The 144,179-nt window shown below is 46.7% G+C and overlaps 1 long non-coding RNA gene across 1 annotated transcript; it reads right to left on the minus strand.

The window, feature by feature from the left end:
* Positions 1 to 829: 829 nt before the first annotated feature.
* Positions 830 to 62,648, minus strand: LOC138297204 (uncharacterized). The gene is made up of 5 exons (XR_011203931.1): positions 62,561 to 62,648; positions 49,748 to 49,822; positions 48,247 to 48,305; positions 12,760 to 12,844; positions 830 to 2,371 (listed from the first exon to the last, which is right to left on the minus strand). It is a non-coding gene; the product is annotated as an uncharacterized lncRNA (long non-coding RNA).
* Between the last annotated feature and the right edge of the window lie 81,531 nt (positions 62,649 to 144,179).

Genomic DNA, 144,179 nt, shown 5'->3' on the forward strand with positions numbered 1-144,179 from the left:
CTATTTCTCACTTCTCAAACATTTCTGGATACAAAGTCAATTGGAATAAGAGTGAAGCTCTCCCATTGTCCCGGGGCACAACAAAAGCAGCTATCTTAGGCTACAATTCAATGGAAAGCGGATCGCCTGAAGTATCTAGGTATTTATATCAACACTGGTTTAGAACATATGATTCAAGATAACTTAGATCCACTCATTGCTAAAACGAAGTCAGAATATGAAAAATGGTCCCATCTTAACCTGTCCTTTTGGGGTAGAGTCCAGGCAGTGAAAATGATTATAGTGCCTCGTTTCACATATGTTTTAGGTATGTTACCTTTGCCAGTTAAAATATCAATACTGCGAGACATTGACAAAGGTATTAAAACCTTTATTTGGGGATCTCTGAGACCTAGACTCAAAATCTCCAAACTGATTGCTCACAGGCGATCTGGTGGCCTTAGTTTACCATGCATTGAACATTACTATACAGCCCTCCATTTATCTCAATTGGTTTATCTTTGGCCAATACCACTATGGGTTCTCATTGAAAAGCAATCTTTACAGGTATCTTCAGGTTTGCAAATGTTTTATACTCATAAATCGCCTGCTTTACAAAGTTCTAACCCTATTATTCAGTCTATGCTTAAGATTTGGATACACTCCCACAAACTCCTTAAGAGTAATCCAAGGCTACATAATAAGGCTCCCATATGGCATAACGCTGATATTAGAATAGGGAAACAGACAATGTCCTGGGATACATGGGAGAGAGCAGGTATTCTAATGCTGGATCATTTATTCACTTTAGAAGGCAAGCTTAAAACCTTTACGATGCTTCAGATAGAATTTCAACTCCCTAGCTCTCAAAAGGGGAAATACTTACAATTGAAACAAGCTCTACTTAGTAGACTAGGACCATTTCCGTGGATACCTGAGGATTCCCCAGTCGTACAATACTTAAAAACTTGGGGGAAATTGAACGGAGCGGTCTCTGGATTTTATAATCTCATTGTGCATAAACTACATTCATCACCATTACTAGCACAACTCCATGTCAAATGGCAAGGATTACTTAATGTAGCGTATTCCAATGAGGACTGGACGGATGTTGTTATGAACATGGATAAAGGAATCAGAGAGGCAAGAATGAAATTTACTCTTTTCAAAATTCTTCATAATTGGTACTGGTCACCACAAAAACTCAAGGCAGCAGGTTTACTACACCATTCTACCTGTTGGAGGTGTCCTCATGAGGACTGTGATATCCTACACATTTTATTTCAATGTCCAGTTTTGACAGAATACTGGTCTTCTATAACTCCCTCTATACACAGAGCTATACATGTGCCCATTCCTTTAACAGAAAAATTAGTTATATTACATGATGTTACTGATCTCCCAAATCTAACAAACCATACAAGACGATTGATTGCTATTGCACTCACTGTAGCAAAAATTTGTATATTACGACATTGGAGAACACCACAACGTCCTACACATGATGAATGGCTTATTGAAATGTATAACATGGCATCATATGAAAAGCTGATTTACAGATTGCAAGATAATGTTGGGATTTTCATCCAAATTTGGAAACCCTTTCTAGCTAATACCTTTTCTATTAATATTCACACGTAAACGTTTTCTCATTCTTTGTCTCCTATCTTTATTAAGACTTTTTTTTTTTTATTATTGTTTTGAGTCATGCTGTTATTAAGACAATTGACATCTCGCCCATTAACACTGTTATTTTAAGTAGGACTTACTGTTCACCAATTCAACACTGTTGAATTGGCAGGAATATCTCCATATGAAATGTTATATATGTGGATTTGCATGATATTACTATCTCCACTGTCTTCTAACAACCTATAATATATGGTTTAATACATATTGCATAATTCTTTCTTTCCAGATTTTCTGTTATAGGTCTACTTCTAAGAGTTAATGCACAGTTGGATGCCTTATAAATAATCTCATATATTGCATTTACTGATATATGTATAATGTTTTTTTAGTTTTTTCTGTTTTTTGTGTTTAGAAATCTTAGAAGTTAATATTTCATAATATTTTTCATATATGGCCATAATTTGATATATTGTTTCTCTATTTAACACAGTCTGTATATTGACATGTACTTCTCAATAAACATATTAAAAAAAAAAAAAAAAAAAAAAGAATTAAATAGTGTGAATCACTGTCATCATTGTAAGCAAAGAATAACCCATTTAAAACATCCCCACACTTACTAAGTCAATCATTTAGTCACTATTATATAAAAATGGTACAGTTCCTATTGCAGTATCACAGCCCATCTGGTGTCAGGAGCACAACTTGACCTTCATTTACATCTGGATTCACTTCTTTTCTACTTCAACTTTGGTGGGATCTGTGAAGCAGGTGCAGAAAAAGAAAAACAGATTGAGAAAGTCAAATAATCATATGTGCACATGCAACACACATGATCTCGTAATATGTAGCCTCCTAGGGAGATGGGGCTGGTAACAGTAGCTACAGGCTTCAAAAGAATGATAACATCAAGGGAACATGGGGTGGAAAACAATTAATATTGGGACAATCAGACACAGCAGTAATGACATCCCCTTTATTTCTACAATTCTCAGTGGAACCTCAGGCCTCCACCTGTTAGCCCTGCCTGTAACTTGAGAAGTGGAGTCAGATTTAACAAGGTCTAATTTAGGCGACAGATAATTAGGGTTGAATTTACATTTCCTATGTACAAGTCTCAATAAACATTGGCTAATTATAGCCTAATGTGTTAAGAATATTAGCCCTGGGCTATGTGAAAGAGCCTCAGAACATAATGCAACAGCTTGTTTCTTAGGGCCAGATGTACGAGGCATTTTGCCACCCATTGGGTCGTTTGCGACCAGCCAAAAGCATTTTGCCATGTACCAATGCCTATTTTGCCAGTCAGTAACCTATTACTGACTCACAAAATAGGGTTTGTGAGTTGCTATTAGGAAGGGGCATGTAAAGGGCGTCCCTTCCTAACAGCGAGTTGCAGGGCATGTGCTATGCTATTCTAAAGGATTTGTAGAGCGCATTGTGACCCACAGGCATCCCAGTGCTAAGAGGAGAAGTATGCATAGCAAAAACACTGATCAGAAAAGTTTAAGCATCTACAAGGTCTAGGCTAAAAGAGCCAGGTTTTAATAGCCAAGGTGGAGAGAATTCAAAAGCTTTGCAACGGTCAAGCTAAAGGAGCATCCTCATTTTCTAGCTCTTCTAACTGTGGGAATTGTGACCAGAGGCAGATTAGAAGATCAAAGTGCTCTATCAGGGCATAATGGGTGACAAGCTGCTGAAGGAAGGGAGGGCCTTTCCCATGAGGGGACCTATGGGCAATGCACAGAGACTTAAGTTCAATTAGTTTGGCCATAGGGAGCCAAAGCAGCTTCCTCAGCCCCTGCCGGGCTGATTGGAACCTGGGAATGCCCAAGAGGATGCATTCAGCTGCATTCTGTACCACTTGAAGTTTCTGAACAGCAGACTTGGGGGACCCCAGGAATAAAGAGTTACCGTAGTCCAGGCATGAAAGAATTAATGCCTGAACTATCACTCTCCTTGAGGTCTGGGGGAGGAGCAGCAGAATCTCATGCAGCATCCTCAGCAGACCAAAATATCTAGCTGATATTTTGGTGGGCTTGGCTACCATTGTCAGGGAGTCATCAATCCATATTGCCAGATTTGTTACGATTGACTTTTTTTGCGGGCCAGTCCAGATCATATTATGCAGGGGACATATTCACAAGAATCACAAATTCGGTTTTCGCTCCATTGAACTTAAGGCGGGATTGATTCATCCAACTGGCAATTCATTCCCAACATATAAAAAAAAAAATAATAATAAAAAAATAACCCCTGGTTTCCAGGGGTCTCTTCCCCCCCGGGGGCAGATCGGCCTAATTATATTAGGCCGATCTGCCCCCAGGGGGGGCAGAAATGGCCTAAAAAGTATTTGGTCTCTTGGGGAGAGGCCCTTGCCTAAAGGGTCGCTCCCCACATAAAAAATAAATAAAACAACAAAAAAAGAAATCCCTGGTGTCTAGCGGTTTCTGCCCCCCTGGGGGCAGATTAGCCTAATTAGAATAGGCCGATCTGCCCCAGGGGGGCAGAAAAAGCCTAACAATAATTTGTCCCTCTGGGAGCGGCCCTTGCTCAAGGGGCCACTCCCCTTATGCACAAATCAAACTCCCTGGTGTCTAGTGGGCATTTATGCCCCCCTTCGGGGAAGATCGGCCTAATATAAATAGGCCGATCTGCCCCCATGGGGGGCAGAAATGGCCTAAAATTATTTGCCCCCCTGGGGAGTGGCCCTTGCCCACGGGAATGCTCCCCTTATGCTTATAACAAAAAAAAAATCCCTTGTGTCTAGTGGGCATTTCTGCTGCCCAATCAAATAGGCCTTTCCTCTCCTTTCATGCCTCACTGCCCCCTCCATGCTTTTGCATTTCTCCTCCGATCCACGCTGGACGCTGAGCTTCCAGCACAGAGGGGGTAGGCCTCTGATGAGGTCAGCGTGCAATCGCGCCCTGACATCAACAGATGCCACTAGGGAGTCTGGGGGGGTAGTGGTGAAAGGGAAAGCAATTCCCCTTTCATCCCTGCCAGGGGGTGGGGGGTGCTTGGCCATCGGGGGGAGTGCTAGCGCTCATCCAGCTCATCCTCGTTACCCCAAGGGTTAAATACGACAAAAGTTATAAATCTCCACAAAACTTTACAGACCGATTCCTTTCTCTACATTGGCACATTGTGCAAAGTTTCCAGAGATTCATCAAGGAGGTGCAAAAAATAAAGGGGTGTCGAAAAACATACTTCAGCACCAATGTATTTTCCATAGACTTTGTATTCTAGAGCGGCGCAAAAATGGCCAAGCGAATTTCAATGAAATTGGGCAGGAATATAAATCATGGTGTTTAGATGATACTTTTGGGTAGTACATGTAAGTGGAGTAAGTATTTCTTAAGTGATAAGGTATTTTAACTTAATTAAACTACAGCACCCGTCGCATAGATCACTGCCCGTAAATTGGGCAGTGACCTCTGTGATGGGGCACTGCACGGGGGGTCCTGCACTGCCCATGCCAAGTTTACGGCTGCTATGTTGGTTTAAGTAGACTTTGGTTTAATTTATTTATTTCTTTAATAAAGTAGTAATAGTTGGGGAACAACAATAAAACATACTACCTACCTACAACTAAGGCCCTAAGCCACAATGAAGCAGAATTGTGCTAAACACTACATGTCTGTCTTTTAAATTTTGTAAAGACCGATATTAGTTATTCACAAAGTGCCTTCTCATTGGCATAGGTTCACGCATCCAAAAAATGGTGCAAACTCCAAACTTTTGATGTCAGATGTGTCTAACGTCAAATATAAATATGGAGTTAAGTTTGCACCAAATTTGCGTACAAAAATGACACAAAATCAGAGCAAAAGATACATAAATATGGGCCTTAATGTACTGTATGAACAGTGTTATATATTGTTTGATATACATTTCTTGCGTTTTTCACCTGCACAAGTCCTTGCCTCATAAATACCAGTGGTTTCTCATGGTAGTCCCCTTCCCCTACTACATTAGCAATTAGATATTTTTTATTTAAATTTTTTCAAATCATTTTTTCAAAAACTTTTTTATTTAATTTAATTAATTTTAATTTCTGTTCAATTGTTTTTTAATTTTCTTTTAAATACATTATTTTTTATTTCATTTAAAAAACATATTTTTTTTTAAATTGGATTTTTTTTCCATTTTTGTAATTAGGCGCCCAGCCACACAACATTTTCTAAGGATTATTCTATTGTCACCATTACCTCTCTGAGTGTCACATGCCAACTATATAAAGCTAACAGTTTCATCTGTATGTTGTAGTTGTTGCTCTTTCTTATCCTTCCTGAGTGTATATGATGATGAAAGTTTATGTTGGTGTGGCCTTACGAATGGATACACTATATTGTTAATTATTTATAACTTAACTAGCCAATAATATTGTTTGTGCTACTAATTCAACTGCAACAATGCCACATTTCACTGATGTTCATGTTTGCTTTTAGGTGCACAAGAGAAGAGAACGTGATATCACCCACAGCTCTGCCAGACAGAAGGCCTGTGCATGACATGACATGTGACCACACTCGCAACATATTCCTTCAGCTTGTAAAGCAAAGTTCTTCTGCCAACTGACAGCTTCAAGATGACCTAAAGAAAGATGTTACCAAGATAGCGGCAAGTGAACAGAAGGAGTTCTCACCACTAGCATGTCACCCCCATCAGCTGTCCAATTCCAAACTAGGCCCAAGTCCACGCCTGGCACAGAGGCAGCCACTCTAATCATGGCAATACCAACGAGAAAACGTTGAATTGGACTTATCTCTTTTTCAAAGTAGTACCCAATCATTGCCGGAAACTTAGCTCAGTGGATAACAATAGCCAAAGCAAGCAATAGTAGTTCCTCCCAATTTAGGAGCACATCAGGATATTGAGCTTCATACTGAGGAAGTCGAAGATGCCCCTCTTTCACAAGATCCACTGTCTTCCAGATCTCCACCATCTTCTTCTTCAAGCTCCCCTTCTGATGATCAATACTCCACTTGGATGCCACCTGAGTCTGAGACACGTCAGGAGAGGAAAGGAGTGAAAAGGAAGGTTCATGAAAGCCTTAGAGTTATGGATGAAGAAGAGGAAGATGAAGGGTCTGATGATGAGCCAGTCATCATGGATGTTAGCCCAGCCCCAGTAGAGTCCGACATTACCTTATCTTCTCAACCTGCTCTGCGGAATGTGACACAAATACCATCACCACAGCTGCCAGCTTCTATATTTACAACAAGGCCCCTGCTGCGTCCTATATCCACAGCCACCTCAATAGATGTAGGCACTGCAGAGAGGCAAATGTTGTCAAAAAAACACCCACCTACCACCACTTCTTCCAACATTGGCATTGACACCAGTGTTAGAAAGTTGACCTCCCCAGTTTTGGACTTCCTTACGGTTATTGAAAAGGAGCCAAGCATTGCCATATGCTCCATTTGCTGAGTGTTAGTCGGGGAACTCAACTGCTGTGTGTATGTGCTGGCTCAAATTTAAAACTATGTGGTTGAGTGGGGGCCTTTTGTTGCAGGTAACTGGAGACAGATATGTGATGGATTATGTCACAACTTCACATTATGCACTTGCTCTAGGCTAAATGTTATTATGATAACCATCATCATCATGGCAGCTGCTAGTTTGATCATCCTGATACATGCAGTCACTTGTCTGTGATTGTTGGTTGTCACTTAATTGATCACACATCAGTCATAAAATGAATGATTGCAAAGGACTCTGCTCTTGCTCTGCCCCCTCTTAGTCTTCTTAGTAAACTACTCCTCCTTACCTTCCATTCTATCCTTCTTGATTCTACAATATCATGATAATTATTTCTGTTTTATAATCCACAGGTCTTCTCTGCTCCAGCACAAAAGGCAAAAGCACCATAAAAACTCATGCTTACCTCATCGGACCGCTTCAGCCAGGCAGACACTCAAGATTGAAGAGGCAATCCAAGAAAAATGCAGATGTACCACCCAATTTGGCAATATCAATCAATCAAAAAATGTGTAGAGCGCGCTACTCACCTGTGAAGGTCTCAAGGCGCTAGGGGAGGGAAACCGGGGGGTGGTCAGGGAGTGTCACTGGTCGAACAGCCATGTCTTGAGGGTCTTTCTGTAGACCAGTAGGTCTTTGGTTTTGCGAAGGTCGGTGGGGAGGGAGTTCCAGGTTTTGGGGGCGAGGTAAGAGAAAGACCGGCCTCCTGTGGTGGTGCGCTGGATGCGGGGGACTGTGGCTAGGGCGAGGTTGGCTGATCGGAGGTTGCGTGTGGGAGTGTGGAATTTTACTCTTTCATTGAGGTAGGTTGGGCCAGTGTTGTGTAGGGATTTGTGTGCGTGGATGAGGATCTTGAAGGTGATTCTCTTGTCTATGGTTAGCCAGTGAAGGGATTTGAGGTGTGGTGAGATTCGTTTGTGGCGGGAGAGGCCAAGGACGAGGCGCGCAGCTCTGTTCTGGATTCTTTGGAGTTTGCATTTGAGTTTGAGTGTGGTCCCGGCATAGAGGGCATTACCGTAGTCCAGTCTGCTGCTGATGAGTGCGTGGGTGACTGTCTTTCTGGTTTCTGGGGGGATCCATTTGAAGGATTCATTTAGAGTGCGTAGTGTGTGGAAGCAGGAGGAGGTTAGAGCATTGATTTGCTGTGTCATGGAGAGGGAGGGGTCGAGGATGATGATGAGGTTGCGTGCGTGGGTTGCGGGGGTTTTAGTGCGGGGCCTAGGGCGGTGGGCCACCAGGAGTCGTCCCATGTGGTTTTGTTTGGGCCGAAGATGATGATCTCGGTTTTGTTTGAGTTGAGCTTTAGGTGGTTAGTGGTCATCCAGCTGGCTGTGTCTAGGAGAGCGGCGTGTAGGTTGGTTTTGGTGGTGGTGGGGTTGCGGGTGAGGATGAGTTGGGTGTCATCTGCGTAGGAGAGGATAGTGATTCCGTGTGCTCGGAGGATGTTGGCTACAGGGATCATGTAGATGTTGAAGAATGTGGGGCTGAGGGAGGAACCTTGGGGGACTCCGCAGGTGATCTTGGTAGTGTTGGAGTGGAAGGGTGGAAGGCGGACTCCCTGGGTCCGGTCGGTGAGGAAGGAAGTGAGCCAGTCTGAGGCTTTGTGGCGGATTCCTATGTTGTGGAGCATTGTGCGGAGTGTGTGGTGGCAGATGGTGTCAAAAGCTGCGGAGAGGTCTAGGAGGATGAGTGCGATGGTCTCGCCTTTGTCGACTTTGGTCCTGATGTCATTAGTGCATGCGATGAGGGCGGTTTCTGTGCTGTGGTTCTTGCAGAACCCAGATTGTGAGGGGTCAAGGGTGTTGGTTGCTTTGAGGAAGTGGGATAGGCGGGTGTTGACTAATTTCTCTGCAACCTTGGTGGGGAAAGGAAGGAGGGAGATGGGGCGGTATTTGGAGAGGATCTCCGGGTCGGCTTTTTTTTTTTTTTAGTAGAGCGGTAATTTTCACGTGCTTCCAGGGGTCTGGGTAGGTGGCGGAGTCGAAAGAGGAGTTGATTATGTTGTAGAGTATGGGGGAGATGATAGGGCTAGCTTTGTTGTAGATGCGGTGTGGACAGGGGTCGGAGGGGGAACCGGAGCGGATGGAATTCATGTTTTTTTCGGTTTCTTTGTGTGTGGTGGGGGTCCATGTGGATAGTGTGGTAGGGGATACCCAATACAGTATCATTTTCCTTTTAGAAATCTTTTTTTATAGCGTGTGTGTTCGCTTCACTCTAACATTATTTGTAATTACTTTTTTTCAAACGTAGGAGATAGAACATTTAGATAAATAACTTGGGTCTCTCTGGGGCTGATGGACTGTTTGTATTGCATTTAAGTTAACTGTGTCATACTCATTTCTCTCTATTACTACCACAACAGACTGCTGATCATTGCCCACCTTTCCCTAAATCCTCTATCCCATCCATTTATCAAATCCCTAATCCTCTTCCCCTGTGTTGTGTGATTTATTTAGGTATGACTTAATAATTTACACCATTAATTGATCACTCACTCATCGGATGTGGTGAAAGCAGCACCAATTCAGTGTGCAGGATCTTCATTTGAGTTCACCTAGGTGAGAGTGGGACCTTCCTTCGGATGCCTTCACTGTTAGTGGACTAGCATGCTACTACTACCACCACCATGGCACCTTGGGAAACCATGCAGGCCTTGCTTCATCTCTTTAGGTAAGAGAACTATGGAGCATTGTTGTACATTTAGGTAATATAATACTAGGCAATAGCAAATCCCCCCCCCCACTCCTTAGGGGTCAATATAGTTGCAGACTGCAGAGCAGAGACTAGGAGAGTAGTAGGAGAAGGGTACCTAACAACAAAATTAATTGTTATACACTATCAGCAGATTTAAAAACAAGCTGCGCTTAAAGGGAGCAGTGCAAACTAAAACACCCCAAAAAAGATTTGAGGCATAAATAACATTAAATAATTATTTACTTACCCTTCCAAGAATATAAAACCCATCCCTTCCACACACCATTGGCCCAACCCTCTCCCCAAGCAAATCTCCCTGTACCCAACCAATGTCCAAGAAAAAAATCAACTCTCCATCCACAACAAGTCCCACCCACAAAAACAAAGAATAAAACAGGGGCAGAAGAGGGCACTAATGGTGGGCCAGGAGCTTTTCAGGAGCCAGTCCATAAGTGCCTGCCTGGCTTCTGTCTGTGCCAGCCTTTGTAGAATATGTCATTGAAATGTGAAGTCTGAGAGAGGGCTGCAGTGAGAGAAAGGCAGCGGGTGGCTGCCAGCAGATTGTGGTGCTGGTGCTGAGGGGCTGGAGGTGCTGGGGGCTGGCTGGTGCATTGACAGCTGCCACCATCTCATTCTACTCCTCCAGGACCAAAAGCCACTGATACATAGCCCTGATGACCTCCTGCTTCTGCTGCCTCAGCCGGGCTACTATTCCCTGCCTCGAAGGTGGACCAGGAGGAGTAGCTATATCAAGAACAAAAAAAGACAAAACAATGCTCTGTTCAAAACACTTGTTTAAACTTACGTAATGGTACAGTAGCAGTGCATTTGCTGGTCACCTCAGGCCATTCTATTTTGATGTGATTAGAGGCACCGTCATTATGCACTGTGGAGTACAAGTATTCTTCTCTCTCCTGTTGTGCTAAATTAATGGAGGCATGCTAGCTCAGCGTGTGCCCTAGTCATACTCCTTAGTTGTACTTTGCTACTGTCTACAGTTGGGGTAGCTGTAATAGACAATTGTCTTATTCCAATGGCCCTGCTCTTCTCCAAAATACCTTTCAATTTTAACCTGACTACAAGGCAGATGAATGCTATGAATAACCGATGTCATGTACTATAAAATCAATCATGCAGACATCCTGTCTGCTGTCAGATGGCAGTAGGAAAATTGATGCACTGCAATACAGTAACAAAATTAAGAAATAGGATATATAGATTGTATTTTGCACGTTCTTCATAGACTATCCCATCTGCAAAAGTCAAGGTACTTGCTTAGTCCCACTTTATTCCTCTCCCTTACCCTCCTCCACCACACTTTGAAATTACTTTTTTCCAACAAAATACATTTCCTTGGCAGTAAAGAAAGGAATCTTAACCTACTGTACTGCAGGGTAGGTTAGATGGGATTAGTCAAGGTAGGTAGATACTTTACTGACTATCATCATGTGCCTAAGGTTGACTTGTAGTGAGTCATTGTGGTTGGCAAGTGTTGAAAGGGGAACATTTGAACAGACATACATCCATTATGGAAGCTCTAATGAAATATATCACTTGGCTAGAGAAATATGGTCCAAGCAAAGAATGGATTTTCAAAATTTTCAGCAGGCTGGGATAGAACTTAAGAAAGAAAAAGAAGTACTAGGAAGTAATTGAGTGGGCACTGGGAGGGAAGGGATACATACTTTGGTTTGCATTGCCATGCATTGAAAACTCTATAAATGAATGGCACATTAACTTAAGTGGAAGACCCTTGCACAGCCAACACTGCAGTGCTGAATTGAACCATGCAGTTTTAACCACCCAGGCAGGCATCTTTCCCCTGTATACCTTTTCATCCATCCTTCACCCATCCATGCATCCTATCACCCACCTATATGCGCTCTTTCGCCCACGCATCCATTCACTCATTTTTCACCCATCCTTTTTCCTTCCATCCTTCTTTCCCTTTTCCATCCTTTGTCTAATGAGTTGCAGATAGAAGAGGCCATTAATACTCAACTCCCACTGTATCTGCTAAAGGGGGTTGTTCACGAGTGAGTCAACACTAGGACACCCTTGCAGTGAGTATTACTAATTGTCAATAAGCAAGCAATAGGAATTACTACCGCCCACCACTGACGCAGTGGAGAACCCATTCGACTACTGCAGCATCTGCTGCTGTACTGGCGCTGCTGGCCCCGGCACTGGTGGCTTAAAAAAATTACACAAAAAGTATAACCACAATACATCACTATAATTTGGTTACAGTATCTTCTATCAAAATATCAGGTAGGCATTTTGTTAATTGGCAATTTTTGAAAGGCCAGGTAGTCAAGCCAAACAAAAACTTTTTATAATGGAGTCAGAACTATTGATGAATCTGAGTTTTTAAGAGGAATAAAAGGCTGCAAGGATTGGTCAATGAAGGACCTATTATCTTGGTTGGTAAATTGAATGGGGCCGTCCTCCTCATATTTCAAGCCATGCTTCACGGTCATCAACTGCTTGTATACCATAATAATACATACACAACATTGGAGAGTCCAATTACATGACCATGTCCAAACACTTTTTTTTTACTGGTTGAGTAGGAGAAAGAAAAAGAAAGCCTTCTCAACAAACATGCATAGAATACCTTAGTTGGGCATGCAATTTTGACAGTACAGTACATGACCTAAAATGGGTTCTCTGAGCCTTCAATACCACCAGTCCACAAGATAGATAAGGAGAGAGAGAAAGCTTACTGACAAAGCAGAAGAAAGGGAGCTACAGACTGACTAGTAGAGACAATTTGAAGTAAAATCCATACATTTAAAATACAGAAAATAAGTAAATAGGATAATGCAGGGATAAGAATAATTTAGGAAATGGAGAGCAGTTGGAAAAACATTAGGAGACAGGCACAGTAAAAAGTTAAAAAATAATTCTAAATGTGGAGCGGTAAAGGTTAGGGAAATAAATATTAATATTAACAACAGGAGAACTTACTAGGGCCAGCAGAGCCATCTGCTGTGACATTTTTAGAGGGGTCAACTCCAGCTTCCTCAACCGCCTGGCCAGCCCTCTCTTGCCCCTGGATGCAGATGCAAGAAATAAAGAAAAAAAAATCAAAAAGATTAGTGGTACAGTTAATATTCTCTCCAAAATAATTTTGTCAGGAAAAGGCAATCTCAGTAACACTGAGCTTTTCTAAATCAGATTTCCTGTATAGGACTAGTTGTAAGAGGCTGGCCTGGTTAGTAGTGGGTACTATAGGTACTTACACCTTACACCAGGTGCAGTTATCCCTTATTAGTGTATGTGTTCAGTGTCTAGAAGCCAGGGCTCTCTAGTGGTAGTGTGGATGAGCAGCCAAGGTCTAACTAGGACACATGCAAAGCTCATGCAATATCACTATAGTCATGCAGTACTTACACACATGAAAGAAAATACTCAGTGGTACAAAAATAGAGGTACTTTATTTTGGTGACACACTTACCAAATATACCTTAGAGACTATACTCCCTTAGGAGGTAAGTAATATACACAATATATACACTAGTACCCAAACACAGGTAAGTAAAGAGTTAGAAAACAGTGTAAATAGTGAAAATCACAATAGTTAGAAATAGGCCTAGGGGGAACATAAACCATATACTAAGAAAGTGGAATGCGAATGTCGATTTCCCACCTAGGCAGGTGTAGTATGTAGAGGGGCACTAAGAACATTAGAAAACACCAAAGGTAAGTAATAGAACCCACCGAGAGCCCAGGAAAGTAGGAGTAAATCGCTGGAACTTTCCTACTACACAGAAGAAAACCAGAAAGAAGATATTGCAAGAACAAGAAGAGACTGCGAGATGCCAACAACGGATTCCTGGACCTGAAGACCTGTAGAGGAAGGGGACCAAGTCCAAGAAGCACAGAAGAGTCCAGGAAGAACAGGAGTCCCTGCTAACCAGATGAAGGTGCAAAAGTGGAACCACAGGTGAAGAATAACAGTCAGTTTCGTACCCAAGAAGACAGATGCAGGTTCCTGTCTGATGCAGATGATGTCCCACACCAGATGGATGATTGCAGTCTGGTTTGCGTTGCTGGATTAAGCCAATAAGCCAATAAACCTTGGCAAACGCAAAGTTTGTGTTTGAAGGAAAATGGCGGGACCACGAAGGACCAGGTCAACTCTACCCTGGAGGAGGAGCCAGAGGGGGCCCTCAGCAGTCCAGAAAGCCCTCCAAAGACCAGGCAGCATGACCAGGAGCCCCACAGGACAGGGACAAAGAAAGTGCAAATGGAGGCCCATGCAGCACTATAACAAAGGGTCCCATGCTGAGAAAGCTGTGCATTGCAGGAGGGAGTGCTGGGAGCCAGAACTGTACTATGCACAAAGAACTTTGTGGCAGCACAATTTAGTGCTTCGTACATTTATGTACCAAAGTATATTGTGTGGTGAAAAATGTACTAGTCTGTGTGCACTGTATCAATTGAATGAGAGTAGGTGTCTCTATTTACTCAAAATCTAAGTCACACACAGCTAATTAAATTATAATCCATGCCTCTACTCATATTAACCATGTACAATTTGGCTTCTATTTTCACTCTTCTGCCTTGATTATAAGTGGAGAACTCAGTTCCAATCCTGTGCAAAAGCATGTTTGCACCGTCATCAAAATTGCAAGTTGTGTGATAATGACCCCCTCTGTGAGTTTTTCCCTGATAAATTCTTGCAGGTCAAAATATCCCAACTTTATCATGGGAAAACCTCAGTTTTTTTCCCTGATAAATTCCGGTACGTCAAAACTTTTGAAATTCAGCAAGGTAAACGCCCTGTAAAATAGACAAAACATGGAATTTGATGTGTTAAATAGTGACTCCACATGTTAAGCCTCATTTTAAAGTACCAAACTTGCAATAGATGATAATTATTGCACCTATTAAACTCTGATCCTCATGTCATTAGATTTTCAGAAGGTGTGATGAAATTGCCTTTCCAGCCTGGCACTTATGATGAGGGTCTAAATGCTAGCATGACTTTGGCCAAGCCTAATCTGTGTGAAATAATTTTCTTATTGCTGAACTGAGTTTCATGTTCTTTCCTCTGCATGTGCCTTATCAAGAAGCGTTCCTTAGTTTGAATGGAATTATTATTTATTTAAAACTGTTAGTTTAGATACCAGTAATGAGAACTTGACCATGGATGTCCAACTCCTGCAGATAGGAGACAACCTTCTGTACCAGGCAGACCGGACTGTTGCAACTTTAAGGCCATGCAGCTGTGGATTTCTCTTCCAGTGCTGGGAACCTGGGGAATCTACAAGCTCCCAGAAAACATCTCCTGTTTGGTCTACCTGTTATGTGTTCTTTTGTATAGTTTAGTAGCTCTGTCACATTCCTCTCATGACTTCCCCTGGCTATTTTCAATATATTGTTCAGAGTAGGGAATTTCCTTTATGGAACCAATCTATTAATTGTTCTGCACTCTTTATGTTTTTATATTTTGCCTCTTTGTTCTTATTATATACAATTTGTGACTGCATAATTATGTACACTTACATGCTTTTTGGATAAACAGACTTGCAAATTGATTGATTAGTAATTTTACTAATGGTCTGGATATCATCATCTCTGTTGTTTTTGTGAACCCAAATTGGTTTCACTGAAAGGGAAATAAATGTCCAAGTGTTGAGATCTGCTATTTTCTTATCAAAAAGAAGTAAAGATGTAGGTATCTTAACTAGCCTGGATCTGTGAAATAGATCTACGATGCACATTTTCACATCAATTTCTGCGAAAGCCACAACCACATCCTCAACTTCGAGACTGCCAACAATCATCATTATCACTGTAAAAATCTCCTCCTTGGCCTAAAGCCTGTGGCTCAGGTCTTCTCACAGTGCATGCCAGTTGTTCGTTCCTTTCTTTGTTGCAAAAGAATTTTCATCTTTCAGAACATTAGCTACTAGGTAGACAATCAGAAACAAATGTTACAAGACATATAAGGAAAACAAGCAAGAAACATTTAAACAAAATAGCACAGACCTAAACAAAGAGAAAGGTGAGTGAGTGAGGCTGGTAACCTCACAGTGAGGAAAGATAACAAAATGTGGGATGTAATTACTTTGGCACAAAAAAGGACACTTTATTGTGGAGAAGATATTGGAGGAGGAGAATTTTATAGCTAAAACTGAAAATTCTGTTAAGTTTCGCAGCATTACCAAGTTTTGTCTGGTAGTGAAAACTATTTGTATTTGTATTTTGTTTGTATTTTTTGTATTTCTAAAGCACATTCCGGCTTTAGCATCGAAGCTCTAACTGAAAGAAGGTGAGTGTCAAGAAACTAGTAACCGTAGGAGGACAATCCCTTATCTAGGAAATAGCCAGGTTTTTACCATCTTCCTAAAAACCATAACATTCTGCTCCTTTCTTATGTCCAAAGGAAGCATGTTCCAATGTTTGGCTGCCGCCACCGTAAATGCATTATCTCCCCATCTAGCCCTGCGAGTGCGGCACACCTTAATCAGATAGGCTTCTTTAGATCTGAGATGCCTGCTTGGCCTTTACCAGCAGAGTCTGGAAGCTAGATAAACTGCTCCGCCTCCATGAACCGACTTAAATGTTAAACATAAAGTTTTAAAAATAATTCTCTTAGCAATCAGAAGCCAGTGCAAAGATTTCAGACTGTTGCTGTCAGAGGCCGAGGGGGGAAGATCTAGGATCAAACGAGCTGCACAGTTTTGGATCAATTCGAACTTTCTTAATGACATTTTATCCAAATCAAGCAAAAGAGAGTTGCAGTAATCAAGTCTGGACATTACTAATGCCAGAATGACCGCCACTCTCTCCTCCACCTGCAGGTACGGATTTTTTGTTCTCATTGTTTGTAGAATCCAATAACATGTTTTGACGATGGCATTCACTTGAGGTTTGAAACTAAGACAATTATCAAAAATTACTCCCATATTTCTGATGGTAGCAATAGGCGAGGGAAGCTCCCCATATTGCGAAGGCCAGCAACGAGAGTTCCACAACTCATTGCCAGAGCCAAAAAGCAGGATTTCTGTTTTATTACTGTTAAGTTTTAGTCAATTCTGACCCATCCAGCAGCTAATCTCTTGCATACAGTTGCTAGATCGATCTGCTGTTTCCTCCCAGTTTTGTCTGGAGACAGGAATGATTAATTGGGTATCATCAGCATAAGAATTAGGCATAAAACCATGCGAACGGATAAGTTTAGCCAAAGGGGAGCCATAAATGTTTAACAGAGTGGGGCTCAGAGCCGATCCCTGTGGAACCCCACCAGGCAAACAGAATGCAGGAGCCCTAAAATCGGCCCAACTCACCGTGATTGGTCTATCGCCTAAAAAAGATTCCAGAATCTTCCGAGCAGAATCCCTAATCCCAACTTGGTGGAGACGGGATACCCGAATCTGAGGAGAGATGGTATCAAAAGCAGCAGATATGTCCCAAAAAAACTATTACAATGGCAGGAGACAGTGAATCAACAATTGGTGAGTAGATATTGATCAGTGTTGGAATTTATCAAAGAAGCAGTGCACATAAAGCCCAATTCCTATTAACAGTAATATAGCTAAGCAAGTTGTGAGAGATCCCAACGGGAAAACTCTAACTTAAGTCCTCTTGCAGGTGGAATTCCAGCTTTTGAAATTTAAAATGCTGAAGTGGCTAGTAAGGACCATAGGGTGTTTGCATTGTAACTAACAAGTTGGGCATGTATTTTTATGTTTTATATGTCCTAGTAGTACAAAAACCATAAATTATTTATTTACCACTGAGGCCTACATGGCCAATAGAATAACATTGGGTTGTCTTATCACATTTAATAAATGCTTACTTTTGATTGGGAACAGATATTAAAGTCATATTTGGTGTCTGCAAAATTGAAATTTAAAACACTCTTTAATCCCTTGGGTGCCTGGGACGAGCTGGTTACGTCCTTGGCCATGGCTCTCAGGTATCGAGGATGGAACCAGCTTGTCCTGCACCCGGCCCACAGGCGGAACGCTTGCGCTCCCCGTGGTCCTCCCACCCCCCTCTCCTGAGCAGGGATTCCCCTCCAACCCCTTTCCCCCCTTGCTGTCTGATGACAACAGCACACGATCGCAAGCTGACCTCATCAGAGATTGCCTCCATCGCATTGGAAGCATGGCTTCCAGCGTGATCAGAGGAGAAACTGATTAGTTTCTCCTCAGTACGGGGGCAGGAGAGGTTCAAAGAGGTATGAAAAGTAAAGGAAAGGCTTTTCCTTTCTTTTTTATGTCTCTCCCCTGCAGGAATACACACTGGACACCAGGGATTTTGTTTATCATAACAAAGAAGGGGAGTGACCCCTTGGGAAAGGGTCATTCCCCAAGGGGGATGATTTAATATAAGGCCATTTTGGTCCCCCTTGGGGCAGATCAGCCAATTTATATTAGGCCAATCTGTCCCTAAGGGGGGCAGGGACACTAGATAGCAGGGATTTTTTTTTCATGACAATTTCATGCAAGGGAAGTGACCCCTTAGGCAAGGTTTGCTCCCCGGGGACAATTTTATTTTAGGCCATTTGTGCCCCCTTGGGTGCAGATCGGCCTATTTAATTAGGCTAATCTTCCCCTAGAGGGGGCAGAAACCAATAGACACCAGGGATTTTTCTTTTGCGCCAATTTCGCACAAGAAGAGAGACCCCTTAGGCAAGGGTCGCTCCCCTGGGGGACAGTTTTATTTCATGCCATTTCTGCCCCCCTCGGGGGCAGATCAGCCTACATTTATTAAGGGCAGAAACCACTAGACACATGTTTTTTCTTATTATTATTATTTACAGATGGGAGCGACCCCTAGCTATGGGTGCTCTCCTGGGGCAATTTTATTTTAGTTATTTTTCTGCCCCTTGGGGCAGATTGGCCTATTTCTATTAGGTCCATCAGCCTCCAAGGAGGACAGAAACCACCTAGGCACCAGGAATTTGTGTGTGTTTGTGTGTGTATGTTGTGTATTGGGGGGCAGCCCCTTGGGCAAGGGTCGATCCCCATAGGAGCACATTACTGTTGACCATTTCTGCCCCTCTTTGGGACAGATTGGCCTATTTTGTAAGGCCCATCTGCCCCCAAGGGGGACATAAAGCTCGCTAGAAACCAGGGAACATTTTTACTTAAAAAAATCAGGGGGTATGGCCATACCACCACCTCAAATAAATGGGGACAATGTTGTTCTGCCTACTGGTGGGTAGATGCGGCAATTACCCCCTGATCCACTCCCTGGGGGGGCAGAAACCCGAATTGATGCCAGGGTATGAAATAAATAGTGGGGTGGTGGCTACCAACTTGTATGGGCATGATTATGCCCCCACCCCAACTGAAGGGTGTAACAGTCTTTCAGCTCTCCCCCTGGCACACTAAAAGATCTTATCCCAATCGCAAGCAAAAGGACATTTGATTATTTTGGGTTTTGATTTTGCATTTGGGCCATGAGAGCTTGGCTAGCTCTCAAACTTATCCCACTTGGAATTGTGAGGGCTGCACTTTTTGGACTTTGGGGAATGTTTTTTATCCAAACTGCCCTTTCAACATGTTTTTGGCTCTTCCCTGTCACAGGCACTTGGCCCACCTACACAGGTGAGGTATCATTTTTATCGGAGACTGAGGGGAACATTGGGTGGTAGGAAATTTGTGCCAGTGCTGTGATCCTACAAATAAATGTGGGGAAAATGTGATTTTTTAGCTAACTAAGAGTTTTGCTGAGGATTCTGGGTGAGAAAATACTGGGTGAACCACGCAAGTCACACCTCCGTGGACTCCCTTGGGTGTCTGTTTTTCAGAAACGACTGGGTTTAGTAAGTTTCCCTAGATGGCTGCTGAGCCCAGGACCAAAAACACAGGTGACCGCAAAAACAGGTAGTTTTGTAAATGATAATTTTGATGTGTCCACGTAGTGTTTTGGGGCATTTCCTGTCACAGGCACTAGTCGTACCACACAAGTGAGGTACAATTTTTATCGGGAGATGTGGGGAAATGCTGGGTAGAAGTAAGTTTGTGGCTCCCCTCAGATTCCAGAACTTTGCAGCACCCAAATATGAGGAGAAAGTGTTTTTTGCCAAATTTTGAGGTTTGCTAAGGATTCTGCGTAACAGAACCTGGAGAGAGCGTCACACATTACCCCATCCTGGATTCCCCTAGGTGTCTAGTTTTCAGAAATGTCCAGGTTGAGCTATGAGCTGATGAGCTAGAGGCCAAAATCCACAAGTAGGCACTTTGCAAAAAACAGATCAGTTTTCATAAGAAAAATTTGATGTGTCCATATTGTGTTTTGGGGCATTTCCTGTCGCAGGCACTAGGCCTACCCATACAAGTAAGGTACTATTTTTATCAGGAGACTTGGGGGGATGCTGATTAGAAGGGAATTTGTGGCTCCTCTCCGATTCCAGAACTTTCTATCACCGAAATGTGAGGAAAAAGTATTTTGTTTTTGTGCCAAATTGTGAGGTTTGCAAAGGATTCTAGGTAACAGAACCTGGTGAGAGTGCCACAAGTTACCACATCCTGGGTTCTCCAGGTGTCCCCTAGGTGTCTAGTTTTAAAAACTGCACAGGTTTGGTAGGTTTTCCAATGTGTTGGTTCAGCTAGAGACCAAAATCCACAGCTAGGCACTTTGCAAAAAACAGGTCAGATTTCATTTTGAAAATGTGATGTGTCCAGGTTGTGCTTTTGGGCATTTCTGGTCATGGGCACAAGGCCTAGCCACACAATTGAGGTACCATTTCTATCAGGAGACTTGGGGAAATGCTGGGTGGGAGGAAGTTTGTGGCTTCTCTATGATTCCAGAACTTTACATCACCGAAACATGAAAAAAAGATGGGGTTTTTGGCCACATTTTGAGGTTTGCAAAGGATTCTGGGTAACAGAACCCGGTGAGAGTCCCACAAGTCACCTCATTCTGGATTTCCCTAGGTGTCTAGTTTTAAAAAATGAACAGGTTTGCTAGGTTTCCCTAGGTGCCGGCTGAGTTAGAGGCCAAAATCTACAGCTAGGCACTTTCCAAAAAACACGTCAGTTTTCAATGTAAAAATGTGATGTGTCCATGTTGCGTTTCCTGACTCAGGCACTAGGCCTAACCAGACAAGTGGGGAGGCTTGGGGAACACAGAATAGAAGAACAAGTGTTATTGCCCCTTGTCTTTCTCTACATTTTTTCCTTCCAAATGTAAGACAGTGTGTAAAAAAGAAGTCTATTTGTGAAATGCCCTATCATTCACATGCTAGTATGGGGACCCCGGAATTCAGAGATGTGCAAATAACCACTGCTTCTTAACACCTTATTTTGTGCCTATTTTGGAAACACAAAGATTTCCTTGATATCTATTTTTCGTTCTTTATATTTCACCAAATGAATTGCTGAATGCTGGGTATACAATGAAAACCCATTGCAAGGTGCAGCTCATTTATTGGCTCTGGGTACGTAGAGTTCTTGATGAACCTACAAGCCCTATATATCCTCGCAACCAGAAGAGTCCAGCAGACGTAACGGTATATTGCTTTAAAAAATCCGCCATAGCTGGAATAAGATATAGAAGAAAACAGGGATAGAAATGGCCCTTTTTTACCTCAATTTCATTTTTTAAAATTTAGCTGTTACTTTCTGTAGGAAAACATTGAAGGATCTACACAAATGGCCCCTTGCTGAATTCAGAATGTTATCTACTTTTCAGAAATGTTTAGCTGTCTGGGATCCAGCATTAGTTTCACACCCACTTCTGCTACTAACTGCAAGGAGGCTGAAAGCACAGAAAATAGTGAACATGGTGTATGTCTCAGTAAAATGACAAAATTGTGTTGAAAAATGTGGTTTTATGATTCGTCTGCTGTTCCTAAAAGCTAGGCAGATTGTGATTTTAGCACCACAGACCCTTTGTTGATCCCATTTTCAGGGGAAAAACAAGTTTTCGTCTGCAGTCCTTTTTCCCATTGAAATCTTTTTTAAATGACATTTTAGCTCTATTTTGGCCAATTTCTTGGTCTCCTGCAGGGGAACCCACAAACTCTGGGTACCATTAGAATCCCTAGGATGTTGAAAAAAAAGGACACAAATTTGGCATATGTAGCTTATGCGGACAAAACGTTACGAGGGCCTAAGCACGAACTACCCAAAATAGCCAAAAAAAGGCTCGGCACCTGAGGGGAAAAGGCCTGGCAGCAAAGGGGTTAATGGTAAAGTCGGATTTGAAGTTAACATTTTGAACATGCCACATTTCTAAAGCTGGCATTTTCCTATCCTGTATGGTGCCTGCACCCTGTTACAGGGTCACATGAATGGGTGTAGTTGAACTTTGTATATTCCTTTTGTTAGGCTGAAGCCTGGGCAGTGAGGCAGGACCTGATATGCCCTCTTCAGAGGGTATTTATTGAAACATCTCTTGCTTCAAAGAAGCCACCAGGTTGAAAATAGGGCCCTCAGACCCACCCTTCAGTTCGCCATCTGGACCTGTGGAAGGACTCTTAGAGCACATCCTGCTGCTGTAGACAGTTGTCTACTTTACAAGATTTCTTTGCTGCACCTGGAAGGACTGATCTGCTGCTTGAAGGCTGCCTTGAACCCCCCTCCCAAGGCCTGGCCTGTTTCTTGAGTCCTATTCCACTATTTAAACCCAGGAAAACCAGGGTGTTTTCAAGGCCAGACACCTGGCTTCTTGATCAGAGTTTTAGGGACAGAAAAGGTTCCAACCATCTTGAAGCCGGGCCTGGACCCAGCCTGAGTGAGGTCTGACCCTTCAAGTGTTGTGCCTCTGGACCCTTTGAGGTGGTGCTAAAAGTACCCAGATATCCAAAATCCCAAAACTGGGCCTCTTGGCTAAAAAGTGCTCTGAGAACCAACCTAGAAGAGGCTAGCACGTATATGCTCATTTATCCAACAATGGTGCAATGTCATTTGGCCAGACTTTGTGGCAACTCTCCTTGCTTGTTTTCTCTGCAGCAGCAAACCCTGTTCAGCAGTCCTTCACAGAAAGGGCATCCAGCCTCATGGAGCACTTATTGATGAAAGCTTGCAACTTTGTCCTGCAGGAGATTTTCAACTTCCAAAAAGAGAATAATGCCCTGATTTAGAGTTCAGTGGACCAGGTTACTCCTTCACAAATGTGATTAATATCTAGTCCACCTTATTACGATTCCATAGGATATAATGGAATTGTAATAAAGCAGACAGGATATCCTTCACATTTGTAAGGGAGAAACCCAAAATAGGGACCTAAGTCCAAAATAGAACTCTTCACCACGACTTCATACACGAGCTCCCTGATAATGACGACTCCTCCTCAGACACAGCCTGCAACCTTACCTCAATGAACTTTGCCTTCTCACACATTTTTCCACAAAATGTCTTCTAAATTAAAAGATAACCACCGACCCGGTTCAACCCATTTCTTGTATCTACCTGCGGTCTGTCACGGTCGACCATGTTTTTTACTTTGACCCGGTCTCGGGCAACCATATGTTTGCGTTTGGTACTTTGAGCTCTTAGGTGCTAGTTTTTGCCTTAAACTTTAAAAACTCATAACTCCAGTTTGACTGACAACTAATTTATCAGAATATACTCTATTTTTAAAAATTTGTGTTGTATTTTTCATGTGCCGTGTTTTCACCTTATTACTGTTTATGTGCTGCATAAATACTTTACACATTGCCTATAAGTTAAGCCTGACTGTTTTTGTTCTAAGCTACCAGAGGGTTATGCTCAGGTTAATTTAGTGCTTTTGTGGTTCACCCTGACAGGGATTATGGCTGTTGCTTGAGCGGTTTTTAACACCCCACTCAACTAACAACATGATGTCTCATAAGCAAATGCAATATCTTTCATGGGACAGTCCACAAATGCTATGAAGCTTCACCAGTGGCAGACATGGTTAAACAAGTATTACGAACATAGCACTTAAACCAGTTCAGACCTCACGCCAGGCTATGCTCATTTCTTTCTATATCTGTTGCTGTCCCACTGTGATTTGTTTCACCACATCCCAGCCCTACTCTTATCTCTTCTCAGCCTTACTTGAACCAACTCTAATCTCATCTCTATTTGACAACATGCCACAGCAGCATCACTACATCCCTCTCTGAACCCTCCTTACCCTTCCACCACCCCTTTCAAGTCCATACTAAGCTTCACCCATACAGTTCCAATCTCACCTCATTCTGAGTACAATCTGCTCCAATCTCTCCTCAGTCGAAGCCCATTCTACATCAGTGATATCCCACCCCACTGTAGTCTTATATAAACCTTATCCCATTCCAGTTCAATCTTATACCAGCACAGTATCAACCTGTCCAACACTAGTGTCATATCACTTCATTGCATTCCACATCACCCTCAACCATGCCACCCTATCCCAATTCCCTCACGATCTGAGTGAATCTGCTGTTCAGTGACTTTACTCTCACATATTAAGGTTATATTTGTTGCCCTGCTTTTTCATCTCATACAGCTGTTTGCACACAGCTATTTTATTGGTAAGTAAATGAAAGAATGAGTCAGTTATTGTTGATACACATATTTCAGACATGTTATGTTTCTATTACACAGGTTAAAGCAATACATCACTCAAAGGCTGTTGGATCCCTAATGAGAATTAGGGGCACATTTATACTTGTTTTGCACCAAATTTGTGTTTTTACGCAAATTCAGTGCAAAACTGACTCCATGTTTATACTTTGGCTCTAGACCTGTCTAGCACCAAAGTTATGGAGTCAAAGTCATTTTTTGGACTTGGAAACCTACTTTGCGTCACCCATAATTTGACCCCTCCTCCTAGTGCGTGATTTTAGCACGGGGGATAAATATGTTGCTAAGGTGATAAAGTAATTTTTTGCACAGGAATGCCTACTTTGCATCTCATTGAGGCAAAGTAGGTTTCCACATCCCAAAAATTACTTTAACTCCATGAATTTGGCGCTAGACATGTCTAGAGCCAAAGTATAGATATGGAGTTCGTTTTGCACCAAATTTGCACACATTTGATATAAAAACAAGTATAAATATGCCCCTTAGTTCGCAAATATCAACTTGGAGCACTGGATCGCAGACATCATGAACTCCAATGATATAAAAAAATTAAAGATTGAAACCTAAAGTACTGTACATCCAATACAGAACCAAAATAAGCATTAGTCAAAGTTAATTCTACATGGAAAAAAAAACATTAGTGTCTTTTTTTCTCCCTGTTTCTCTTTTTGCTTTCATTCCCTCCTCTGTCTCTCTTCTCATTTCTCACTTACCTCTGCATCTCCTCCCTTTACCTCTCTTCTTCTTATCTCTTATTTCTCTGTCTCTCCCATCTGACTCTCCTTTCCTTATTTCTCTTCTCATTATCTGTCTTCTTTAGGCCTCTATTTCTTCTATCTCTTTCTGTTTCTCTTCTCTGGCTCTCCAGTCTCTGTTCTCCTTTTCTGTCTTTCTCAATCTTTTCTCACTGTGGTACTTTACTTCTGCCTCTTTTCTCCTCTGATCCCTCTGACACTGTCTCTCTTGCACCTTCTTCCAGTCTCTCATTTTGCTATCACTAATTTGCTGAAAGTGTAGTCTAGAATATCAGAGAAGAACTATTGAGTGGCCTCAACATTGTGACCAAAATTTGAATAACACACACCTGACACACATACACACACCACATCACCGCACCCACACCACCATAAAACACACACACCCATTACCCACAACCCTTTACGACTCAAACAAATTGACAACTGAGAGTCACACCGAGAGCACCCACAGAACCAGAGCCACAGAACGCCATCACCCATACACCATCCATGCACCTCACACGACACACCCCAACACATCACCCCACACACCCTCACACATACACCACACACTACACCTATGGCACCACAAAGACACCCCAGGATCTCAGAGGAGGAGCTAAGGGTCATGGTGGAGGAAATCATCCGGGTAGAACCACAGCTATTTGGATCACATGTGCAGCAGACATCCATTGCCAGGAAGATGAAGCTATGGCAGAGAATCGTGGACAGGGTCAAAGCCGTGGGACAGCACCCCAGAACAAGGGACGACCTCAGGAAGAGGTGGAACGACCTACAGGGGAAGGTACGTTCCGTTGTTGCAAGACACCAGATAGCTGTACAGAGGACTGGATGTGGACCCCCACCTCCTTCCCCACCACTAACAACCTTTGGAGGAGCAGGTCTTGGCGATACTGCATCCTGAGGGCCTGGCAGGAGTAGCAGGAGGACTGGACTCTGGTAAGTCAGCTCTTTACTACTTTCAACCTCCCCTACCTGCATGCCATCACAAACTCCCACCCCTACCCTCACCTCCATCACTCCACCATCTCACATAAACCCCACCATCACAACCCACCCATCCCAATACCAAGTCACAAACAGTTAGGAGCGCACCTGCCTGACATCCCAGCAATTAATCTGCCCCATTGCATCATGGTAGATGTAGTATCTTCAAAAAACGAACTCCATTAATTTTTAAATATTTCACCTTTAAGTAGGTACAGCCTTTACTGTGCATCTCTGGACACATGTGTTTCTGGGTTAGTCCCTTCTTCAGCAGAGAACATATTTGTGGGGTGCTGGGAATGCTGCCATAAATCACCCGGTTTCAGTACCTCTTTCCTGGCATGCTGGTGCCTGCTCCAGAGCTCGTCAGCCCAGTAGCTCAAGGGAGCCTTTAAAGTCACAAACAGTTAGGAGCGCACCTGCCTGACATCCCAGCAATTAATCTGCCCCATTGCATCATGGTAGATGTAGTATCTTCAAAAAACGAACTCCATTAATTTTTAAATATTTCACCTTTAAGTAGGTACAGCCTTTACTGTGCATCTCTGGACACATGTGTTTCTGGGTTAGTCCCTTCTTCAGCAGAGAACATATTTGTGGGGTGCTGGGAATGCTGCCATAAATCACCCGGTTTCAGTACCTCTTTCCTGGCATGCTGGTGCCTGCTCCAGAGCTCGTCAGCCCAGTAGCTCAAGGGAGCCTTTAAAGTCACAAACAGTTAGGAGCGCACCTGCCTGACATCCCAGCAATTAATCTGCCCCATTGCATCATGGTAGATGTAGTATCTTCAAAAAACGAACTCCATTAATTTTTAAATATTTCACCTTTAAGTAGGTACAGCCTTTACTGTGCATCTCTGGACACATGTGTTTCTGGGTTAGTCCCTTCTTCAGCAGAGAACATATTTGTGGGGTGCTGGGAATGCTGCCATAAATCACCCGGTTTCAGTACCTCTTTCCTGGCATGCTGGTGCCTGCTCCAGAGCTCGTCAGCCCAGTAGCTCAAGGGAGCCTTTAAAGTCACAAACAGTTAGGAGCGCACCTGCCTGACATCCCAGCAATTAATCTGCCCCATTGCATCATGGTAGATGTAGTATCTTCAAAAAACGAACTCCATTAATTTTTAAATATTTCACCTTTAAGTAGGTACAGCCTTTACTGTGCATCTCTGGACACATGTGTTTCTGGGTTAGTCCCTTCTTCAGCAGAGAACATATTTGTGGGGTGCTGGGAATGCTGCCATAAATCACCCGGTTTCAGTACCTCTTTCCTGGCATGCTGGTGCCTGCTCCAGAGCTCGTCAGCCCAGTAGCTCAAGGGAGCCTTTAAAGTCACAAACAGTTAGGAGCGCACCTGCCTGACATCCCAGCAATTAATCTGCCCCATTGCATCATGGTAGATGTAGTATCTTCAAAAAACGAACTCCATTAATTTTTAAATATTTCACCTTTAAGTAGGTACAGCCTTTACTGTGCATCTCTGGACACATGTGTTTCTGGGTTAGTCCCTTCTTCAGCAGAGAACATATTTGTGGGGTGCTGGGAATGCTGCCATAAATCACCCGGTTTCAGTACCTCTTTCCTGGCATGCTGGTGCCTGCTCCAGAGCTCGTCAGCCCAGTAGCTCAAGGGAGCCTTTAAAGTCACAAACAGTTAGGAGCGCACCTGCCTGACATCCCAGCAATTAATCTGCCCCATTGCATCATGGTAGATGTAGTATCTTCAAAAAACGAACTCCATTAATTTTTAAATATTTCACCTTTAAGTAGGTACAGCCTTTACTGTGCATCTCTGGACACATGTGTTTCTGGGTTAGTCCCTTCTTCAGCAGAGAACATATTTGTGGGGTGCTGGGAATGCTGCCATAAATCACCCGGTTTCAGTACCTCTTTCCTGGCATGCTGGTGCCTGCTCCAGAGCTCGTCAGCCCAGTAGCTCAAGGGAGCCTTTAAAGTCACAAACAGTTAGGAGCGCACCTGCCTGACATCCCAGCAATTAATCTGCCCCATTGCATCATGGTAGATGTAGTATCTTCAAAAAACGAACTCCATTAATTTTTAAATATTTCACCTTTAAGTAGGTACAGCCTTTACTGTGCATCTCTGGACACATGTGTTTCTGGGTTAGTCCCTTCTTCAGCAGAGAACATATTTGTGGGGTGCTGGGAATGCTGCCATAAATCCCCCGGTTTCAGTACCTCTTTCCTGGCATGCTGGTGCCTGCTCCAGAGCTCGTCAGCCCAGTAGCTCAAGGGAGCCTTTAAAGTCACAAACAGTTAGGAGCGCACCTGCCTGACATCCCAGCAATTAATCTGCCCCATTGCATCATGGTAGATGTAGTATCTTCAAAAAACGAACTCCATTAATTTTTAAATATTTCACCTTTAAGTAGGTACAGCCTTTACTGTGCATCTCTGGACACATGTTTAAAGGTGAAATATTTAAAAATTAATGGAGTTCGTTTTTTGAAGATACTACATCTACCATGATGCAATGGGGCAGATTAATTGCTGGGATGTCAGGCAGGTGCGCTCCTAACTGTTTGTGACTTTAAAGGCTCCCTTGAGCTACTGGGCTGACGAGCTCTGGAGCAGGCACCAGCATGCCAGGAAAGAGGTACTGAAACCCGGGGATTTATGGCAGCATTCCCAGCACCCCGCAAATATGTTCTCTGCTGAAGAAGGGACTAACCCAGAAACACCTGTGTCCAGAGATGCACAGTAAAGGCTGTACCTACTTAAAGGTGAAATATTTAAAAATTAATGGAGTTCGTTTTTTGAAGATACTACATCTACCATGATGCAATGGGGCAGATTAATTGCTGGGATGTCAGGCAGGTGCGCTCCTAACTGTTTGTGACTTTAAAGGCTCCCTTGAGCTACTGGGCTGACGAGCTCTGGAGCAGGCACCAGCATGCCAGGAAAGAGGTACTGAAACCGGGGGATTTATGGCAGCATTCCCAGCACCCCGCAAATATGTTCTCTGCTGAAGAAGGGACTAACCCAGAAACACCTGTGTCCAGAGATGCACAGTAAAGGCTGTACCTACTTAAAGGTGAAATATTTAAAAATTAATGGAGTTCGTTTTTTGAAGATACTACATCTACCATGATGCAATGGGGCAGATTAATTGCTGGGATGTCAGGCAGGTGCGCTCCTAACTGTTTGTGACTTTAAAGGCTCCCTTGAGCTACTGGGCTGACGAGCTCTGGAGCAGGCACCAGCATGCCAGGAAAGAGGTACTGAAACCGGGGGATTTATGGCAGCATTCCCAGCACCCCGCAAATATGTTCTCTGCTGAAGAAGGGACTAACCCAGAAACACCTGTGTCCAGAGATGCACAGTAAAGGCTGTACCTACTTAAAGGTGAAATATTTAAAAATTAATGGAGTTCGTTTTTTGAAGATACTACATCTACCATGATGCAATGGGGCAGATTAATTGCTGGGATGTCAGGCAGGTGCGCTCCTAACTGTTTGTGACTTTAAAGGCTCCCTTGAGCTACTGGGCTGACGAGCTCTGGAGCAGGCACCAGCATGCCAGGAAAGAGGTACTGAAACCGGGGGATTTATGGCAGCATTCCCAGCACCCCGCAAATATGTTCTCTGCTGAAGAAGGGACTAACCCAGAAACACCTGTGTCCAGAGATGCACAGTAAAGGCTGTACCTACTTAAAGGTGAAATATTTAAAAATTAATGGAGTTCGTTTTTTGAAGATACTACATCTACCATGATGCAATGGGGCAGATTAATTGCTGGGATGTCAGGCAGGTGCGCTCCTAACTGTTTGTGACTTTAAAGGCTCCCTTGAGCTACTGGGCTGACGAGCTCTGGAGCAGGCACCAGCATGCCAGGAAAGAGGTACTGAAACCGGGGGATTTATGGCAGCATTCCCAGCACCCCGCAAATATGTTCTCTGCTGAAGAAGGGACTAACCCAGAAACACCTGTGTCCAGAGATGCACAGTAAAGGCTGTACCTACTTAAAGGTGAAATATTGAAAAATTAATGGAGTTCGTTTTTTGAAGATACTACATCTACCATGATGCAATGGGGCAGATTAATTGCTGGGATGTCAGGCAGGTGCGCTCCTAACTGTTTGTGACTTTAAAGGCTCCCTTGAGCTACTGGGCTGACGAGCTCTGGAGCAGGCACCAGCATGCCAGGAAAGAGGTACTGAAACCGGGGGATTTATGGCAGCATTCCCAGCACCCCGCAAATATGTTCTCTGCTGAAGAAGGGACTAACCCAGAAACACCTGTGTCCAGAGATGCACAGTAAAGGCTGTACCTACTTAAAGGTGAAATATTTAAAAATTAATGGAGTTCGTTTTTTGAAGATACTACATCTACCATGATGCAATGGGGCAGATTAATTGCTGGGATGTCAGGCAGGTGCGCTCCTAACTGTTTGTCATCCCAATACCAAGTCCTGCATGCAACACCAATGCATGGACCCCCATCACAGACCTGCAGGGACACCCATCACTAAAGCATGCACATTAGAGAGAATCACCTAGCCCACAAAATCACTACTCACACAAGGCAAAGCTTACAGGGCAATCACAACCATACAGGGCAACACACCAATACACAAGATGTGACATGCAGAAACTGTAACACTGCATTTACATCCCCACAGGTCCCCCACGCAACGTCACCAGAGAGGAGGTGCCAGGAACATCTAGTCTCCCCCCAAAAGAGGCCCACAGTGATGACAGCAGCTCTGCTTGCCTGGATCAGGATGACCAACCTGGCCCATCAGGGATCTCCGGACAGTCGGTTACCCAGGCACAGTCCCATACCACCACAGAGCCTCCCCCCTCAGGAAAAAACAGCGCAGCACCCACCCAGTGGGCCCATACCTCTGTCCCCAAAGCACGTCAATCATCAATGTGTCCACCACTCCAGGGACCCCAGGAAACCCACAAACACATGATGATCAGGGACCTGGGGTCAGTGGCAGTGGGCACACGGTTCAGGGGACAGAGGCACAGGACAACATGGAAGCTGGGAGGACTGCTGTGCGACAGGGGGAGGACAGGCCAAGGGAACCCTCTCTCTACGAGGCACTCACCAACATCTTGGGAGCATACCACCATTCCCAGGTGACGATGGGCCAGATACTGTACAAGTTGCAGGAGACCCAGCGCCTGCAGGAGGGACAATACCTGGGAATCAGGAAGGACCTGAAGGACATCCACACCACCCTGGTCACCATTGCAGGGGTGCTGGCAGACATGGCCAACACCATGAGGGAGGCAGCGGCACACCACCTATCCCCTGACACTAGCTACACCAATGAACAGCCCTCCACCTCCGCTGCCACTAATGGACAGGAGGCCCCGCCACAGGAACAACAGGCCACCAGCACCCTTCTCACTAGAGAAGAAGAACCACTCCACAAATGGTCCCTGCGATCCAGGCAGAAGCCAGAGAACATTGTCAAGTCCTCCACCAGGAAATAAGACTCCGCTGATTGTCACCCTTGTCTCCCACTCTGTCACCCTGTCCACCTTGAACTGCTATTGCTCCCCTTCCTATGCCCCCTTGGACAATGCACCTGTGATACAAATAGACTGAACTCTATCCTGGACTTACCTCCATCATCCCCCCTGCCCATTGCACATCCCCTTCTACCTCTTAGCACTTAAATAAACACCCTTTGATTTAACTATGTATTCACTGAACAAGGTTTAAACACTGCAATACAACTGTACAGTAAGGTATATATAGGAATGACCTGTAGTTGGCTGCAGTCATCATCATCATCATTTAACTTTATTTCGATAAGTAGAAACATATCATAAAAGTACAATACAGACAATCAGTTTTAAGATTAAGAAACACAAAAAATTTGAACACAATAGAAAATTAAAAAAGTAGAGAAAGGTTAAGATCCAAACAAAATATCAAAGGGTGTGTCTCTTAACAGTAAAAGGGTCCCCTCAACAAGGGACCAATTCCCAGGATCCATAAATACTAAATAGTATAGTAAAACAATATCTTTATACTAAAAGATGAGTGTTAAAATCAAACATCAAGAGTCAGTAAATATACATAAATAAATATAAAAGTTAGCTACCCAATCTTATTCTTTAAAATGACTAATCTAAGACGCCAAATTGCTTCGAGAAATTTTGCCACTGGTAAAACTACCTGGACAGATGAATCAGATTTTAAAATTCTCTCAGCATGAAGACAGGACCTGACACCTATAGATTTACAAAGCGGAATGATCCAAAGGGCTCTTTGTTTGTGGTATGCATGGCAATGAAAGAAAACATGTGAAACAGACTCTTCACTTTTACAACCCATCGGACAAAACTTGGATCTATTAGTGGAACTGAGCCATTTGTGCGTTAAAGAGAATAAAGGGAGAGACCCTATTCTAAATCTAACAAAAAGAGCTCGTGCAGATGGAGATTGTGTGATGTCCATGAAGGGCTCAAATTTGTAATGACATTTGATTGATAAATAACTATCAGACATAGACATCGGGACAATCTTAGTAAATTGCATAGTCTGGACATTGTGCCAAAAAGCATCCTTCAGTACCTGCGCAGCATTTTTAGGAATGGAGGATGGATCCAGTCAATAGGACCCTAGACCGAGGTGAGTTAAAGACTGTTTGACATGAGCACACCATTTGGTTTTGGTGATAGTATTGCGGCCCACCAATTTAAGAAGCCCGCAACGAAATGGAGAGAGGGCGTCTGTTGACCAAAGCCGGATCCAAAATAACAAGGGCCTTAAAACGGCAATCTGCGAAATAGAAAAAAGGTTTAGATCCATTCGGATGGGCAGAGATGGAGTGCTGAAGGGAACTTTTAGCAACATTTTCAAGAATTGATTTTCTGCCCTTGCCAAGTTCACCAGGTTACAATGGCCCCAGAGTTCGGCACCATATAGGGCCCCCCCCCCCGGCTTGAGAATAGTATATTTCAAGGGCGGGAGACATTGCAAATTTGGGAGATCTACAGGCGAATCTTACGATGCCACCCGCCCTTTGCTTCAAGCACAATAAAGATTTCTGGCGGTGAGCATGCCAAAGATGCGAGTCTTCCAATTTAATACCCAAATAGTCGAAGGTGCCCACTCTTTCCAGCAGAACACCTTCTAGGTATACCGGCCTCTTCATTTTACACATATTGTCCCAAAGACCATGTATTTTGTTTTTGCTGAGTTGATGGTCCTTGCAAAACTCCGTAAATCGAGAGAGCAATCTGGAAAGGCCCATGGCAGTTCGTGAGAGTAACAGAGTGTCATCCGCAAACAAAAGGCAAGGGAACTTCTGCCCACCCAAACTTGGAGCATCGCCATGGGAATCTGAGAGATATGGAATACATGCATTAATAAACAATAAAAATAAAGTAGGCGCAAGAACGCACCCCTGCCTCACACCACAGGCTGTTGGAAAAGCTGAAAACAAATCGCCAGCTGAACCCCAATGAACTCTGGCATAATTATCAGAATAAAGATCTTTAATAATGTTGATCATAGAACCCAGGACTCCAGTAATGCTCAGGACCTCCCAGAGCTTAGCACGCGGGACAAGGTCAAACGCAGATTTCAAATCAACAAAGGCCAAAAATAGATGGCCTTGATCTGCGTCTACGATCTTCCACTTGATGGTAGTAAATCGGGAGACCTGATCGATGGTGCTGGCCTTGTCCCTAAATCCAGCCTGAAGATGGCTTAAAACCAGTTTTTTTGTTATCCAGTTTTTTAATCTGGATAGCAGCTGGAAAGGAAATATTTTTTGCAAGTTGTCTAATAGACTAATAGGTCTATAATTCCCTGGGGAGCTCTTATCTCCTTTTTTGTGGATGGGGACAATAATTGCCACCTTCCACGAGTCCGGGTAGGATCGAGTTGTCAAAACACTATTCGATACCCTATTGATGTACCGGGTCCATACGGATAAGTCTGATTTGTACAAATCCGAAGGGATACCGTCTGAACCAGGAGCCTTCCCCTTATTTTTGGGCACAAATTGCCACCTCTGTTTCTTTTAATGTAAAAGGCGGGACGGCAGAAAGACACGATAAAGAACCAGTAGGAGTGTTGTCCAGATCCGGGCGAGACCCATACAGATCCCCAAAATGGGAGAGCCAGGTTTCTGCATCAATGTGGCACTCAGGAATAGATGAAAGGGCGGGATCTCTATGTGAAACCAGAGACCAAAAAAGTTTGGCATCACGAGCACTGGCCATCTCCGCCAAACACTTCCATAGATTTTCCTCATATTTGAGTTTAGATGACTTTCAAGTAGAAACATAGTTTTGTCTCGCATGTACAATGGCATCCTGGATCTTTAGCTTTAAAGCTTTAGACAGAAGGCACTTGGCCTCCCGACACTCCTTGTCAAACCATTTGCAATTAGGTACAGGGAATTTCTTATGAATTATAGGAGATTTAGTAAAAAGCTCCTTGAGATCCGCAAAAAGAGCCACATGAGAAGACATAACTTCTGAGGGAGATAATACAGTAAGTTCATCGAAGAGCTGGTGGCAGGAAACTAAGGCACGAAGCTTATCATTAGGCAGATTGGATTTCAAAAATGAAAACCATCTCACCACGCGCCTATTGCTGGATAATTCCAGTAGGTCTTTGGAAGCATCCGAGGAATAAGGTAGAGCGTGCCCTTTAAAAAGAGTTTCATTGTATACAATTTGTAAAGGGGCATGGTCACTAGTACACCGAGAACCCACCTCTACATTAATTATGGAATGCCAGACTCGTAGATCAAAGATGGCATAATCCAGGATACTGCTATAAGAGCCTCTGAAAAAGGTAGGTTTGGCAGGATTGTCATTTGGAAATCTACCATTTCCGTAGCGGAGGCCGTATGTTACTGCAAGATCTATTATCTGCAATGCCCTGGGGGGAGGAATACATGATACTGGTTGAATTAAAAGCAGGGGAACATTCCATACTTCATCTTCGGCCTGAATAGACTCAGCGAAGGCTGAGTCAAATTCAATTTGAGCATTAAAATCACCTGCAATAATAACATGATATTTAAAATGAAGTTCAGATAGAAGATTGTGCAGCAGATGAATAGTGTCAGACTGAAGGTTAGAGGGACCTGGTATGTTATAAATGTTAATGCATAACACGGGAACACCTAAATTTGGCCATATTGCTATTGCTAGAATATCGCAAGATTCAACAGCAATTTCCTTTACCCTGCCCATCTCAATCAACTTGACCCAAGTGCATTGACCCCCGATCGCCCTTCCCCTAGTGGACTGGATTGCGTTTTTAGTAAAACAGCAATAACCTTGCCTGTACACACAATCCTTAGACCAGGTTTCCTGGAACATGCATATGGAAAAGGAATCAACATAAGTCCCCCACTCCGGATCAGATAATTTGCTCTTAATGCCAGCCACGTTCCAAGACAATAATTTCCCTGGCGTGGTACTACAAACTGGCTTGCACAAATCAGCATCAAGAACTGGATTTGAGGTCGCATTAATAATGCAAGGTGAAGCCCCTGTAGTATTAGCACCCATGCCAAGTGGAGATCTTGAAAGTGGCACTTCCTGTGGATATGGAACACTGAGTTTGTCAGAGTTAGAATGGTGTAGTCAGTCCACATCTGATGTATCCCCTGGACAAACGGGGTCTCGAGTGTTAACACCTTTGATGTTACAGACCATGGCTGCCCCATCACCGGGGAAAGACAACAAACCAGGGGGGGCAACAGAAACAGGAACATTGTGAGGAATTGTCATAACCCTAGGTGGACGAGAGGACGGGTTTTTATGTCCCATAACAGGCAAGCTTTCTCTAAAAAATATGTCAGAGTCCGTTCTTGGTAGATTGCGAGCTTCCATCTGCAAGAGCCCCTTGACTAAAGCAGGGCTGGCAAGATTGAGTGTAATGGTGTCCCGCCCCCCAGGGCAGCCTCGGACGTTTGAAGAAAAGACAATATCAGCATGGATAATGGAGCCGCAACCCCTGGTGTGGCGGATCCAATACGACACCTTATTGAAAAGAGAAGAAGTATCTTCCCTCATATGAGGTGTAAGTTGGGGTACATTGCACATGTCGATGCAATTTTGTTTGGACACGTGGATAGAATGGGCCCTAGGGTAATCAAGGTTAAGAGGAGCTGGAACTAAGGTCGAATGGTTTCCGTGATGAGTTTTGTAACTGGGACCTTTGTCAGCTTACCGTAGCAGTGGAAAATCTACTGGCACGGCAACAGGAACCGAAGGGCAAGAAGCTTGTGCTGACGCTGAGAGCAAAGTGCACTGAGAGGTTAAATCAGGTTTTTTAAGGAGTTTTAGGACCTCAAACAGTAAACTCTTCAGTTCCCCGACTTCACGTTTCAAACTAGAAACCATTGTTAAAACGTCTTCGCTGGGAGGATCACAATTGGAATTAAGAAACACAGGAGGCAAAGACTGTTTGACACCCGCCAATTCTGGTTGGTCCAAAACAGAAAAACGATTTACACATGAAATCCCATTAAGGATGGGGTCGGAGGAAGTTACATCCAGATTGGAACAAGAACCAGGTGAGGACGAAGGATTGGCCAAACAAGTCGAACTGGAGGAAGCAGGGACAAGGGCTGAGGTTTTCGAAGGCTGTACATCGGTAGAGTTGTTAGGACCTGTTGTTAAAAACGGGAGTAAAGATCCTGATTTCAGTTTCTTACGGGCATTGCCCTCTTTTTCCTTAAGGATAGATTCCACTTCCTCAATTAGGTTATCAATTTCTCTAGAGACACAATTAGAATGGATTTGCGTTGCTCTATTGGATTTGGAAATTTTAGACTTAATTGAGGCTGGATCGGGGCTAGAGCGTACCTTACGCTTTCCCATGCTGAGGAAAAAGGAAGAGGCTCACTCAGCACCACTAAAAGCACAGCCTGAAAAACAAAAATTAAGAGATGTGGCCCAGCCCAGCCTCTTCTGGGTGCTGACGGGCGAAGGACGGGCCCGCCCTTGGCCTGGGCTTCGCCCGGGCGCGTCCCGCAAAGCGGGCGCGCTGTGCCGATTTAAAGGGGGACTTGGCCCTGCCCCCTTGTTCCAACAAGCAGTCCTCGATGAGCGCAGTCAACACACCAGGTACCAGAGTGGAAAACAGACATCTGAAAATAGAGATGCCAAAGGGTACAGTAAGTAGCCATAGAAGTGGGAAAATCTGCATGCCATGTACAATGTCAAACACAAAACTGTCAATTCAAAGTGAAGTTACAGTGTCTTACCAATGTGTCACTGGAAGTACTGTCATTTAATAGCTGTTCTGTTGTCCTCATCCTCTGCCTCCTCATCTTCACTGTCCACAGGGTCCACTACTGCCACACGCCCATCTCCAGCCTCATCCTCCTGCAGAAAAGGCACCTGGCATCTTAAGGCAAGTGTATGCAACATACAGCATGCCACGATTATCTGGCACACCTTCTTGGGTGAGTAGCACCTGTTAGATGCAGGCACCGAAACCTGGCTGTCAGGAGGACAAATGTCCTCTCTATTATTCTCCTTGTTCACCCCTGTGCCTCATTGTAACATTCCTCTGCCCTTGTCCTGGGATTCCTCACAGGGGTCAGTAGCCATGAGAGTCTGGGGTAACCAGAGACACCTGCAAATATCGAGGGACAACTGTTAGACACACACTAACCCTTAGGGCCCAAACCAGACCCATACACCAACATCCACTGGGTGGGAACCAGGACTCACCTATTAGCCACACCTAGTGCCTCTGGAGTTGAGCCATCACATATGGGATGCTGCTATTCCTCAGGATATAGGAATCATGCACAGAGCCAGGATACCTTGCATTGACATGGAGATGTACTGGTCCACGGGGCACACTATCTGCACATTCATGGAGTGAAAGCTCTTTTGATTTCTGAACACTTGTTCATTTCTCTGGGGGGTGGGAGGGGACAAATGCAATATGTGCATCAATTGCCCCAATAATGTTGGGGATATGTCCCATTGCATAGAAGTCAGCTTTCACTGTGGCCAAATCCTCCACCTGGGGGAAAATGATGTAACTGCGCATGTGTTTTATCAGGGCAGACAACACTCTGGTTAGCTCTATTGAGAACATTGGCTGTGACATTTCTGCTGTCAAGCCCACTGTCACTTGGAAGGAACCAGTTGACAAGAAATGGAGATCAGAACTTGCACAAGAGGAGGGATCCTGTTGGATGATGGATAGCAGATATCATGTCAGGCTCCAATTGGGCACACAGCTCTGTGATTGTGGCCCTGTCAAGTTTATAGCTGAGGAGAATGTGCCTGTCCTCCAGTGTTGCCAAGTCCACCAGCGATCTCTACATGGGGGAATGTCTCCATCTCCTATTCATCCGCAGCGGTTGTAATCTAGGGGGCAAAACGGGGAGCAGCTTGTTAGTATTCCACATTTCCAAACACTACACTGCATTGCATGTTGCGACAGAACAGTAAGTTGTTGGATAGGCCCAAATGGTGCCTATGTGTACTGTGATGCAGTTAGGTGCCATGGCCTGCCCCCCCCCCCGAAATGGCGCCCACCTGTCCTGTTTGGAGGGACAGGTGGAAATTAGGTCACTCCGCTGACGTTGTGCGCCGTTGCGGGAGGCGGTCGAGTACCGCCGTGCAACACCTCATTAGTTGTGTATGGGCCCTATGGGTTACAGTGGCCAATGGTGATGTACAGCGGCAGTGACGGTATGCACCGCCATGGACGTGGCGACCATTTTCTATCTGGTCACTCACTTGCTACCTGACCTTCAATAGGATAGGACCTACACTGCAAGTGCTGCTGTGACCTGTGTCTGGAATTGACCATGGCTCGTGTCACTGGGGAAAGGGGCCCTGCCTTCACCGCTGTGGAGTTGGCGAGACTGGTGGATGGGGTCCTACCCAAGTACCGAATGCTGTATGGGCCTCCAGACCAACAGGTGAGTACACTGTGAGAACAATGCAAGGGGCATGGATGCATGGAGTGCTGTGTGTGTGGGACTCATATAGGGGGGTTGATGGAAGCGTTCTGGGCACCGTGATGACCTTTTTCAATGTATCTCTTTCTGCAGTTCAGCGCCCATCAGGAAAAGGGTATATGGCGTGCCATCGCCAAGGACGTGCGGACCCTCGGGGTCTACGGCAGGCAGAACACCCACTGTCGCAAACGGTGGGAGGACCTGAGACGCTGGGCAAGGAAGACGGCAGAGGTCTAGCTGGGGATGGTCTACCAATGAAGAAGGTATGCCTGTCAAACCCTGACCCCCCTGATGGCCTGCATACTGGTGGTGGCCTATATGGAGCTGGATGGGTGCTAGAGGGCATCACAGCAGCCACAAGGGGATGAGTACAGTTTACTACTTGTGCGTGGTGGGGTGGTCTCCGGGGCCGGATGTGGGCCGGTGGGTGCCCCTAGGCCAGGCCGGACATTGCAGGCTAGGTTCCATGTTGGGCAGGGGCTGATGAACACCACCTCCAACCAAACTAGTAGACATCCACTACTGGGCAGGGGTCTCTGGGTCTCAGGCATGCTGCAATTGGCGTTAGGTATTCCTGTCCATGGGCTGGTGACTAGCATTGTGACTGGTAGTGCACTGCCTAGTGCGTAGGGCTTTCCCTGTGTGTGTGTGTATTGTGCACGCCCCCCTTTTTGTTTTGTCACCCTGTCCTTAGGTGCATTAGCATCATCTGGCAGAGGAGCAGAGGCACCGGCGGCGGAGGGAGCTGCATCTAACAGGGCCCAGGAGGCCGAATCCACCGATGTTGAGGGCACCAGTGGGACAGAGGGCAAGGGGAGCACCATAGCGGAGACAGGAAAGGGACAGTTCGGACAGTGATACCTCCTCCGATGGAAGTTCCCTGCTGGTGGCGGACACCTCAGTGCCCACCCCAACTACAGGTACAGCCGCCACCCCTGTACCAGCAGCACCCTCCCAGCAGCCCAGCAGCCCCTCAGCGAGTTTTACGTGCCCGCTCACCCAGGAGGGTGGGCATCTCCTTCACCCCAGGCACCTAAGGGCCCTGCCCCAGTTAGCCATGTGGCCCTGAGTGAGGAGGCTATTGACCTCCTGAGATTCATCTTTGTTGGGCAGTCAACCATAGTGAATGCCATGCAGGGCCTGGCAGGCCATTTGCAACAAACAAATGCATTCCTGGAGGGCATTCACTCTGGCATGGCAGCCCAACAGAGATCAATCCAGGCTCTGACCGCCTCCCTGATGGCAGCCATTGTCCTTGTCTCTATCCTCCCCTTCCAACTTCCTCTGCCAAGTCCCATTCCCCTCAACCCCAACCTATCCCAAGCACACATTCAGACCAGCATACGCCCAAGACAACACACAGGAGTGACTCAGGCAAACACAAGCACCACGCATCATCCCACAGGCACTCACACAAACACCATCCAGATGCAGATATAACAACACCCACTGCCTCAAATTTGTCCTCTTCCTCCTCCTCGTCCATCACCCTCCCAGCAGCGTCTCCACTCACACCTGCATGCACTACGTCCTCATCCACTACTACCATCACCAGCACACCTATCACTACACACCCCTCACTGGCAGTCACCACCCCCACATCCATGCATACGTCCCCTGTGTCCTCTACCACTGTGTCTTTGCCCCCCCTCCTAAGGTACACAAACACAAGCACTCAGACACCCAACAGACATCTACCTTACAACAGCATCCAGCCCATGCACCTTCACCCAAACACAGCAGACACCTCCAACAACCACTCCCTCTTCCTCCACTCCCAAACCTTCACTCTCTTCCTGCCCCAGTGTCCCTAAGAGGCTTTTCCTCTCTGCCGTTAACCTCTTCCCTACCCCTCCCCCCATTCTTCACATCAGGCCAGGGCGGTCAGTACCCAGGCTAGCACCTCAGCCACCCAGTCCACGGCCACAGTAGTGTCGGCAGCTACTGCAGGTGGGAGAGGCTCCAGGGAACCAACCATCAGCACTGACAGTGTGCCTGCACCAGTTGCCAAGGGGAAGGGCAAGGAGGCACCACCAGCTGCCAAGGGGAAGGGCAAAGGGCCTGCACCTGTAGGCAGGATGGACAGGAGGCCTGGTGCTGGAACTCATTCCTAGCCCCCACCAACCATGGCGGTTCAGCTGTCCGAGGCTGCAGGGGAAGGGCTGGAGCCTCCCCCCACCATTGCCTGCACCGCCACCAGCACCACTGCCAGCAACAGCAGCCCCAGTGGGCAGCTGTCCAAGGCAGCAGGGGAAGGGCTGGAGCCTCCCCACACCACTGGCATCCCCGCTACCAGCACCGCCACCAGCACTGCCACCAGCACTGCCACCAGCACCACTGCCAGCAGCAGCAGCCCCAGTGGGCAGCCGTCCGAGGCTGCAGGGAAAGGGCTGGAGCCTACCCTCACCACTGCCAGCCCCGAGACAAGCACCGCCACTGCCACTGCCACCACTAAGCAGCCGTCACCGCCGGCGGGCAGTGTGTAGTCCTACCTCCATGGGCTGTAGTGTGTTCTGGACCCTGCAAATCCTGTGGGTCTGACACCCAGGTGAGAGACTGTGACCTTGCACTCCTCAAGATCTGCATCACAGGGCACAATGCCCCCTCCAGAACCAGTGGAAAAAGCCATCCACTCACCCCCTCCTTGCCAGGATGAAGCACACTGGGCACAAGGCCCCCTCCAGAACCAGAGAAAGAAGCCATCCCATCACCCCCCTCTGTGCCAGGATGAAGCACAAAGGGCACATGGCCCACTCCAGAACTAGCGGAGAATCCACCCACTAGAGAGACTGTGGCTTTGCACTCCCCAGGACCAGGCAGTGGGCAAACCACCCACTTGAGAGACTAGGACCAAGCATTGGGCAAACCACCCAATTGAGAGACTGTGGTTTTGCACTCCCCAGGACCAAGTAGTGGGCAAACCACCCACTAGAGAGACTGTGGCCTTGCCCTCCTCAGGACCAAACAGTGGGCAAACCACCCGCTTGAGAGACTGTGGCTTTGCACTCCCCAGGACCAAGCAGTGGGCAAACCACCCACTAGAGAGACTGTGGCTTGCACTCCCCAGGACATCGCACTGGGCATGTAGCCCCCTCCAGGACCAGTGCTGTTGTACCATCTTCGTCTGAGGTGCCCCCCCATTCCCCATCCCCCTGAGGTGCCTGTGTATTTTCGACCTGATGCCCCTGCAGTGTTATATCCTTGCTGTTGCAGGAGTCAAGTGGGGCCTTGGCCTATGTGATGTGGCTCTGTGGCCCACGGACATTGAGGACTGGGCAGCGTCCCTCCATTTGTATATATGTATAGACTGTTTTGATTTTGAATCACAAATTTCTAGTATTTTATCTTATTACACTCACTTTAATCAATTCCTTTTGTCCTTGCATTATTCCTGAGGGGTATGGGGTGTATGTATTGTTACTGTATCTGTTTGTATGTATGGTGTTGGTAGTGGGGGTAGGGGTGTTGCGTCTTCCGTGTGTGTGTCACTTTCTTTTTCCTTCCTCCTCCTTGTGTGCTAGGCGGCAGTAGTCACCGTGGTCGTCTTCGCCGGCGTTGATGTTTGTAGTGAATGAGGAGGTATACAATCATGGGAAAAATGTGCAACTCGTGCTCTATGGCATTGTGGTTGTTCCCTGAGTTTCCAGAGGTGATTCCTTTGCCTTCTGTGTTCTGTTTAGGCTGTGCTTTTGATGTCATTGGTACCGCCCGAAAAAGGTGGCGGATAGGCGTGTTGTAATACAGTGGGCAGTACATTGTCTTCCACCTGGCTTTTGGTGGTTACCACTGCGGTGCTTGTTTCTACCGCCATGGCGGTCGGTGTGTTAAAGTGGCTTTATGTGTGGGTGGTTTCCGCCGGGGTCATAATTCAATTTTTTTTACCGCCGGCCTGTTGGCGGTATTACCGCCGCTTTAGCACTGACCGCCAGTGTTGTAATGAGGGCCATAGTGTTTAGGGTAGTAATTGCATTTTCAAGTTTTAGGGTGGGGATGGGTTTTGGGGTGGTAAGGACATTTTTAGGTTTTGTTTTAGGATGGTAAGGGTATTATTAGGTTTTAGGGTGGGTATGGGTTTTGGGATGGTAAGGGCAATTTTAGGTTTTAGGGTAGGTATGGATTTTTGGTTGTAAGGGCATTTTTAGGCTTTAGGGTATGTATGGGTTTTTGGTTGTAAGGGCATTTTTAGGCTTTAGGGTGGGCATGGGTTTTGGGTTGGCAAGGGTATTTTTAGGTTTTAGGGTGGGTATGGGTTTTGGGGTGGTAAGGTTATTTTTAGGTTTTAGGGTGGGGGTGGGTTTGGGGTGGTAAGGGCATTTTTAGGTTTATGGGGGTATGGGGTTTTGGGGTGGTACGGGCATTTTTAGGTTTTAGGGTGGGTACGGGTTTTGGGGTGGTAAGGGCATTTTTAGGCTTTAGGGTTGGCATGGGCTTTGGGGTGGTAAGGGTATTTTTAGTTTTAGGGTGGGTATGGGTTTCGGGATGGTAAGGTTATTTTTAGGTTTTGGGGTGGGTAATGGGTTTGGGGTGGAAAAGGGTGTTTAGGCTTTAGAGTGGGAATGGGTTTTTGGGTGGTAAGGGCATTTTTACGTTTTAGAGTGGTTATGGGTTTTGGGGTGGTAGGGGCATTTTTAAGTTTTAGGGTGGGAATGGGATTTGGGGTGTCAAGGGGTGTTTAGGTTTTTGGGTGGGTATGGGGTTTGGGGTGGTAAGGGGTGTTTAGGTTTTAGGGTGGGTATGGGGGTTGGGGTGGTAAGGGGTGTTTAGGTTTTAGGGTGGGTATGGGTTTTGTGGTGGTAAGGTAATTTTTAGGGTTTAGGGTAGGTAGGGTTTTTGGGGGGAAGGTGTGTTTGTGTGTGTATATATATATATATATATATATATATATATACATACATACATACATACAAATATATATATATACACACACACACATATGTATATATGTATATATAAATATATATATATATATATATATATATATATATATATATACATATAAAGTTTAATGTATGTTATACTCACCTCTAGTTTTTACCATGCGTACGCCTTTACCAACTATGCCTTTACTACACTACAACATTTTTGTGGTAAAGACATTTGTGGTAAAAGCATATGCATTGTAAAAACATTTTGTGGTAAGTGCATGCGTGGCAATGACCATGCATTGTACTTACCGTGTTGTAAAGGCATGCGTTGTAAGTGCATTCGTTGTTCCATCATACATCCGGCATAAAGTGGAGTTGCATGAAGTGGAATAGTGTAGAGTTTAGTGGCATAGAGTGGAGTGCCATTGAGTAAAGCATCATGCAGTGAAGTAGCCTAGAATGGAGTGCTGTAGAGTTGAAAATGGTTCAGTGTAGTGGGGTAGAGTTTAGAAGCATTGAGTGGAGTGGCATACATTGGAGGGATGTAAAGAGTAGTGGCATAGAGTCCAGTGGAATACAGTAGACTGGCACACAATACAATAGCATAGAGTGAATTGGGGTAGAATGGAGTATTGAAAACCGGAGCGACGTACAGTGTACTTTGGTACAATGGATTGGTATATAGTGGTGTGGCATACAGTGGAATAGCATAACATGGAGTGGCAAACAGTGTGGTGAGGTAGACTGGAGTAGCATACAGAGGAATAATCTGGAGTGGAGTGGTGTACAATGTGGTGGTGAACAGTGCAGAGCATTCAGTGGAATACCATACAATGGAGTGGCATATAGTGGAGTTCGGTAGTGTGGAGGGGAGTATAGTGGATTAGCATAAAGTGTAAGGGTGTAGGATTTAGTTGCATACAGTTGAAAGAGCATGTAGTGGATTGGTGTAGAGTGGGCCTGGGCAGAGTTCATGGAGTCCTGCTATGTGGAACTCTGTGAAGTGCTGAAAAAACTCTGCTGTGCTATGTGGCATTCTGTGAGCAGCGGAGTTTGTGTAAGGAATGCTGTTCACACTGATTTTTAGCGCTGGAGTTTCTCGAGCAATGCAATAATCACCACGAATGGCATCGCGCAGAGCACCAGAGGGTGTTAACCTCTTTTTGCTGCTCGAGTATATTTTCTCCTTGAGCAGCAGCTCCCTCAACGCAAGCGGCAGCTTTTTCATCATAAGTGGCCATGGCCTACCACGACTGCTCACGTTCAGAAATCTCGCTTGCACTCTCCAACTTAGCGATTTCTCTCATTCGCACTGACCAACTTAACGAGGATGAGCACAGGCAAGAGAAAAAACTCTACTCCACATCACTTAGCAGAGTTTTTCAAAACTCTGCACTCCGAGCGCAGTATGAATAACTCCACGAACTCCACTGGCGAAGCAGAATTCTTCACCCATCCCTAGTGTAGAGTGGAGTGGGGTACATTGAGGTGGTATACACTAGAGTGGCTTATAGTGGAGTTATAGTGGAGTTGTGCAGAGTGGAGTGGCTTAGAGTGGCTTAGCGTGTGGTTGTCCACAGTGGAAAAGCAGGTAGTTGAGTGGTGTAGAGTGTAGCAGAGTGCTGTAGTGCAGACTGGAGTGGGGTACAATGGAGTGATGTAGAGTGGAATGGCATAGAGTGGAGTTTGATAGAGTGTAGTGGAGGGCGTACAGTGGAGTGGGGTAGAGTGAAGTTGTGCAGGGTAGAGTTGGATAGTGTAGAATAGCATTGGGTAGAGTTCTATATAATTGAATGGTGTATAGTGGAGTGGTGTAGACTGGAGTGAAGTACAATGTAGTGCTTTACAGTGGAATTGCATACAGTGGCATGACATAGAGTGTGGTGTTGTACAATTGAGTGTCATGGAGTGAAATAGTGTAGAGTGTTGTGTCATACAGTGAAGTTTCCCACAGTGGAATAGTATAAATTGGAGTAGAGTACTGTGGAGGTTTGTACACTGGCATGGCATACAGTGGAGTGTCATAGCATGGGCTGGCATAGAGTCAAGCGGTGTAGAATGGAATAGCATAGTCTGTGGTAGCGTACAATGGAGTGCTGTAGAGTGGAGAGGCATGCAGTGGAGTAGCATACAGTGGAGTAGTGTACAGTAGAATATTGTTGAGCATAGTGGTGCACTGTGGAGTGAGGTATAATTGAGTGCTATACGGTGGAATAGTGTAGAGTGGAGTGTGTAAAGTGGACTGTCCTACAGTGGAATGGTGTAGACTGTAGTAGCACATAGTCGAGTGGCCTACACTGGAGTAGTATAGAGTGGAGTGGTTAAGATTCTAATACCATAGAGTGGAGCAGTTTCATAGAGTGGAGTAGTACATACTGAAGTGGTGTGCAGGTGAATGGTATAGCATAGAGTGGTGTACAGTGGAATAGTATACATTGCAGTAGAGTACACTGGAGTGGTGTGGAGTACAGTGGCATAGACTGGAAAAACATAGAGTGTAGAGTGGAGTTGCATACAGTGGAATAGCGCAAAGTGGAGTAGGTTATAATGGAGGGGCATACAGTGTAGTGGCATACACAGCAGTGTTGTATAATGGAGGGGCATAGAGTGGGATAACATACAGTTGAGTGGTTTAGAAAGTAGTGGCATAGAGTGAACTTGCATACAGTGGATTAGTGTAGAGTGGAATAGCACACAGTGGATGAATGTAGAGTACAGTGCAGTATACTTTAGTGATGAAGAGTGGAATGGCACATAGTGCGATAGCATGGGGTGTAGTGGCACAGAGTAGAGTGTTATAGCGGGGAGTGGAGTGAAAGTGGGTGAACGGATGTAGGTCTAATATACTAGGAGTATAGATTATGAGGTATAAATTAAAATTTTTGGTAGTAGGTGTAAATTGTGTAAGTAGTGTAAGATGTAGGTGTTAAAACACTAAGGGCATCATTAGGAGTTTTTCAGTCCCACCACTGGACTACCAACCTCACGGGGAAGACGCCACTGCCATAGAGGTTACTACTCTCCCCCCAAGCATATTAGAATTTTCCCATGGCCAGTCCGGCGGGAACCATTGATGTAGGACACAGCGCCCTTATATCCTATATCAAAGCACAGAGGGGCTGTCCAGCACCATCGAAATGCGCCCTGTCTGTTAAAGCAGACAGTGCGCATTCTGACAGTGCTGGATGTGGAGCATGGTCTTGGGCAGTGCAGGGGCCCACCTGTGGCCCTCGGCACTGGCTTCCAACCAGCCTTTTTATGGTGGGATCTTGGCCATAATAAGTCTGGCAGAAAGGGGGGTTATAATCAGCCAGCCGGTGCTGAGTTCAGCGCCACCCTGGCTGGTTACAAGCCCTGCCACTATCACCACATCGGGATCTATGATCCTGGAGGAGATGGCAGTCTGTAGGCGGGTCTGCCCGTCAAAGTTGTAATTGGGCATTCGGACCACCTGAGTGTGGTGGCAATAGTTGTGTGTTCACTTCACCTCCAATATCAGTACAAATAATAAAAGTGAAACCCTAATCAGAAAATAGGTGCTGGAAGATGTGTGGGAGACTCCAATGAAGACCCTCATCCATGTGTTCAACCTCTGATGTGATGTTTTTCATGTGAGGGTGATTTTATGGATAGCATCACCATAGGGTCCTCTTTCACTTGAGTGTTCCGTTCTCCAGGTGGAAAAAAAACTCCTTCCTGGAGGTATCTCATCTTTGATAGGACAGATGAGATATGTAAGTGAATTCAAATTATCTCAAGTCCCAAAAAGTATTTAATGAAAGTAAACAGAGGGACTGGGATAAGGATAAAAAAGGAGGTGATGTGATTAGGAAATATTATTTAGTGCATCATTTGGCAATGTTTCAGCCGTTAATAGCCCAGATGGGTCAGTGGCTTGTGTCACGACCAGGTGAGGGATGGTTTAGCTTAATTTTGAGTAACCTCGGTAAGGATTTTTTTTTTATGTTACATACATGTTGTACAGGGGGCTATTCCATTTGGACATTTGCAATGAGGCCTAATCATGTAGCCTAAAAAAACGGAAAGAAAAGACAAATAAATTGTAGAGGCAAAACACAATGCCATTCATATAGAGAAACTCCAGTGTGCCAGGATATAATTCCAAAAACGTTTTGTATAGTGTCTCTTCAATTGCACCATATGGACACGCACATACAGAGGTGTATATTATTAAGACCAATAATAAAGCAAATTAATGCTGAAATAAGAATGTTTATTCCTATTTTTTAAATAGGGATTATGAATAATGCGCTAATATTATAGCTCAAGTCAGTTACAATATAATGGGATATATCCTAAACAGAATTGGATTATAGCCAGCATGCTGATTTTAGAAATGAGAAAGTATTGCAAGAACCATAAGAATACACTAAAAACAGTACCTTATTGCGTGAGATGACAAACCTCAAAGGGTCGAATATACCACCGGGTCCACGCTCATCTAAACAGACAAAGGGACATGGATGGGTATTAGTGGGGATTTGAATTATTTGTAATAAGGCCTCAATCAAAATGCACATGTGTTTCTTTAACACTCCACTTCTGGTTCCTCTGTTAATCTAGTTACTGGGGCTCCCATCTGGCTGGATGGCAGGCAGTGGAGGTGAGCCTGTGTCCTGTCCTAACTGTCATTCCCCCTTTGAAGATCAGTTTGGATACCCAGCTCCCTTCCTTCCTTTTGCTCTGCAGCTTGCAGATGACCACCCACCAGAAGTCCCATTGTCTTAATGCAGGCCCATCCGAAAAGCAAGTTCTATAACTTATTTTTTGTGATAGGTATAATAAGTCTAACAGTGGCAGGTTTATTGGTTTACTCGATCTATCATTTTAAGTCCAAAAGTAACACTTTTAGCATTTTCCTAGCAAAAGTTACACTTTAATATACTATTCCCATGTTAGCCTACAGAGCTAATATACTACAATGGGGGAAATGAAATTGGCAGTTTTTCCCTCACCAGTGCATATAAAACATATGTTATAATGTCTCTGCCTACAGTTGCATAGGACCCAACCCCTGGGACACTTGGGGGAGATCTTATAGGTGACTTACATATACAAATAAGGTAGTTTGTGACCTTGAAAGTACCTTTAATTTCAAAGTTGAATTTGCATGCCCATTTAATTTAAAAGCAGCCTGCAAAGCACGCCTGGATTTTAAAGTGACTGCAGGTCAATCAGCAGTGCACAGCTAAGTGTATTACATCTGCTGGACTCCTAAAAGTACATGCCCTACCATATACTAGGGACTTACAGGTAGGCTGTCATGTCATTTATAACTATGCCTAATTTGCAGATACCTTTTAAACAGAGGACTGTCCCTGGGTCTGGTTAGCAGAGCCCAGGGCACAGTCAGAGTCAGAAACCACCAGTGTCAGTCAAAAAATGGGAGTGATCAGGGCAAAACGGATAAGTTTCTCACACCAATTAACCAAAGGTTTTGCTAAAATAAAAATTGTATTTGCCATTCATTACTTTAACTTGTATTTTTCATGTTAGCGTGTTATATTTAATATATATTTACATGAAGGGGGGAGGCCAACAAAATCGTTGCAGAATATTTTGTTCTCTTTTAGCCATGTGTTTGGCCCTACAATGTTGCATTGCAGACAGGATTACAGTTCAATTATTTTTTCCTGGATGACCTGCAAGAATAGTCAGCAGCCCGGCTATAACAAGACACGGGGTGGAGGGAATGGGTTTGAAGGGTATTCATCTGGGTAGCCAGGTCCTTCTCCTACTCAAATACAATCTGCTATTAGGAACATCCACCTATTATTGGTCTGTTAGTTGAAATGTTGTGTCATTGCTTCTAAGGCTGTTTAAACGCAAGTGCTGAACATGTAAATAAGTGAAGGTATGAATGATTTAATGCTGGTATGTTACCTTCGAAAGCTGTTATACACACTTCAATACATCCAGTCTCGGAGCACCTCAATTCCCATAAACAGTCTGAGTCGTCTTCATAGAACAGTAGGGGGGGTGTGATAGGACATGTAGAAATGTATGAAGTACAGAAACCAGGAGAAAGAGTGACATGAGAAAAAAGTCAAAAAATGACATCTACAGTAGCAACTGACTGATCGATACCAATAAAGCATTACTCAAATTGAATGCAAATTGCAAAATATACAAACCTTCTAATGTGCTAATGATGCCTTTAGTAAAAGTAGTCTCAATTTGCACACTGATTTTTACGGAAAGTATTGGTATTTTTCAAATTAATGCATGTACTATTAGATCGGTTTCTAAAATACTGAATCAAAGTGGATCACATTTTGACCTACCAACTGAATATTAATGAGATAGGTCTCAAGTTGGGACTCACTCTAGTTCACTTTAATCACAGGGCTAGTGGCCAGCTGAGGTCAGCAGACCACAATGTCTGTGACTGTTTTTAAATAAAGTAATGATGTTTCCATTAAGGGAGCTTTACATACTCCTAAAAATGGTTCTGTTAAAAATCACTTGAGGGAATGGGTTACTACCTCTTCTTCTTTGTGTCCCTTTCCATTTTATATCTCTCTACCCTCTTTCCCCCTTTTCCTTATGTTCCTTACCTCTGCCTTTCCTTTCACTCTGCTTCTCTACATTTGTCACTTGGCCCTCTGCCTCGTTTCTACATGCGCACTTTTCTCAGCTTCTCTTCCTTTTATCTTTTCAGTTTTCTTCTCTCATCTGCAATCACCCTACCACTCAACTCTACCCCTGATTTCTCTTCCACTATTCCATGTTACCATCTTCTCTCTGCCTCCGTTTTCTTTTTCTATCTACTGTCTCTTTTGTCTCTTTATTCACTCATTCTTAAGTGACTTTATTTATTTCCGCTACCTCACTTGAACTTGCATGCTTCAAGTAAGTCTATTTCTTTATGACTCACTTTACTTCTTCACTCTTTGCCTCAATGCTACAATGCATTATTGAAACCAATTATGGGTTTACAGGTGTTGCCAGTGGTTTGTGCATCTCGGATGGAGACACAAGCAGCCTTTTCTGCTAGCACTTGAAGTATCCCACTAGTTTGTAAACCTTGCGTTCAGCCATCACAGCTTTGAAGTCTATGATCCTGTGTGTGACTTCTGCCTAGTAATAGTTGTTTGTTTCCCCATACCTGAGCACTACATAAGGAAGTGCATCTCACTTTCCACAAGGCTCAAGTCCCACCCACTGCTGATGATTCTGATCTGCCAGATCTGTTTTGCCCTCTTTTGATCTCTAGTTTGTGATTGCTGACCACATACTTGGACATTGATTGCCTGTGCTGAGGTTCTTAGTGGTTAATTACTTTGTAAGAGTGTACTTAGGGTCATATTTAAGAAAAGTGGTGCTGCACCCAGTGCAGCGCCACTTTTCTTGCACCCATTAGTGCCCCCCACTGCAACCATGTGTGCACCCTATTTAAGATACAGCGCACCATGGCGGTAGTTAGGGAACTAGAATCAAAATTTCTGATGCTAGTTTGGTGCTTTGAAGGATTTGCATAAAAAATGTTGACGCTAATCCTGCAAAGCGCATTGAGGCCTAATATAAATGATGGTGTGCCTCCTTTTGATGCCTGCTCTGTTCAGGCATTAAAATGCCGCAAAAAATGGTGCAAGGAAATCTTTTAGATTTCTTTGTGACATTTTTTCGCCCCCACCTAACAGGGGAACGTCCCCCTTTCATACATTATGCCTGGCGCAGGCATAATGTGGTGCGAGGGGTTACAAAGTGGCGCAGTGCATGCATTGCACCCCCTTCTAAATATAGCACAGTATTTTTGTCATAATATCGTCACATTAGTGCCAAAAGAATGATGCTAATGTGGCGCTATATGGCGCTAGGCCCTCTTCAATCAGAGCCTTAGTTTGTACTATTTACTCTACTGCACTATTCAATTTAATTTTGCTATGTGCCTGTGCGTGCTTTAAACTGGAATGTGTATTTCAGTTTTTCTAGACAGTGATTGTCTTGTTTCCATGGAAGCTGACATCAAAGCCTCTAGTGTGAGGGGATCTCCAGCTACCTAGGGTTTTGTAGTCTCTACTTGCAAAGCTTGTAGGACTTTCAACTGAAAACATTTGCTGTTGGTGTCCTTAAGGTTTATTTGGGCTTATTGCAGTCTGTTTAAGTGTCAAATAGTAATTGTTTCCACTATTGGTGTGCAAGGCTGCTATTGTTACAGTGTTTGAAGCCTTGTTTTGCCCCTGATCCCATACTGTTTGCATTAAGTTCCTCCACCTCTTTCTCTGTCCCTCTTTTTTCTCATCCTCTCTTTCTATCTTTGCTGTCTCCTTTCTTCTTTGATCTGCCAACTCTGTTACTCTTCTCTCTGTCTTGCTTTTACTGAAAGGGCCACAATTCTATCAACTTGGCCTTCCCTGAGAGGAGTTGGCAGCAAACACCTCCGAGCATCGGCTCCTATAGTAGACACTACCGTAAGCTTTGTGCAAGTCTCTGGGTCAGAATACTCTCCTGTGTTCCTCAAAGTGCTGCACTACAGTGGAAGATCACTGTAAGATAGCCCGTACATGGTGGTTCTATCAGAGATCAATGCCCTGCAAGTTAATATTTAGAAAGCTGTAGATTCAAGGGCTCCAGTTATGAAGAAACTCATTAACAAGGAAATGGCCCAACACAGTGTGCTCTAAAGCTGACGGATAACACTGCAGGTCATATGATGATTCTTCTAAATTTTTCTGCCAGGCCACCATGAAAGACTGTGAGGCTACAAGGTTCATGTTCAAATGGCTTTGTCATTTCTCATAACCCTAAAAACATTGGTCTCCTAAAATATAAAGGAACCCACGGTTCAGTCTAACATTGCATGCTCGATTCTGGCAACACCAGACCTCTGCTACTCACTGCGTGATAACTTGAGTGAACGTTTTAATGAGATTATCAATTTATATTTCATTTAATGAGAAATGCTGTTGAATCACAGCAATTTTGTATCCCCATGCTACGCTAAGTCCTACATTGTACTCGCACTTCTGGATATTAAGTCTATTTTTGTATCAGCACTTGTAAGCGAGTATCCATGAATGGTTCAGTCAGCATCCAGAAATGTATACTATCTGTATTGTTTCAAGGTCCTCTTCAATCAATAAATCAATAAGGATTTATAAAGCGCAGCAAATCACCCAATATGGTATCCAGGTACTTGCAGATCTAAAAGGCTTATTCGAACAACCAGGTCTTGAGGACCCTTTGGCATTCTGGAAGTGAGGTGATGGTACAGAGGTGTGTGGGGACGCTGTTCCAGGTTTTTGCTGCATTTTGAGAGGAGTGTCCTCCACTGCTGCTTCAGTAGAAGCGGGTAGTATGGGCAAGTGAAAGGGAGGTATGGCATAGTTTTCTCAACAGCTGGTGGAAGTTCAGGCAGTGGTTAATGTATGCAGGTCCTTGGTTGTGTGGAGCCTTGTGTGCGTGGGTCAGCAGCTTTGGCATCTCTTCTGCATGGGGAGCCAGTGGAGCTGCTTGGGGTGGGTTGTGATGTGGGTTCATCTGGGAAGGCCGAGGATGAGTCTGGCTGCTGCGTTCTGTACGGTCTGAAGTCTCTGTCAGAGGTGCATGGCATTTTCTGAGTAGATGGCGTGGTCGTAGTCCAGTCGGCTGGTGATAAGGGCCTGTGTCACAGTGCATCTCGTGTGTAGAGGTAGATGTTATGTAGCATGCGCAAAGTGAGGAATCAGGCGGAGGAGACAGTATTGATCTGTGATTTCATGATGAGCTTGTTGTTAATGATGATTCTGAGGTTGCTGGCGTGGTCGGAGGGAGTGGGTGTGGGTCCTAGGTCTGTTGGCCACCAGGAGTCTTTCCATGTGTTGCTGCTGTTGCCAAAGATCAGCACTTCCATCTAGTCTTTGATCAGCTGCAGGCAGTTGTTTTTCATCCAATCAGCAATGCTTGTTATGCATCTGTGGAAGCTGGTTCTCGTGGTGGAGGGGTCTTTGGTGAGTGAGATAATGATTTGAGTGTTGTCTGAGTAGGACAGTATGTAGAGAGCGTAGTCTCTGACGATGTTAGCCAGTGGGGTTGGGGGTGCATGTTGTGTGAGTATGTGGGATGGTGTGAAGTAGCATTGAAGAGCAAGAGTGTGGGGCTGAGGGATGAGCCCTGGGGGACACCGCAGGTGATCTCCTTGGGATCAGAGTTGAAAGGTGGGAGGTAGATCTTCTGGGTTTTTCCAGTCAGGAAGGATGTGATCCATCTGAGTGCGTCCTCTTGATGCTTTTCATGAGAAAGCCCTGCACCAGCCAGGAGTCCCACTGAGTTCAAGTATCAGATAACTGTATTTCTCCATTGCTGTCTAAGGGAACAGAATGCATAAAACGCATTGAATTGTGGGAGGGGTAAGAATTGCATTGCTCAGTGTCTCAGTAGATGAAGTGTTTGCATTTCATATTTGTGCTTAAATAACCATTTTTAGGCTTCAAGTAGGGGTAAATATATTGGATTTCCTTTCACAATTTCTAGAAAAAATATCACAATAGTGAGTGAAAGTGAGCTTGAACAGATGACTTTGGCCAAACATGGTCATAAATCATCCAAAACAGATTGTCGGTTATAATCCTTCTAATCATTGATACTTTCCACAAAGCCATAAATAATTAATCAATGGATCAATCAGGGTTCATAAAGGGCGGATAATCACCTGATATGGTATCCAGGTGCTTGCAGGTTCCGGAGGCTTATTTGGAGTTCTGGAAGTGAGGTGATGGTCTGGTGTTGCATGGGGAGGCTGTTCCAGGTCTTTGTGGCAATTAAGGGGAAAGAGCATCCTCCACTTCTGCTTTTGGAGTATGGGCAAGAGAAAGGTAGGAGGAGTGCAGTCCACTTGAGGGTTGATGGAAGTTCAGGCAGTGGTTAATGTAGAAGGGTCCTTGGTAGTGTAGAGTCTTGCATGCCTGGGTCAGCTGCTTGAATTGTCATCTCTTCTGTACAGAGAGACAGTGGAGTTGCCTGAGGTTGGGTGTGATGTGGGTTCCTCTGGGAAGGCCGAGGATGGGTTTGGCTGTGGTGTTCTGTATGATCTGAAGTTTCTGTAGGAGGTCTGCGGTACATCTTACAGAGGTATGCGCACCTCCTACATAGGTGGTGCACACATGTGCACCAGTTGGCTGGTGATGATGGCCTGGGTCATGGTGTGCATCATGTGTAGTGGTAGCCACTTGAAGATCTCACACAGCATGCACAGAGTGAGGAAACAGGTGGAGGAGATGGCGGTCATGTGTGATTTCATGGTGATCTTGTTGTTAATGATGATTCTGAGGATTCTGGCATGGTCAGAGTGATTGGGTATGGAGAGAGTGAATGTATACCAGGGGTCATTGCATGTTGCTGCTGTTGTCGAAGATCAGTACTTCCATCTTGTCTCTGTTCAAACTGCAGTCAGTTTTTCTTCATCTAATTGGCTATACTAGTCACACATCTGTGGAAGTTGGATCTGGTGGTGGGGGTTTAGCGGTGGGTGGTGAACTCTGCTCCTCTTGTGGTGTTTGCTGGTCTCTGTGTCCCAGCCACTGCGTTCCCTGCGGCCTCGCCCCCCACGTGCCCCCATTGGACACTCCCTCCCACCTCCTAGCTGCTCCTCCCTCCCAGCTCTCCTTCTTAATGGCTGCCGCTGTGCAGCCAAGCCACTGGCATACCGGAAGCCCGCCAGAGGCAAGCCCGTCTGCGCCCGTCCGTGCCTGGACCGCGCCCAGCACCCGTCCCCCTGTTCCACGTGCCTGAGGCCTCCCCAAGTGCCGCTACTCCTCCACAAAACTCCTTGCTCTCAACCCAGGCCAGCACCCTGCCTGCACCCAGGCCAACCCCAAATACACACACGGAACTTTCACATGCCACTCATAACATTTCTTCTGCACTCACACCAACACCAGCAACACCAACAAGCACCGCAACAACACCAAACCCCACAATCACCTCACCTACATCCTACTTAACACCCGCTCTGTCCAGAAGCATGCCATCGAGCTTTGGGACCTGCTCACCACAAACTCTCCTGACATCGCCTTCCTCACTGAAACATGGATAAACTCCTCCTCAGAACCCGACATCGCCATAGCCATCCCAGAAGGTTACAAAATCACTCGCAGAGACCGCACCAACAAGCCAGTAGGAGGTATCGCCATAATACACAAGAACTCCATCAAAATTTCCACCAACGACACCCTAGCAGAACACCTACACTTTTAAGAAAATATCAACAACAATACCACCCTTAGAGGAACCCTCATCTACAGACCACCAGGATCCCACCCCCATTCTGTGACACCATTGGCGATACTATCAGCTCCCACACCCTCACCTCCACAGACTACATACTCCTTGGTGACCTTAACTTTCACCTGGAAAGCATCCACGACTGCAACTCCACGGCCCTGCTGGACAACCTTGCGAACCTCGGCCTCAAGCAACTGGTCACATCACCCACCCACTCAGCGGGACATACACTAGACGCCATCTTCACCTCCAGCAGCCACATCACCTTCACTCACACCACCGAACTCCACTGGACTGACCACCACTGCGTCCACTTCTCCTTCATGAAACCCACCACCAACAACACACTACACCTTACCGCAAGTGGAACTAGATCTCCAAAGAACACCTGATCTCCAACCTTGCACAAGCCCCACCACCCATCACCAATGATCCCAATACCGCCGCCCTCAACCTCACACAATGGTTATAAACTCCTGCAGACTCCCTCGCCCCTTTGAAAACAAACAACAACACCTGCACCATCAAGACCGCCCCCTGGTTCACCACAGTACTTAATTCTTCCAAACGAGAATGCCGAAAAATTGAGAAAGCCTGGTACCAAGAACCCTCAATGAGCAACTTCTCCGCCCTCAAAACAGCCATGCGAAAACACCACCAACTCATCCAGACCACCAAACGGTCCTTCTACAAAGAACACATCGACAACAACACACACAACAGCACGGACGTTTTTGCCATCATCAAAGAACTCATCAAACCCAAATCCTGCACCACAACCCCCCACACTCCCAAGACCTCTGCAACTCCCTCTCCAACTACTTCCACCGCAAAATTGCAGACATACACGACTGCTTCACATCATCAGCACCCACCATCACCACCACCGACACAACCAACACCACAACACCCTGCCGCACCAACCTACTGAACATCTGGATCCCCACCAACGATGAAGAAATCAGCAAAACCATGAGCTCCATCCACTCAGGCTCCCCTAAAGACCCTTGCCCCTACCACATCTTCAAAAAGGCCAGCCAAATCATCGCTCCCCAGCTCCGGCCCGTCATCTACAGTTCCTTCAACACCGCAACCTTCCCAGAAATTTGGAAGCACGCCGAAGTCAACGCTCTTCTCAAAAAACCCAAAGCAGACCCTGAAGACCTCACAAACTACTGACCCATCTCTCTTCTCCCCTTCTCCGCAAAGGTCGTGGAGAAGATAGTAAACGTACAACTGTCTCACTTCCTAGAAGAAAACAACATACTTGACGTCTCCCAGTCTGGATTCCGCAAGAACCACAGCACTGAGACCATCGCCTGCACAGATGACATCAGGACCAGATTGGACAAGGGCGAGACTGTCGCCTTCATCCTCCTAGACCTCTCTGCAGCTTTTGACACTGTATGCCACAAATCCTCTGCACATGTCTTTTTGACGCCGGAATTCACCACAAAGCCCTGGACTGGCTCACCTCCTTCCTCTCCGAAAGAACCCAAAGAATATGCCTCCCTCCTTTCCGGTCTACAGCCACCAAGATCCTCTGTGTGGTCCCCCAAGGATCCCCCCTCAGCCCCACCCTCTTCAACATCTACATGGCTTCTCTCACCAACATCCTCCGCCCACACGACATCACCATCATTTCATATGCTGAAGACACCCAGCTCATCATCTCCCTCACTAGGAACCCAGCCACCGCCAAGATTAACCTGCACGCCGGACTCCTCGACATCGCCAACTGGATGTCAGCAAGCCACTTTAAATTGAACTCAGACAAAACAGAGATCATCATCTTCGGCCCCAACAAGGCAGCATGGAATGACTCTTGGTGGCCCACCACCCTCGGACCACCCCCAAAACCAACCACCCACACACGCAAACTTGGCATCATACTGCACTTGTCTCTCTCCATGACCCAGCAAATCAACACCATATCATCCTCCTGCTTCAGCGCCCTTTGCATGCTATGCAAGATTTTCAAATGGATCCCTTTAGAAACAAGAAGAACAGTCACCCACGCCCTCATAAGCAGCAGGCTGGACTACGGCAACGCCCTCTATGCAGGGACCACAGCCAAGCTTCAAAGAAAACTCCAGCGAATCCAGGGCGCAGCCGCATGTCTCATCCTCAACCTCTCTTGCCACGAACACATATCCACCCACCTCAGATCGCTACACTGGCTGCCCATCAACAAAAGGATAATTTTCTAAATCCTTGTCCACACTCACAAAGCCCTCCAGGACACTGGACCGGCCTACCTCAACGAACGAGTCAACTTCCACATACCAACTCAACAGCTCCGCAGACCTCACCCTTGCTACAGTCCCCCGCATCAAACGCACCACCTCCAGCGGCAGATCCTTCTCCCACCTCGCCGCCAAGACCTGGAACTCCCTCCCCACCAACCTACGCAAGACCCAGGACCTCCTAACCTTCAGAAAGCACCTTAAAATTATGGCTTTTCAAGCAGTAACCGGACCCCTCCCCTCCCAGCGCTTTGAGACCCTCCCGGGTGAGTAGTGCGCTTAAGAAATTATTTGATTGATTGATTGATTGTGGCGGTTTGACCTTTGCCAAAGCGCCACATCCCCATTGCTACCGCCAGGGCGGTTGGAACTCCAGGCCAGAGATCAGCATCTCCGCCCTGTCAGTCCACTGAAGACTGCAGGCGGTATTTTGAGTCGCCTTTCCACCAGGGTGACATAGGTCACTACTTATTTCCGGCTATATAATGGTAACTTCGAACCTAGGCATGTTTGGTATCAAACATGTCGGAATCACACCTCAATACTGTTGCCAGTATTGGTTGTATGATTCCATGCACTCTGGGGGCTCCTTGGAGGACACCCCCAGCTTTGCACCTACCACTTTGCAGGGTTTTCCTAGGCAGCCCGCGCTTCTGCCATCCTACGGACAGGTTTCTGCCCTCCTGCTGCTTGAACAGCTCAAGCCCAGGAAGGCAGAACAAAGGTTTTCCTTTCGGAGAGGGAGGCAACACCCTCTCCCTTTGGAAATAGGTATTGCAGGGCTTGGGAGGGGTAGCCTCCGCAAGCCACTGGCATGCTTTGAAGGGCACATTTGGTGCCCTCCTTGCATAAACTAGTTTTCACCAGTCCAGGGACCCCCCTGCACGTGGTATAAGGTGATAACACCATAGGTACTCACAACACATCAGGCCAGCTTCCTGCACTTAGCACATAACTTGGAGAGATGTCAGTATTCCAAGACAGGCTGCTTGGAGTCTACCCAGGAACAGAGTTGGCCAACTACTGTGGAGAGTGCTGGTGGTGCCCTGGCACATGAATTATGCTGCTGTGAAGGAGCTCAGTCAGGGGACTCAAGGTCATCGCTTAGGTAAAGGGAGAGAGCTGAATTGTTGTCCCATTAGTGATGCTCAGAGCCCTGAACGTATCACCAGGAGAGGTAGTAAGAATGACATCCAAGTCAGAAGGTGTTGGGGAGGGAAAGTGCCCAAGTAAGTCATGAGGAAATGAATCCCTAGATCCAAGAAGGACATCAAGGCTAGAAGAAACAGGCTCCTGTCATGGTTGTACCACAAGAATCACAAAAACTGACTTACGGAACTGTGAAGAGATTGTCCTGTGGGTAGGCACTTACAGGCATATGTATGAGCCCCATGTGCTGCCAGCCATCACGTTTTGTGATGTGATGGCAGCACAAACCTTTAACCCACATCCATGAGACCACACAAAGTCACTTTGCCTGGATTTGAATGGTCTCATAGATTTGGAGTAAGGCAAGGCAGGGCAAATTGCTGCGTTGCCTTACTCTGCTTTAGGGAGGCGTTCCATGGGCGTTGCAGTGGGTGTTCTCATGCAACACCTAAAGATTTTGACGTATCCCCAGATTTACAAGAAATTGTAAACCTAGGGATGAACTAAAAGCTTACGCCTCCCAGGGGAGTCAAAAATAGGAGAAATTGTATTATGCAGCACACATAGAAAGAGAAAAAAGCTTCCCAGGATTGATTTTGTGCAGGACAGTGCACCTTCCTGCACAAAAACAATCAGGAATGCAACACCTCAAAAAATACATTCGTTTTTTTTCAGGAGAATAAGCACATCCTTACTTATGAAAAAACTATTACAAACTAGGCACGTCTCAGGAAGAGAATTTATCCAGACAAGGTTGGAATAGTAAAAAAGTGGTGACATTTTCCGATACTTTTGATTCTTATAACTAGGGAAGTTCCCACCACTTTGATCACTCTGGGGGCAGAATACATTTCAGGTCAGGTGGGAGGGTGAGGTCAGATGAGGATACCGCGCCAGCAATCTGTGTTTCAGAGGAGATTCATCCAGAACAACATCCATCAATTCCTGCAGACTCAAAATTACCAGTATTGGAGGCAATAAAAAAATTATGAAATAATTTTAAAATGTATTTGCTGTGTCCTCAATTTCATCCCCAGTAATATTCTGTCATGCTTTAGATTATTTGCTGGATTTATTTAATCTTCTTTTTACCCAGGTTTTGCACACTTTCCCTCTTTTTATTTTTACTTTAGGGACCTTTAGAATAGTTTCTTGTTAGCACTCTACAGGGTTTAAATAGCCCCGATTTTTGTATTAGAATTTTGTAACACTGCAAAGGTTTACCTTCATTTCTTTTTCCTGACTCAAACCTTGCATGATGCCTTCGCTTTTGTCTGCTCAGATCCCTTCTTTGTCCCCCGTTTCCAGCTCTACACCCCTAAAAAATATCCTTCCTTTTAGGTTCAGGGGGTTCCAGTTTACCCAGGACAAGAAAGAGATTTCTACATTGTCCTCTGTAGGCGCTGCCGCAGAAGAGCTGCCGGGGTCTTTGGTGCTAACAAACCCCATATGCCAGAGTGCGTTCCTACATAGGTCTCAAACGTCAGACATGGACACACTGCAAAACCTTCCTCCACACCCAGGAGAGAGAGACGGAGGAAACAGTGAATGGCCATGTAACAGTAGGTAAACTTGGGTTTTTGCATGCCTAAAAGTACAGAAGTGTCTGACCAATGCCCAATCCCGGGGAGTCAAATATTCTGATGATTTGTTTCACTAGTACAGTTTGCATCAGCACATAATACGATGGAAAACCTTACATGCATGTAGCACAACACCTGTATGTTACCATTGACTATCACTGTGTTTACCATCTTGTGTCCCATCATGATAGTCCATGTGTGAGCATCTGGCAAAGACACAGGCTCTGTCCATGTACAGCAGTATTCAGCATTACGCGCCACTAGGAAACTCCACGTGCCCCCTAGAAATGCCCATACACGTCACCCGTGGTCATGACTATCAGACTAGAAGATGTGTAGTCCTTAAACACAAAAAGTATACAGACATAATGTTATGAATAAGATATCTTAACGTAACTGAGAACATGACCAGAACTCAACACCATAACACATGACCATGGGCTGAAGTAGACTACAATCTGAGATGGGGAGTCCCAGTACAAGGTAGAAGTTGTCCAGACCATTTCAAGCGCTTCAAAAACATACCAGTCGCAGAAGAAGTGCTATACAAATGCGGATATTTTACGATTCCACCAGACTTTGCCAATAAGTAACTAGTCTCATTTTACTAGGACATTGCCTGTGATTGTAATGGATGCACACGTTTTCTGAATTCTGACACCTGGGGACATATTTACTAACTGTTTATGCAAAGCAGCGCGTTGAGTGAATGGGTGAAAGCTGAACAGTGACATACTTATGAAGATCTAATACTGTTCAGCTCTCTCTATGCACTGGTACACTTGTAGCTTATTTCTGCTAACAAAGGCATCATTGTGCCAAGGTGCAAGGGTGCCTGTGTTATGGGCAATATTATTTTAGATAAGGATGACGTCCTGCTCAAAAATAATCCTAAAAGGCATATTTCTCTTTCCATGTGTGCTGCAGAATGCATTACACATGGAAAAAAGAAGGAATGCCTATGTCAGTAGGTACACCATTTTGGTGCAAACTCAAGTTTAAATCTGGACTGAAATCAAAAACCATGGGTGGATGCAGGGGAACACCCATGCTCCAGCTAGATAACGTTGCCAGACGCAGTGTGATGCAAGGTAGCATTGCAGTGTTTTAAGTAGCAATACACACATCAGTGGCACAATGGAAAACAGTGGCCCCCTCTTTGCCTACTGCAAAATGGAATGAGGACCCTCTGAGACCTGGCAACTTACTGACATACAAAGACCTTAGGTGAGAGCCTCATCCCCCTGTACCTCAAGGACTTCAGGAACCTACTTTACATCAATGGCACAAAACACATTAATGGATGCAGTTGGCACCCACGCTCCCAACAAAAACACCTCCCACCATTAAAAATAAATGACCCTGACCAACTTTATGCAGACTTTACTGTCTTCGTAGTGTGTTTCTACCAAAATACAGGCATATTCACTTATTTCTGCACAAGGAGACAGAAACTCAACCCCTCAGATACATTGTGCAGTGAGATGCTGAGGGCCTGATTCCTGCGCACTCACCTGCAGGATAGTCCTCACCCTCCACTGGGAGCGCCTCGCAGAGCCCAAAGAGGGCGGCAAGGAGCAAGATGGTGACTGAAGTCTTCATCATGGCGTGGAAGGAAATATCTGAATCCCTGCTGCACTCCTGACTAGGATTTATAGCACAACACAGGGAGGGAAGGCGGGAAGGATGACACTGGCAAAGGCAGACTGAACACCAGCCAAGGATGTTTCCAAACCATTCCTGTCACAGGCTGCAGCGTTACAGAGACAGCACCTCAACAAACCAGTATTATGCCTTTTCTCTTTTCGTCAGTGGCGTAACAAAGGCATCTGCAGCTTCTGTGGTGCGCGCGGGGGAATGGTGTGTTGGGGGGTGAGGGGTACCGAGTTCCAGTGGCCCACTCAGCATGGTGCACAGACAGCAGGCCCCTGGCAATTACCCAAATGTCTTGTAATATTGGTACCAGCAGCCTCTTCTGGCATATGGGTTTGCTGCAGTACTCCCTGGTCTAGGCCTAGACTTTTCCAGTGCCTTCGTCCACAACATGGCAGCCCCTCCTGATTTATGGGTTAACTGATTAAGGCAGACACAAGATATGGGGGTCGTTGGATTAGTCCTTCACATGGGCAATGACCAGATTGGTACACTAAACTTCACTCTCTATAACGCTACCCTCCTCCTCACAGGTCAAACTTGTCTTGGAAACCAAGTAGTTGCTCCAGACTTCAGGGCAGGTGAACTTGGTTCCCCTGGGTGAGGCTCCCCACCCAGAAGGGAGACTAGTAGGAATTTGCCTCCAGTCCTAGTCACAGACAGATGACTTGCGATCCTTCCCCTGTGAAGAGGAGTGCTGGAGTGTGCCCCTGCAGAGCAGAAGTCTGCCTAGAAGAGAAGACCAACAGCCCAGCCGAGAAAGATCTGTAGGAAGGATAAAAAGGAATCACCAGTATGGGCCTCAGAGGAAGAGCAAGTGCCCAGACACACTGTCAAGCACCCTCTTAGTCCTTTCTCTCACTGGTGTCCCCTAATTGCCTCCCCTAGGGTCTTGAGATTAGAGCCTTGTGAAGCATTGTCTGGCCTGAATAAGAGGTAGGAGGTAGGTGGAAGTAAGAGAGAGAGAAGACAGACAGATTGTGCTTTGCCGAGCATGTGCTTTCATTTTGTTTTAGCTGCATGAGAACATGTTTTCAGCTCTGAACATAAATTCAAGCTTGGAATTAAGCCAACAATACGATCAGAATGTTTACTTTCTTTGTCTATGACAATTATTTTTCCTCTACACTTATCGAAGTCTCTGTTTATTTTATTACTGCATCCTTACTGCAGTACGATCAAAGACACCAATCTGGCAGCAACCATGAACAAAGGCAGACATTTCAGATCTACATATATATTGTTTTAAAAAGGTTTTGAATAGGTTGTACAATATTAAAAATGGGCTGCTATTCTGTGGTTATCCTTTTCTTACAAGGGGAGGGATAGACTTCTCACTGCCAGAGAGAAGACTCAGACAACTATGGTATTCCTAAAACTGCAATCTTGGATGGATTTGCCTTAACCACTGAACAATACAGGATTACATTCAGAGAAAACAGAAAAGAGTCCTCACAGGATTGGAATGACTTTGTGGACTGTTCTGTTAAGGCTTTAGAAGGCTGGTTACATGGCAGCAAAGTGTCTGATTGATTATAAGGGCTTATACAATTTACGTCTGCGAGAGCATATTTTGAACAACTGTGTGTCTGACTTGGTGCACCAGTGCTTGGTAGTCTCAGATCTGGCCTCTCCCCAAGAATTGGTAAAGAAGGCAGAGAAATGGGTCAGAACAAGGGTGAGCTGAAAAGCTAATGCGGGGGTGACAAGGACAAAAAGAAGGATGGTAAGTCTCATGACAAAGTTGGAGGACAAAGATCAAAACAAGGAGTCTTCATCAGGCACACAAAAACATTCTGGGGGTGGGTCTAAATCATCTTCCAACTATCAGAACAAGAAACTTTGGTGTTGTATGTGTAAAAACAAAGGACCTTGGGCAAATGACAGTGCTTGTCCAAAGAAAAACACCAAGGCTCCCACCACCACAACCCCCACTGCTTCAGCTAGTGCCCCTTGCAATTGCAGTGGTGATGTGAAAAATAACACTACCAATAATCAATCCAAAGGTGTGGCAGGGCTCACTCTGGGATGTGTAGTGGGGGTTGGTTTAGTTAGGGAAATCACTGAGGTTGTTTTAGTCTCTGATGGTGCCATTGACCTTGCCACCCATGTTGCTTGTCCCTTTAATATGGATATGTAAAAGCAAAAAAACCCTAATAAACGGTGTTCAGGTTGAGGCCTACAGGGACACAGGTACCAGTCTCACAATGGTGACTGAAAAACTGGTGGCCCCTGAACAGCACCTATTTGGTCATCAGTCCCAAGTGACAGACACCTATGACAACACTGTAAGCCACCCAATGGCTGTTGTTGATCTCAACTTGGGGAGTTACTGGTCCAAAGAAAGTTGTGGTATCCACAGACCTACCTGTAGAATGTCTACTGGGCAATGATTTGGAGACTTCAGCTTGGGCTGAAGTGGAGTTGGAGGCTCATGCAGCAATGCTGGGCATTCCAGGGAACATCTTTGCTGTTACCAGAGCTCAGGCCAAAAAGTAAAGAGGACAGGGAAACTTGGATCCTGGAACAATGGACCAAGTGCTCCCAAAAACTAGTGGTAGAAAGGGAAAACCCTTGTCCGCTATCCCTCTCTCTCCAGGAGATTCCCCTTTTGATGAGGAGGAGTCAACTCCTTGTGCAGAACCTACACCAGAGGAACTTCTTGGGTGCAGGGGGGCCTGCCACTGAGTGTGGCACAGTAAACCTGTCCCACACTAGCGGGTTTAAGACAGCAAGATTTCAAACAAGAAGCAGGGGATCTCAGTGACTCTCATAGAGTTTCCTGGGAGAATAATAATTTTTATACTGAAGCAAGGGGCCCAGAACCTGGTGCTACCAGGAGACTGGTCATTCCCTTGCAGTATAGGGAACACCTCCTAACTCTGGCAAATGACATTCACCTTGCTGGACATCTGGGGCAAAGTAAGACTTGGGACAGACTGGTCCCTCACTTTCACTGGCCTCACATGTCAGAAGACACAAAAAAGTTTTGTCGCTCTTGTGTCACGTGCCAGGCCAGTGGCAAAACTGGTGGCACTCCAAAGGCCCCCTTAATCCCACTGCCTGTGGTAGGGGTACGCTTTGAGAGGATTAGGGTTGATATTGTTGGCCCCCTTGTTCCTCCAACTGCTTCAGGAAACAGATTCATCTTAGTTATAGTGGTCCATGCCACAAGATATCCAGAAGCCATCCCCTTAAGGACCACTACAGCTCCTGCAGTGGCAAAGACCCTCCTGGGAATATTTTCCAGGGTGGGCTTCCCTAAAGAGGTAAAATCAGACAGGGGTAGTGACTCCATGTCTGCATACTTAAAAGAAATGTGGAAGTGATGTGGTGTAATCTATAAATTCACCACACCCTATCATCCACAGACAAATGGACTGGTTGACAGATTTAACAAAACTCTCAAAGGCATGATCATAGGACTCTCTGAAAAACTCAGAAGGAGATGGGATGTCCTACTGCCATGCCTCCTTTTTGCCTACAGGGAAGTACCCCAGAAGGGAGTGATCCACAGCCCCTTTGAACTCCTTTTTGGACACCCTTTTAGGGGTCAACTTGCTCTTATCAAAGAGGGGTGGGAGCAATCCTTGAAGCCCCCTAAACAAGACATTGTGGATTATGTGCTTGGCCTAGGATCAAGAATGGCTGAGTACATGAAAAAGGCCACTAAAAACCTTCAGGCCAGCCAAGAGCTACAAAAGCAATGGCATGACCAAAAGGCTGTCCTGACTGAGTACCACCCAGGACAGAAGGTGTGGGTATTGGAGCATTTGGTGAGTCAAAATGGTCAAAGGGAATTGAGGTTTTGTGTAGACTACAGAGGGCTCAATACAGTTACAAAAACTGATGCTCACCCCATATCCAGCGCAGATGAGCTAATAGATTCACTGGCATCTGCCAAGTATCTGAACACTTTTGATTTGCCTGCAGGGTATTGGCAGATCAAATTATCAGAAGATGCTAAACCAAAAACTGAATTTTCAACCATTGTAGGGCATTACCAATTTACAGTTATGTCCTTTGGTCTGAACAATGCACCTGCTACTTTCCAAAGGCTGGCGAATACAGTCCTCCAAGGTCTGGAAGCATTCAGTGCAGCATATCTAGATGAAATTGCTGTATTTAGCTTCACCTGGGATGACCACCTTGTCTACCTGTGGAAATTTGTGGAGGCCTTGCAAAGGCAGGCCTCACTACCAAGGCTTCAAAATGCCTGATAGGGCAGGGAAAGGTGGTTTATCTGGGACATTTAGTTGGTGAGGAAAAGATTGAACCACTATTGGGGAATATCCAGACTATTTTAGACTGGTCTCCCCCTACTACTCAGACCCAGGTCAGAGCCTTTCTTGTTCTCACTGGGTATTATAGGAAGTTAATTAAGAACTATGGCTCCATTGTTGCCCCTCTTAATGACCTCAGTTCAATGAAAATGCCCAAGAAGGTTTTATGGACAGCCAGCTATGAAAAAGCTTTTGAGGAGCTCAAGCAGGCTATGTATAATGCACCTGTCCTAAATAGCCAAAATTACTGTAAAAAGTTAATTGTCTAGACAGATGCTTCTGAACTGGGGTTTGGGGCAGTGTTATAACAACTAAACTCAGAGGACCAGGATCAACCTGTTGCTTTTATCAGTAGGAGGTTGACCCCGAGAGAAAAACGTTGGTCAGCCATAGAGGGGGAGGCCTTTGTTGTTGTATCGTCCTTAAAGAAGTTGAGACCATACCTCTTTGGGACTCACTTCATTTTTCAGACAGTCCACAAACCTCTCTTACGGCTAAAGCAAATGAAAGCAGAAAACCCTAAATTGTTGAGGTGGTCCATTTCCCTACAGGGGATGGACTTTACAGTGGAACATAGACCAGGGAGTAACCACTCTAATGCAGATAGACTATCCACATATTTCCACTTAGACAATGAAGACTCATATGGGCAAGGTTAGCCTTATTGTCCCTCGTTTTGGGGGGTTGTGTAGGAAAGTACCATCTTTCTTGGCATGTTACCCCCAAATTCTGCCTGATTGTCAGTGTGTTTTGACTGTTTTGACTGTGCCACTGGGATCCTGCACATCAGGATCCCAGTGCTTACAGTTTCCAGCCTGCTTGCCAGTGCATTTGCACTGTTTTCTAAATTGTCCTTGGAGTTATGCTAATCAGAATTCCAGTGCTCATGATCTCTCTGTTTCTAAATTTGTCACTATAGTCTAGTGATCCCATATTCCAGTCCGGATTGGCATACTGGACCCCCTTATAAGTCTCTAGTATATGGTATCTAGGTACCCAGTGCATTGGGGATCCAGGAGCTGCAGAAAGTCTTTTGTCACCCACGAGGAACTCATACAAACATTTCTTCAGGACTGCCATTGCATTTCAGGTCCAGGAATCCATCATTGGTGCCTTTCAGTCTCTTCTGGTTCTTGCACTATCTTCTTCCACAGCTTCTAGTGTGTTCTAGGAAACTTGCTGTGTTTTACTCCTGCTTTCCTGGGCTCAGGGGTGGGGTATTTTACTTACATTTGGTGTTTTCTTTCACTCCCAGCGCCCCTCTACATGCTACACTTGCCCAGGTGGGAAACAGTATTTTGCATTCCACTATTTTAGTATATGGTTTGTGTTCCCCCTAGGCCTATTGCAATTTACAGTGATTTTCACTGTTTGCACTATTTTCTTACTGTTTACTTACCTGTTTTTGGTTACTAGTGTATATATTGTGTAATTTACTTACCTCCTAAGAGAGTATAGTCTCAAACGTATTTTTGGCCTTGTGTCACTAAAATAAAGTACCTTTATTTTTGGTAACACTGAGCATTGTCTTTCATGTGTGTGAGTATTGTGTGACTACTGTGGTATTGCCAGAGCTTTGCATATCTCCTAGCTCAGCCTTGGCTTCTCTGCCTACAGCTACCTCTAGACAGCCTGGCTTCTAGACACTGACTGCATTTCACTAATAAGGGATAATTGGACCTGGCATAAGGTGTAAGTACCTTTGGTACCCACTAAAAACCAGGCCAGCCTCCTACATTGGTGGTGCAGCAGTGGGATAAGTAATCGCAGTTGACTTATCACTCTGTCACTGGTGCTTTCCACAGGAAAGTGTACTCTGTACTTGGGGCTATACAAAAGTATACCTAGTAATTGCACTTGCATTCTTAAAATTCTAAAAGTTAGATGAAGTAGGTATTTTCTTTCCTTTTACTTTACTCTAACTTTTCTATCACTATGTCTTCCTCGGAGGCCACCCCTAGGTTTGTTAAAACTACTTTTGAGAGCCTAAAATGTATAGGTTTGAGGGGTCTTTGCTTGGAGAGAAGCCTAGGGATTGGGAAGAACCCTAACAAAGATTTTCTTTTAAATATCCTTCTCCAGGATGACCAAGAATAGTCTGGTCATCAGGTAGGGTTATATAAAGGGGAATTCTGACCAGGTAGAATCAAGAGAGGGACCTGAGGATGCACAAGAGGGTCCTTCCCAAGATCTTCCCCCTGGTAAATCATCTAGTATAGCTGGCAGTGGGATGGTGTCACACACAAGTAGAACTCCCTTCACACCTAGAGGCCAGGTCAAGAGGGTTACACAAGCCAGGGAAATATCTGCCTCTGCAAATTCCCATGTCACTTCAGTCTCAGAAGTGTCCTACACATCCAACCCTGAGGATAACTCTCTAGATAGGGAACTCAGAAAGCTGAGGTTGGAGGAGGCCAGACTAAGGCTGCAACAGTTGACCGTAGCTAGGGAAGCCCTAGCAGTAGAAAGGGAAAGACAGGGGTTGGAGTTAGTTCCCCATGGTGGCAGCAGCAATAGCTGTTTCAGGAGCTATGGTGTTAGGGAGATCACATTTGACTCTAGAAACTTGAACAAGACTGTCGGCCCCTATAAAGAGGGGGATGACTTGTACAAGTGGTTGCTGCACTTGCGAGGACCTGTAAAGTTCAGAGGGTCGCTCAGATGCAGTGGGCTGCTATTCTGTGATTGTCCTTCCCTGGCAAGGGGAGAGATAGACTCCTTACTATTAGAGAAGATGATTGAGATAATTACAATGTTTTGAAGACAGCATTCTTGGATGGATTTGGCTTAACCACTGAACAATATAGGATTACGTTCAGAGAAACCAGAAAAGAGTCTTCACAAAATTGGGTAGACTTTGTGAAGTGTTCAGTGAAGGATTTAGAAGATTCGTTACATGGCAGCAAAGTGTCTGATTATGAGGGTCTATACCATCTAATCCTGACAGAGCAAATTCTTAACAATTGTGTGTCTGATTTGTTGAACCAGTACTTGGTAGACTCACATCTGACCTCTCCCAAAGAATTGGGAAAGACGGCAGACAAATGGGTCAGAACAAGGGTGAGCAGAAAAGCTCATACAGGGGGTGACAAAGACAAAAAGAACGATGGTAAGTCTCATGATAAGCGTGGGAACAAAGATAAAAAGTCAGATTCTTCATCAGGTCCCCAAAAATCATCTGGGATGGGCCCAAATCCTTTTCAAACCAACAGAAAAGGCCATGGTGATACCTCTGTAAACGCAAAGGCCATTGGACAAGTGATCCCACTTGTCCCAAGAGGAACACCAAAACTCTCACCACCACAATTCCCACTGCTTCCACTAGTGCACCTAGTAATAGCAGTGGTGGTGGGAAAAACTGTACTAATAGCCAATCTAAGGGTGTAGCCCGTCTTACTTTTGGTAATGTAGAGGGGGTTGGTCTAGTTAGGGAGACCACTGAGACTGTTTTATTCTCAGATGGTGAGATTGACCACCTTGGTTGCTTGTTCCCTTAATATGGATAAGTACAAGCAACTACCCCTAATAAATGGTGTTCAGGTTGAGGCCTAGAGGGACACAGGTGCAGTGTCACTATAGTGATGGAAAAACTGGCAGCCCCTGAGCAACACCTACTTGGTCATCAGTACCAAGTGACTGACTGTAGGAAAGTACCATCTTGCCTGGCATATTACCCCCATTTTTACTTGTGTGTCAGTTTGTTTTTGCCTGTGTCACTGAGATCCTGCTAGCCAGGACCCCAGTGCTCATAGTTTGTGACCTATATGTGTTCCCTGTGTAGTGCCTAACTGTATCACTGAGGCTCTGCTAACCAGAACCTCAGTGTTTATGCTCTCTCTGCTTTTAAAATTGTCACTGCAGGCTAGTGATCATTTTCACCAATTCACATTGGCATACTGGAACACCCTTATAATTCAATAGTATATGGTACCTGGATACCCAGGGTATTGGGGTTCCAGGAGATCCCTATGGGCTGCAGCATTTCTTTTGCCACCCATAGGGAGCTCAGACAATTCTTACACAGGACTGCCACTGCAGCCTGAGTGAAATAACGTCCACGTTATTTCACAGCCATTTTCACTGCACATAAGTAACTTATAAGTCACCTATATGTCTAACCTTCACTTGCTGAAGGTTAGGTACAAAGTTACTAAGTGTGAGGGCACGCTTGCACTAGCAAAGCTGCCCCCATATAGTTCAGGGCCATTTCCCCGGACTTTGTGAGTGCGAGGACACCATTACACGCGGGCACTACATATAGGTCAATACCTATAGCTTCACAATGGCAACTCCGAATATGGCCATGTAACATGTCTAGGATCATTGAATTGTCCCCCATTCAAAATCTGGTATTGGGGAGCCAATTTCATGTATCCTGGGGGCTCCACCATGTACCCGCAGTACTGCCCAACCAGCTCACTGAGGCTTGCACTGCAGCTGCTGCCACCCCACAGACAGGGTTCTGCCCTCCTGGGGTCTGGGCAGCCGAGTCCCAGGAAGGCAGAACAAAACATTTCCTCTGAGAGCAGGGTATTACACCCTCTTTCTTTGGAACTAGGTGTTAAAGGCTGGGGAGGGGTAGCCTCCTCCAGCCTCTGAAAATGCTTTGAAGGGTACAGATGGTGCCCTCCTTGCATTAGCCAGTCTACACCTGCTCAGGGACCCCTTCTCCCCTGCTCTGGCATGAAACTGGACACACCGGGGGGTGGTTCCCAGAGCTCCTCCAGTGTGTCCCAGACTTCAGCCATCTTGCTTTGCAAGCTGTGGGGGCACTCTGGGGGCCTCTGACTGGCCAGTGCCAGCAGATGGCGTCAGAGACGCCTCCTATAGGTCCATACCTGATAAGGTAGCCAATCCCCCTCTCACAGATATTTAGGGTCTCTCCTGTGGGTTCTCTTCACATTCTGCTTGCAAGTTTACTTCAGGAATCCTCTGCAACAACTTCAGACTCTTCTGACCTCAGATCAACCGCAGCCTGCTCCAAGAAACGCTGTAACTGCAACAAAGTGTCTACAAGAGGCACTTTTCTTCAGCAACCTCAGCTCCAAGTCAGCAACTACAACATTTTCCATGGTGTGCCCGCTCTAGGGACTCCCTGTCTTCATCCTGCACCAGAAGGACTGAAGAAATCTCCCATGGAGTGACGGAGCAACAATCTTCATGCCGTGGGACATATATTGCATTGCACAGAAACCCACTGGCACCTTCCTAGCATGCATTTCTGCAGTCTTCAACTAACCAGGGACTCTTCTTTTGCACCCTCTTCTGGGCTGGCAGGGGATCCTGTCCCTCCTGGAACTTCTTTCGACTTCTGGACTTGGTCCCCTTCCTTTGCAGGTCTTCAGGTCCCATAATCCAGCAGTTGTACTTTGCAGACTTGGTTGGCTGCTGCAAAATCCCAAAAACGAGGTGTAGTGTGTCCTAAGGAAACTTGCAGTACTTTATTCCTGCTTTTCTGGGCTCTGGGGTGGGGTAATTTACTTACCTTTACTGTATTCTTACTCTCCCAACGAATCTGCACACACTACACTTGTCTAGGGGGGAATTTGTGATTCACATTCCACTTTTTTAGTTCATGGTTTGTGTTGCCCCAGACCTATTTTCTCCCATTCCCTTCTATGGGATTTCCTACTGTTTGCATTGTTCTATGACTATTTACTTGTCTAATTTGTGGTGTATAGTGTATATATTGTGTATAATACTTACCTCCAGAAGGAGTATTGTCTCTAAGATATTTTGGGCACTTTGTCACCCAAATAAACACCTTTATTTTTCGCAACACCGAGTATTGTCTTTACTTGTGTATAAGTACTGTGTAACTAGAAGTGGTATTGCATGAGCTTTGTATGTCTCCTAGTTCAGCCTAAGCTGCTCTGCTATAGCTACCTCTATCAGCCTAAGCTGCTAGAACACTACTACATTCACTAACAAGGGATAACTGGACCTGGTGTAAGGTGTAAGTACCCAGGGTACCCACTACAAACCAGGCCAGCCTCCTACACCATGTTAATGTTAAACTATGATAGGGATAGGCCTTGCAACAGTGAAAACCAAATTTAGCAGTATTTCACTGTTAGGACATATAAAACACATTAGTATATGTCCCACCTTAAACATACACTACACCCTGCCTATGGGGCTACCTAGGGGCTACCTTAGGGGTGTCTTACATGTAAGAAAAGGGAAGGTTTAGGCCTGGCAAATGGGTAGACTTGCCAAGTCAAATTGGCAGTTTAAAACTGCACACAAAGACACTGCAGAGGCAGGTCTGAGCCATGTTGACAGGGCTACTAATGTGGGTGGCACATCCAGTGCTGCAGGCCCACTAGTTGCATTTGATTTACAGTCCCTGGGCACCTCCAGTGCACTGTACTCTGGACTTACCAGTAAATCAAATATGCCAATCATGGAAATCCAAGTACATACACATTTTATATAGGAGCACTTGCACTTTAGCACTGGATAGCAGTGGTAAAGTGCCCAGAGTAACAAAAACAGAGTGCAGCACACATCAACAACCTGGGAAAGAGAGGCAAAAAGATAGGGGAGACAACACCAAGGATGCCAAGTCTAACACTTGTCCCCCCCAGCTGAAAGTGGGGAGCAACTACCCAACCTCATGGGAGTTCTCATCACTAAGGTGGAAACATCTGGACAGAGCGTCAGCATTGGCGTGTTCTGTGCCAGCGTGGTGTTCCACCATAAAATCCATCCCCTGTAGGGAAATGGACCACCTCAACAGTTTTGGATTCTCACCCCTCATCTGCATTAACCATCTGAGGGGCCTGTGGTCGGTCTGAACCCTGAAATGAGTCCCAAACAAGTAGGGTCTTAGCTTCTTCAGTGCCCAGACCACAGTGAAATCTTCATGTTCTATGGCACTCCACCTATGTTCCCTGAGAAGTAACCTCCTGCTAATGAAGGCTACAGGTCGATCTAGGCCCTCTTCATTAAGCTGTGAGAGTACTGCTTCTATACTATGCTCTGAGGCGTCTGTTTGCACAACAAACTCCCTGGAGAAGTCAGGTGCCTTCAGCACAGGTGCTGTGCACATAGCAGCCTTCAGGGCATGAAAAGCGGTCTGGCACGCCACTGTCCAGATCACCTTCTTTGGTTGCTTTTTAAAAGCCAGCGCAGCCAAGGGGGTAACTATGGTACCATACCCCTTGACACACCTCCTGTAGTAGCCAGTGAGGCTTAAAAAGGCTCTCACCTCAGTCTGGGTCTTACGAGGCTCCAAAGCCAGAATGGTGTTGATTTTTGGCTGTAAGGGTGCCACCAGGCCACTACCCACCTGGTGTGCCAAGTACCTCACAGAACACTACCCCATTTGGCACTTTCTTGCCTTAATAGTGAAGCCTGCCTTTTGCAGGGCCTCCAACACTCTGCAGAGGTGTTGCAAATGCTCCTCCCATGTGGAACTAAAGACAGCAAAGCCATCCAGGTAGGTGGCACTGAACTCATCCAGCCCATCCAACGCCTGGTTGACCAACCTCTGAAAGGTGGCAGGGGCATTTTTCATCCCAAATGGCATCACCTTAAACTGAAAGTGCCCATCTGGGATGGGAAATGCAGACCTCTCCTTGGCCCCCTCAGTCAAGACAATCTGCCAATACACAGACGTTAAATCAAATGTGCTGAGGTAGGTGGCAGCTCCCAACCGATCTATGAGCTCATCAGCTCAGGGATGGGGTGTGCGTCAGTCTTACTGACCGCATTGAGTCCCCGGTAGTCCACACAAAACCGGAGTTCTGGAGTGGCACCAGATGCAGCGGCCTTTGAGACCAATACCACAGAGCTGGCCCAAGGACTGCTGGAATGCTTAATAACCCCTATGGGTTAACATTTTGGATACCTCATTCTTAATGCTATCCCTGACCCTGTCAGTCACCCTGTAAACCTTCTGTTTAATGGGTGTACTGTCCCCAGTGTCCACATCATGTGTGCACAAGTGTGTGACCCCATAGGATCAAGGAAAACAGTGAGGCGAACTGTCCCAACACCAGGCGACAGTCCCTCTGTTGCTCTGCAGTCAGGGAGTGGGAGAGGATCATTCCCACTACAGACCCATATTTCTCTCCTGCAGACAGGAGGTCAGGAAGAGGCTCAATCTCCTCCTCCACCCCGTCATCTGTTGCAAGGAGCATGGACAGTTCAGTCCGCTCAAAGTATGGCTTGAGCCGGTTAACATGCAGGACCCTTAAAGGGTTCCTTGGAGTCTGCAAGTCCACCAGGTAAGTGACTTCACTCTTGCGCTCCACCACCTCAAATGGCCCATTCCACTTGTCTTGGAGTGCTCTTGGCTCCACTGGTGCGATCACCCACAATTTCTGACCAGGTTGAAACTCGACCAGAGGTGCACTCTGGTCTTAGCAGTGTTTCATATCCTTCTTGCTTGTTTCTAGGTTCTCCTGTATGAGAATCCTGAAGCGGGCAGTCTGGTTTCTCAGAGCCAGCATGTAACTGAGTACATCCTAGGGGTGTTTACTAGGAGCTTTTTCCAAAGCCTCCTTTACCAAACTTAAAGGTCTCCTCACAAGGTGGCCATAGATCAGCTCAAAGGGACTAAACCCAAGTCCCTTTTGAGGCACCTCTCTGTAAACGAACAGAAAGCATGGCATGAGGACGTCCCACTTCTGCCTCAAGGGCTCTGGCAGGCCCATGATCATGCCTTTCAAGGTGCGGTTGAACCTCTCCACCAGACCATTGCTTTGGGGGTGGTAAGGTGTGGTGAACTTATAAGTTACCCCACACACCTTCAACATAGACTTCATATATGTAGATATGAAGTTGGTACCCCTATCAGATACCACTTCCTTGGGGAACCCCATGTGGGTAAAAACCCTCATCAATGCACGGCCCACCACAGGGGAAGTGAGTGACCTCAGAGGAATGGCTTCTGGGTACCGAGTGGCATGGTCCACCAAAACCAGGATGAACCTGTTGCCCATAGCTGTCTTGGGATCCAGAGGCCCCACAATGTCAATGACAACCCTTTCAAAGGGGGTACTATAAACAGGAAAAGGTTGGAGAGAAGCCTTACATTTTCTCCCTCTCTTGCCACTTGCCTCACATGTTTGACAAGACCTACAATAAGCATCTGAGTGCCTGCGCACCAGGGGCCAGTAGAAGTGGGTGACAAGTCATTCAAAGGTCTTGTTCTGCCCCAAATGTCCTGCTAAAGGAACATCATGAGCCAACCCCAGTAGGAAGGCCCTGAAGCACTGGGGTACCACCAGCACATGGGCTGACCCAGGCACAGAAACCTTATGCTTACTATACAGGAAGCCGTCCTCCCAGTAGATCAGGTGCGATCCTGGCTCCATGCCAGCCGCCTGGTCTGCTGCCTGCTGCTGCAAACCCTCCAGAGTAGGGCATGTCTTCTGTGCCTCACAGAATGCCTTCCTGGTGGGCCCCCTTTTCTACTGCCACTGCGACAGCTCAGGGACCTCCCCCAGTTCAGCCACCTGTTCCCTGTAGGCTTTGGAGCGTCACCCTGAGCCTCTGCCTCCTCCCGGACTGTGGGAACGTCTGGGGCCGGTTTACCGCACCCCCTGCTCTTCCTCTTTTTGGCGGTCCCCTGATTCGCGGTCTGCGTCAAATTGGCATTGCCTGGACGCAGAAGGGACCTGGGGGTCTCAACTCAGACTAAGGAGACAGAGGGGGGCTCTCAGCACTGTAGAGGGCTCACAGAAGGCCAGGTGGAACCCACAGGAGTCCCAGGACACGAGGACAAAGAAAAGGCAAAGTGTGGTTGTCGCAGAACAACAAAAAAAGATCCCACGCTGCAGGAGAACAACTCAGCAAGTTGTGCATCACAGGATGGAGTGCTGGGAACCTGCCTACACTGTGCACAAAGGATTCTTGGAAGAAGTGCATAGAAGCCCAAGGAGCTGGAGATGATGCAGTGCACAGGGGTACTATCGCAGCACGGGGAGGCAAGCTCTTACCTCCACCAAATTTGGACAGCTGGACCTTTGGACAGTCTGGGTCACGTCAGTCCACCACCTGTGTTCCAGGGAGCACCCTCATCATCAGGAGAGGAGTCCCAGAGTTCCGGTCATCATCGCAGAACAGTGCCTGCAGAAGCAGGGAAGTGACACTGTAACTCCACAGGAGACTCCTTTGGTTCTTCTGGTGCAGGATGAAGACAGGAAGTCTTCAGAGCGTGCACACATTGGAAACTGCTGTAAATACTGCCTGGAGATGAAGTTGCAGGTCACAGGGATCATCCTGGATACTTTGTTGCAGTTACACTTGTTCCCTGGAGCAGTCTGCGGTTGACCTGACAGTCAGAAGCTGAAGCAGAGGATGCAGAGGATTCCTGGAGGATTCTTGCAAGCTGAATCTGAGGAAACACCCAGAGGAGACACCCTAAATAACCCTGAGAGGGGGATTGGCTGCCTACCCAAGTATGCACCTAACAGGAGGTGTCTTTGACGTCACCTGCTGGCACTGGCCACTCAGAGGTCTACAGAGTGTCCCCACAAATTGGAATCCAAGATGGCTAATGCCAGGGACACACTGGAGGAGCTCTGGGCACCACCCCTGGGGTGGTGATGGACAGGGGAGTGGTCACTCCGCTTTCCTTTGTCCAGTTTCAAGCCAGAGCAGGGACTGGGGGTCCCTAAACCTGTGAAGACTGACTTATGCAAGGAGGGAAACATTTGTACCCTTCAAAGCATTTCCAGAGGCTTTAGGAGGCTACCCCACCCAAGCCTGTAACACCTATTTCCAAAGGCAGAGGGTGTAACACCCTCCTCCCAAAGGAAATGCATTGTTCTGCCTTTCTGGGATTGAGCTGCTCAGTCCCCAGGATGGCAGATACCTGTCTGTAAGGTGGCAGCAGCTGGGGCTGCAGTGGAAACTTCAAAGAGCTGGTTTGGCAGTGCTGGGGGGTCCATAGTGGAGACGCCAGGATGCATGGGATTGGCCTCCCAATTCCAGATTTAGAATGGGGGACAATTCCATGATCTTAGACACCTCACATCGCCATATTCAGAGTTACCATTGTGAAGCTACATATATTTATTGACCTATATGAAGTGCACACGTGTAATGGTCTCCCCGCACTCACGAAGTCCGGGGAATTGGCCCTGGACAGCGTGCAGGCACCTTTACTTGTGCAAGGGTGCCCTCACACATAGTAACTTTGCACCTAGCCTTCATTTAATGAAGGTTAGACATATAAGGTACTTATAATTAACTTAATTGCAGTGACACAGTTAAGCATTACTGACACACACACATAGGCCACAAACTATGAGCACTGGGGTCCTGGCTAGCAGGATCCCAGGGAGACAGGCACAACACACTGACAAATAGGGTTTTAACTATGAGCACTGGGGTCCTGGCAAGCACGATCCCAGTTTGACAGTACAAACACACTGACACATACTCACAAACAGGCCAAATGTGGGGGTAACCATGCTAGAAAGAGGCTACTTTCTCACAAAGGAGAAAACCCTAAATTGTTGAGGTGGTCTATTTCCCTACAGGTAATGGACTTTAGAGTGGAACATAGACCTGGGAGTAACCACTCCAATACAGATTGACTCTCCTGATATTTCCACTGAGACAATGAAGACGCATCTGGGCAAGGATAGCCTTATTGTCCCTCGTCAGGGGAAGGGGAATTCTGTAGGAAAGTACCCCCTTTTGGCATGTTATCCCAAATATCTGCCTGATAGTGTGTTTTTCGCTGTGTCACTGTGATCCTGCTAGTCAGTGTAGGAAGGTAGCCTCCTTCTAGCATTGTTACCCCCACTTTTGGCCTGTTTGTGAGTATAAGTCAGTGTGTTTTACTGTCTCACTGGGATCCTGCTAGCCAGGACCCCAGTGCTCATAGTGAAAACCCTATTTGTCAGTGTGTTTTATATGTCAACAGTAGGACCCTGCTAGCCAGGACCCCAGTACTCATAGTTTGTGGCCTGAATGTGTAACCCTGTGTAGTGGCCAACTGTGTCACTGAGGCTCTGCTAATCAGAACCTCAGTGCTTATGCTCTCTCTGCCTTTAAAATGGTCACTGTAGGCTAGTGACCACTTTTACCAATTTCAATTGGCACACTGGAACACCCTTATAATTCCCTAGTGTATGGTACCTAGGTACCCAGGGTATTGGAGTTCCAGGAGATCCCTATGGGCTGCAGCATTTCTTTTGCCACCCATAGGGAGCTCAGACAAATCTCTAAACAGGCAGCCACTGCAGCCTGAGTGAAATAACGCTCATGTTATTTCACACCCATTTTACACTGCACTTAAGTAACTTATAAGTCACCTATATGTCTAGCCTTCACTTAGTGAAGGTTAGGTGCAAAGTTACTAAGTGTGAGGGCACCCTGGCACTAGCCAAGGTGCCCCCACATAGTTCAGGGCAATTTCCCCGGACTTTGGGAGTGTGGGGACACCATTACACGCGTGTACTACATATATGTCAATACCTATGTGTAGCTTCACAATGGTAACTCCAAATATGGCCATGTAACATGTCTAAGATCATGGAATTGTCCCCCCATGCCAACTCTCATATTGGGGTGCCAATTCCATGCATCCGTGGGGCTCCACTATGGACCCCGGGTACTGCCAAACCAGTTCTCTGGGGATTTCTCTGCAGCTACCGCTGCTGCCAACCCACAGACGGGCTTCTGCCCTCCTGGGGTCTGGGCAGCCCAGTCCCAGGAAGGCAGAACAAAGAAATTCCTCTTAGAGAGGGTGTTACACCCTCTCCCTTTGGAAATAGGTGTGAAGGGCTGGGGAGGAGTAGCCTCCTCCAGCCTCTGGAAATGCTTTGAAGGGCACAGATGGGGCCCTCCTAGCATAAGACTGTCTACACCGGTTCAGGGATCCCCCAGCCCCTGCTCTGGTGTGAAACTGGACAAAGGAAAGGGGAGTGACCACTCCCCTGTCCATCACCACCCCAGGGGTGGTGCCCAGTGCTCCTCCAGTATGTCCCAGACCTCTGCCATATTGAATCCAGAGATGTGAGGGCACAATGGAGACCTCTGAGTGGCCAGTGCCAGCAGGTGATGTCAGAGACCCCTCCTGATAGGTGCTTACCTCTCTAGGTGGCCAATCCTCCTCTGAGGGCTGTTTAGGGTCTCTCCTGTGGGCTAGTCCTCAGATAACCAATGCAAGAGCTCACCAGAGTTCCTCTGTATCTCCCTCTTTGACTTCTACCAAGGATCGACCGCTGACTGCTCCAGGACGCCTGCAAAACTGCAACAAAGTAGCAAGAAGACTACCAGCCACATTGTAGCGCCTAATCCTGCCGGCTTTCTCGACTGTTTCCTGGTGGTGCATGCTCTGGGGGCTGTCTGCCTTCACTCTGCAGTGGAAGCCAAGAAGAAATCTCCTGTGGGATGACAGAGTCCTCTCCCTGCTACCGCAGGCACCAAACGTCTGCTTCGCCGGTCCTCTGGGTCCCCTCTCATCGTGATGAGCGTGGTCCCTGGAACACAAGTGTTAGATCCAAGTGACCCCGACAGTCTAGTGGTCCTTCTATCCAAATTTGGCGGAGGTAAGTCCAGAGAGTAATCCTGTGTACTGCGTGAACAGCAGCTGCTAGGGCTTCTGTGCACTTTTGCAAGGATTCCTTCTTGCACAGCGCAGCCCAGGTGCCAAGCACTCCTTCCTGCATTGCTCAACTCGCTGAGTTGACCACCGGCATTGTGGGACCCTCCTTTGTAGTGTGGAGATGACTGCCGTGCTCAGTTTTCTTGAACCCATGTTCAAGTACTTCTGCGGGTGCTGCCTTCTTGAGCGTGGGCTCTCTGTATTGCTGAGGGCCCCCTCTACCTCCTCTTCAAGTGTCGACCTGCTGGTCCTTCCTGGGCCCGGGCACCACCCTTTTTCTTCAACTGCGACCTTTGCAGCTAGCAAGGCTTGTTTACTGTCCTTCTCCAAATAAACAAATCTGCATCCTCCAGCACACTGTGGGACATCTTCTATGCAAAGGAGAAGTTCCTGGCACCTTCCGTTGTTGCAGAATCTTCAGCTTCTTCCATCTGGAGGCAGCCATTTTGCACCTTCATCCGGGGTTTAGTGGGCTCCTTCCCCCCCTGGACACTTTTGTGACTCTTGGACTTGGTCCCCTTCCTTTACAGGTCCTCAGGTCCAGGAATCTGTGTTCAGTGCTTTGCAGTCAGTTGTGATCTTTTCAGAATCTACTATCACGACTTTAGTGTGTTTCTGGGGAAGTAGGATCACTTTACTCCTACTTTTCAGGCTCTTGGGGTGGGGTATCTTGGACACCCTTAGTGTTTTCTTATACTCCCAGTGACCCTCTACACACTACACTCGGTCAGGGGTCCCTAAGTGGTTCGCATTCCACTTTCTTAGTATATGGTTTGTGTTGCTCCTAGGCCTAGTGCATCCTATTGTATTCTACAGTGTTTGCACGACTTTTCTAACTGTTTACTTACCTGATTTTGGATTGTGTGTATATTTGGTGTATTTTACTTACCTCCTAAGGGAGTATATCCTCTGTGATATTTTTGGCACATTGTCACTGAAATAAAGTACCTTTATTTTTAGTAACTCTGAGTATTGTGATTCTTATGTAATAGTGTTATATGATATAAGTGGTCAAGTAGGAGCTTTGTATGTCACCTAGTTCAGCCTAAGCTGTTCTGCTACAGCTACCTCTGTCAGCCTAAGCTGCTAGAACACTACTAATCTACTAATAAGGGATAACTGGACCTGGCACAAGGTGTAAATACCATCAGGTACCCACTATAAGCTAGGCCAGCCTCCTACATTGGTGGTGCAGTGGTGTGATAAGTACTTGTAACTGCTTTACCACTTTGCCATTTGTGCTTTTCATAAGAAAAACATATTCCAAATACTTAAAAATATACACAGTTAACCTAAACAGTTTAATTTTCTTTCTAAAAACTTGCTAAAACCTTTCAAAAAAGTTTTCAAACGGTTTGAAAAGTTTCTCTTTTCTTTAAAAGTCTCTCAAACCTTTTTCTCTCTATCTTAAACTCTTTCTTACAACTATGTGTAGAGTAGAGCTCACTCCCTTAGTTGTTCAGGCAACCTATGGTAGTTTAAACTTTAAAGGTTTGAGGGGTCTGTGCATAGAAAGAGGTTTAAGTATTGGTAAGAACCCTACCAAAGATCTTCTCCTTATGCTTCTCCTAGAAAGTGACCAGAACCAGTCTGGCCCATCCCAGGATCAGGAGGTAGAGGGGGGGGTACCCAGCAAGAATCAGGGGAGGGCCCTGAGGACTCTGGGGAGGGTTCCTCCAAAGACCTGTCAGCTGAAATACCACCTAGTGACATTGGTAGTGGGATGGGTCACACACTAGTAGGGCACCTTTCACTCCAAAAGGCCAGGTAACCAGGGTTCAGGTAGTCAGAGACAGGTCCCCTTCTGCACATTCCCACAGTTTCTGTGTCTCAGAATTCCTAAGCCTCCCACCCTGAGGATAACACCCTAGACAGGGAACTCAGAAAGCTGAGGTTGGAAGAGGCCAGACTGAAGCTAAGACACCAGCAGTTGTCCTTAGACAGGGAATCTCTAGATGTAGAGAGGGAAAGATAGAAGTTGGGGTTAGTTCCCCATGGTGGCAGCAGCAGTGTTCTTGATAGTAATCCTGTAAGAGAACAATATTCTAGTAACCTGCACACAATTGTCCCCCCCTTACAAGGAGGGGGATGACATCATCAAGTGGTTTGCTGCACTTGAGAGGGCCTGTATGGTACAGTTGGTCCCTCAAAGGCAGTGGGCTGCTATCTTTTGGTTATCATTCACTGGAAAGGGTAGGGATAGGCTCCTTACTGTCAGAGAAAGTGATGTCAATAACTACAAAGTTTTGAAGGATGCACTCTTAGATGGATGTGGCTTAACCACTGAACAATACAGGATAAAGTTCAGAGATACCAGAAAGGAGTCCTCTCAAGACTGGACAGACTTTGTATTGTATTGTATTGTAATAGTATTTATATAGCGCTTACTACCCCTGACGAGGCGTCAGAGCGCTTTTCAGTGAGTAGCACACTACTCCGGAACCCAACAAGAATTAGTGATGGATTAGTATAGGGAAATATGAGTACAGTTTTAGTATTATCATGAGTTAATTTGAGCCGCGGATATGAGAGTTTGTTAGTTAGATTGACAGGAGTAATGGAGGGGTGGAGGAAGAAAGAATCCAGAAGTGTTAATTGGGAGTATATGGTAATAGGATTTAGGCTTGGGATGAGTAAAGGAGGATGGAGGAGGGAAGAGCCTGTGGAAGGGGTGAGGGAGATCATAGTAGCAGGGTGAGATAAATGAGGGCGAAGTTAGTAGGGTTGTTTGGGAGGTCATGGTAGTAAAGTGAAGTTTGGTGTTATTTAGGAGATGAAAGTAGTAGAATGGATTTGGGATGAGTCAGAGTGGGAATGGAGGGTAGATTGATAGAGACATGACATACGATGATGGGTAGATAAGTGTTATATAAGACGAGAGCAGGGATTCATAGATATCTAGTATAACAACCCACCCAGGAGCCATGCGATGACCCACGAACATGCTAAGCACAGAACAACATACACACATACATACATATATATATATATATATATATATATATATATATATATATACACACACACACACACACACACACATACATACACACATGAATACACACACATATGCACACATATATGCACGTACAACACATATTTAAAAACATGGGTAAATATAATTAGTTAAACAGGTTTAAAGAGTGTGTGTGTAGTTTATTGTTATGACATAGTAGCAATACATATTTTCTAAAGAACTATACATACCTAGAAATATCCACATAATCAGAAAAAATATTTATCAACATAGGCATATGCAGTCCATAGTTGTTTAAATATGGTGGTCATGAAGGAAAGAGACAACTCTTGAGTAGTTTTCTAAAGACAAGAAAGTTATCTGTGGCTCTTATATTTGGGGGTAATGAATTCCATAGTTTGGTTGCTTGAACGGAGAAGGATGTACCACCTATAGGCCCTCATTCCAACCCTGGCGGTCGGTGTTAAAGCGGCGGTAATACCGCCAACAGGCCTGCCGGGAAAAAAAATGGAATCACGACCGTGGCGGAAACCGCCAACATAGACAGCCACTTTAACACTCCGACCGCCACGGTAGTACAAACAAACAGCGCGGCGGACACCGCCAACAGACAGGCGGAAGACAATGTACCGCACACACTACTATGAGAGGCCAATCCGCCACCTTTTCCGGGGCGGAACCAACGCGAACAAAAACACGGCGGAAACAGGACTTGGAAGGGAAAATACTCACCTCTCCACACCCCTCGAGGAACCAGGATGCCATGGAGCCAGAACTCCAGATACTCCCTCCGATAGTCTTCCTGATACTCTATCAGGAGCAACAAAGATGGCGGAAACGACCACGGTGAGTACTGCAACTACAACACAGGGGAGGGGGTGGGAAAAGAGAGTGACACACAGACGCAACACCGCCACCCCCACCCTCACCCACAACAACACACAGACAAATACATGCTGCAACATTACATTTACACCCCCTCAAACCCCCTTCAATAACGCAAGGACAAAAGGAAATGAGTTGAACGATTGTAATCATGAACAAAACAGTAGTCAAAACTCGAAATACAGTATATACAAGTATGTACACCAACTACACAAGTCAGGATAGTGCACCAATTATTGTCTGTGGACCACTGGGCCCTAAATGCATGGGTGAGGCCCACACTCAACACCAGACTTCAATCGGAGAGAACACTGCAGGGGTATCAGATCGAAATGAAACAGGCACCTCAGGGAGAAGGAAAGTGGGGCACCTCAGGCGGATGAACGCACAACGCCACTGCTCCACGAGGGGGCTCCATGCCTCTCCAGTGGGTGGTTTGCCCACTGCTTTATCCTGGGGAGTGCAAAGCCACAGTCTCTCAAGTCTCTCCAGTGGGTGGTTTGCCCACTGCTTTTCCTGGGGAGTGAAAAGCCACAGTCTCTCAAGTCTTTCCAGTGGGTGGTTTGCCCACTGCTTTATCCTGGGGAGTGCAAAGCCACAGTCTCTCAAGTCTTTCCAGTGGGTGGTTTGCTGTAGGAGGCTGGCCTGGCTTATAGTGGGTACCCTGTGGTACTTACATCTTGTGCCAGGTCGAGTTATCCCTAATAAGTAGAATAGAGGTGTTTTTTAGCAGCTTAGGCTGATAGAAGGTGGCTATGACAAAGCAGCTTAGGCTGAACTAGGAGACATGCAAAGCTCCTACTATACCACTTATATCATATGCATAATATCATAAGAAAACACAATACACAGAGTTACTAAAAATAAAGGTACTTTATTTTTATGACAATATGCCACAAGTATCTCAGTGAGTACCCTCAGTAAGAAGGTAAGTAATATACACAAGTTATATGTACACAAACCCAAAACAGCTAAGTAAGAGTCAGAAAAGTAATGCAAACAGTGTAGAATTACAATAGGTTGTAATAGGTGAACATAGGTCTAGGGGCAACACAAACCATATACTCCAAAAGTGGAATGCGAATCACGAATGGACCCCAGACCTATGGGAGTTTGTAGAGTGTCGCTGGGACTGTAAGAAAATAGTCAGGGTGTCCAAGATACCCCACCCCAAGACCCTGTAAAGTAGGAGTAAACTACACCTACTACCCCAAAAGAGCACAATCAATCAATCAATTAATTTGTAAAGCGCGCTACATACCAGTGAGGGTTTCAAGGCGCTGGGGGGGTGCTGCTACTGCTCGAAGAGCCAAGTCTTGAGTAGTTTTCTGAAGGAAAGAAGGTCCTGGGTCTGTCGTAGATCCAGCGGGAGGGTGTTCCAGGTCTTGGAGGCGAGGTACGAGACTAATCTGCCGCCGGAAGATTTGCATCGGATGCAGGGGACGGAGGCGAGGGCGAGGTTAGCGGAGCAGAGATGCCGGGTGGGGGTGTAGAAGCTGAGTCTGTTGTTCAGGTATGATGGTCTGGTGTTGTGGAGTGCCTTGTGTGCATGGGTGTGGAGTTTGAAGGTGATCCTCTTGTTGACGGGGAGCCAGTGAAGGTCTCTTAGGTGGGGGGTGATGTGGCAGTGGCGAGGGATGTTGAGGATGAGTCGGGCAGAGGCGTTTTGGATGCGTTGGAGGCGTTGGAGGAGTTTGAATGAGGTACCGGTGTAGAGGGCGTTGCCGTAGTCGAGTCTGTTGCTGATGAGAGCCTGGGTTACTGTTTTTCTTGTTTCTGTTGGGATCCATTTGTAAATTCTGCAAAGCATGCAGAGGGTGTTGTAGCAGGAGGAGGAGATGGCGCTGACCTGCTTTGACATGGAGAGTGAGGAGTCAAGGGTGAAGCCGAGGTTTCGTGCACTGTCGGTGGGCTTCGGTGGGGGACCCAGCGTGGACGGCCCCCATGAGTTGTCCCAGGCGAAGGGGGTGCGCCCAAGGATGAGGACCTATGTTTTGTCCGAGTTCAGTTTTAGCCGGCTGTCTCTCATCCAGTCGGCGAGGGCTTTCAGTCCCTCGTGGAGGTTAGTTTTGGCGGTGTGTGGGTCCTTGGTGAGGGAGAGGATGAGTTGGGTGTCGTCGGCGTAGGAGATGATGTTGAGGTTCTGCTGACGGGCCACTTGAGCGAGGGGGGCCATGTGGATGTTGAACATCGTCGGGCTGAGGGATGAGCTCTGGGGTACTCTGCAGATGCTGTTGAAGTCTTTGGAATTGTACTGGGGGAGGCGGACTCTTTGGGTTCTGCCGGCAAGGAAGGATGCGGTCCATTCGAGGGCCTGGTCCTGGATTCCTGCTGCGTGGTGGCGGGATATTAGGGTGTGGTGACACACGGTGTCAAAGGCGGCTGGTAGGTCTAGGAGGATGAAGGCTGATGTTTCTCCATTGTCGAGGTGGCTTCTGATGTCATCTTTGGTGGCAAGGAGGGCGGTTTCCTTGCTGTGGTTGCGTCTGAAGCTGGACTGGGAGGGGTCGAGGATGTTGTTGTCTTCGAGGTACCGAGTGAGCTGAGTGTTGACGTTTTTCTCAATGACCTTCGCCGGGAACGGGAGCAGAGAGATGGGCCGTAAGATTTTCCGGTCCTTGGGGTCCGCCTTTGGTTTCTTGAGAAGGGTGTTGATTTCTGCGTTTGTCCAGCTATCTGGGAATAGTCATGATAGGGGGATTCTGCAAGAACAACAAACACCAGCAAGGCATTGAAGGTGGATTCCTGGACCTGAGGACCTGCAAGGCAAGGGGACCAAGTCGAAGAGTTGCGATAGTGTCCAGGGGGGCAGGAGCCCAGAAAACCCCGGATGAAGGTGCAAGGAAGCTGCCTCCGGGTGGAAGAAGCTTGGAGTTCTGAAACAATGAAGAGGACTAGGAACTTCTCCTTTGGAATGAAAGATGTCCCACGTCGCAATGGAGGTTGCAGAAGTGTTCCCATGCAGAAATACGGCAAACAAGCCTTGCTAGCTGCAAGGGTCGAAGCAGAGGTTTTTGGGTGCTGCTGGGGACCAGGAAGGACCAGGATGTCGCCCCTTGGAGGAGGAGACAGAGGGGGTGCTCAGCAACTCAGAGAGCCCCCACAGAAGCAGGCAGCACCCGCAGGAGTACCCGAACAGGCACTTAGAAAAATTGTGAACCAGAGCTGGCTCAGAGTCACAAAGGAGGGTCCCACGACGCTGGAGGCCAACTCAGAGGGTTGAGCACTACAGGACAGAGTGCTGGGGACCGAGTCTAGGCTGTGCATGAAGGAAATCCTGGAAGAGTGCACAGGAGCCGGAGCAGCTGCAAATCACTCAGTATACGTACAGGTTTGCAGTCTAGCGTGAGGAGGCAAGGACTTACCTCCACCAAACTTGGACTGAAGGATCACTGGACTGTGGGAGTCACTTGGATAGAGTTCCTGTGTTCCAGGGACCACGCTCGTCAGGATGAGAGGGGACCCAGAGGACCGGTGATGCAGTCTTTTGGTGCCTGCGTTAGCAGGGGGAAGATTCCGTCTACCCACAGGAGATTTCTTCTTGGCTTCCAGTGCAGGGTGATGGCAGGTGACCCCCAGAGCATGCGCCTCCAGGAAACAGTTGAGAAAGCCGGCAGGATGAGGCGCTACAATGTTGCTGATAGTCATCTTGCTACTTTGTTGCGGTTTTGCAGGCGTCCTGGAGCAGTCAGCGGTCGATCCTTGGTAGAAGTCGAAGAGGGAGACGCAGAGGAACTCTGGTGAGCTCTTGCATTCGTTATCTGAAGAATACCCCAGAGGAGAGACCCTAAATAGCCAGAAAAGGAGGTTTGGCTACCAAGAAAGGAGGATTAGCTAGCAAGAGAGGTAAGAGCCTATCAGAGGGGGTCTCTGAAGTCACCTGCTGGCACTGGCCACTCAGAGCAGTCCAGTGTGCGCCCAACACCTTGTTTCCAAGATGGCAGAGGTCTGGGACACACTGGAGGAGCTCTGGGCACTTCCCCTGGGAGGTACTGGTCAGTTGAGTGGTCACTCCCCCTTCCTTTGTCCAGTTTCGCGCCAGAGCAGGGCTGGGGGATCCCTGAACCGGTGTAGACTGGCTTATGCAGAGATGGGCAGCATCTGCGCCCATCAAAGCATTTCCAGAGGCTGGGGGAGGCTAGTCTAGAAATATATAGAAACCAGTCACTTACTCAGGTTGACTGGTAAAACAGGTACCCACCCCCTACTTGGGAACAGGTTCCATGGGGAAGGCGTCTCTAGGACTCGTAGTGACAATACTCGGTCACCAGGTCCTACATTCGGACCTATCCTACGGAGACTGCCGCCCGGCAACGATATATATATTTCTAAAGAGGTCTGTTATTTAGGTATATGGGTCCTGATGAAGCATCAGTGGATCGGTATAGACCAATAGACGCGAAACATGTCGACCAAATCATAGAAGTGCCTTATAATTTTTAGGACACTCTAATTTTTGTTTATATATTTTTTGAAAGCCGTGTGAGCATAATCCTCAACTTTACTTTCAAAATTGTTTTTAACCTTGGTCTTCATCCTTACTATATTTGACCGATTAAATTATGAAGTTTATGGATGATTAACCAATTTTAAATCCCTCTTTTTCTCTTCGATGGTGACTTTTAGCACCTTTGTTATGGACTTTTGAATTTTTTAGTCACTATCTCAGAACTCGGCAGAGAGCACCCATTACGGGGTGCCCACTAGGCATTGCAGTGCCGGCCTAGTGAGGAGCGATTCCCGATGATGATGCCAGTCATCCTTAGTGTTGCATGAGGGCTCGCGCTCCTGAGAGTACAGGTCTTTCCCTGCTTTCTTCTTCTTTTTCTTTGTGGAACAGTGTACCTATATATAGTTATAGTTATAGTTATAGTTATAGTTACCTAAGTACCATATACAAGGGAAGTATTTGGGTGTACCAGTGTGCCAATGAGAATTGGTGAATTTTGTCACTAGCCTGCAGTGACAAATTTAGAAAGCAGAGAGAGCATAAACACTGAGGTTCTAGTTAGCAGAGCCTCAGTGATACAGTTAGGCACCACACAGGAACACATACAGGGCACATACTATGAGCACTGGGGTCCTGCCTAGCAGGATCCCAGTGACACAGGTGCTAAAACATACATACATACAATGAAAATGGGGGTAACATGCCAGGCAAGATGGTACGTTCCTACATTTGTCCACTGCTTCATCCTGGGGAGTGCAATGCCACAATCTCACAAGTCTTTCCAGTGGGTAGTGTGCCCACTGCTCTATCCTGGAGAGTGCAAAGCCACAGCCTCTCAAGTCTTTCCAGTGGGTGGTTTGCCCACTGCTTGAACCTGGGGAGTGCAAAGCCACAGTCTCTCAAGTCTTTCCAGTGGGTGGTTTGCCCACTGCTTCATCCTGGGGAGTACAATGCCACAGTCTCACAAGTCTTTCCAGTGGGTGGTTTGCCCACTGCTCTATCCTGGGGAGTGCAAAGCCACGGTCTCTCAAGTCTTTCCAGTGGGTGGTTAGTCCACTCTTTATCCTGGGGAGTGCAAAGCCACAGTCTCACAAGTCTTTCCAGTGGGTGGTTTGCCCACTGCTTCATCTTGGGGAGTACAAAGCCACAGTCTCACAAGTCTTTCCAGTGGGTGGTTTGCCCACTGCTGTATCCTGGGGAGTGCAAAGCCACAGTCTCTCTAGTGGATGCCTTTCTCCACTGGTTCTGGAGCAGGATTTGTGCCCACAGTGCTTCATCCTGCCAAGGATAGGGTGAGTGGATGTCATTCTCCACTGGTTCTGGAGGGGGCTTTGTGCCCAGAGTACTTCATCCTGCCAAGGACTGAGGTAGTGGATGTGATACTCCACTGGTTCTGGAGGGGGCTTTGTGCCCAGAGTTCTTCATCCTGCCAAGGACAGAGGTAGCGTATTTGATACTCCACTGGTTCCGGAGGGGGCTTTGTGCCCAGAGTGCTTTATCCTGCCAAGGACAGAGGTAGTGAATGTGATACTCCACTGGTTCTGTAGGGGGCTTTGTGCCCAGAGTGCTTCATCCTGCCAAAGACAGAGGTAGTGGATGCCTTTCTCCACTGAAGGTGGTGCATCATGGAAGCTGGCCAGGCTCCTGGAACTGACCACCAGGCTCGGACGACTGACCACTGCGGATGGCAGCCATGTCTGCGTTGGTGACACTGGCTCAGGATGTCGCGGGGCCGCTGGCGGTGCTTGCGCAGTGTCAGAAGTGGCAGTGCTTGCGGCAGACTCTGTGGCATCGGTGCTGGCGGCGGACTCTGTTGCAGCGGTGCTGGTGGCGGACTCTGTTGCAGTGGTGATGGTGGCAGGCTCTGTGGCGCCAGTGCTGGTGGCAGGCTCTGTGGCAGCGGTGCTGGTGGCGGGCTCAGTGACAGCGGTGCTGGTGGCAGGCTCAGTGAGAGCAGTGCTGGTGGCGGTGCATGTGGCGGGGCAGGTGGCCGTGCAGGTGGTGGTGCAGGTGGCGTATTCTCTGCCATACAGTTTCGCGTCGGTGTGGACAGAAAGTGTGACACTGGTCCCTCAGTCGGTGCCACCATGCCCTCTCCTGACCTGCCCTTGATTTTCTGGCCCTTCCCCACCTTGGATGGTGGCTCAGCTGTCTTGCCACTATCCCCTGTTGTTTTCCCTAAGCCCTTGGTGGTGTGGAATCACATTTTACAGTTCATAGGTATGCTAGGCCTAGTGGCCCCTGTGATACACAATGACATTCTCTTCACAGGCCTATCATTAATTAAAGAGGCCTACAAATGTAATTCGCTACTGCTAGGAACGCATTATGTTGCAAGGCTTGGTCTCTGAACAGCCATCATGAAATACATCGTCATTGCATGCTAGGTGAAGCAATCTCCCTTCTGGAAAGTACCAGTCTGAGTACGTGATGTTCTCAAGTTCTGTCACAAGCTAGACCATGTGAAATTAGGCACGTAGGCCACCTTGTGTAAAATCCTTGTCTATGCTTTACATTACTATATATGGTGTGATAGGAAGAACCACCTTCCGCTATAATGTAGAAATAATCATACGTCAATGTCTAAGAACCAATAGAACGTCAATTTATGTTTGTGGTTTAATGCTATAAAAGATTGTGTATTACTTCCTTTAATCGAGCTGTTCGTGTACAACTAGTACCGAGCATCCTCCATGTTCATGTCTTTCTATCTCTAATAAATTCTTTATGTTTACCTAGAAGAGCTGGCTAACGGTCGTTTGTATCCTGGATGGGTGCTGAATAATTAGGCTTCTACAGTGGCAGGTGTCTTCGCATTCTCCCTCCGGGATGTGTGCAACTTTTTTATTTTTGCAGATGGCAGAATGTCCTTGCTCTGACTCTGTGGAACACTGGCTGCCCTGATGCTTGGCGCACTCCAAAAGCCCGCAGTTGATGGCACCACTGTGCCTGGTGATGTGGTGGCCGAGGTGTAGGGAAGAGGTCTATGTTAGCCAGAAAAATATTTTTTGACACACTGGGACGGGTAGATGGAGGGGGTTTGGGAGTGGAGGAAGAGGTAGTGGTTGTAGGAGGTGTACGTTTGCTGGATTTGGGTGAAGGTGCATGGGCTGGAGGCTGTTGTGAGGTGGATGGCTGTTGGGTGGGTGTGTGCCTGCGTTTGTGTACTTTGGGAGGAGGGCTCACTGACACACTAGGAGAGGACACTGGGGATGTGTGAATGGTAGTGGGGGTGGTGAGTGCACGTGAGCGGTGTGTGGTGATGGGTGTGCTGGTGATGGAGGTAGTGGCTGAGGATGTAGTGCATGCAGGTGTGAGTGGAGACATGACTGGGAGGGAGGAGGGAGATGTGGAGGAGGGGGACATAGTGGAGGCAGTGGATGTTGGTATGTGTGCATTGTTATGATGCTTGTGTGAGTACCTGTGGGATGTGTGGTGCTTATTTTTGCCTGAGCCACCCTTGTGTGTTGATGTGTGTGCATGCTGGTCTGATGGTGTGCTTTGGATAGGCTGAGGTACAGGGGATAGGGTCTGGGTGGAAGAAGTTGGAGGGGGGAGGCTGGACACAGGGACAATGGCTGCCATCAGTGCTGAGGCCAGAGCCTGAAATGCTCTCTGTTGGGCTGCCTGGCCAGAATGAATGCCCTCCAGGTATGCATTTGTTTGTTGCAAATGCCTCTCAACACCCTGGATGGCATTTAGAATGGTAGACTGCCCAACAGTGGGATCTCAGGAGGTCAATAGCCTCCTCACTGAGGGCAGTAGGGCTGACTGGGGCAAGGACTGATGTGCCTGGGGCGAAGGAGATGCCCACCCTCCTGGGTGAGCGGGCACAGGACTTACGCTGAGGGGCTGCTGGGAGGGTGGTGCTGGTAGAAGGGGTGGCGGCTGTACCTGTTGAAGCGGGGGGCACAGAGGGGCCCGCCACCGCAAGGGAGATCCCATCAGAGGAGGAGTTGCTGTCACTGCTGTCTGCGCCTGTCCCCGCCGTGAAGCTCCCCTTGCCCTCTGTCCCACTGGTGGCTCCAGACTCCATTGTTTCGCCCTCCAGGCCCGAGTGGGATGCAGCTCCCTCCTGCTCCGGTGCCACTGCTCCTCCACCTGATGATGCTATTGCACACAGGAACAGGGAGGCCACAAAAAGGGGGGGCAGAAGAAAGACATGTTCAGTGCATGCAACACCACTACCGTTGGCGGACAAAAGAAGAAATAGCAGCCCTCAGTACTACGCCATGTACTTATAGTTCCTAGATTTATCACATGCCCATGGGGGTACAAGGCCTAAGCCCGATTGCTGCACACATGGAAGTCACAGGAGCCTGACTATGTGTAGATGGCACTAACCACTGTTGGGGTGCCACAGAGCCTGCTTCACAAGGGACCTTGCTTACAAAGCTCGCCCTGGCCTAGGGGAACCCACTGCCCACCTCCACCGCCCAGACACCTTGTAATGCGCGCAAAGTCAGGTGAATGAGAGTGTACTCACCCCCTTGTGGCTGCTGTGATACCCTCAAGTGCCCATCCAACTCCGGATACGCCACCGCCAGGATCCAGAACATCAGGGGGGTCATGGTGCGACGGGCACCCCTCCCACGTTGGGAGGCCATCCCCGGCTGGGCCTCTGCCGTCTTCTTGCTCCAGTGGCGAAGGTCCTCCCATCTTTTCCGGCAATGGGTGCTTCATCCGTGGTGGACCCCCAGGGTCCGGACGTCCTTGGCGATGGCACGCCAAATATCCTTCTTCTGGTGGGCGCTGACCTAGAGGAATAGTACAGGGGAAAAGGAAAATCTTTACCCGTCTGGACCGTCGTCCTCATTGGCCCACTTCCCACCCATGCCCTGACTCACATACACTCACCGTCCGCACATGCAGGCCTCAGTCCCCCCCTCCATTTATCTTCCATCCACACCACTCAAAACAGGCATTGCCCATGCAACATTCTCACAGTGTACTCACCTGTTTGTATGGAGGACAGTACAGTTGTGTGTACTGGGGGAGGACCCCATCCACTAGTTTCTCCAACTCCTCAGAAGTTGATGCAGGGGCCCTTTCCCTAGACACATGAGCCATCGTCTCTTCCAGACACATGTCACAGCAGCACTTGCAGTGTAGGTCCTCTCCTGTTGAAAGTCAGGTATCAAGTGAGCGAACAGACAGAAAATGGCGGTCACGTCCATGTCGGTGTGTACCGTCACCGCCGGTGTACATTGTCAATGGCTCCTCTGACTCATAGGGTCCAATGTTAACCAATGCAGGATTGCCCCGCGGTCTTCGACTACCTACCACCACGGTGTACAACGCAAGCGCCGTTACCTCATATACCCTTGTCCCACCTTACAGGTCAGGCAGCCGCCATTTCAGGGGGCCACATGGCATTAATTAATTTTAGTGTGTGTCTAACAGTTGTCCCTCGATATTTGCAGGTGACTCTGGGTACCCCAACCTGTCATGGCTACTGACCCCAGTGAGAAATCCCAGGACAAGGGCAGAGGAACGCTACAATGAGTCACATGGGTGAACTAGGAGGGTGATTGAACAGACCTTCGGCCTCCTGGAGGCCTGGTGCCTGCATATGACCGGTGGTTCTCTCTACTACTCACCAAAGAAGGTGTGCCAGATAATCGTGGCCTGCTGTATGCTGCACAACCTGGATTTGCGACGGCAGGTGCCTTTTCTGCAGGAGGATGGTCCAGCTGGAGATCTTGTGGCAGCTGTGGAGCCTGTGGACAGTGAAGAAGAGGAGGCAGAAGAAGAGGATATCGAGAACAGAAACAACATCATCCAGCAATACTTCCAGTGAGACACAGGTAAAAAGATGTCACTGTCTCACACATCTCATACTATTGTTTGAGCTAGCATAAGTCTCTCATTTTCACTCAGTGTATGGACCCTGACTTGTCACTTTGCCTTTCCATTTAACAGATGTGGGTCCCACTTTGTGACCTCTGCTATATTTCCTCCAGCCCTACAGCTGTGTTTCATCGGTATGTGAAAAATTCAATTGACATTGCTATATTCCATAGTTATTGCAATTACACATTTGTGAAAACACAGACTGACTCCAGATTGATTTGTGATTGAAGTGTGTTTATTTCTGTGCAAATAAGTGGAGGGGGTTGTAAAATGGGCAGGGGTGATGGTGGAGGAATGTCCATGGCAGAGTCCAGTCTATTTGTTTCACAGGTGCATTGTCCAAAGGGGCATAGGAAGTGGAGCAAGGGCAGTTGAACGATGGACAGGGTGACATAGTGGGACAGAAGGGTGAGATTCAGGGGGTCTCATTTCCTGGCAGGGGTCTTGGCAATGTTCTCTGTCTTGTTCCTGGATCTCAAGGACCGTTTGTGGGGTGGCTCATCTGCAGGGGGTGGGGTATTGGTATCATGTTCCTGTGGCGGTGCCTTCTGTCCACTAGCGCTGGCGGAGATGGAGGGCTGCTCATCATCCAGGCTAGTGTCAGGGGCCCCTTGTTGTGCCACAGTGTCCCTCCTGGTGTTGACAAGGTCTTGCAGCATCCATGCAATGGTGACCAGGGTGGTGTTAATGGACTTCAGTTCCTCCCTGATCCCCAGATAGTGTTCCTCCTGCAGCCACTGGGTCTCCTGAAACTTGGCCAGTACAGTTGCCATTGTGTCCTGGGAATGATGGTAAGCTCAATGATGTTGGAGAGGGCCTCGTGGAGAGTGGGTTCCCTGAGCCTGTCCTCCCCCTGTTGCCCAGCAGTCCTCCCAGTTCCCCTGTGTTCCTGTTCCTCTGTCCCCTGAACCATGTGTCCACTACCACTTCCCCCATGTCCCAGATTTTCTTGGGTTGGTGGGTTTCCCTGGGTTCCCTGTAGTGGTGGACACACTGCTTATTGACGTGTCCTGGGGACAGGGGGATGGGCCCGCTGGGTGGGTGCTTTGCTGGTGTTTCCTGAGGGGGGAGGCTCTGTGGTGGCTTGTGCCAGTGTCAGGGGAACCAACTGTCCCGAGGTCCCAGATGGGCCGGGTTGGTCATCTTGATCCAGTTGTGCAGAGCTGCTGTCATCACTGTGGGTCTCTCCTGTGGGGGGACTGGATATGTCTGGTACCTCCTGTCCGGTGACATTGGGTAGGGGTCCTGCAGGGGTGTAAAGGCATGATTATTGCATCTGTGTGTGCCATTGTGTGCAATGGGTGAGTGTCACTGTACTCCAGTGCTTGCATTCTTGTCTAGGTCCTTGTGTGATAATTGGTTTGGGGCCTGTGTGGGTATTTGTAGTGGTCATGTTTGGTGATGGGTGTCCATGCTTTGGTGCTGCATGCAGGGCTTGGTGTTGGGATGGGTGGGTTGTGATAGTGGGATATATGTGAGGTCATGGAGTGATGGGGGTGAGGGTGAGGATGGGAGTATGTGATGGCATGCAGGTAGGGTGAGGGATAAAATAGTTAAGAGTTGACTGACCAGAGTCCATTCCTCCTGCTACTCCTGCGAGGCCCTCAGGATGCAGTATTTCCAAGAGTTGCTCCTCCCATGTTGTTAGTTGTGGGAGAGGCGGTGGGGGTCACTTCTGGAACCAAGAGGAACCTCTGCCTGGAGAAGAGCTGATAGCTGAGGAAGAAGTGCTGCCCTGCCTGTGACTGTGCTTTGTGGAGCTTTCCTGCAGTGCTGCTTCTGCCAGAGTAAGAGGGCAAAGACTGGACCTTGTGTGCCTTCCATCTTGTGAAGAAATCTCCAAGGGCTTGATTTAGAGCTTGCCTCCTGTTGTTTGAAGTCTCAGGGACAGCAAAGACTTCTCTCTGCCAGCACCTGGAGTCTCTGGAGAGACTCCTGCTCTGACAAGTGGTGCCCTATCCAGTCCCTGGGCCCTTGAAAGGAAAACTGGTGGAAATCCAAGGAAATCGACTTCAGACAACTCCGGACCGACACCGCTGCTGAATCCGGTAACGCCGCCTGCACCTTTCGCGTGACCTTCGCTGGAACACAACGCTCTTCGCAGGCCCGATGCCGCAGCAGCCCCGCTGAAGTCCGTGACTCCATTGAAGTCGCCGCACCACGTCGTGACCGACGCCGCTTGAAGTGCGCGGATTCAACATTTCGCACAGACGCCGTGATCCCCAACTTCGCGCATCAGCTTGTTTTCACTCTTCACCAAAGGTACTGTACTTGGGGGTCTACACAACTCCGTGTCCGGCGCCGCTGGTGTCGGCTTGTTGGGAACGACTCCGTCACGACACTGTGTTGACATCTCATCGAAGCATTTTTGTTTATAAGCGCTATTCTTGAGTTTAATCTTAAAAAATTCATAACTTAACTTGTGTATGTCAGACTTTTGTCGTTTTGGTCTTGTTTTGTTTAGATAAATATTCCCTATTTTTCTAAACCGGTGTTGTGTCATTTTGTAGTGTTTTCATTGAGTTTCTGTGTGTGTTGGTACAAATACTTTACACCTAGCGCTCCGAAGTTAAGCCTACTGCTCTGCCAAGCTGCCAAGGGGGTAAGCAGGGGTTAGCTGAGGGTGATTCTCTTTTACCCTGACTAGAGTGAAGGTCCTTGCTTGAACAGGGGGTAACCTGACTGTCAACCAAAGACCCCATTTCTAACATTGGTTAGTTAATTCATTTAATTCATTGAAGGGCTACTGGGAGGGTTGTGCTGGTACGGGAGTGGCAGGTGTAAATGGAGCTGGGGTGGTCCCAGAGGTGTCCGCCACCACCATTGAGCTCCCATCGGAGGAGGAATCAAAGTCAGTGTTGTCACCTCCTGTCTCCACCGTGGTGCTCTCCTTGCCTCCGTCCTACTGGTTCCCTCGGCGTCAGTGGACTCTGCCTCCTGGGTCCTGTGGGATGCAGCTCCCTCAGTCGCCGGTGCCCCTGCTCTTCTGCCAGATGATGCTAATGTACACATGGACGGGATGTCAGAAGGAAAAAGGGGGAGAAAGAGAGAAAGGGAACACTGAGTCAATTACAGCACCAACATCACATTTGGCATACACATTACCATAACACACAGGGTTCAGAATTAAGCGCTATGCACCACACTGGCAATCAATAGGCTAGGTGCCACAGCAAGATGAGGGCCAGACACCACCAACTGCACCTCTCCTGGGACCCACTAAGCCCTGTCTGACATGGAATACAACCTAGCTAGGTTTCCTGAATTCGCTATAAACCCATTACCCTTGAGCTGGGTCATGCTGCAATGTATGACCTGATATTAGGGGCACCCACTGACCGACAACCACCACCAGGATCCCATGCCACCTACCAATGACTATAGTTATGCCCACTGTACTCACCCCCTTGTGGCTGCTGTGATGCCATCAAGCGCCCATCCAGCTCTGGGTTGGCCCCGCCAGTATGCAGGCCATCAGGGGGGTCGGGTTTCGAGGGGCACCCCTTCCTCGTTTGGAGGCCATTCCCAGCTGGGCCTCCGTGGTCTTCCGTGACCAGCATCTCAGGCCCTCCCACCTTTTCCAACAGTGGGTGCTCCGCCTGCTGTAGACCCCCTGGGTCCACACTTCCTTGGTAATGGCATGCCACAATCCCTTCTTCAGATTGGCGCTGACCTGCAGAGGTGATACAGACGAAAGGACACCATTACACATACAATGCAGCCTGTCACACATATGACCCACATATCCCATTTCAATCTCCATTGGCACATAAATCACCCGGCGCCCACCATGTACACTGGCAACAGACTTACCACCCCTCCAAATGACACAATGCTTACCCACGCATCTCCATGCAACATTGGCACATGCATCGTACCCAAGGTGTACTCCCCTGTTGGTCTGGAGGCCCATACAGCAGTCCATACTGGGATAGGACCCCTTCCACCAAACTCTCCAACTCCTCCGAAGTGAAGGCAGGGGCCCTTTCCGCGGTCACAGAGGCCACGGTAGGTTCCAGACACAGGTCACATCAGCACACGAATGGCGGTCACGTCCGTGGTGGTATACACCGCTGATCTCCAGTGGCCACAGTACTCCGTAGAGCCCCATATTAGCCAATGAGGAATTGCACAGAGGTGCGAGACCACCTTCCGCCATGACTCCCAACGTCGGCGGAGTTACCTCACTTTCACCTGTCCCTACAAACAGGACAGACGGTTGCCATTTAATGGTGGTGGACAACATTCAGATTATCCATAACTGCGTTGTTGCTGATGATTGCACGTACCTTGCCATTCGCACTGTCCCATTACATTAATGCTCTATGTACACTGAGGTAGTGGTTCCATTGTTCAAATTGTGACAGCCTACACACTCTTGTTGTCCCTTAGATACCTTCCAATGCAGATGAATAGGAGGAGGAGACAAGCCCCCGTGTGGACTTGGCTACACAGGAGGAGAGGCACATAATACTCACGCATAGACTGGACAGGGCCAAAATCACAGAGCTGTATACCCAATTGGCGCCTGACCTGATATCAGCTATCGGTCATCCCACTGGTGCAAGTCCTATCAGTGCTCCATATCCTGGCAACTGGTTCTTTCCAAGAGACAGTGGGCTTGGCAGCAGGAATGTCACCGCCAATGATCTCAATCGTGCTGGCAAGGGTTCTGTCTGCCTTGGTCAAACACATGTGAAGCTACATCGCTTTCTTCCAGGTAGAAGATTTTGCCCCTGTGAAGGCAGGATTCCCTGCAATGAGACATATACCAAATATTGTTGGGGCGATTGACGGAACACATATTGCATTTGTCCCCCCCCGCCAGAATGAACAGGTGTTCAGAAATCAGAAGAGTTTCCACTGACTCAATGTGCAAATGGTGTGCCTGGCAGAACAGTACATCTCCCATGTCACTGCCAAATATCCTAGGTCGGTGCATGACTCCTTTGTTCTGAGGAATAGCAGCATCCCACAGCTGATGGCACAGAGTGTGGCTGAGATGTGTGCCTGAGGGCCCAGTCAATGTATGTCAGTGTGTGCCTTCTGCTGTTAACCTCATTACATTGTGTAAGGCTAATGTTTGTCCCTCAATACTTGCAGGTGACTCAGGCTACCCAAACCTATCATGGCTCCTGGCCCCTGTGAGGAACGCCAGGACACGGGCTGAGAATCGTTACCATGATGCACATGGGTGAACCAGGAGAATCATCGAAAGGACCTTTGGCCTCCTGAAAGCCAGGTTCAGATACCTGCATCTGACAGGTGGATCCCTGTTCTACTTACCCGAGAAGGTCTGCCAGATAGTAGTGGCATGCTGCATGTTGCACAACCTGGCCCTCAGACGACATGTGCTTTATCTGCAGGAAGAGGAGACTGGAAATGCCCCTGTGGCAGCAGTGGACCCTGAGGACAGTGAGGATGAGGAAGATGAGAATGCGGACAGCAGAAAATCAAATCAGTTATACATCAATACTTCTAATGACACACAGGTGAGACAGTGTAACTGACCATTGCTCTGATTAGTTTTTATTTGTGTGGCTGTAGCAGGATAGCATTCATTTCCTTTGCATCTCTACTTACTGTCACCAATGGTTTCTCATTTTGCCGATGCTGGTGATATTACAACAGTGTACTGATGTGATGACTACAGGCAGCTACAGGTCATTTATTGTATGCTATCGCAGTTTTCAGATCATTTGCCCATGATGTGACTGTTTCCTTAAATGTACATTTTCATCACATTAAACACTATCAATCAAGTTGTGTTCAAGGGTGTTTATTGTAGTGCAAATAATTCACAGGAAAGTGCAATGGAATGGGGTGATGATAGAGTAAAGTCCAGGGTATGGTTCCATTCTGTTTGTAGCACAGGTCCAGTGTCCAATTGCCATAGGAAGGGAACTAAAAGCAGTTCAAAGTGGACAAGGTGACAGGATGAGACACAAGGGGGGGCATTCAGGAGGGTCTCATTTCTTGGCAGTGGTCTTGGTCTTGGCAAATGTCCTCGGCTTCTGTCTGGGTCGCAGGGAACGTTTGCAGGGTGGTTCACCTTCTGCAGAGGGAGGGGTGCTGGTGGCCTGCAGGTCCTGTGGCAGGGCCTCCTGTCCACTAGCTGCAGCAGGTGTGGTGGGCTGGTCAGTAGGCTGGCTAGTGGCAATGGCCCGCTGGTGTGCTGTCCATTCTCTCATGATGTTGGCCATGTCTGCCAGCACCCCTGCTATGGTGGTATTGAGGGCCTGCAAATCCTTCCTGATCTCCTGATGGTGTTCCTCCTGCAGCCGCTTGTTCTCCTGCATGTTGTTAAGTATCTGGACCATCTTGTCCTGGGATTGTTAGTAAGCCCCCAGGACATTAGTGAGTGTCTCCTGGAAAGTTGGTTCCCTGGGCCTATCCTCCCCCTGGTGCACAGCGGTCCCCCCAGTGTCCCTGTAGCCCTGTACCTCTGTCCCCTGAACGGTGTGCCACTGCCACTGACCCCAAGTCCCTTATTGTCTTGGGTGTGAGGTGTGGACTGGGGTCCCTGTACAGGTGGGCACACTGCTGATTGACATGTCCTGGGGACAGAGGTGTGGGGATGTTGGGTGGGTGCTGTGGTGTTAGATACTGATGGGGGATGCTCTGTGATGGACTGTGAGTGGGCTGGGGTGGCCGACTGACCAGTGGTCCCTGATGGGCCAGGTTGTTTATCCAGATCCTGAAGTCCAGAGTTACTGTTACCACTAGGGCCATCTTCTGTTGGGAAACTGGTTAGACGTGGCACCCCCTTTCTGCTGAGATTGGCTGGTGCACCTGTGGGGATTTAAGTGATGTATTATGCCTCATGTCTGTGACAAATTGTACATCCCTGGCTTCCCCTCTATCGTTGTTGTTGCCCTGCTGCCTTTATTTGTGTATGATGATGCATTGTGGGCTTGTTATTTCTCCATGATGTGCATGCTTTGGTAGTGGGTGTACATGCAGGGCTGGGAGGGATGTCCATACATTGCTATAGCATGCAGGGCTAGGCATTGAGGTTAGTCATATGTGTAGGTGCAGTGAGTGGGATGTAATGGAGTGATGGGAGTGAGGGTGAGGGGGTATGATGGCATGCAGGTATGGAGGGTGACGAGTAGTAAATATTGACTCACCAGTGTCCAGTCCTCCGGCAACTCCAATGACTCCTTCAGGATGCAGTATTGACAAGACTTGCTCCTCCCATGCTGTGAGCTGTCGGGGAGGTGGTGGGGGTCCACCCGTACCTTCCCCCGTAGGTCGTTCCACCTCTTCCTGATGTCATCCCTCGCTCTTGGATGCTGTCCCACGGCGTTCATTCTCTCCACAATTCTCCACCCTAACTCCATCTTCCAGGTAATGGATATTTACTATTTCCATTTGGTACAAGCATCAGGTGAAGCAACATATTCATCCTGAAGCTATTCAAGAGGAAGCAATGGGTGTTAGACATGTCAAACAAGAGTCATGGTTCAACTAACACAGCAGTCTTTAACAAAGCATATGATCTAACAGATGATTACGACAAAGCATATGGTTTTCTCACATTTCATTTCTAAAGCATAAAGGAAATTATAACCCAAGTTTTATCTGCTTTGGCAATGCCCTCTGGTTTGTGGAACTAATTGGAGTGACCCAGCTTTTGAAACCATACCTGGACATATCTAAGCCATGACATCTTAGCAGCTCAGTCAGGACCTACATAAACTTTAACAATCATCCTTTTAAATTCTAAGTCAGGTTTTAACCAGTCTGGCAGCCAATAAGTCAGTGACTATGGCTGTATGATATCTGGCATAAAACCTTGCCCTGGTTCTTCAGCATCAATTAGGAAACCAGAGTAAATGTTTTAAAAACACATTCTCTACAGGTTCTAGGCCAGTGATGTTAGTTTACCCCTACATATTGTTCCCATAAACAAATGATTACTCTTGTTGGTATCAGAAAAATCAATGCAAAAATGTAGAGAAAAGTCACTCAGCAGAGAGTCTAGAGTATACTCCTCTTCAGTGTGAATGTGCTGATCCAGAAGCTCTTGTAAAAAAGTAAGTGTTCTGTGATACACTATGGATATTTTTTATTATAAAAATGATTAATGAGTAAAATGACAATCAAACTGCAAGTTAATTAGGGGAGCCAGTGTCAAGCAGCTACATTTTGCAATTTAAGCAACTAAGACTTAAAGACTGAAAGTTCTCCCCGAATGTGAACTAATTGCCAGAACAAGTCAACCATTATTTCCATCTAACAATAAGCTGTTACTAACCTCCCATGTTTCCTGAAGGCATATGATATAACATTTTTTTTAAAGTAACAGCCAGTTGCAATTGGACTTTTACCCACCATATCCACTATGTTCCAACCCAGAATGTCTAAAGAGGAAGGTGTTCCAGCAAAGATGGTCAAATTCCACCCCATTATTCTTATCCACATGGGTAGGCTTTGGAAGGGTCATGCAATCATTGACTTCTAAGTTACTCAAGACATCAGAATTGTTACACATAGGGACATTAAAGGTTTCCTTATCAGAGTGATCATCTTTGGCACTGGCACTGAGTGACTTACAGATTCACTTTGCAAAAAATGCCTATAAAAAAGCAATGGAAGAGGTGTAACACTAGAAGAGTCACTCTGGTTGACCTTAAGTTTTTTTAACAGTTGGCAGGCAGTATATGTATTATTAAAAATCACAAATACGCAGTCACTTGCTAGTGCTTTAGGGGCTTGCCCAACCATGAGACCCTTGTGACCATATGGATGCAACTTTACAAATAAGGTTTGTGACCGAGGCACCATTTAACCAAAAAGACAGCTTTGTTTCTCAGTTTTGAAAAATGCTCCCTAACCCAAACTTTCAGAGAAAGACTATTAGGTAGAACAACAACACACAAGGTTGTTGCAGGCAATAAATTAAGGGTACATCACAGTAGGAACATTCCTCCACCAAACATATGGGAGTCAGCCCCCCTAACAGTCTGACTGCCAGATGTCAGCACCAACAATCCATTATTGTATGACCACTGGCTTTATCCTGCAAAAGTGCACATCGGATAATGGGCTCTGTCAATCCAGCATCTGCTTTGTCATAATCCAATGTTCTACTATTGTTTTTGGGAGCCAAAGTTAAATGCTAGACAGGTATATCGGAGATTGTATTAGCCAATGAGGTAAGATGAGATGAGAGAGTTATTGTTGAAAATGGGGTATTTGTTTGCCAGTCAGTCTACTCCCTGTCCAAGTATGGACCCTCACTCTTGTCAGGGTAAGGGAGATAAACAGCTCAGATAACCCCTGCTCACACCCCTTAGTAGCTTGGCACAAGCAGTCAGGCATACCTCAGAGGCAATATGTAAATTATTTGCACAAACACACACAGTAACACAGTGAAATCACTACAAAAGGACCCCACACCTGTTTAGAGATATAGCCAATATTTATCTAAATAGATCAAACAAGACCAAAACAACAAAAATCCAACATACACAAGAAAAGATATACATTTTTAAAGTAAAAAGAGTCTTAATGCATAAGAATCAATAGATGCATTGTATTTGTTTTAGCACAAAGTACTTGGTACGCATCAAAAATAAATTGAAGGGGCAAGCATGCATTGGAAAAGCAAACGATGTGCCAATCCCTTATTCGTAAGCGAGGCCGTGCGTTGATTCTTTCTCCACCGGGTAAGCGATGCATTGATTCTTTCCTCACAGGGAAGGGATGAGTCGGTTTCTGGACAAGCAGCCTTGGGTCAGTGCAGTGATGTTGAAGATTTTGATGACCAGGTACGATTCGTGGAAAATCTGGATGCATGCCAGCAATGGATCTGCACTGAGCTAGTGAGTTAACTGGCGCTGCATCACTTTTTTAGCCGTTGTGCGGGCGCTGCATCAATTTTTCTGCGTCTCAGCTTCAGTGCATGGATTTTCTCTCAGTTTTCACCAGCTTCTCCTTCCAAAGTGCAAGAGAGTGTAAAAGGCACCACTTAGGAGGTCAGGGATCTCAGCAAGCGAGCCAAGATGCTGGCAAATGAAGTCTTTGATGTCCCTGGGACTTCTTAACAGGAGGCAAGCTCAGTCCAAGCTATTTGAGAAACCTCACAAGCAGGATACACAGCAAAGTCCAGTCTTTGTTCTCTCCAAAGCAGAAGCAGCAACTGCAGGCCATCCGAGCAAAGCACACAGCAAAGAAGCAGTACTCCTCCTTACAGCTCTTCTCCTTGGCAAAGGAGAGGAAGAGGGGCACATTACATAGTGCCATTTGTGAGTATCAGGAGTTACAACTCCATCTGGTTCACTCCCAAGATCAATCTTAGATGAGCTTACCTTAAGGAAATTCTGTGACATCCACCAAAGTACCAAGTGTTAGGTATGAAGTAGGGACAGGGTAGAAGAAAAATCCAGATCAAAACTGAACATCAGTGGCATGTTATTTGCATAAGTATAGAACATTACACTGATCCCAAATAAAAATTGGGCCAAGGGACAAATGTAAATGTTAAATAGTAAAGGGGGCTATGGAGACCAGAGGGACATCTCAATGAGATGTCTAAGTTTGGATTCATATAGAGGAAAAGCTACAATTTGGTGCTAGTCAATTAAATAGGGATACAGTGAGTTCAAGGCTAAGATGCCAATATCCTCAGCCTGGTGATCATATTAGAATGGTCGGTAGTGTCAAATGTGGCATAAAGATTGAGGAGAACCAAAGCCAAAACCACCACCTTGTCCATTAATCTATGCATGTGATCAACTGCAGAAAGGTCCACCATACCGGTTCTCTTCCAGGTCAGAAACCTACTTGGAAGGGTTCCAAGAGGCCATGTGATTCTATGAAACATATAAATTAGATTAGGACTAGTTTCTTATCACCTTGGATCAATATGTGAGAAGGGTATATTTGCTGGAAATTGCAGAGATGTCTTTTCTGGATTTCTTTACAAGTGATTTTACAATAGAAATTTGCATTTGCCTCGCTGAAGATTTTGAGAGCAAGGTAAAACCTCTAGCATGGGTTGAACCTGGTTTCTATTATTGACCCGCGCCCCATGGTGGCCACCTCAAACTAGGTCTTGGTCTACCGTGACCAGATGACCGTGGTTGGTGCTTAATGCTTTTTGGCACTATTTGTATTTAATAGTATCTACAAAGCACACTAAACCTGAGGGTGTCAAAGAGCTAGAATATACCAGGGAACACCAAGAAAAACATCCTTTAGAGAGAAAAGACCAGGTATTAAGGTGCCTCTGGGACATGGAGAAAGACTCCAGGGCTGTGATGTCCGCAGGCAAAGTATTCCACAATTTATCCACCACAACAGAGAAAGAGCGGCCACCCCATCTGGTTTTTTGAAATCTGGGGACACTCACTCTGCTGTAAAAAGATGATCTGAGTAGTCTATTAAGAGTATAACACTGGAAGAATGTTCTAAAAAGCACAGGTCTTTGATGATGAAGAGCAAGGAAGACCATGAGAAGGGCTTTAAATACTACTTGCTTCCTAAATGTGAGAAAATAAATGAATCGAAAGCCATCTTTCACCGAAAGATGCTTAGGCACATTTAAAAGAAGGCAGGTTGCCGCTTTCTGAATAACCTGGAGCTTATTCAGAGAGGCCTTGTTGATATTCAGAAATAAAACATTATGGTAGTCTAAGCGACCACTGCAACTCGAATTCAGGAGGGATTAAAGAGATTTTCTTCAGGGTGCTGGTAAAAAAACACAAGTGCTGGCAGTCCGAATGACCTGTGAGTCACAATTAAGTGAGTTGTCAAAAATGACCCTCAAGAGTTTTTCACTGATTCAACCTGGATGTGTAAAGGCCTACAAGTCTCTGGTCACCATAGCTCTCAACACACTGCTTGCTGCCTGAAAACCAGGATCTTCGGTTTTGCAGCATTCAGTTTTAAACAGTTATACTTCATCCAAATGCTGATGCCGTTCATACACTGTTTAAATGTATCTGCTACCTGCATCAAATTGCCTGATATGCAGACAATGATTTGTGTTTGGTCCACATTGGATAACACTTGCAAACCAAACAAAGGCACCAGTTCAGCAAGGGGTAGTAATACAGTCTGAAAGGAGTGGGACTGAGGGAGGACCCCTGAAGAACCCCACAGTGCAGTTTAAAAGCCTCCACTCTGGTATCTGCTCAGCTAACTATTTGGAGGTCCAAGGCAGTGTCCCTCACCCCCTCTTGCTGGAGTAGTTAGACCAGGCAAAGGACTGATATAGTACTGCATGCCGGTGAAAGATCCAGCATCATCAAGATGAGGGCACCGTCCCAGTCCACCTGACCATGGATGAAATCAGCTGCGGCTACAAGTTCGGATTTCATTCGGTGTGAGCTGCTGAAACTGTTCTGAGATAGATCCAGGAGCTTGGAAGTGTTAATACATTTTCTCAGCTCTTGGTTAATGTATTTTTGTAGCATTTTTGCTGGAGTGGGTAACAGTGAAATGGGATGAAGGTTTTTTAGGTCCTCTGGGTCTCCTTTCAGTTTATTTTGCTGAGGAAGGACAATAGCTTCCTTCCAAAGACTGGGATACACTCCTCTTTCTAATATATGGTTAAAGACTTTATGCAGAAAAGTCACAATCTGCTCAGGATCAAGTTGCAAGAATTATGGGGAATAATGGTCTTCCGGTGAGCCTGGTTTCATGTTCATAATGTAGTTTTTGACTTGCAGAAGAGAGATTGTGAAGACACGGACACAACTCCAATGCGACTCCGTCTGACGTCACCATGACAATAAGAGGTACTCGCTGGCGTGCTGACGTCAGTTTCACCCATTTGTTACGTGCCTTTGAGGCAAACATGTGGAAACAGACCTCACAGTAGTTCAAATGAATACACACATAAAACCATATTGATGTAACACCATTACAACAATCATTTATACATAAAATTATCAGAAAATATATACACTTACAACACAGAAGTCTTGGTATGACCAGACAGGCAAGGGGAAGGTGGGTGGGACTGTGAGGAATCCACAGGTAGCGAATGAATCCACCAGAAAAAGCGTTACCGAAGGTAAGTAACTGGTTCTTCTGATGGATACAACTACCTGTGGATTCCTCACTTTATGAATACAGTCCAAAAGCGGTACCTCACTTGGAGGTGGGTGCCTGACTGGTCAAACCAAGATATCCTGCAACACAGAACGTGCAAAACGGGCGATAATGCTTCACGAAAGTGTAGAGGGATGCCCAAGTTGCTGCCTTGCAAATATCCACCACCGGAAGCCCTCTAGCCAGGGCCAAAGTGGCAGACTTATCCCTGGTCGAATGAGCTCTAATACCCTCAGGAGGAACCTTCTTTGACAACGAGTAACAGGCCTTAATGCAAAGAATGACCCACCTGGATATAGTTCTTTTATGGACTGCTCTGCCCTTCCTCTTTCCTACATATCCAACAAAAAGCTGGTCCTCCAACCGAAAGTCCTTTGTCCTCTCAATATAAAAACTGAGAGCCCTTCTGGGGTCCAAACGATGCAGTCTCTCTTCCTCCTTTGAAGGATGAGGAGGAGGGTAGAAAAATGAAAGGGTGATAGACTGCCCCATAAGGAAAGGAGTGACAACTTTAGGGAGAAAAGCCGCCCTGGTTTTCAGCGCCACTTTGTCAGCAAAGAATGAAGTAAAGGGAGGTTTAAGACTGAGGGCCTGAAGCTCACCCACACGCCTAGCATACATAATAGCTATCAGGAAAGCCATCTTAAGAACTGAAAATCTTAACGGACAAGAATGCATGGGTTTAATCGGTGAACCCATTAAAAAAGTCAAAACCAGATTTAAATTCCACTGTGGCATAAGAAACGGAGTGGGAGGAAATTTATTTGTCAAACCTTTTAGGAACCTAATAGCAATAGGCGATTTAAACAAGGAGGGTTGATCCGGAAGACAAAGACAAAGAAAGGCTGACAGTACCGACAAATAGCCTTTAACAGTTGCAACTGCACAACCCTTCTGTGCTAAAGTTAAAGCAAACAACAGAATATAAGACAGATGGGATCAATTTGTTTCTCTCCACACCGAGCCACAAATTTTGCCCACCTGCCGGCATAAACAGTTTTAGTGGAGTGTCGCCTGGGCGATAAAATAACATCCACTACCTCTGGTGGGGGAGAGAAAGAACTCAGATTGCCCCGTTCAATTTCCATGCATGAAGGTGCAGGCTCTGGAGGTGGGGGTGTAAAACCTGCCCCTGTGACTGCGAGAGGAGATCCGCCCTGAGAGGGAGATGGAGCGGAGAGCACAGTGAGAGTTGGAGAAGGTCCGTGTACCACACCCTTCTTGGCCAATCCGGAGCTATTAAAATGACTTGAGCCCCATCTTGGCGAATATTCCTCAGAACCCGAGGAATCAAGGGTATGGGGGAAACGCGTAAAGCAACTGGTCACACCAGGACATCTGAAACGCATCCCCCAAAGCTCCTTGCACCAGATACTGGAGGCTGCAGAAAGATGGGTAGCTCGCGTTCTCCCGAGTGGCAAACAGATCTATCTGCGGAGAACACCACATCCAAAAGATGTGAGGGACCAGATGCCACTCGTGATCGGCCGAGGAATGCCGACGGAGTCCGGCCAGATGATTCACTACCAAGCAAACCTGATGGTCCTGAACCCAGGACCTGAGCCGCAGAGCCTCTCTTCAGAGAAAGTACGACCCCACTCCTCCCTGCTTGTTTATATACCACATTGCGGTAGTGTTGTCCTTCAAGACTTGAACTAACTGACCGCGAAGGGATGGGAGGAAGGCCTTAAGAGCCAGACGTATCGCCAGCAATGCCAATAGATTGATATGAAAAGTCCACTCCACTGGAGACCAAAGACCTTTGATCGTTGATCTGGAACCAACTCCACTGCACCTTTTGATAACAGGATTTGAACCTCCTGCTGCAACAGCAGGAGATGGTCTTCTGAACAAAATGAGGGCCGGGGAGGGATGAGAGGGGGGGGAACTCCTGAAAAGGAAGAGCATATCTTTTTCTCACAATATTTAGAATCCATGAGTCTGATGTGGTTAACTCCCACTTGCGGAGAAAAAGACGTAACCTTCCCCCTACAGGAGAAGTATGGCTCAGGATGGGCAGAAAACTAGGGCTGCTTCCCTTCTTGTTGTCCCCCAGAGGAAGAGGATGATGCAGGTGCTGCTGGGTGGCCCCTCTTGTCCAAACCTTCCCCGTCCTCTAAAGGATCTATATGGGAGGCTGGCAGGCGGTTGGACTGTGGACTAGGGTCTCCCACGGTAAACGGCTCCACGCCCAAACCCCCTGAACCTCCGAAAGGACCTGAAAGGGGTAGTACTGGAAGCCTGCAGACCCAAAGACTTCTCTGTGGCCCTACTGTCCTTAAAGCGCTCTAAGGCAGAGTCAGCTTTAGCTCCAAACAGCTTCTCTCCATCAAAAGGCAGGTCCAATGGAGTAGTCTGGACATCCAAAGAAAATCCAGAGGACCTCAACCATGCATGCCTCCTGGTAGCAATAGAGGTACCCATCGCCCTGGCCACAGAGTCTGTAGAATCGAGACCAAACTGAATAATCTGCTTAGCCGCAGCCAGAGTGTTTGACAGGAGTCCACCGAATTATCCTTGCATCTCCTGCGGCAAGTCTGGAACCATAGCTTTAGCCGTGTCCATCAGGTCGTGCACATATCTACCTAACACACAGGTAGCGTTTGCTGCTTTCAGGGCCATACTACAGAAAAAGAAAAAGTCTTCTTCTTCTTCCATTCTCTTGGACTCCCTGTCCGAGGGAATCACAGGAAAGGAGTCTGGTGCAGAACATGTGGAACATGAGCCTGAACTACCAGACTCTCCTGGGTAGGATGCTTTGACAAAAATCCTGGATCTCCATGAGCCACCCTATACCGCCTTGCCACAGATCTGTTTACAGCTGGGGATGACACAGGCTTCCTCCATACCTCTGAAATAGGCTCCGTAAGAGCATCATTAAATGGGAGCAATGGTTCTGCTGAAGTCAAAGAATGATGTAGGACCTCTGTTAAAATGTTTGTTTTCATCTCATCAGCAGGCAACAGAAGATCCAAGGAATTCGCCGCCTTCCTGACTACAGAATGGAAAGAGGCCGCTTCCTCTGTAAACTCCCCTGGAGAAGAAAGGTCCCACTCCGGGGAAGTGTCTAGCTCACTGGCCAAGTCTAGGCCTTGATATTCCCCCAGGGGCTTCACAATTTCTCCTTCTTCCAGCCGCTGTCTTTGGTACTCCTGCTCCTCTAAAAGCCTTAGTGCTTTTCTGCGTGACCTCACCCTGGCCTCCAACCTTGGCGTCAACATAGAGTTAGCCGACGTTGATGACACCGGATTCAAGAATGAAAGACGCGGACCAGGAGAAGCAGGAGACACACTACGATCCAATCCAGATCCAATCCAATCCATCGGCGTCGACTGATAAGGTGATGTCATCGGTGCCGCAGGTCTATAAGGCGATGTCATCAGCGATGTAGGCCTTAAAGGCGAAGTCATCGTTGCCGAACTGGCACCATCAGCTGGATAAAAGGGCATAAACAGCGCCGCCTTGTAAGGAGCTGGGGAGCCCAATGTAAATGCCAAAGGACCCGTGGGAGCAGCCGGTGCACCAGCAGGGGCCATAGCATTAAACATGGCATTTAAAAAATCCGCCGGATCCGCTCCCGGAGCCGGGAAGGCAGGATACCGCTGGTCTTCATGCAGTACTTGCGCCGGCTGAAGATCTGAATCCTGCACCCCAGGCAAAAAGTGAGGACTCTCTTGAGGCGTGACCATCTCGAAGGCTGACAGCGCCGGAGAAGCCTGAGGGCTTTGAGGCTGTGAAGTCACCGTAGGACGAACCTCCCACGTCGCACGGTGCCGTCTAGATGGAGACCTGGACCTTGAACAGCTTTGAGCCGAACGACACCGAAAGTCATGTCGGCGCCGCTTCTTATGTTTTTTCGAAGAAGTGTGAGAAGACGTTCTACCATGACTTCTATGTCCTTTCTTCGCCTTAGCCAAAAAGAGTTTGGCTTCTCTCTTCTTCAGCGCCTTCGGATTCATGCTTTGGCAGGACACACTCCTCGACGTCATGCTCTGAAATTAAACACCAAAGGCAATCATCATGAGGGCCCGTAACCAATATGCGACCCTGCACTCCCAACAAGGCTTAAACCCCGACTTCCTAGGGAAAGACATTAGGCCACATGCACTTAGCTTTTTGCACATCGCAAACAGCAAATTTGGCTGTTTGTGATGTGCAAAAAGCACATCGCGATGCACAAACCCCTTTTTGCGATTCGGTAACCTGTTTAACAAATCGCAAAACAGGTTTGCGACTCGCAATGAGGAAGGGGTGTTCCCTTCCTAATTGCGTCTCACAGTGCAATGTAGGATTGTTTTGTGACCGCAAACACGCTCGCAAAACAATCACAGTTGGCACCCATTTCATGGGATCCCTTCCCCTTTCTGAATGTCACTGTAAACATTTTTTCAGAGCAGGCAGTGGTCCTGTGGAAATGAAATGTAAAAATGAAATGAAAATGTTTTATTTTTTGTTTTTGTAATGCATCTCATTTTCCTTTAAGGAAAACGGGCTACATTACAAAAAAAAAGCTGCTTTATTGAGAAGCAGTCACAGACATGGTGGTCTGCTGTCCCCACCAGGCCACCATCCCTGTGAGTGCCGCAAGTCCCAAGGGGGTCGCAAATTCCAACCCACCTCATGAATATACATGAGGTGGGCCTTTGCGACCCCCTTGCGAGTTGCAGATGGTGTCAGGGACACCATCCTACATTCGGATTTGCAACTTGCAAATTGCAAGTCACTCTGACTCGCAATTATCAAGTCGCAAATCGGAACCTACCTACATCTGGCCCTTAATACCATACACTTCAGATCATCCCGCATTTCTCTCCAAATAGCTTTTATTGTGGATTGGCCTAATACTTGTCACATTTAAAAGTAGCTAATATACAGTCTTTTTGAAAATGCTCCCCATGATTCTTACAGATCTTTAAAACTAAATTTAATTTTATTTCATTAGATCTAATTTAATGTCAGTGTCATTTACATGAGGCTCTATGTGGCCTTTTTAGCAAGAAGTTTTACAGACAGTGCTTAATTTGTGCTTGCTGTTTCCGGGGCGGAGCACCGGCACTTATTTCTTAGAAGGCCGGCACATATTTTTCTGTCTCAAGCATATGCTGCGAGCAAAAGACACATATGGAAAAGATGGAGGAAGAGAAAACGAAAAAGCTTCACAATGGCATAAAGCAGAATGCTGCAAGACTGAGCTGTAGGGGCAGGGAGTGGCTTGAAGTGGATTGAAGAGGCCCCAGATGGCTTCAGGATTACGTTGCCTCAGTATTCAGTGTACCCACATTTAATTGCAGCAGCTGTGTGTTTAACAGGAGGGCTTTGGGCACCGGCAATTTTTTTTTTACAAATTAAGCACTATTTACAGACAACAGCCTCTACAGACCTTATGGGATGAAGGTAATGGCCATGTATCAGCAAGAAAAGGCAAACACAAACCCACTCCAAAGAAGGAAGGCAAGTACAGGCAATAAAACCACATATAGTTCCATAGTAGAAATAAATAGTTTGTTTTAAGCCAATCTATCAGGTTAAGTGCTCTTGACAGTCTTGTTGCAGAAAAGGCAGATGAGTCGGTGAAGGTGTCATTGATGTCAGCAAATATTCAGAAGCAGTTTGAGCAAAAACTAGAGCTGTGTTTGTAAGAGGAGAACTGGCAGAAGTCTCTCTTGGTGGTTCATAGTAGATGATTCCATCTGTTTGTGTTAAATTTGAGTTACTTGTTGCAGAATAAGATAATGGTACTAATGAAAGATCATTTTCCACCCTCCTCAAGCTCGGAGAGGTGTCAGCGTTGCTGGTTAAAACCTGTAGTGGAACATTCTGGTCTGTAGTGAGAGGGAGTTGGGTACTACCCAGAAGTCCACTAGGTTTGCTGTGCAGGATAGGACATATTGTGTAACTTGACATTGTTGATGGTGACAAATTGGTTTTATTTAAAACCAGGCAGAGGTGGTAGTGTGACAGTTCTGGTATTGTGTATTCCCAGGGCTGGAACCAGTACACGATAAGAAGGACCAAACTCCTTTTTCACAGCAATGTTTTCATGCACTGGATGCCCGACTCTGGGAATGTTGGTGTTATTAGTGCATCCCCTATTCCGAAGGAGGCAGCACTGGTAGATACGTTGTCGTCACTGAACTGTTCTTCAAGACACTGACATGTTCATGTATGACAAAAGGTGTTTCTTCTGCCCTCGCACCAGGACCATCAAGATCTGGAACATACATACGTGTTTCGAACAGGCATTCATTTGAGGTATGACCCCCCCAGGGACGATCTGGGCAGATTACTAAGTTCTCTCTGGACTCCATACAGGTGATTAAGTCAGCTATGGCCCATGTCTAATACTCTGGCTTTTAAGGATTGCTTTAAATCCCTGTTTCTTCCCTCTACTGCACTATTTCCCTCGGGATGAAATGGAGATGAATAATACAGTTGGACCCCCCAACAAAGCCATGGCATCCCTGCAAAAGCAGGGGGATGGTCTGAGTGGAAAGCTACAACTGCATATGTGCTGATAAAAACTTGCAAATCTTTATTAACAGTCCGAGCAGCAGCCAAGTATTGTGGCCATACCCACTGAAATATGGAGTCAAAAGCGACTAAAATGTATTTGTATGTACCATCAGGTGTCAAGGAACAACAATGGTCCAGGTACACACATTGTACAGGTTTCTTAGAAAGTAGGAGGGGTGCCTGCAGTGGGTGTTTGATGGGGGCCATTTTATTTGTTGACAGATGTCAGAAAACAGGACATACTGCTTGGTTTCTTTGTATCGACCTGGCTACTAGTAACAGGCTTATAACAAGGAAATAGTAGCCGCCACACCAGCATGGGCAGAAGCAACCTCCTCTTGTGATGCTTTAATCAATTAAGGTCTTTGATATTTGTTGAGGATCACATGATTGGCAATATTGAGGCTAGATATGTGATAGCAATATTTAGCAGGATATGTGTAGGAGCCTGGCCTGGCTTGTAGTGGTACCAATGATACTTACACCTTATGCCAGGTCCAGTTATCTCTTATTAGTGGAGTGTAGTAGTGTTCTAGCAGCTTAGGCTGATAGAAGTAGCTATAGCAGAGCAGCCTAGGCTGAACTAGGAGACATGCAAAGCTCATGCAATACCACTTGTTTCATATAGGTACTAGATAATAAGAAAGACAATACTCATAGTTACTATAAATAAAGGTACTTTATTTTAGTAACAATGTGCCAAAAATATCTCAGAAGATATACTCCCTTAGGAGGTAAGTAACATATACAAAATATACACAACTAACCAAATCAGGTAAGTAAAACAGTCAGAAGGTAGTGCAAACACTGTAAAACACAATAGGATGCATTAGGCGTAGGGGCAACACAGACCATGGGCCTCATTACAACCCTGGTGGTCAAAGACCGTCAGGGCTGTTTTGGCGATTGTACCGCCAACAGGCTGGCGGTACAATCTTGCCGATTATGACCGAGGCTGAAGCGCCGAGGTCGAACCCCCGGGACCGGCGGTTTACCGCAATGGTTGTCCCAGCGGTTTTAATCCTCCAGGGCAGTGCTGCTTGCAGCACTGCCCAGGGGATTACGAGTCCACTTCCCGCCAGCCTGTCCATGGCGGTAGAGACCACCATGGAAAGGCTGGCAGGAAGGGAAGTCGTGGGGCCCCCAGGCACAGCCCTACACTGCTTTTCACTGTCTGCACAGCAGACAGTGAAAAGCGCGATGGGTGCAGCTGCACCTGTCGTACAGCCGCAACACCACCGGCTCCTTTGCGACCGACATCACAGTGGGCTGGCGGGCTGAAACTCTGCTTCCGCCCGCCGGCCCAGCAGGGATGTCAAAATGGGGCCGGCGGGAGTGCAGCCGCATTGGTGGCCGCTCAGCGGTACAACCTTGGCGGGCGGCCTCCGCACCTGCCAAGTTTGTAATGAGGGCCCATATACTAAGAAAGTGGAATGTGAACCACAAATTCACCCCTAGGCAAATGCAGTGTGTAGAGTGTCGCTGGGAGTTTTAGAAAACACTAAGGGTGTAAAGGAGACTCCACCCCAAGACCCTGGAAAGTAGGAATAAAGTACTACTATTTCCCCAAAAACACATTAAAGTCGTGATAAAGGATTTTGCAAGGACCCCAACAGACTGCAAAGCACTGAAGATGGATTCCTGAACCTGAAGACCTGCAAAGGAAGGGGACCAAGTCCAAGAGTCGCTAAAGTGTCCAGGGGGGCAGGAGCCCACTAAACCTCGGATGAAGGTGTAAAATGTCTGCCTCCGGTTGGAAGAAGCTGCAGGTTTTGCACCAACGAAAGGAGGTAGGAGGTTCTGCTTTGTGCAGAAGATGTACCATTGCATGCTGGAGGATGCAGAATTGTTTACTTGGCAAAATACTGCAAACAAGCCTTACTACCTGCAAGAGTCGCGAATGGAGAAAAATGGTGCTGCCCAGGCCCAGGAAGGACCAGGCTGTTGCCACTCAGATGAGGGGACAGAGGAGACCCTCAGCAACGTAGAGAGCCCATGGACAGGAGGGAAGCACCTGCAGAAGTCCTTGAACGTGGGTTCAAGAAGACTGAACATAGCGGTCGTCTCAACACTGCAAAGGGAGGTCCCACGACACTGGAGGTCAACTCAGGGAGCTGAGCATCACAGGATGAAGTGCTGGGGACCTAGGCACGGCTGTGCATGCAGGATGTCTTGGAAATGTGCACAGAAGCCCTTTTAGTTGCAGATCATGCGGGGCACAGGATTACTGTCTGGGAAGGGGAGGCAAGGACTTACCTCCTCCAAATTCAGACAGTTGGACCACTAGAAAGTCTGGGTCACTTGGGTCCACAACCTGTGTAACAGTGGCCACGTTCGTCAGGAAGAGAGGGGACCCAGAGTACCAGTGAATCTGAAATTTGATGCCTGCTGGAGCAGGGGGAAGATATAGTTGACCCACAGGAGATTTCTTCATGGCTACCAGTGCAGGGTGAAGGCAGGCAGACCCCAGAGCATGCACCACCAGGAAACAGTCGAGAAAGCCGGCAGGATTAGGTGCTACAATGTCGCTGGTAGTCTTCTGGCTACTTTGTTGCAGTTTTGGAGGCGTCCTGGAGCAGTCAGCGGTCGATCCTTGGCAGAAGTCGAAGAGAGAAGTTCAGAGGAGTCCTGCTGGATTCTTGCAAGTCGTAATCGGAGGAAAAGCCCACTGGAGAGACCGTAAATAGCCCTCAGAGGAGGATTGGCTACCTAGTCAGGTATGCACCTGTCAGGAGTGGTCTCTAACGTCACCTGCTGGCACTGGCCACTCAGAGGCCTCCAGAGTGCCCCCACACCTCTGGAAACAAGATGGCAGAGGCCTGAGACACACTGGAGCTCTGGACACCACCCCTGAGGTGGTGATGGACAGGGGAGTGTTCACTCCCCTTTCCGTTGTCCAGTTTTGCGCCAGAGAAGGGACTGGGGGTTCCCTAAACCGGTGTAAACTGGCTTATGCAAGGAGGGCACCATCTGTGCCCTTCAAAGCATTTCCAGAGGCTGGGAGAGGCTACCCCTCCCCAGCCTTTAACACCTATTTCCAAAGGGAGAGGGTTTAACACCGTCTCTCAGAGGAAATCCTTTGTTCTGCCTTCCTGGGACTGGGCTGCGCAGACTCCAGGAGGGCAGAACCCTGTCTGTGGGGTGGTAGCAGCAGTAGCTGCAGAGAAAACCCCAGAGAGCTGGTTTGGCAGTACCCGGGGTCCATAGTGGAGCCCAGGGGATGCATAGGATTGGCATCCCAATGCCAGATTTTGCATGGTGGGACAATTCCATGATCTTAGACATGTTACATGGCCATATTCGGAGTAACCACTGTGAAGCTACATATTGACCTATATGTAGTGCACGCGTGTGATGGTTTCCTCGCACTCAAAAGTCAGTGGAAATGGCCCTGAACTATGTGGGGGCACCTTTGCTAGTGCAAGGGTGCCCTCACACTTAGTAACTTTGCACCTGACCTTCAGTAAGTGAAGGTTAGACATATAGGTGACTTATACGTTCCTTAAGTGCAGTGAAAATGGCCGTGAAATAACATGTGCATTATTTCACTCAAGCTGCAGTGGCAGTCCTGTGTAAAAGTTTGTCTGAGCTTCCTATTGGTGGTAAAAGAAATGCTGCAGCCCATAGGGATCTCCTGGAACCCCAATACCATGGGTACCTAAGTACCATATACTAGGGAATTATAAGGGTGTTCCAGTGTGCCAATTGAAATTGGAAAAAGTGGTCACTAGCCTATAGTGACAAATTTAAAGGCAGAGAGAGCATAAGCACTGAGGTTCTGATTAGCAGAGCCTCAGTGACTCAGTTAGTCACTACACAGGCATACACATTCAGGCCACAAACTATGAGCACTGGGGTCCTGGCTAGCAGGATCCCAGTGAGACAGGCAACAACAAACTGCCATACATGTAAAAATGGGGGTAACATGCCAGGCAAGATGGTACTTTCCTACACAACTCCCCCCCCCAAACAAGGGACAATAAGGCTAACCTTGCCAGGATGAGTCTTCATTGTCTAAGTGGAAATATCTGGAGAGTCCATCTGCATTGGAGTGAGTACTCCCAGATCTATGTTCCACTCCATAGTCCATTCCCTGTAGGAAGATGGACCACCTCAACAATTTAGGGTTTACACCTTTCATTTGTTTGAGCCATAATAGAGGTTTGTGGTCTGTCTGAAGAATAAAGTGAGTACCAAAGAGGTATGGTCTCAACTTTTTCAGGGCTCAGACCACAGCAAAGGCCTCGATCTCTATGGCAGACCAATGCATTTCTCTAGGGGTCAACCTCCTGCTGATAAAAGCAACAGGTTGATCTTGGCCCTCAGTGTTAAGCTGTGATAGAACTGCCCCTACCCCTAATTCAGAAGCATCAGTCTAGACTATTAGGTTCTTGGAGTAACAAGGGCTTTTTAGGACAGGTGTAGAGCACTTGGCCTGTTTGAGCTCATCAAAATCCTTTTAACAGCTAGCTGTCCATAATACCTTTTTAGGCATTTTGTTTTGGATGTGAGGTCATTAAGAGGGGCAGCAATAGTGCCATAATTCTTAATGAACCTCCTATAGTCCCCTGTGAGGCCTAGGAAGGGTCTCATCTGGGTTTGAGTTGTAGGGGGAGCCCATTCAATAATGGTTTGGATCTTCCCCTGCAGTGGTGCAATCTGTTCCCCACCTACCAGGTGGCCCAGATAGATCACTTCCCCATGCCCTATCTGGCACTTTGAAGCCTTGATAGTGAGGCTTCCCTTTTGCAGGGCCTCCAAAACCTTCCTCAGGTGGACCAGGTAATCATCCCAGGTGGAGCTAAAGACAGCTATATCATCTCAATATGCTGCACTAAAGGCTTCCAGTCGTTGGAGGACTGTATTCACAAACCTCTGAAAAGTGCCTGGTGCATTTTTCACTCCAAAGGGCAGAACAGTGAACTGATAGTGCCCTCCAATGGTTGAAAATGCTGTTTTAGGTTTAGCATCTTCTGACAACTTAATCTGCCAATACCCTGCAGGTAAGTCAAAAGTGCTTAGATACTTGGCAGAAGCCAGTGTATCTATCAGCTCATCTGCCCTGGGTATAGGGTGAGCATCCATTTTAGTTACTTGATTGAGACCTCTATAGTCCACACCAAACCTAATTTCCTTTTTACCATCTTTACTGTGAGGTTTGTGGACAAGCACCACTGGGCTAGCCCATGGAGTTTCAGAAGGAAACAGGAACATTTTCTGTACCTCTTGTTTAATGCAGTCTCCGACATGGTCAGGCTGCCTATAAATCTTACTTTTGACAGATAAACTGTCTCCAGTGTTGATTATGTGCTCACACCAGGTTTTTGTACCTGGGATCAGTGAGAAGAGGTCAGAGAACTCATCTTGGAGATTTATACAGTTGTCCCTCTGCTCAGTAGTAAGGCAATCTGCTAACAAAACTCCCTCCACTAAGCCATCAGCTTCAGTGCTTGAGAAGAGGTCAGGGAGATGGTCACTCTCTTCCTCCTGCCCCTCATCAATGGCCAAGAGCAGGGTTAAGTCAGCCCTGTCATTGTAAGGTTTCGGGCGATTGACATTAAGCACCCTAAGAGGAATTCTGGCAGTACCCAGGTCTACCAAATAGGTGACCTCACCTTTTTTCTCCACAATGAGATGGGGTCTACTCCATTTGTCCAGGAGTGCTCTTGGGGCCACAGGCTCCAATACCCACACCTTCTGTCCTGGGTGGTACTGGGTCAGGACAGCCTTCTGGTCATGCCATTGCTTTTGGAGCTCTTGACTGGCCTGAAGATTTTTACTGGCCTTTTTTTTATGTACTCAGCAATTTTTGATCTGAGGCCAAGTATATAATCCACAATGTCTTGCTTGGGAGCTTTTAAAGGTTGTTCCCAACACTCCTTCATAAGAGCAAGGGGACCTCTTACAGGGTGTCCAAAGAGGAGTTCAAAGGAGCTAAATCCCAATCCTTTTTGGGGTACCTTCCTATAAGCAAAAGGGAGACGTGGCAGCAAGACATCCAATAGCATCCTGAGTTTTTCAGGTTGTCCCATGATCATGCCTTTGAGAGTTTTATTAAACCTCTCAACCAGTCCATTGGTCTGTGGATGATAAGGAGTACTGACCTTGTAAGTTACACCACACTCCTTCCACATAACTTTGAGGTATGCATATATGAAGTTACTACGTCTGTCTGACAGCATTCTTTTGATTGTGCCCAGAAAAATATGCAAACTTTTCAGTATAAGTTTTAAAACTCCCTTGCGGTGGAGTTGGACAATGTTCCCATTGCATGTAGTTAAATATCGTTTTGGGACTACTCGCTCTATGTATGAAGTGGTGTCCATAATAATTATAGCAAAACATATCACCATAATTTTCTTTGAATTGGTAAACATCTTTGTTTCCAAAGACAGTATAATATTGTAATTCTGTCATCATAGAATCAACTGTTTTCACATCCTAATCATCAGATACAATGCCTGGTATTACTATATCATTCATCGATAATTTGAACACATATGGTATTTGAATAATTTCCGTGGGACCATATATATCAAACATTACTTTGTCCCAAACAATCCCATCAGAAATTGTCACAGCGGAAATGTTCACAAAGGATACGTCTCTTTCAACTTTATGTGATGAAAAATGTGGTTTCAAAATCTCCTTCACCTGTTCAACTGTTGATCTTTCAGGAAGAAAATGACCACATATTAATAAGAAAAAGGTAATAACAAAACCAATCCAAAGTATAAATGCTAGGACAGTCAGAGAAAGCCAGAGATAGTTCCATGGAAAAATGAAATATGGTTCCTTAAGCCAGTTTGTTAGCTTACGTGTACTTGACAAGTCAGCTGCCAAAGAGACGAATGAGTCTGAGAAATCATCGTGGAAGTCGGCAAAATAACCAGAGGCAGTTCGTGCAAATGGCGTAGCCATTGTCAGTGGTGGAGTTGGTGTTTCCTGTGGTGGCACACTATAGACAGCACAATCCGTTTGGCTTGAAGTCAAGATGACTTGTTCAAATGTTTCTAAGTTAGTTGATGTTAGTGCAACTAATGCAAGATCATCTTCCACCCTCCCCAAGCTCGGAGAGGTATCAGTGTTGGCATAAACAACTTGTAGCAGAACTTCTTCCCCAGTAGTGAGAGGGATTCAGGAACTACTCAATGTGCCTCTCGGTCGGCTGTGCAGAATCGGCCACATGGTATAGTTTGACATTGTCGATGGAGACAAAAAGATTTTCTGGTGGTAGAATAACAGTTCTGGTACCGTGTATCCCTAATACAGGGACTGGTGCTCGATAGGAAGGGCCAAATTTGTTTTTCACTGCAACTTTTTCACATACAAGATCCCCAACTCTGGGAATCCAGCCGGTAGATGTTACTAGCGCATCCTTAATTCCTGTGGAGGCGGCACAAGAATTATCGTCACAGAACTGTTGCAATTCCTGTAGGACAGTGACACATTCATTTATGTCAAAAGGTGTTTCTGCTGCCTCCACGCCAGGACCATCAAGATCCGGAACATACATTTGTGTTCCGAACAGGCACTCATATGAAGTACGACGCCCCAGGGACCTTCTAGGCAGGTTATTTAGTGTTCTCTGGACTCCATATAGGTGATTAAGCCAACTATGACCCGTACCTAAGACTCTGGCTGTTAAGGATTGCTTTAAATTGCTCCACAACACTATTTCCCTCAGGATGAAATGGAGACGAGTACTGCAGTTGGACCCCCAACGAAGCCATGGTGTCCCTGAATGCCCTTGAGTAGAAAGCAGGGCCCTGGTCCGAATGGAACGCCGCAACTGCATATGTACCGATAAAGACTCGCAAATCTTTAATAACAGTCCGAGCATCAGCCGAGCGTTGTAGCCAAACCCATACAAATCTGGAGCATGAATCAACAGTGACTAATATGTATTTGTATGCACTATCAGGTGTTAGGGGACCACAGTGGTACAAGTACACACATTGTAACGGCTTGTTTGAAATTAAGAGGGGGGTCTGCGGCGGGCGCTTGGCTGTGGAAACCTGAATTTGTTGACAGATGCCACAACAAAGGACATACTGCTTAGTCTCTTTGTAGAGACCTGGCCACCAATAACGGGCCTGTAAGATTAAAATTGTAGCCGCCACACCAGCATGTGCAGATGCCACCCCCTCATGCGCTGCTTTGATCAATTGTAGTCTTATATCTTTGTTAGGGACGTCTCCCACGCCTACACCTGATATCTTAACTTCAGCGTTCAGCATACTTCCCATATGATATTGATATTTGTTGGGAAATCCTTTAGGATGGGGCGTACCATCAGCCGTAGCTTTCACAGCAGCCCAAATGTCTGCGTCTGGTTTGGAACTCGAGCGAGTCACTGCAGCTACAGTGGCTACTGCCACTGCTGACTTTGCGGCTTCATCAGCCAATGTATTTCCAGCAACGTGTATTCCAATGTGCTGGTGTCCAAGTGTATGCACAACATGGACATTCAGTAGCGTCTCTTTCAGATTCGCTACTTTCCCCCACAGTAGTCTGTGTTGAATGGTGTTGCCTTTGGAGTCTCTGAACCCATTCTGGCACCAATAATGCAGGTATTTATTAAAGGACTGGACACAATAATATGAATCACAAACAATCAGCGTAGGCTGTGCCGGATCCATGTGTTCCAGTGCCATCAGCAGAGCTTTTAGCTCAGCCAAATGTGCTGTACAATCCCCTAGGGTCTGTGTAAAGGTATGTAGAGGACAACATTTATCCCCTTCTATATAGCCACTTATGACTGCGAAAGCAGAAGAATATTGATGTTTTGTTTGCAGGTTGTGCAGACCCATCGGTGTACATGACTCTATGATATTGATTGGTAGGCAAGGTATTTACTGGAACTGGATATTCTACTTCATATTGCAGGAATTCCTGAGTTTGTAACTTTGTGTCAAAAATGTAGTCTACATCAGTGGCTGTTAGAGATGTAGCCCAACGTGGATGTAGTGCTTTCGCGTTCAGAACGCTGGCTTTTGTAACAGCCTCTAGGGCTGGTATCAGAGAATCAACAATAATGCATTTCCCTTGGGCGAGAGGTCTTTCTTTAATAACAGCCATCTGCACAGCAGTGAGAATTTTCTCCGTGGGAGCAAAGCATTGTTCAGCTGCTGAATACAAATGTGATTTGTACGCAATCGGGACTGTCTCACCTTCATTGAATGTCACATAGGTGAAACCGATGGCCCCAGCTATTACTCTGATGACCAAATGTGTTTTGTTGTCCCTTGTGTGTAAATGTTGTGCTGCAAGCATGTCCGTCTACAATTTTCTAAGAATGCGTGTAGGTTCAGTCGTCCAGAATTTACTTGAAAAATCGGGACGTATTTAGTCATATAAAGGTTTTATTCGAGTAGCATAATCTGGAATGTATGTTCTGCCTAAGTTTAAGAAACCCAATAATGATTGGAGTTTTTAATCATATTTGATGGTTGTAACTGCGCATTGTTCTAAAAATTGTGGTGCTAGGCTCTTCCCTTCACTTGACAGCTCATATCCTAGAAACAGGACGCTGAGAAAGGCAATTTTTGATTTTTTTAAGTTAAATTTGTAGCCAAGTTCGGCAAACCCTACAACAATGCCGGCTACCTGTCTTAAATGTTGTAGTAACTCATCATCCGTGAGATATATGTCATCTACATAGGACAATGCTTCAGGGTCAATCTCGTGTAAAATGGCAGTGACACGAGCCGCAAACAGTCCTGGGCTATTCTTATACCCCTGAGGCAAACGGCAGAATTTTTTCTGAGAGCGTAGTGCGCTAAAGCTTGTTAAGTCCCTGCTTTCAGGTGCTATATTCTGGCAGAAAAACCCATTGGAAATGTCTAATGTTGTTTTGTATTTTTTACGCACTATGTTGCTCATTAGTGCAGTGCTATGTGAATTTTATATAGCTTAGGTGCGTGTATGACTGTTTAAATGTCTGTAGTCTAAGACTATTCTATATGAATGGTCTGGGTTTAGCTATGGGGAATAAGGGGTTATTCACTGGCGAGACACAGGGTTCAATCACACCGTGGTACTCTAATTGCGTGAGTATTTCTCTCACTAGTGCTTTTGCTTCATGTTTTATAGAATACTGCGGTTGTGGCTGAGGTTCACTTTTAATAGTAATTACATGGTAGGCGGAGTCTCTTTACCACCCTACGTGATTTCTGTATAATGCAGGTGCTTGTGCCAAAGCCCATTCAATGGAATAGAATTCAGCGAGTTCCTCTGGAACAAGAGGCGAGAAGGAAGGCTTAATGACATCTTCTCCATACGGGCAGGTGCGGACAAAGTCAGGCGGCCAATCTTATTCGGCCAACAAGACATCATACACTTTTACTATCTGATCCCAAAAGATTGCGTTTATTATGCGTTCAATGTATCCTTCTAATTGCAGCATTACTTTGTACACCGTATCGGGCTTGGAGACATGCATGTCTGCTATATCTACTTGGATAAAGTCATCAGTTGCTTTCACCTCCAGATGCTCTAGAAGATTCTGGCGAACTATTGTGACCTCTACCGCGCTGTCTAGCAATGCTAGAGCCCAATTCTTGTTCTTCAAGAGGACTCTCTTCCTGTGTGGCATGTCGAACTGCGACCGCTGCCACTTTTTTCTTTTTAAATTATTGTTTTTGTTGGGCAGGTTTCTCTTCCTTTTTAACAGAAACCTCAGAAGAGCGTTGTCATTCCTGTCTCGGTTTCACGTACTCTGTTCTTCTCTCTGATCGCCCACCTCTCTCATTTCTTTTTTCCGTTGAGTCCTGAAAGGAATGAGATTGGCGTGTATCAGTATATCAATATCTGTCAGGCGTTTTGACATTATCTCTATTTCTGAGATTATACCTATTCTGTGGGATCTCCGTACGTGGAGATTCTCCCCTTTCTTTTTTAGGCGTTTGTTACTTTTTATCCCAGTGTTTCTTATTACCCTCAGGTTACTGTTTGGAGTTATCTTTATTTGATTTACCCTGGAATTTAGGTTTTTGTGGTTATCTCAACCGATAGTTGAATATTTTTCTGCTATTATTTTAGGCAGCTCTTGTTCTTGTTCTTGTTACAGAACGTCACGAAGCCGCATGTGCACTGCAAGTGCGACTGCTTCCCCTTTAAGGTTACTTAAAATGATTGAGGACAATGTGGCAAAATTGCCCATCAATTGCATCCCCAAATCTAGGGCAGGGGCAACCCCATATTCATCTTGAATTTGTTTCAGCCCTTCCGGTAAATTGGCAAGTGTTGGTGTACCATGTGCGGTTGTATAGAGTGCGACAAATACCGTACCCCAGGTATTACAGTTTTCTACTATAGGGACCATCCCAAAGGGCAAGCACATCATTAATATTCGATGTTTATCCTGAGGTCCCATATGGGGAAATACTGCCTCCAGCGTATTCATTTTTTGTGCTAACCAAAACGGAGTTTCTTCTAGTTTGGCGGGTACTTTACCCTTAATTGAAAGTACAGTCACAGGATTTATACCTCGTGTAACTGCATGTTGTTGTGCTGGAGCAGCACGCGCTGGGTTTGAATTCAATGTTTGCATCACAAATTGTACTAATCGGCTGTATATTGCTATTAACTCAATGTATAAGCGACGAACCTCAGGTACAGCTAAATTCCCAACCGCAGGATGGGGTGTATAGGTGGCCAATAAAGGCCAGGTAGGACCGTAATTACTTAGTGGACCTAGCCTTACGGGTAATATTGTATGGGATAGGGCACCATCAAGCCAATTATTTTGTTCTTGATAAGATAGGGGTATCTCTAAATATGCGTACGCTCTGTATTGTCCAGGCGCGTTCGCAGGTGTGTATCGGTGAAACGTATTTGTGTTCCCATCAACTGCTGGAAATGTGACCCAAGAATAAAAGAGTTCTGTTCTATAAGCTGCTTGGGCATCCACCACGAATATGACTGGACCTCCCTGGGCCGTTAGGCCATTTACTAATAAATGTGCTGTGAGAGGTTGTCTCATGTTTACAGCTATTTGTACATGTTGGGGATTCGCCATGATAGTAACACTATTAGTTCAGAGAAGGCACACCAAAAAATGGGGTTTCCTTTTAAAGTTCAAGCTTGAACAACCCCCAGTTGTAATAGGATTACCTACACAGCTGTGGTGGAAATCCTCTGTACCACGGTCGTCTCCGCATACGGCATTGAGGTGTCATTATATATAATGAGACAGAGATACTCCGGAGGACCTGAAAATTAGAGCCTGACCAAACATTGGTGGCGCAATGTCGCGTAGGCTCTCATTATTCTAATGAGACCACTGGATTTTGAGCAGCAAGATTGTCCACAGTGAGGGAGACTGAGTCTAACCCACTGTGGGTGTCACTTGCCGCTCCAAATCCAGGCTTTGCTCCGGCTAACTAGTAGCACCTCATCCCTCCCGAAAGGTAGAGATGATTGGGCAGCCGAGCGCATGACATATCGTACTTCTCAGGGAAGTCGTGGTCACTCTGGTCGCATCCGGTTCTCTCATTCACAATTCGGTCTCATATATAAATGACAATCAGAGCAGTATAAGTTTTAAAGATTGGTTTAATAAGACAACTGCATTTTAGATAGCAATGCGTGAGCTGCAATAACCAGAACGACACAACACAACAATATTCATTTGGTGACGATGAGAGTGAAGCATAAGAATAATGCTATCATACTGCCACTAGAATCGATTGACTATTTCCTATCTAATCATATTTCAAGCACGGCATGTTAAGCTCTAATCCTGCCTTTCAGGTTCCCCCGGGAGGACATCAACCACCATACCTGAGCAAAGGCCTTTAGTCTGCGTTAGCATCTGCAGCAAAGCATTCAGCATACAGTTGTGGTTCCTTGGCTGGAATCTCCTTCTTGACATGTAATGGGACTAGAAAGTGTTTTTTTAATCAACCCAGCTGATGTTCTAAGAAAATGTCCCTACGTAAGGATGCGTATGTTCTACGAATGTTGGAAACTAAACTTCTATCACGTAGCCTTGACTGAAGCACAGAGTGATCAAGAATGTATTGTTTGAGAACACAGTGCTGGGCTAAGCAAAAACAGTTAGATGAAAATAAAACAAGACCGTAAAACTGGTTATTGTAAAAATAACAATGCAAAGCCTAATAAAATATATCTAGGTCAAAGTGCACAGCGGCCTAGTGTGTTAAACTAACATGCATGGAGCTATAACTAAAATGGCTACACAACAATACCACTTCCTTAGGGAAACCTTTTCTGGAAAATATTCCCAGGAGGGCTTTTGCCACTGCAGGAGCTGTAGTGGTCCTTAAGGGAATAGCTTCAGGGTACATAGTTGCATGGTCCACTACCACAACAGTAGATCTATTTCCTAAAGCTGTTGGAGGGTCAAGGGGGCCTACAATGTCTGCCCCTACCCTCTCAAAGGGCACCCCATCCACTGGGAGTGGAATTAAGGGGGCCTTAGGCGTGCCACCAGTCTTGCCACTGGCTTGGCAGGTCACACAGGAGCGACAAAACTCCTTGGTGTCCTCTGACATATGAGGCCAGTGAAACAATGGAACAAGTCTGTCCCAAGTTTTACTCTGGCCCAAATGCCCAGCCAAAGGAACATCATGGGCCAAAGTCAGAAGAAACTCCCTATACTGCAAAGGGATGACCAATGTCCTGCCAGCTTCAGGCTTAGGGTCCCTTGACTCAGTATAGAGCAGGTTATCTTCCCAGTAGACTTTATGGCTATCAGTGATATCCCCATTCTGCTGTTTGACAGCTTGCTGTCTGAAACCCTCTAGTGTGGGACAGGTCTGCTGTGCCACAGTCAGCTCTTCCTTAGCAGGCCCCCCTGCACCCAAAAGCTCAACAGTGTTAGCTGGCAGATCATCTGCGGTAGGTTCTGCACAGGGAGAGGATTCCTCTTCCTCAAAAGGGGAATCTTCTGGAGAGGGAGGATTTACCCTTTCTACCCCTAGCTTTTCCATTCTTCCAGGATCCAAGTTTCCCTGCCCTCTTTGCAACTGTGTCTGAGCCCTTGTGAGAGCAAAGATATGCCCTGGAATGCCCAGCATTTCTGCATGAACCTCCAACTCCACTTCAGCCCAAGCTGATGTCTCCAAAGCATTGCCCAGTAGACATTCTACAGGTAGGTCTGTGGATACCACAACTTTCTTTGGACCTATGGACCAGTATCCCACCCCCCCCCCCAGTTGAGATCAACAACAGCCATGGGGTGGCTTACAGTGTTGTTATGGGCATCAGTCACTTGGTACTGATGACAAAGTAGGTGTTGTTCAGGGGCCACCAGTTTTTCAGTCACCATTGTGAGACCGGCACCTGTGTCCTTGTAGGCCTCAACCTGAATACCATTTATTAGGAGTTGTTGCTTCTACATATCCATGTTAAAGGGACAAGCATCCTGGGTGGCAAGGTCAATGCCACCATCAGAGACTAAAACAGCCTCAGTGGTTTCCCTAACTAAACCAACTCCCACTACACTTCCCAGAGTGAGCCCTGCCACACCCTGCAATTGCTAGGGGCACTAGTTGAAGCAGTAGGGGTTGTGGTGGAGGGAGCCTTGGGGTTTTTCTTTGGACAAGTACTGTCACTTGCTCAAGGTCCTTTATTTTTACACATATAACACAAAGGTTTCTTGTTCTGGTGGTTGGAAGAGGATTTAGACCCACCCCCAGAAGGTTTTTGTGTGCCTGATGAAGACTCCTTGTTTTTATCTTTGGCATGAGACTTACCATCCTTGTTCTTGTCCTTGTCACCCCCTGTATGAGCTTTTCTGCTCACCCTTGTTCTGACCCATTTGCATAATTTCTTTCCCATTCTTGAGGAAATGTCAGATCTGAGTCTACCAAGTACTGGTGCAACAAGTCAGACACACAGTTGTTTGAAATATGCTCTCTCAGAAGTAAATTGTATAAGCCCTCATAATCAGACACTTTGCTGCCATGTAACCAGCCTTCTAAAGCCTTAACAGAACAGTCCACAATCTCAACCCAATCCTGTGAGGATTAGTTTCAGATTTCTCTGAACGTAATCCTGTATTGTTCAGTGGTTAAGCCAAATCCATCCAAGATTGCAGTTTTAGGAATACCATAGTTGTCTGAGTCTTCTTCTCTGGCAGTGAGAAGTCTATCCCTCCCCTTGTAAGAAAAGGATAACCACAGAATAGCAGCCCATTTTAACATTGTACAACCTATTCAAAACCTTTTTAGAACAATATATATATGTAGATCTGAAATGTCTGCCTTTGTTCATGGTTGCTGCCAGATCAGTGTCTTTAATAGTACTGCAGTAAGGATACAGTGATAAAATAAACAGAGACTTGGATAAGAGTAGAAGAAAAATAATTGTCATAGACAAAGAAAGCAAACATTCTGATCGTATTATTGGCTTAATTCCAAGCTTGAATATATGTTCAGAGCTGAAAATATATTCTCAAGCAGCTAAAACAAAATGGAAACACATGCTCGGCAAAGCACAATCTGTCTGTCTTCTCTCTCTCTTACTTCCACTTACCTCCTACCTCTTATTGAAACCAGACAATGCTTCACAAGGCTCTAATCTTAAGATCCTAGGGTAGGTAATTAGGAAACACTAGTGAGAGAAAGGACTAAGAGGGTGCTTGACAGTGTGTCTAGGCACTTCCTCTTCCTCTGAGGTCCATACTGGTAATGCCTGTTTATCCTTCTTACAGATCTTTCTCTGATGCGCTGTTGGTCTTCTCTTCTAGGCAGACTTCTGCCCTGTAGGGGCACAATCCAGCACTCCTCTTCACAGGGGAAGCACTGCAAGACACCTGTTTGTGACTAGGACTGGGGGCAAATTGCTGCTAGTCTCCCTTCTGGGTGAGGTGCCTCACCCTGGGGAACCAAGTTCACCTGCCCTGAAGTATGGAGCACCTACTTGGTTTCCAAGACAAGTTTGACCTGTGAGGAGGAGGGTAGCGTTATAGAGAGTGAAGTTTAGTGTACCAATCTGGTCATTGCCCATGTGAAGGACTAATCCAACGACCCCCATATGCCAGTATAGGGCTGTCATGACCTGAGCCATGTAGTGAAAAAAGCTCCAGACACACAATGCCTCATTGCGTTTACCTTGTATGCCGGAGTGGGCCACAGTTGAATGTATACGTGCCAGTGCATCAAGTTTTGTGTCTGCCTTAATCAGTGACCCCATAAATCAGGAGGGGCTGCCATGGTGTGGGTGAAGGTACTGGAAAAGTATATGCCTAGGCCAGAGAGTACCGCAGCAAACCCATACGCCAGACGAGGCTGCTGGTACCAATATTGCTAGACATTTGGGCAATTGCCTGGAATGAAGATTGTAGCTGTGACCGGTGAATCAAGCCCACACACCAAGAATTACCCCTGACTGATCTCCCTACAGACTGTGAAGGACGCCACAGGAGATGTTGTGCCCTTGTTGGGGTCTGATCGAGAGCTGAATGATCAAATCCCACCCGTCATATAGAGAAGAATGACTTACCTCATCTTTGCAGATTGCAAGTATCTCCGATCACTGGGAAAAGCCAGCAGTTTATCACTCGAGAGAGAGCTTGCACCTGCCAGGTGCTGCCACATGTACTGCAAGCAGCCCCACTTCTCCAAACAGTATCAGGACTTCTGAGCACCCACATAGAGGGCACTTACTGCACCACTGAAACCTTCCATACTGCAGGAGTGGGTAAGACTTGAACTGGGTCTGTACGGCCCCTTGGAACTCACTGCTGACTGTGTTTTTGGCTAATTACTAAAGAGTCAACTCTTGAGTATGGCCTTCTAGTGACCACTCTTTCGATGCGGCTAACAGAACTGGAGAATCCTACGCCACCGGAGAACAACTCAGAGAGCTGTGCGTCGTAGGATGGAGTGCTGAGGCCCTGGACTACACTGTGCATAAAGAACTTTTGGAAGAAGTGTGCAGAAGCCAAAGGAGCTGCAGAAGATACAATGCACAGGGGTACTGTCACAGTTACCTCCATCAAATTTAGACAGCTGACCTTTGGACAGTCTGGGTCACTTCTGTACACCACCTGTGTTCCAGGGATCGCGCTCGTCGACAGGAGAGGAGTCCCAGAGTACCCGTTGTTGTCGCAGAGAGGTGCCTGCTGAAGCAAAGAAGTGACTCTGTCACTCCACAGGAGATTCCTTTGGTTCCTCTGGTGCAAGGTGAAGACAAGCAGTCCTCAGAACGTGAACACCTTGGATACTGTTTCAAATGATGGCTGGAGCTGAAGTTGCAGGTCAAAGGAGTCGTCCTGGATACTTTGTTGCAGTTATACCAGTTCCTGGAGCAGTCTGCGGTTGATCCGACAGGCAGAAGCTGAAGCAGATGATGCAGAGGTTTCCTGGAGGAATCTTGCAAACCAAATCTGAGGAAACGCCCAGAGGAGAGACCCTGAATAGCCCTGAGAGGGTGATTGGCTACCTAACCAGGTATGCACCTATCAAGAGGGGTCTATGACGTCACCTGCTGGCACTGGCCACTCAGAGGTCTCCAAATGGTCCCCACACCTTGGAATCCAAAATGGCTAACACCAGGGGCACTCTAGAGGAGCTCTGGGCACCACCCCTGGGGTGGCAATAGACAGGGGAGTGGTCACTCCCCTTTCCTTTGTCCAGTTTCGCACCAGAGCAGGGACGGGGAGTCCCTGAACCGGTGTAGACTGGATTATGAAAGGAGGGCACTGTTTGTGCCCTTCAAAGCATTTCCAGAGTCTCCGGGGGGATACCCCTCCCAAACCTGTAACACTTTTTTCCAATGGAAGAGGATGTAACACCCCTCTCCTAAAGGAAATACATTGTTATGCCTTACTGGGATTGAGCTCCTCAATCCCCAGGAGGACAGAAACCTGTCTGTGAGGTGGCAGCAGCTGGGGCTGCAGTAGAAACATCAGAGAGCTGGTTTGGCAGTACTGGGGTCCATTGTGGAGCCCCCAGTGTGCATGGGATTGGCCCCCCAATACTAGATTTGGATTGAGGGGTCAATTCCATAATCTTAGACACCTCACACGGCCATATTCGGAATTACCATTGTGAAGCTACATATATGTATTGACATATATGTAGTACACGCTTATAATGGTGTTCCCCCACTCACGAAGTCCAGGGAATTGGCCCTGGACCATGTGGGGGCACCTTTGCTAGTGCAAGGGTGCCCTCACACACAGTAACTTTGCACCTAGCCTTCAGTAAATGAAGGTTAGACATATAGGTGACTTATAAGTTACCTGGTGCAGTGACAAATGGCTGTGAAATAGTGTTTGCATTATTTCACACAGGCTGCAGTGGCAGTTCTAATGAAAGGTTTGTATGACCTCCTTATGGGTGGCAGAAGAAATGCTGTGGCCCATGAGGATCTCCTGGAACCCCAATGCCCTAGGTACCTAAGTACCATGTACTAGGAACTTATAAGGGGTGTCCAGTGTGCCATTCAGAATTGGAATATGGAGTCAATAAACTATAGTGACAAGTTTGGTAGGTAGAGAGAGCATAAGCACTGGAGTTATGGTTAGCAGAACTTCAGTGACAGAGTAGAGTATACTGACAACACGCATAGCCCACAAACTATGATCACTTGGGTCCTGGCTAGCAGGATCCCAGTGAGACAGTAAAAACACACTGACAAATAGGTTTTAAACTATGAGCACTGGGGTCCTGGCTAGTAGGATCCCAGTGAGACAGTCAAAACACACTGACAAACACGCACAAACAGGCTAAACATGGGGGTAACCATGCTAGAAAGAAGCTGCTTTCTCACAGTTGACCATGCCACAAGATATACAGAAGCCATCCCCTTAAGGACCACTACAGCAACTGCAGTGGCAATGTCCCTCCAAGGAATATTTTCCAGGGTTGGCTTCCATAAAGAGGTAGCATCAGACAGGGGTAGCAACTTCATGTCTGCATATTAAAAAGCAATGTGGAAGGAATGTGGTGTAACCTATAAATTCACCACACCCTATCATCCACAAACAAATGGGCTGGTTGAGAGATTTAACAAAACTCTCAAAGACATGATCATGGGACTCTCTGAAAAACTGAGAAGAAGATGGGATGTCCCAATGCCTTGCCTCCTTTTTGCCTAAGTGAGTTACCCTAGAAGGGTGTGGACTACAGCCTCTTTGAACTCCTTTTTGGAAACATTGTTAGGGGTCCACTTGCACTTGTCAAAGAGGGGTGGGAGCAACCTTTGAAGGCCCCATAAACAAGACATTGTGGATTATGTGCTTGGCCTAAGATAAAAATGGCTGAGTACATGAAAAATGCCACTAAAAACCTTCAGGCAAGCCAAGAGCTACAAAAGCAATGGCATGGCCAGAAGGCTGTCCTGACTGAGTACCTCCCAGGACAGAAGGTGTGGGCATTGGAGCCTGTGGCACCAAGAGCACTCCAGGACAAATGGAGTGAACCACATCTTATAGTAGAGAAGAAGGGTGAGGTCACCTATCTGGTGGACCTATGCACCCCAGAAGTCCTCTAAGAGTACTTCATGTGAACTGCCTGAATCCCTACTATGATAGTGTAGACTTGACCCTACTCATGGCCACTGATGAGGGGCAGGAGGAAGAGAGTGACCCTCTCACTGACCTCCTCTCCAACACTGCAGCTGATGGGTCAGTGGAGGGAGTTATTCTTGCAGACTGCCTTACAGCAGAGCAAGAGGAGGACTGCAAAAACCTCATAGGCCAATTCTCTGAACTCTTTTCACTTATACCTGGTTAGACCACTTGGTGTGAGCATACCATTGAGTAAGATGTATAGGCAGCCTGACCATGTCATAGACTGTATTAAATCTGAGGTTCAAAAGATGTTGGACCTAGGAGTGATTGAGCACTCAGATAGCAAATGGGCCAGCCCAGTGGTTCTAGTGCCAAAACATAATTCTCAGAATGGGAAAAAGGAGTTGAGGTTTTGTGTGGATTATAGAGGGCTCAAAACAGTCACCAAGACTGATGCTCACCCTATACCCAGGGCTGATGAGCTGATAGATACACTGGCCTCTGCCAAGTATCGAAGCACTTTTGACGTGACTACAGGGTATTGACAGATCAAGCTATCAGAAGATGCTAAACCTAAAACTGCATGTTCAATCGTTGGAGGGCATTACCAATTTACAGTTATGCCCTTTGGCCTGGAAAATGCACCTGCACTTTCCAAAGGCTGGTGAATATAGTCCTCCAAGGTCTGGAAGCTTTCAGTGCAGCACATCTAGATGATAGATCATATTGCTGTATTTTGGTCCACCTGGGATGACCACCTGGTCCACCTGTGGAAAGTTTTAGAGGACCTGCAAAAGGCAGGCGTCACTATCAAGGCTTTAAAGTGCCAGATAGGGCAGGGAATGGTAGTTTATCTGGGACATCTAGTTGGTGGAGAACAGATTAAACCACTATAGGGGAAGATCCAGACTATTTTTGACTGGTCTCCCCCTACAATTCAGACCCAGGTGAGAACCTTTCTTGGTCTCACTGGGTATTACAGGAGGTTCCTTAAGAACTATGGCTCCATTGTTGCCCCTCTTAATGATTTCACTTAAAAATGTTGAAGAAGGCATTATGAACAGCCAGCTATCAAAAAGCTTTTGAGTAGCTTAAGCAGGCTATGTGTATTGCACCTGTCCTGAAAAGCCCAAACAATTCTAAGAAGTTTATTATCCAGGCAGATGCTTCTGAGGTAGGGGTTGGGGCAGTGTTATCGCAACTTAATACAGAGGGCCAGGATCAACCTGTTGCTTTTTATTAGTAGAAGGTTGGCCCCTAGAGAAAAGTGTTGGTCAGCCATAGAGAGGGAGGCCTTTGCTGTGGTTGGACCCCTGAAGAAGCTAAGCCCCTACTTGTTTGGGACTCACTTCATAGTTCAGACGGACCACAAACACTCTCTCTTATGGTTAAAACAGGTGAAAGGATGTAGAGGTAGCTGTAGCAAAGCAGCTTAGGCTGAGCTAGGGGAAATGCAAAGCTCCTGCAATACCACTATAGTTACACAGTATGTACACACAATGAAAGACAATACTCAGTGTTACCAAAAATAAAAGTACTTAATTTTAGTGGCACACAGCGAAAAATATCTTAGGGACAATACTCCTTCTGGAGGTAAGTATTACACCCAATATATATACTAGTAACCAAAATCAGGTAAGTAAACAGTCATAGAATAGTGCAAACAGTAGAAAATACAATAGAACAACACAAACCATATACTAAGAAAGTGGAATGCGAATCCCAAATTCTCCCCTAGGCAAGGGTAGTGAGTAGAAGGGTGCTGGGAGTATAAGAAAACACCAAAGGTAAGTAAAGTACCCCACCCCAGAGCCCAGGAAAGTAGGAGTAAAATACTGCAAGTTTCCCCCGGACACACTACAAGTCGTGATAAGAGATATTGCAAGAACCAAGCAAGACTGCAATCAACAACCACTGGATTCCTGGACCTGAAGACCTGTGAAGAGAGGAGACCAAGACCAGAAGTTGCAGAGGATTCCAGGAAGAACAGGAGCCCCTGACAACTTAGAAGATGGTGTGTTAGAAATGGAGTCTTTGGTTGGCAGTCAGGTTAACCATTGTCCAAGCAAGGACCCTCACTCTAGTCAGAGTAAAGGAGAATCACCCTCATCTAACCCCAGCTTGCCCCCTTGGTAGCTTGGCACGAGCAGGTAGGTTTAATTCAGTGAAAACACTACAAAATGACACAACACAGGTTTAGGAAAATAGGAAATATTTATCTAAACAAAACAAGACCAAAATGACAAAAATCCAGCATACACAAGTCAAGTTATTGATTTTAAAAGAAAAAAGATTCTTAAATCCTTTTGTAAACAGTAAGAACACTGTTAGCGTTGAAAAGCACCTGGGTAGCATGAAAATAACACGCATGGGTGAGTGTGCGTCGAAAAAGATTAGCGATGCATCGATTTCTCACCCACAAGTGAGACCGTGCGTTGCTTTTCCTTCTCCTGTCGGGTCGGCTTGCGTTGTTTTTCCTCTCTGCAGGAGAGCGATGCATTGATCAGGGCAAGCACTCAGGTCCGGGCAGTCGTTGTATCGTTTTTCCACGCTCAGCAAGGTTTTCGACGAAAATTATGCCGCACGGTACCAGCAAAACCAGGCTGGGTGGGTTGCGATGTTACTAGCCTTCGTTAGCGATGTGGCACGTCGTTCCTCCAGCCGTGCTGCAGGCAGTGCGTCTATTTCAGCCACGAAGCTGGAGGCGCGTCGTTTCTTCAACCGCATCTCAGAGGTGGCGTGGGAAATTTCCCTGCATGGCGGTCTGTGAGTGGATTCTCAATCTTGGTCAGCCAGCTTCACCTGTCAAGGCCCCAGGAACTGGATAGGGCACCAATTGGCAGGGCAGGAGTCTCAGCAGAGTACAGGTGCTGGCAGGGGAAGTCTTTGATTACCCTGAGACTTCAACAACAGGAGGCAAGCTCAGGACAAGCCCTTGGAGATTTCTTCACAAGCAGGAACGTACAACAAAGTCCAGTCTTTGCCCCTTTTTACCCAGCAGAAGCAGTAACTGCATGATAGCACCACAAAGCACAGTCACCGGCAGGGCAGAACTTCTCCTCAGCTCTTCTCCAGGCAGAGGTTCCTTTTGATGTCCAAAAGTGATCTAATTTCCAGGGGTTTGGGTGCCCTTCTCATAACCAGTTCTGCCTTTGAAGCAGGCCTACTTCAAAGGAAACTCTTTCTTGTTTGTGAAATCCTGCCTTTCCCAGGCCAGGCCCCAGACACACACTAGGGGGTTGGAGACTGTATTGTGTGAGGGCAGACACAGCCCTTTCAGGTGTAAGTGACCACTCCTCGCCTGCCTCCTAGCACAAATGTCTCATCAGGATATGCAGGCTACACCTCAGCTCCCTTTGTGTCACTGTCTAGAGAGAGGTGCCAGCCAGCCCAACTGTCAAACTGACCCAGACAGGGAATCCACAGACAGGCAGAGTTACAGAACAGTTTAAGGAAGAAAATACATACTTTCTAAAAGTGGCATTTTCAAACACACAATCTTAAAATCAACTTTACTAAAATATGTATTTTTAAATTGTGAGTTCAGAGACCCCAAACTCCACATGTCTATCCCCTCCCAAAGGGAATCTACGCTTTAATCATATTTAAAGGCAGCCCCCACATTAGCCTGTGAGAGGGATAGGCCTTGCAACAGTAAAAAAATGTTTAGCAGTATTTCACTGTTAGGACATATAAAACACATTAGTATATGTCCTTCCTTAAACATACACTGCACCCTGCCCATGCAACTACCTAAGGCCTATCTTAGGGTGTCTTACATGTAAGAAAAGGGAAGCTTTAGGCCTGGCAAGTGGGTACACTTCCCAAGTCGAAGTGTCATGTTTAAAACTGCACATACAGACACTGCAGTAGCAGGTCTGAGCCATGTTGACAAGGCTACTCATATGGGTGGCACATCCAGTGCTGCAGGCCCACTGGTAGCATTTGATTTACAGTCCCAGGTCACCTCCAGTGCACTGTACTAGGGACTTACCAGTAAATCAAATATGCCAATCTTGGAAATCCAAGTACATACACATTTTATATAGGAGCACTTGCACTTTAGCGATGGATAGCAGTGGTAAAGTGCCCAGAGTAACAAAAAGAGCAAAAACATCACACATCAACAACCTGGGAAACAGAGGCAAAAATTCAGGGGAGACCATGCCAAGTCTAACACGTGTGTCCCCCAGCTGAAAGTGGGGAGCAACTACCCAACCTCATGGGAGTTCTCATCACTAAGGCGGTAGAATCGGGACAAACCATCAGCATTGGCGTGTTCTGTGCCAGGACAATGTTCCGCCGTAAAGTCCATCCCCTGCAGGGAAATGGACCACCTCAACACTTTTGGATTCTCACCCCATCTGCATTAACCATCTGAGGGGCCTGTGGTCTGCCTAAACCTGGAAGTGAGTCCTAAACAAGTATGGGCTTTGCTTCTTCAGCGCCCAGACCACAGCAAAACCTTCACGCTCTATTGCATTCCACCTACATTCCCTGGGAAGTAACCTCCTGCTAATGAAGGCTGCAGGTTGATCCTGGCCCTCTTCATTAAGCTGTGAGAGTACTGTTCCTATACTATGCTCTGAGGTGTCTGTTTGCACAACAAACTTCCTGGAGTAGTCAGGTGCGTTCAGCACAGGTGCTGTGCACATGACAGCCTTCAGGGCATCAAAAGCGGTCTGTCAAGCCTCTGTCCAGATCACCTTCTTTGGTTGCTTCATAGAAGTCAACTCAGTCAAGGGTGTAACAATGGTACCATACCCCTGGACAAACCTCCTGTAGTAGCCAGTGAGGCCTAAAAAGACTCTCACCTCAGTCTGGGTCTTGGGAGGCTCCCAAGCCAGAATGGTGTTGATTTTTGGCTGTAAGGGTGCCACCTGGCGGCTCCCACCTGGTGTCCCAAGTACACCACACAACCCTGCCCTATTTTCCACTTGCTTGCCTTAATAGTGAGGTCTGCCTTTTGCAGGGCCTCCAACACTCTGCAGAGGTGTTGCAGATGCTCCTCCCATGTGGAACTAAAGACAGCAATGGCATCCAGGTAGGCGGCACTGAACTCATCCAGCCCAGCCTACTCCTGGTTGATCAACCTCTGAAAGGTGGCAGGGGCATTTTTCATCCCAAATGGCATCACCTTAAACTGAAAGTGCTCATCTGGGGTAGAAAATGCAGACCTCTCCTTGGCCTCCCCAGTCAAGACAATCTGCCAATACCCAGACGTTAAACAAACGTGCTGAGGTAAGTGGCAGCTCTCAACCGACTATGAGCCCATCAGCTCGGGGGATGGGGTGTGCATCAGTCTTACTGACCGCTTTGAGTCCCCGTTAGTCCACACAGAACCTGAGTTCTGAAGTGGCATCAGGTGTAGCGGCCTTTGGGACCAATTCCACAGGGCTGGCTCAAGGACTGGTGGAATGTTCAATAACCCCTATGGTTAACATTTTGGATTCCTCATCCTTAATGCTAGCCCTGAACCTGTCAGTCACCCTGTAAACCTTCTGTTTAATGGGTGTACTGTCCCCAGTGTCCACATCCTGTGTGCACAAGTGTATGACCCCTGGGATCAAGGAAAACAGTGAGGCGAACTGTCCCAACACCTGGTGACAGTCCCTCTGCTGCTTTGCAGTCAGGGAGGATCACTCCCTCCACGGACCCATCTTTCCCTCCTGCAGACAAGAGGTCAGGAAGAGACTCTCTCATCCTCCTCCACCTCATCATCTGTTGCAAGGAGCAAGGACAGTTTAGTCTGCTCAAAGTGTGGCTTGAGCTGGTTAACATGGAGGACCCTTAAACGGTTCCTGGGAGTCTGCAAGTCCACCAGGTAGGTGATTTCACTCTTGCGCTCCACCACCTCAAATGGCCCAGTCCACTTGTCTTGGAGCACCCTAGGCTCCACTGGTGCTATCACCCACAATTTCTGACCAGGTTGAAACTCAATCAGAGTGGCATTCTGGTCATATGAGTGTTTCATATCCTCCTGGCTTGCTTCTAGGTTCTCCTGTGCAAGACTCCTGAAGCGGGCAGTCTGGTTTTTCAGAGCCAGCATGTAACTGAATACATCCTGGGGAGAGTTTACTAGGAGCTTCTTCCAAAGCCTCCTTTACCAGACTTAAAGGTCCCCGCTCAGGGTGGCCTTAGATCAGCTCAAAGGGACTAAACTCAAGTCCCTTTTGAGGCACCTCCCTGTTAGCCTTGGATCAGCTCAAAGGGACTAAACTCAAGTCCCTTTTGAGGCACCTCCCTGTTAGCGAACAGGAGGCATGGCAAGAGGACGTCCCACTTCTGCCTCAAGGGATCTAACAAGCCCATGATCATACCTTTCAAGGTGCAGTTGAACCTCTCAACCAGACCAATGCTTTGGGGGTGGTAAGGTGTGGTGAACTTGTAGGTTACTCCACACACCTTCCACAGAGACTTCATATATGTAGATATGAAGTTGGGACCCCATCAGATACCACTTCCTTGGGGAACCCCATGTGGGTAAAACCCCCCATCAATGCACGGCCCACCACAGGGGAAGTGATTGACCCCAGAGGAATAGCTTCTGGGTACCTGGTGGCATGGTCCACCAAGACTAGGATGAACCTGTTGCCCATGGCTGTCTTGGGATCCAGAGGCCCCACAAGGTCAATACCAACCCATTCAAAGGTGGTACTAACAACAAGAAAAGGTTGGACGGGAGCCTTACATTTCCCCCACTCTTGCCACTTGCCTGACAAGTTCGGCAAGACCTACAATGAGCATCTAAGTGCCAGCGCATTAGGGAGCCAGTAGAAGTAGGTGACAAGCCGTTCAAAGGTCTTGTCCTGCCCCAAATGTCCTACTAAAGGCACATAAGCCAACCCCAGTAGGAAGGCCCTGAAGCACTGGGGTACCACCAGCACACGGGCTGACCTAGGTTTAGGGACCTTAGGCTCACTATACAGGAGGCCGTCCTCCCAGTAGATCAGCTGAGTACCTTGCTCCGTGCCAGCCGCCTAGTCTGCTGCAAACCCTCCAGAGTAGGGCATGTCTTCTGTGTCTCACAGAATGCCTCCCTGGTGGGCCCCCATTCCTGCTGCTACAGCAACAGCTCAGCTCAGGGACCTCCCCCAGTTCAGCCACCTGTTCCCCTGTAGGCTCTGGGGTGTCACTCTCAGCCTCCACCTCCTCTTGGACAGCGGGAACTTCTGGGGCTGGTTTTCCGCACCCCCTGCCCTTCCTCTTTTTGGCGGTCCCCTGGTTCACGATTTGCGTCAAAGGGGCACTGCCGGGACCCAGAAGGAACCTGGGGGTCTCAACTCAGACTGAGGAGACAGAGGGGGGTCAGAGCCCACAGAAGGTCAGGCAGCACCCATGGGAGTCCCAGGACACGGGACAAAGAAGATACAAAGTGTGGTTGTCGCAGAACAACAAAGGAAGGTCCCACGCTGCCGGAGTACAACTCAGCGAGTTGTGTGTCACAGGATGGAGTGCTGGGGATCTGGGCTACACTGTGCATGAATGATTCTTGGAAGAAGTGCACAGAAGCCCAAGGAGCTGGAGATGACGGGGTGCACAGGGGTACTGTTGCAGCAAGGGGAGATAAGCTTTTACCTCAACCTATTTTTTTTACTGCTGGACCTTACGACAGTGTGGGTCACGTCAGTCCACCACCTGTGTTCCAGGGAGCAGGCTCCTCATCAGGAGAGAAGTCCCAGAGTACCGCTCATCGTAGCAGAAGAGTGCCTGCAGGAGCAGGGAAGTGACTCTGTCACTCCACGGGAGATTCCTTTGGTTCTTCTGGTGCAGGCTGAAGACAGGCAGTCCTCAGAGCGTGCACACTTTGGAAGGTTTTGCAAATGCTGGTTGGAGCTGAAGTTGCAGGTCACAGGAATCATCCTGGATGCTTTTTTGCAGTTACAGCTGTTTCTGCAGCAGTCTGCGGTTGATCTGAAGGTCAGAAGCTGAATCAGGGGATGCATAGGATTCCTGGAGGAGTCTTGCAAGCTGAATATGAGGAAACACCCAGAGGAGAGACCCTAAATAGCCCTGAGAGGGGGATTGGCTACCAACCCAGGTAGGCACCTATCAGGAGGGGTCTATGATGTCACCTGCTGGCACTGGCCACTCAGAGGTCTCCAGAGTGTCCCCACACCTTGGAATCCAAGATGGCTAATGACAGGGACACACTGGAGGAGCTCTTGGCACAACCTCTGGGGTGGTGATGGACAGGGGAGTAGTCACTCCCCTTTCCTTTGTCTAGTTTTGAGCCAGAGCAGGGACTGGGGTGTCCCTGAACCGGTGTAAACTGGCTTATGCAAGGAGGGAACCATCTGTGCCCTTCTAAGCATTTCCAGGGGCTTTGGGAGGCTGCCCCTCCCAAGCATTTAACACTTATTTCTAAAGGGAAAGGGTGTAACACCCTCCTCCCAAAGGAAATGCATTGTTCTGCCTTCCTGGGATTGAGCTGCTCAGTCCCCAGGAGGACAGAAACCTATCTGTGAGGTGGCAGCAGCTGGGCCTGCAGTGAATACCTCAGAAGGCTGGTATGAAAGTACTAGGAGGCCATGCTGGAGCCCCCAGAAAGCATGGGATTGTGCAGCCAATACTGGAATCAGTATTGGGGTACAATTCCCAGGTGTTAGACACCTTACATGGCCACAGAGTTTACATTGTGAAAATATATATATGTTTTGCCCAATATGTAGTACACACTTATAATGGTGTCCCCGCACTCACAAAGTCTGGGAAAATGCATTCCTGAGTTTTGTCGTCTTCGATTCCATGTTGGTGGGGCACCATTATAAGAGAGCATATATGAGAGCATTTGAATAGCCAGTACCAGTAAGTAACATCAGAGACACCACCTGATAGGTACTTACCTGGTTATTTGACCAATCCCCCTCCCAGTGCTATTTAGGGTCTCTTCTCTGGGTGTTTCTTTGTATTCAGATTGCAAGACTCCAGCAGGAATCCTCTGAATCCTTTACTTCATCTTCTACTGACGGATCAATCGCTGACTGCTCCAGGAACTCTACAAAACAGCAACAAAGAACCATGCTAGAAAGAAGCTACGTTCTCACATTGGGTGCATAACTGATGTTGTCTTCTCACTGGTGGTTCTTCTTTTGAATGAAGGTTGTAGGAGGCTGGCCTGGTTTGTTGTGGGCGCCAAAAGTACTTACACCTTATACCAGGTACAGTTGTCTCTTAAAAGTGAAATGTAGTTGATGTAAAAAAGCCAGGCTGTCTATAGGTAGTTGTAGGCAGAGCAGCCAAGGCTGAACTAGGACACATGCAAAGCTCTTGCAATACCACTGTAGTACCAGTACTTACACACATGAAAGACAATACTGAGAATTACAAAAATGAAGGTCACACCTTAGTCACACAATGCCAAAAATACTTTGGAGACTATACTCCCTTAGGAGGTAAGTAAATTACACAATATATACTCTAGTAACCAGAAACAGGTAAGAACACAGTAGGAAAAGAGTGCAAATAGTGAAAATCACAATAGTTTGCAATGGGCCTAGGGAGGACACAAACCATATGCTAAAATAGTGGAATGTGAAAGTCAGTTTCCCACCTCAGCAAGTGTAGTGTGTAGAGGGGAGCTGCGAGTGTAAGAAAACACCAAAGGTAAGTAAAATACCTATAGGAAAGTAGCCGCTTTCTAGCATGGTTACCCCCACTTTTGGCCTGTTTGTGAGTGTGTGTCAGTTTGTTTTTACTGTGTCACTGGGACCCTGCGAGCCAGGACCCCAGTGCTTATTGTTTGTGGCCTAATGTGTATGCCTGTGTAGTGCCTAACTGTGTCACTGAGGCTCTACTAACCAGAACCTCAGTCCTTATGCTCTCTCTGCTTTTAAATTTGTCACTGTAGGCCAGTGACTTCATTTACCAATTTCAATTGGCCTCCCCAATGCTCTGGGCACCTAGGTACCATATACTAGGGACTTATAAGGGGGGTCCAATATGCCAATTGAAATTGGTCCCTAGTTTATGGTACCTAGGTGCCCAGAGCATTGGGGTTCCAGGAGATCCATATGGGCAGCAGCATTTCTTTTGCCACCCATAGGGAGCTCAGACAAACCCTTACACAGGACTGCCTTTGCCATCTGCATGAAATAGTGCACACACTATTCCACATCCATTTTCACTGCACTTAAGTAACTTATAAGTCACCTATATGTCTAACAATGACTTGCTGAAGGATAGGTGCAAAGTTACTAAGTGTGAGGGCACCCTTTCACTAGCAAAGGTGCCCCCACATAGTTCAGGGCCATTTCCCCAGACTTTGTGAGTGCGGGGACGTCATTACATGCGTGCCCTACATATAGGTCAATATCTATATGTAGCTTCACAATGGTAACTCCGAATATGGCCATGTAACAGATCATGGGATTATACCCCCATTCCAAATAT

This window comes from Pleurodeles waltl, chromosome 5 (genome assembly GCF_031143425.1).
Source record: "Pleurodeles waltl isolate 20211129_DDA chromosome 5, aPleWal1.hap1.20221129, whole genome shotgun sequence".
NCBI classification, from domain to species: Eukaryota; Metazoa; Chordata; class Amphibia; order Caudata; family Salamandridae; genus Pleurodeles; species Pleurodeles waltl.